The sequence below is a fragment of the Gigantopelta aegis genome, chromosome 15 (assembly GCF_016097555.1).
Source record: "Gigantopelta aegis isolate Gae_Host chromosome 15, Gae_host_genome, whole genome shotgun sequence".
NCBI classification, from domain to species: Eukaryota; Metazoa; Mollusca; class Gastropoda; order Neomphalida; family Peltospiridae; genus Gigantopelta; species Gigantopelta aegis.
Genome location: NC_054713.1, coordinates 23,561,493 through 23,705,671, shown reverse-complemented (window position 1 = coordinate 23,705,671; position 144,179 = coordinate 23,561,493). Strand labels below are relative to the sequence as shown.

The 144,179-nt window shown below is 37.9% G+C and overlaps 3 protein-coding genes across 3 annotated transcripts in view; 2 read left to right on the top strand and 1 right to left on the bottom strand.

Annotated features, from left to right (window-relative positions):
* The first annotated feature begins 28,405 nt into the window (after positions 1-28,405).
* LOC121389862 (phosphatidylinositol 4,5-bisphosphate 3-kinase catalytic subunit alpha isoform-like) lies at positions 28,406-82,722 on the top strand. Its single transcript, XM_041521510.1, is given in 22 exon segments — positions 28,406-28,507; positions 34,934-35,330; positions 36,394-36,609; positions 37,404-37,654; positions 38,740-38,857; positions 40,700-40,818; positions 45,398-45,583; positions 47,947-48,082; positions 50,557-50,690; positions 52,927-53,042; positions 55,392-55,473; positions 56,629-56,793; positions 62,830-62,933; positions 64,517-64,676; positions 67,505-67,617; positions 68,129-68,250; positions 71,092-71,170; positions 72,677-72,803; positions 72,805-72,845; positions 74,329-74,446; positions 76,761-76,912; positions 78,142-82,722. Coding segments are annotated over 21 exon segments (3,147 nt in total). The 5' UTR covers positions 28,406-28,507; positions 34,934-34,984; the 3' UTR covers positions 78,404-82,722.
* Positions 82,723-108,861: 26,139 nt separating this feature from the next.
* Positions 108,862-122,653, top strand: LOC121389637 (potassium voltage-gated channel protein Shaw-like). The gene is made up of 3 exons (XM_041521282.1): positions 108,862-109,013; positions 111,551-111,813; positions 121,932-122,653. The coding sequence occupies exons 1-3, from the start codon at positions 108,888-108,890 to the stop codon at positions 122,638-122,640; spliced, it is 1,098 nt and encodes a 365-aa protein (XP_041377216.1). The 5' UTR covers positions 108,862-108,887; the 3' UTR covers positions 122,641-122,653.
* A 1,940-nt stretch (positions 122,654-124,593) lies between these two features.
* LOC121389723 (nose resistant to fluoxetine protein 6-like) overlaps positions 124,594-144,179 on the bottom strand; it is a 27,133-nt gene continuing 7,547 nt past the window's right edge. Inside the window, exons 5-16 of the mRNA XM_041521373.1 lie at positions 141,421-141,563; positions 140,764-141,021; positions 139,312-139,494; positions 137,040-137,133; positions 134,892-134,987; positions 134,044-134,209; positions 131,978-132,057; positions 130,844-130,942; positions 129,197-129,320; positions 127,620-127,812; positions 126,198-126,340; positions 124,594-124,719 (exon numbers count right to left, since the gene is read on the bottom strand). Of these exons, the coding sequence (XP_041377307.1) occupies positions 124,594-124,719; positions 126,198-126,340; positions 127,620-127,812; positions 129,197-129,320; positions 130,844-130,942; positions 131,978-132,057; positions 134,044-134,209; positions 134,892-134,987; positions 137,040-137,133; positions 139,312-139,494; positions 140,764-141,021; positions 141,421-141,563 (1,705 nt within the window). The remainder of the gene's footprint in view (positions 124,720-126,197; positions 126,341-127,619; positions 127,813-129,196; positions 129,321-130,843; positions 130,943-131,977; positions 132,058-134,043; positions 134,210-134,891; positions 134,988-137,039; positions 137,134-139,311; positions 139,495-140,763; positions 141,022-141,420; positions 141,564-144,179) is intronic.

Here is a 144,179-nt window from a genome sequence, read left to right as displayed (position 1 = left end):
TAACTGAATGAAGTCTGTGATGTTTAAATTGGGAAATACCGTCCAAAAATACACTAGAGCTGGTCTCAATAACTATTACTTCTCAGATGAATGTGCATTTTTAGAATTATGAAAAATACATTTGGGGATATTACAAAAACATGGATGACCAGAACCAGTTCAGGTGTACGAAAATGAATATTAGAACTAAATAATAAAATTTAAATGATCAAAAACAGCTTTAATGGTGAAAAATATGTCATAGTGTTTAAAATGTAGGGTCGGTCACTTTAAGCTTACAGCATATTGGCAAGCTAAACAAATAACAAACTCATCATTCAGCAACCCGAGTATTCTGCCGTTTGAGACGTCCAAATGTTCGTCTAGCTCTTGAACGGCAGAGTACTTGGGCTAATCATTCAGATTCAGTTACAATCCAGAGTGAGAAACATGTTAACAGTCAAATTGCCGGGGAAAATGCTGTTAACACTATTTTTTCATGACATTGTTTTTGCGTTGGTCATTTTCTTAACTGCAGAGATTGCACCACTATATGTTCACTCTTCTGCTTGTTGGTGTCCACAGACATACTTCAACATCAAATCCTAACACATGAGATTTAATGTTTTTGTCAAGTTACTGATTTCCCCATATTACTGCTCATCTATCACTATCCAAGTGACTTACTATTTCTAGATGTCAGTCAATAAAGAAATAAAGCAAAACCTGGCCATGTTATGCAGCCACTTAATTACGGTTTAAAATGGTCTCTTTAAACAGGTGTTGCTTTTTGCAGGTTGCTACTAGGTCCGATATGAAATAATATATTATTTTCACTTGCCATTCCAAAATTTGCGTGTTGAAAGTGAATAAATTAATAACACTGGTATAATAACTGTTATAGTAATAGTTTATACTAGCTTAATATATATGTATTTAGAGAATAACTAACGAGCTACGAGGAATTATGAATTATCTGTCATATTCATTCACGAGGGACAGATAATTCGTAACTCCTCGTAGCGAGTTGGTTATTCTCTTTATTACCCATTGTCAATTTTAACTGATTTTTAATGTAAAAATTCCTCTGCAGTCTACAACAAAGCCATCAGCATTACGTCATATAATCTTACGTGCATTACATGACATAATGTAAGTGACGTCATAGCATAAAAGTGTTCTTTTTACAGCCAAATGTTTACAGTACAAAATAATACAACTGTATTTGCATTTGAAAATAATTATTTGTATATATTATTAAAGCCGCTGCTTATGAAAATATACCATTTCATATTTACAAAACAAATGAGTCGATTTGTTTTTGTAAATCTTTGTAGATCGTATAACGTATGTGTAATCTTACTCATGAATGGAAACAATATATGAATGAAAGTGAAGTTTCGGCCATGGCAAGCAACCAACCAAACGTTGTGATTTTTAAGCCAGCTAATCAGTGGCTGTAGAGGCAATCTGCACACTGTGCAGAGATCGAAAAAATATTACCCCGTATATTTGAGCCCATATGGGTAATAATAATAAGTGTATACATTTCACTGTAATTTGCAGACATACTCGTACTGTTCCGGCTATCGCAATGCATGCGCATGTATTTGACCATGTGTGTGAAATCAACAATGAATACAATGTAGTTGCAACACATTTTGGGGTGTCCCAGAAGTATGGACAACCCCTGGGTTACATAGTTGTTACGTAGCATAGTTGTCCATGATTTCAAAAAATTAGATCAATAACAGGACTATGATGCAGACCTCTACGTTAACCTTTCCATCTATGAGCCTGATGGCGCCTACTTGTATTTTTATGTAGATAATTTGAAATGCTTTAGTCGCCAAATTAAAAAAATGGTGTCATATATGTGACCAAATCGGTTGCAATGTATAGAAAGCTGTAATGAGCAATACTGGCTTCATGTACACGTGTATATATTACAGTGACAAGGTTTGGATTTCTGGACGACATGGACTCAGATCACAGTTATCTTCCCATTTGGTTGATCAAAATCTGGAAATATATTCTCGCAAGTAGTCTGCTGTTTGATTGTGATTGTTTCATGACATACAGCTTTGAAGTGGCAACTATTAGATTGAAGTTGACAGGGGAGAGCATGTGGTTTGCAAACATGTGTAACTTGTTGACATTGAAGACTGTTTTGTGGTAATTCAGACTTACAAAAGTAGTGTTTTTTGTGTACAATGGGTGTACTCCAGCCAGGTGTTTGTTTCAACGAATATCCTGGGATATAAAGCTGGATAACAGGAGTTGTCCTTTTCAGGGTATGTTGCCCTCAGGCAGGCAAAGCTGCATTAAAAAATCCATGGGTCTATAAATATTAATAAAATTGCTACAGCCACAAACCTTATATAGAAACATATAGCATAGATAATTGTGGTCTGTGGACTATAGGTTGCACTATACTAATTAATTTCTGGCTGGGTCGAAATTCGAGGTGCACCAAACTTTTGATAGAGAAGTTAACACCACAAGTCCTGTGATTGGTTATAAATGTGAGTGTGTTGGTTGTAAAAAACATTGGTTTCATCTGGGCTAAAAATGTATGCAATTTTATTTGATGTAGTACCACCGTGTCAAGTAGCCTTGTGCTTGGAACATGTACGGGGTACCTATAAAAAAAAGTACTCAAATTTTGTGTGAAACTAGGAGTGTTGTAGAAACATCTGGTTATACCGAAAATGAGCCATGAAAGGTACCATTTTCTGCAGTTAATACTTTGAGGTAGGGGTTGTAGTACTGATATTTACGGGTTATAGTTTGGTTGATATATTGCATATAGTGTTTTTAAACACAAACGTTAACATGGTCACCTATGGGATTTGAATTGGTATAGTCCAACCTATTGATATGGCCTCAGACCACAATTAATTTCGCTATATGTTTCTATATAGCCTTAGTGGCTATACATTTTTTATTAATATCAGCAGGCCCGTGAAGTTTTGTATGTACCTTTGCCTGCATGGGGGACACATACCCTGAAAAGGACAACCCCTGTTGTCCAGCTCTTTCACCCAGCATATTGGTTTAAACAGACACACCCTCTAAACCAGGCCGGAGTACACCCATTTTACACAAAAAGCACTACTTTTGCATGGGCCGGAATTACCACAAACAAGTCTTCAATGTCAACAAGTTACACATGTTTACAAACTACATGCTATCCCCTGTCACTTCAGTCAAACAGTTGCCACTTCATAGCTGTCTGCCATGAAATAATCACAGTCAAACAGCAGACTACTTGCGCGGTCAAATTTCCGGATTTTGGACAACCAAATGGGAAGATAACTGTAATCTGAGGCCTATCAGTCCATTTTCCCCCCTAAAAACTGGCCCACACTAATGCATTCTAATGATATACATATTAAAGCAATGCTCAGTAAGTATCGGGATATCACCTTTAAACTGAGAGTATATAGAGGCTGTGTTAAAACACCTACCACAGTGCCTTGCCATGGCCAATTTTAGCAATGGAAACTTGAGGGACACCAAATTCAAAATGTAATAACTTTATCAAATGTTGGAATTTCTTCATACAATGAACAGCAATTTTTTCTTCTACATATGTTCTACCTGCACAGTGTTGTCTTGGAAATATTTTGAAATATTTAAAGGAACAAAAATCAATCATTAGATTTTACTTAATTATTAATGAAATATTAAACTTAAATTTAAATTTGTGAAAAAAATTAAAATCTGAAATTGTAAAATTTTGCATTTTAGATATAATAAGTGGAGGCTTATTAAAGATATGGTGACTGAATTCATGGTACATTATTAGAAATGTGTCAGAGGGATGGTGAAAGTCACAAAATTGGGGCCATTTGCAACAAATTTTTACACACTAATTTCAGGGAAAATTAGACATGATAGGCCTCAGATTCAATTTTGACCTGCAATATTTACTTAATCTACTTCATTTACTGTATTAGACATGTAGCCACTGTGTAAAAGGCAAAACAGCCCATATAAATGCATATTAATATGAATATGCCCTACAGATGTTACTTAGGTATACACCATAATGTTTTTTGTTAACGACAACTTTGAAAATGAAGATTTTGTCACAAAATGCTGATATAAATCCTACCAAGAGGTACTTGCACTATATTTGTCAGTTTCCAGTGATAACTGTTAACAAGTGTAATCATGTGCCAGTGTCTTGGATACCTCAGTGTAATATTTCTTGATTGGAAGGATGTTTGTAGAAATGACCACTGAATATGCATTATGGATTATTCTGCCATATATATTACAAGCCAAATGTTAACCTTTTTGGCACATTTTCTGCAATAAACTTGACAAGTGTACCAGCATCTGATTACTGAACACAATAAATACATTCAGACAGCATAGAATATTAGCCTATTAGATTTTCTAAGGATAAAAGACCATTTTTGAAAAATGAATGAAGTGTGTAATTTACATAAATGTAGGTGAAATGTATTATTAGAGTACTTAATCTTGTTAAAAACTGTATACTATTTATTTAAAGTGTTTAATTACATTTAGTAGTGATATATTCATTATATTTAGATCTTCTGTCCAATTGCAATAATTGAGAAACTCATTAAAATTCAATTTGTAAAAAAAAAATTAAATCTCAATATTGACCAACAAAATCCAACTTTTGCTCTTTTTTACCAAATTATTAACTCAAAACTGTTAAACAAATATTGCAACAACATGTAGTAACATCAGAGATAATTTTATGCTATTTTGGAGGATACTGAAATTTAAAAGTTGAAAATTTTAATTTTAATTTTTAATAAATTCATTTTTTTTTTTTTTAATTTAATAAAATATTTCGAAAATAAATAAATGAGTTTTCATATTCCTTGTGGTATTCACAATCAGTCTGTGTAATTTCACCTCTCTGGTTATAATACTTTCATCAGAATCAAGCATTTAACTGGTGTAATGTGTGAACTATATCAGGCCTCAGACCACAATTAATTTCACTATATGTTTCTAAATAGCCTTAGTGGCTATAACATTTTTATTAATATCAGCAGGCGCATGAAGTTTTGTATGTACCTTTGCCTGCATGGGGGACACATACCCTGAAAAGGACAACCCCTGTTGTCCAGCTCTTTCACCCAGCATATTGGTTTAAACAGACACACCCTCTAAACCAGGCCGGAGTACACCCATTTTACACAAAAAGCACTACTTTTGCATGGGCCGGAATTACCACAAACAAGTCTTCAATGTCAACAAGTTACACATGTTTACAAACTACATGCTATCCCCTGTCACTTCAGTCAAACAGTTGCCACTTCATAGCTGTCTGCCATGAAATAATCACAGTCAAACAGCAGACTACTTGCACGGTCAAATTTCCGGATTTTGGACAACCAAATGGGAAGATAACTGTAATCTGAGGCCATATATAAAGAATAAGTAACTAAAGGGAGATAACTCAAGACAGAGACAGTGTCATTGAATACAATAAAAATAATTATTATTATAATAAATGACATACATGCTTGTTTAAAGAGTTATCAACTAACAGATGTTCCGTACCTAACTTCATTAATTCCTGGATGTTCTATACACGCTTCAGTTTTATACATGTACCTCTCGAGGTCCCAAGACATAATCACCCAGCCATTTTCACCTGCTAAATATGTCCAGTGAACTGTGTATAATTTGGTCTGGTTTGTTTGATTGTTTGAGAGTTCAACTGCTTACATCCCAAGAGTTCAAACATGCTTAATATGTGCAATGTCGATCACTCAACAACCTGTTTCTTGGGATATTATGTATGGGGTAACAAATAGGATTAACTATCATGGATTAATGTAAAAACTGATGTTTATGAAAGTATGCTTTTTCTGATAAAATAATTAGAATTATTATGTCACAGACTCTAGTTTGAACACCAGTGTTTGCACTTAAAAAATAAATTTGACTTGCCCGTCTTGACAGCACTTTCACTTGCCCTTGGGTTTTTTCACTAGCCCAAATTATAAAAATACATTTATCAATATCCAAACAACATATTTATGAGAAAACATTTATTTTGGACATAGAAAATACTGTTCACTTAAAAACATACATGTAGTTAGCCATGCATATTATAATCCTTCCTGCTACCCGGACTGTCAATATAGCATTATTTTCATATACATTGTATCTTAACATCTAGTCATTCCACTGTGATTGCCGATGAAATTCATCATGTTCCAGGCTTGTAGGTCTATTAAAAAAATTAAAAATACTAGTCAACCAGGTTAGTAAATATAAAAATACATCAGCCTACAGACATTATCACTATATAGCTTGAGATTCTTTCCCTCAAATTTTATGAAATTTTAAAATAAACTATTTGTCAGCAAGGTTTTATTTTGCAACTAAAACAAAAATAGTAGTGAAAAAAGAAAGAAAAAATGTAATTCAAAACAAACTCACTCGGAACACCTTGGCCGAAGTATAAGTAAGAATCAAATGGGTCAATATCGGAAGTCCTCGGGTAATGTCACAATAATACGATAAGAATGGCCAATCATGGTCATTGTGTTTGTTTGTAATCCGGATTGACTTTAACAATTTATCTTAATTCTCATTTTGATACAAAGAAATGTTTTTCCGATCGCAGTGTTAACAGTAAATCTATCTTTTGTCTCGGAAATTAACAAAAATAGCCGATATTGAAAAAAAGACTGGAAATTATGTATGGGTAATAAAGTTTGGGTACAAATGAAGGATTCAAACAAATAATAAACATGGATGACTTTTGCAGAAGACATACACACATAAGAAAACATCACGTGGATACGGTAAAATAGGCATTATGTTCACAGACAAACAGAGTTTTCCCATCTCTGCCTCTTTTTTGCCAAGTTAAAATGGCGACAAGTTTGCTTTACAAACGACACCATGCAACATTCAAAATGTGTACCGAATTTGCAAATCAACATCACAAAACGCAAAAATATGAGTCGTTCGACAGGTCATTGCTAGAAGTGGATTTTGGAATTGACTCGCTTAGGATTTTTTCTTTTTCCATTATAACCAAAACCAAACTGATTTCATTGCTAACCACATATCATTAGGATGAATATAAATCTGAACGTTCAGTCATTCCACTGTGACTGTCAATAAAAATGTTCCGTCGCCAGGTGGGCAACCTGGGACAGGGTTTGACTTGCCCATCAGTATTTTCAGTCACCAGGGGCGATCGGGCGACTGTTAAGATCGAACCCTGGAACACTAAGTTTGGTTAATCTACAAACCTTTGGATAAAGTTATAATAGAGTGAAACAAGAGTCTGTGACTTTAAAACGGAAAAAAACCCTCTAAAAAGTAGTGGTGGGAACTGGTTGGATTTTCATGTTTGATGATTGGTTAGTTGAACCAACCAATCATCAGTTATAATTGGATGTTGACATTTAAAAATATTTTTTACTCAAAGTTAAAACTATGTATGTTTGTTTGCTTATTGACACCATAAAAGCGTCAAGAACAACCAGTTGTTATATAATAGAGATTATTGGCAAAATGCACGATCTCGAAAGTCGAAAATAGAATTTTCAATTACCCGACTCGACTTTATCCTAAGTCAAATAAATTTAAGATAAATTAACACAAAATTTATTTTACTATTTTTATTATACGGTATGATGTATACGATGTATTTATGCAAAATGGTAATGCTGTATAAACATTACATTTCGCAGATCCATCCACAATTAATACAGAAGTGAAATTTATACTTACCATTTTCATAGATACCATTCGGGTCACTTTGGCAATTTCCGTAGCATAAGTATGTGGGAAGGTGCCAATAAGTAGGGTCACACACACACACACACACAAACACAACACACACACATATACATTGTATATGTATAAATATATAAAAACCATCACTGCTGCCCCCCCCCCACTTCCTATGCCAGTGCTATCTAGAGCTTGTCTCCATAGCTGTTACATCCCAGGTGTGCATGTATATGTGTTTATAGAATTATGAAATGGCATTTTGTGGCATTACAAATACAAGGATGCCCACAAACACTTGAGATGTACGGAAATGGATATTCTAAGCAATAAAATTTAAATGTTTTATTTTAGCAAAAAAAACAGTCACAGAAACAATTCATTGTAGGGTATATACTGTACATATGAAGAGTTTAGGTGCAAAACACGATATATCAATTTTTTTCATTTTTAGTAAAAGTGATTTTTTTTATTGGCGTATATATTGCGTTTTGATAAAACAATTTCATAAGGATCAATTGCGTTTTGCGGCAAATCAGCGGGCCTACGATTAGTCCTTATAACTGACATACAATAATGGCTTTAACTAAAAAACAGAAAGAAAATGGTTTATATCGCGTTTTGCACCTGAACTCTTAAGATATATATATATATATATACTCTTCAAAAGAAGAAACGCAAAACCACATTGTCGTAACATTTGGAGAATTGATTTAATTATTGAATGGTGAGTCCGATAATTACCAAATGTTGCAGGATTGTTCACAATTCACTCTAGTCCATTGTGAGTAAGTGATAGGACACACCACCAAGGTCAAGGTTATCTGGAGTCAATACCGGGTGTGGCCTCCGCGTGTGTTGACAACTGCCTGGCACCGCCTGCCCATTGAAGCAACCAGAGTACGGATGACGTCACGGGGGATGGTGGCCCACTCGGCCTGCAAGGCTGCTGCCAGCTCGGGCAGGGTCTGGGGCTGTGGTTGTCGCTGTCGGAGGCGTCGGTCCAACTCGTCCCATAGATTCTCAATTGGGTTCAAATCCGGTGATATCGATGGCCAAGGAAGGACATTAATGTTGTTGTTCTGTAGGAAAGCCGTTGTGAGACGTGCTGTGTGAGGCCTGGCGTTGTCATGTTGGAACACTGCGTTGGCGTTGGCCATAACTGGAACGATGTGTGGCCGGAGGATCTGGTCAATGTAGCCCTGTGCATTCAGGTTGCCCTGCACGTGGACCAGGTCAGTTCTGCCAGTGTGTGAGATGGCTGCCCACATCATGACACTACCCCCGCCGAATCTGTCCACTTCCTGCACGCAGTTTGCCACATAACGTTCACCACGACGCCTATACACGCGACATCTTCCATCATGACGTCGGAGCAGAAATCGGGACTCGTCACTGATCCACACCTGTCTCCATCGCAGTTGAGGCCATTGTCGATGAATCTGGCACCACTGCAGTCGGAGTCGACGGTGTTGTGGTGTTAAGATGACACCTCGAACTGGACGTCTGGCACGAATTCCTACCTCACGTAGGCGGTTCCGTACGGTCTGGTCGGATATCCTGCGCAAACCTGGTATTGCTGCGGCTGTGAAGGTGGCAGTAGTCAATCGTTCCCGAAGGTGGCGTACCCGGATGTAGCGGTCCTGCCCGGGGGTAGTGACCCGCGGTCGACCGGATCTAGGGAGGTCACGTGTTGATCCATGTTGCTGGTAACGGTCCCACAGTCTGGAGATGGTGCTTGGGGACACACGGAATGCCCTGGCAACGGCTGTTCTGGATTCGCCTGCGTCTAGTCGGCCGATGGCATTGTTTCTCTGCGGTTCACTGAGACGTGGCATGTCCTGGATTGTCAACTGTCGGCCAGATACAGAGGCCAGGCAAGGGAACACCCTGCACTTTTATACTGTCGGTGTTCATGTTGCACGTGCAGACAACGCACGTGCAGTGGTGACATGGTTTGCACGTGGTTGCATTTTTGCGAATATTCACATTTTGGAACTTTATTGTACAGTAGCTGCGTTTTATCGAATGTAACCGTGGGAATGTGTTTGGGACATGCAATGACCTTATATTCACAAAGCATGAACCGGTAGGAAACATAAAATCGGAGTTATAACCCATTTGTACCCTTTTGCGTTTCTTTTTTTGAAGAGTATATATATATATACATATGAAATGCAGTGTCCAATTTCAAAGATTTCGATCATGTGCATAACCATGTATTGGGGCATATTAATATGACTGTTTTGTTTTTATTACATAACTTCAAATTATTTTCGGGCTAGAAGCCTGATATTAATATGTTTTATAGGGAAGTAAACTTTCGGAGCATAAAAATTTAACAGAAGTGTATGAAATATCCCAGTACAAAGAACATGTGGTACAAATTGTCCTGTACAGGCAGGCTGTTAGATGTCAAACATGATACTTTTGACACTTGGTCCAATTAATGAGAACAGCAACATGACCAACGGGTACAACACCCCCATTAACTGTATATTAAGTACTTCAACTTGCACATATACACTGGTACAGTGAAACCTCTTAAAACCGGACCATCTGTAAACCGGAATGCCCTGTACACAAGACATTTTCCGCACTTCCTTTTAAATATCTGTACTGAAGAGAACCTCTCGAAACTGGATACCTCTTAAAACCAGATGTTTTACTTGGTCCTGAAGGTGTCCGGTTTAGAGGACTTTCACTGTACTATAAATATAAAGTAACAAGCCTTGAATAATGAGACAAACTATTTTTGCCATTGCACTGTGACACTGACAGCATTACAAAACAAACAAGAGTACCGGTGAGGTACATGACACGCCGTCAGGAGTTTGATTGAAAACCATAGATATTATTGAACATGATACAGGTATGATTCAATTCTAATTATGTGAAATTTTTGCAATGGGATGGGTGAATAGTTTGTTTTGGATCAACTACTGATGATGTACATCCATTGGAGAAGGTACTGTCTGATTAATGAAGTTACCGTTCTTTATTAGAAAGGGAATTTATTTTTACCATGGGTACTCTGGTGACACATATATATTAGCAGAGAAACAGTTTATGTATGTAATGTTAACAACACAGTGACCTAGTAATAGTACTTGATGATCCTGTATGCATCTGTATGTAAGATATGATCCGGACAATGATTTACTGTTGTGTGCAGTAGACCATGAAAAGTAGGTCTTAGTGACCTAGTAATAGTACTCGACACACTGCCATCCCAAGTTGTTCTTACATGTGAGGTTTGATGGTCCTGTACTATGCATCTGTATGTAAGATATGATCCAGACAAGGATTTACTGTTATGTGCAGTAGACCATGAAAAGTTGGTCACAGTGTCCTAGTAATAGTACACGACACACCGCCATCCCAAGTTGTCTATACATGTGAGGTATGATGGTCCTGTATGCATCTGTATATAAGATATGGTACAGACAAGAAAAATTTAACAGACGGACATACAGACAGACAACGCCATACCATAATACGACCCATCATAGACGGGCGTATAAAAATGTGTACATATATTATTTTATGAATATTTCAGGTTCTGTGTTATAAGGCAGGTGATGGCTCACGCCAGGCTGTGCACTTGGAATTTTTTTTTACTTGCCATTCGGAAGAGCCATGTCAGTACTTTTACTTGCCCATGCAATTTTTGACTTGCCCATTTTATTTTACACAATTTAATATGAAAGAGTACCTAAATGTATTTGGCATATGAAATCAGTTTCAGTGGGCATGTATGTATGCATCTTGAATTATTAACTGGCCTCGGTGGCGTCGTGGTAGGCCATCAGTCTACAAGCCGGTAGGTACTGGGTTCGGATCCCAGTCGAGGCATGGGATTTTTAATCCAGATACCAACTCCAAACCCTGAGTGAGTGCTCCACAAGGCTCAATGGGTAGGTGTAAACCACTTGCCCCGACCAGTGATCCATAACTGGTTCAACAAAGGCCATGGTTTGTGCTATCCTGCCTGTGCGAAGCACAAATAAAAGATCCCTTGCTGCTAATTGGAAGAGTAGCCCATGTAGTGGCAACAGCGGGTTTCCTCTCAAAATCTGTGTGGTCCTTAACCATATGTCTGACGCCATATAACCGTAACTAAAATGTGTTGAGTGCATCGTTAAATAAAAATTTCTTTCTTGAATTATTATCAAAAGTAATGTTTTGGTTGTTTTACAAACATTAAATTTTGGACATTCCAAAATAATATGCTGTAATGAAAGCCCAAAAGTTTTGTTGCCATACAGGCAGCCACTCATGATACGGTTTTCATTCACCTGATGTTGTTTTCACTCGCCTGGGGTGACCGGGTGACCAGGTGGGCTACAAACCATCTGCATATAGTCCAAAATAACAGTGTTCGAGATTAACAGTATCCCAATATCCCGGGGATACCAGAATTTAATTTTAGATACCAGCCTTCAAAAACCCAGTATCCCACCGGGATACCATATAATGTTGGGGGGGGGGGGTTTCCGGGGTTTTTTTTCCGCTAAACAATAAAAGTCGTCATTTCCTGGTGAAGTTAAATAACAGTATTTCGAGCTCGTATCCAGTCTAATGCTATGCCATAACAATATTTCCCCCAACTCAAACCCAGTCTACAGCTACAATGTATCCTCAGGCACAAACAGGGTACCCAACATTAATAAAATTCACAACTTTGATAAAAAAAATTCACCTAATGAACTTCACATATATACATAATAAGTATTCATTTCTGGAAGTTGACATTGACTTAATTTTCCCCTTTTGAGCCATATTCCTTAAGCCCCTAGGGATGTATAAAAGAACAATATTCAAAAATATATTTCTCCATGTACATGTACCAATTTCCAACCAAATTTGGGTGGCATTGATGAAGTAGTTTGAAAAGAAGATTTTCAGAAAAAAACACATACATGTTCAGTGTTTTGGGGTATGGCACTATAAAATTTAATATTTGCAATGTATACATGTGCTGAATGCAATTGCAGTCGATAGGGGGTATGGGAGGGCATCCCCAAGAAAGAAAATGGGTTAGGTTTAGGGTTGGGGTTAAGAAAATCATACAGTAATGATAAGGGTAATTAATTTTGTCAAAAGGTCAATTAAAAAATATATAATCTGCAAACAGTTTTGGGTATGGCGTCATACCCATTTTACCCTCTGGCAGAAACTCTGCTGCAACTTACATGTATTGGTTTGGCTGCACATATTATACATACTGAAGAACCAATCAAATGAATTATTATCAAAACTAACTTTTTGGTTATTTTACAAACATTACATTTTGGACATTCCAAAATAATACACTGTAATAAAGGTGCAAATTTTGGTTGCCAGGCTGGCAACACAAGATACGGTTTTGACTTGCTCGGTGTTGTTTTCACATACCTCGGGCAACTGGGCCAACAGAGATATATGTAGTCCCATCCTATTGGACCAGTATGGGACTAATAAGGTAAACTTTTAATTTTTCATATAGTTTCCCATGTAAATTGTAATTTAGTACTGTATTTAATATTAGCTGTACATAATTAGGGCTCGATGTTAGAAGTAGGCTGGGGTGTTTTGGCTATTGATTTTTCACTCAGACTAGCAGTTGTCTAACCCTGGTAGTCCGCCGGGCTACCAAATGTTTTGGCATATGTCCAGTCACTCCACAATCAACAAGATGTTTAATTCATCTGTGTCTGAACTTCCACCTTTCATGTGCATGCTCTCTGCTGCCAGGAGTTGCTGTAACTGTTAATTGCTCCCCTAGTGTGACCCACAATACGATTTAGTGAAATAAATTAGTATATTTGCCAGTGGTAGGATTTTTTTTAGCATAGCGGACTAATACAAATAATTTGATGTAATTCAGTAGCCAGATATACACGGTTCGTACGGGTCATATGGAATTTTCATTTGGGTCATGGGTTATCTAGATTCGTAGTCATTTATGACAATCAACAACACAGCCCATTGTTTTTATGCCTACTTATAACAAACGCTTGGTATGATCAAGACAAGTTGCCGTCAGCTGAAGTCTAAACTAAACCATAACTCAATCACGGTTTATTTCCTTCTAGGCTACCTATGCAAACTGTCAGATTATGTTAAAGAAATGTATAAATTGACAAATGTTTTCAATGTTAAAAATATTAATCTTTCTTACAAATTATTTTTAATTAAATCTCTCGCATCATTTACTATTGCTTTGCATGATAACCTGACTCAAAATAGCATCTAATCTTGTCATGTGATAACACAAACACTGTGACGGAACATGCTCTTATCTTTTCGCCTGTGGCGATGTTAATTGTTTTAGAGGGCCGTGTGCAGCTTGGTTACGTAATACCCCTGTGCGACGTGGTAGAGCTGCGTCCCAATATGCACTTAGACCAGTTGTGGAGGCCATGTGGCCAGTAGTTACGTAATAACTCCGGTAGTGCGGTTTACGGCCGGGATAATTCTAGCGAACTGGCGACAGTAAGTCTGGCCATCTAAGAAAATATACCGTCTCTGGGAGTTCTGGCAATATCACATGATACGTGAGGTACCGCGTTGTGTCCCCAGGCGATATTCGCTGTCTCTGAGATTTTTGAATAAATAGATAGGATTTTAGATATATCAGGGAGAAACATTGGAAGGCTCCCGGGGAACGTTTGTCCGACTGGACTGGTAAATATATTTTTCTGCTCTGTTGTATAACCTTGATGTGACTTTAAATATTTTAATACTGTATTATACCAATATTCTTTAAACAGTGTCTCCGGTAATCTGACGAAGTAAATTGTAGGCTTCACTGTATATTTATACAAGTATTTGGTAAGATAAAGCTTAGCCGGTCATCCTAGAGGACCTAGGTAAACTGTAGGTTATTGTCTTTATTGTGATATGTGTACCAGTATTAATTCTGTATTACAAGGTTACTGACTGAGTATTTAAGGGTTAATTAAAAATTAACTAGTTAGGAATAGAGTTGTAATTCCTTTATTAATTAAGTTCCCCTGGAAGCGTTTCTCAATTATCACACGTGTGTGTGTTGTACCACGGTGAAGTGATTAGAATATTGTGTAAACTAGACACCTAGTGATTAACTAATTAAGTGATTAGCTCTGGGTTGTTATTATATTGTTGTTGTTAATTAACTACTGCGGCAAGTACATTTGTCAGCGTAGTGTTAATACAGATTCCAAAGTGTATTGTGTTTTGTTGTGTTGTCTAGTGAACTAAACGTGCTATATATATATATATATATATATATTATATAAGATCTTATCTCTGATTATACCTAGAGCCGAGCCACTCGGGTAATTAGACTGCCCGATACAGAGAGATCTAATAGATATACAGTTAGGAGAGATATTTGGATAATCGTGTTTTATTCAGTTACGGGTATTATAGGATCCCCGTGACAAACACACATGGCAATACTCTGTCTGGGATAATTGGCTTTCAGCATTTAAAAGTTTATTGTTATCATTAAAAACTGCTATTGTTTTGGAATAAAGGCAAGTTTTGTTAAGATTCTTCAAAATGACACCTATTGAAGATAGTTACAGCCATCTTAAGTATTAAAATATGCAAATATGCAATATATATCTGGAAATGTAAAATTTACGAATGTTTTCAATGTTAAAAATATTAATCTTTCTTACAAATTATTTTTAATTAAATCTCTCTCATCGTTTACTATTGCTTTGTGCGATAACCTCACTCAAAATGACATCTGATCTTGTCACATGATAACACAAACACACATGGCGATACTCTGGAATAATTGGCTTACAGCATTTACAAGTTCAGTGTTCTCGCTGGGTGAAAATTAAAGGAGGGCGGCCGCGTGGCACCTCACCCTTCAAAAAAACAAAAAGCAAACAAACAAAAAGGGGGGGGGGGGGGGGGAGGGAGCTTAGCTACCATATTGTTTTGTGTTGGTAGACTTTGTGGATCGACATACTCCTTATTTTGCCTACAAAAAAAGTGCAAAAACATTTATACGAAATACACGTCTTTTAACTGAACCGAAGATTCACAGGTTTTAATATTATTTTAATAAAGATTTCAAGATATACGAAAAACAATAAAGATGTTTGTACAGTCGGATACATTTTTTGTTATTTCCATCTTCATTGAATGAATCAATTGCTGTGATAAAATATTATTGCCAGCTGATAAAAAGTAGTTTTGTTTTTAGGCGTTGTATATATTATTTGGCACCCAAGATAAATGATTTTAATGATAAAAATGAAAAGTTTACAATATTTTATAAAGAACTGCTGAATAAACAGAATGACAAAAAGTAAAAATCATCAGTTACAACCAATTATATCTCCAACTGAGGACCAAATATCAGACGATAGTTAGTGGAAACGAGACAGAATGACCATTCTGATCACGTGACAAATTTGGCACCAAATCATATGAAGTGTTTCAATAATATTTTATAAGCCTTCATTACAAAATTAGGCCTAAAAACAATTAATAATAATAATAATATTAATAAAAAGTATTGTGTGTTTCTGGAATCGGACCAAACAAGTTATAGTGTGGTAGATTATGTCATAAATTTAGCTTCCGTAGGATTTGAATGCCCAAATTGAGATAGGGGTGGATTCTGGTTTGGTTTTTTGTAAAGAATTCAAAAATGGACGGTAATAAATTTTCTGACCCCATTAGAGGGGTCAAATGACCCCAAAATTACCTTTTTGATTGCTGTGAAACATATTTGTGCACATCTCAACAACATATTCCATTGCCTTTAGTGTCTAGACCCATAGTTTTGCGAATGGCAATTCTTTTAGGATATGGTTCAAGGTCATATGAGGTCAAGGTCACCAAAAAAAGGTAAAGGTCAAATCACAAATACGAGATTTTTATAGTGAAAACAAGATAATTTGAGTTTTAGCAAGTCATATTAAAGTACATACTAGTACATGTAACTACTACACACAATTAGTGTTTTAGATCATCAGGGTCAAGGTCATGCACTTAGGTCAAAGTCAACTTGATAAACTAATGTATTTCTGCATTCTTTCAGAGCTTTTACACTTGCAGAATGACTTTAGCGATGAGCAGAACCATTTTCCTAACCCCTCAGTTTTCTATTTTCAGGAAGGTAACATGGAAAAATATTATCTTCATGTGTTTCTCTTTCGTCAAGGTCAATCATGGTTCTTGAAATCAGCAGTCTCGTCTTTATTTTTCAGGCCATGGTTCATCATAAGCATGCGCTGTTGTCATCAGTATAGATTGTATAAAGTAGATGGTAGATAGCTTGTAGATAGCAAATCGAAATCAACATGGCAGATGACATTTCAGCTAGATGTGTCATATGCAACGAGGGAGAGACTTCTGGTCGCTTTGTGACTAATCCTAGCCTTGATATGATCACATCAATCAAGGACTATGCCGTAAAACGAGCTGAACTGGGTGAACCTGAACTAAAGCCTCTAGCTGATTACATGACAAACTTAACTGAACCTGAACTTAATCTGGTTCGGTATCATTCAAACTGTAGAAAAACTGTTCTTAACAAACTGCTGACTGAAAGAGCAGCAAAACGGTCATGTTCCCCGGTTGACATGACAGCTCTGTGTAAAGTTGGACGTCCGTCAACCTCTGGTAATCGAAGTCGGCTTCGTAGAGCAAGCAGTTCAAAACAAAAGGAAAAAATGTGTGTCTTTTCACCATGTTCGTATGAAGGTAAGGAAGAGCTTCACATGGTAACAACTGATAACAGAAGACAAACACTTCTCGACATAAAGCAGAAAACAACTGACGACCACGTCAGAACGTGTTTATCCAGTCTTCATGAACCCGAGGATGCTCACGCTCAAGAAAAGTGGTATCATTCAAGTTGCATTCAAGATGCCCTGCGGTCACTTCCAGTTGTAAGCACAGCTCAGTCTGATTTTGATGTCAGACAGTGCATATCAGATATTCAGCTAATCATGTACATGTAATATTGCCTTTGTGAGGATGGGACCATCAGTATGTATGACGTATGTAGGTATATTGCATGAAAACAAAATGGAGAGAGCTGAAAACCAGAGGAAACATTTAAAGTCTCTTATAAGACAGCATATACCAAATGCTAAGTTTGTTCAGCCACCACGTCGTAATGAAAGTAAAAATATAGTGTCGTCTGAACTAGTTTGCAAAGCTGTCGACTATAGATGGACTTGTCAAACTGTCTCGTACCTTGCGCAGAGAACTTCTCGAATATAGGGACAAATGGAAATTCAACGGAAAGCTGGACAATTTCAATAATCCGCCTCTTCTCCACTTTCTGCTCGAACAGGTTCTTTTTGGCCCTCATTCAAAACATGTAACTGGTAGACGAAATGTTGACTGTAAAAGAACAGTTGATATTCTATCGCAGGTCATACTACAGAATGTCAAGACAGACCGTCAGGTGAGGCACAAGCCAAAGGGTGATACTGGTTTTCGGCAAAGGTCTGAAACGCCTGTTTCAATAGGCCTCCCACTGTCGCTACATAGTAAGGTTCGTGATAAAAGTCTGGTAAACTTGATATCCGATATGTATTTAGGCAGTTCATATGATAGTGTATTAGAGTTGCAGAAAAGAGTTGCATGTGGGGTCATAGAGAGGATGAAGGAGACAGGAGGCTATGTTCTTCCAAGTTTCGTGAAGAAAGATAAATCTATTTACTTCGCTATTGATAACATAGACTTTTTGGAAGACACAGCATATGGACAAAACACACTGCATGGGACTCTAGTTGTGATCAACCAAGAGGATGGTGAGGGGGAAACTATCAATGACACACTTCAAATTCCTGAGAAGTCGTGGCCAGCCTCAATTGATGTTATCTACCGTGATGAGCCAATCATTGTACCAAAACCAGTCAAATTTGAAGTGTACGACATTGAAGATGGCACGGATTTACTGTTGGATTATGAACAAAAGGACCGCGCATGGGCTCTGGCGAACTACCTTGGTAATAAAAGATTGCAGCAACCTGGACAACACAACTCATCTGAGGATGGAGCAGACGAAGAAACTCAAATGCTTTCGGAAGTCGAGGACCTGATTCTAGTAGACGAACCAACTACAAGTTCTGGCCAACGAAGTAGCATTTTGGAGGTATCTCAAGAACCTATGAAATCGCGAAAAACTGGGAAGGAAGATGTTTTGCCAACATGGGCAGCTACCAATTCAATTCTGAAATGTAGTGAAGGGATTGAAATTAAGAGGACTAACAGTTCACCAATTGCTCCCATATTCAAGCAATCTCCAACTGATTATGCAACTCTGTGTACTGCTCTCTTGCTCACTCAGGAAGTATCAGCCGTTGTCGTTGGCCCAGAAAGGAAGACTGTAATCACACTTGATCTTGACCTCTATGAACGTGCACTCAAGATACAGCAGTCAACAGGCAATGATATCTGGGTGCTACGAGCTGGCGAATTGCATATAACTATGGCTGCTTTACACGCACTAGCAAAATACACTGAGGGCAGTGGTCTTGACACAGTAGCTATTGAGACATCACTATACTCTCCTGCAGCTTTGCGAGCTATCTTCACTGGAAAGGCATTCAAAAGAGGAGTAGAATACCACATAATGAATGCGCTGGCTTGCTTTTACATGAGATTTGATACTATCCTTGGCAAATCTCCTCCTGGTCCTCTGATATTCCAATGTGAAGAGCTCAGAAAGAGCCTGCATGGTCAGGATCCGAAGTGTGTGGAACATTTTGACGCTGTTCAAAACCATTACAATCAGATGGAGATGTCCACCCCTGGTGCCGGAGAACTTGCTACTTTCTTGGATAGCTACACGACACAAGTTGAAGTACTTCTTCACCTCATCCGAGCAAGTCGTCAGAACGATTGGGAAGGTTTCCTTGCTGCGTTGAATGAGCAAATCTAGTACTTCATGGCACATGATTTGTTCAAATACGCGTGCCTCATGCCTGTCCATCTAGCACAGATGAGAGCCCTAAAAGAGGATGATCCACTGACATGGTCCGCACTGCAGAATGGCGACTTCTGTGTCAGAAAGTCAGACACATCTTTCACTGCCTTGTTTGTTGACCAGACCCTCGAACAGGAAATAAAGAAACTGAAAGGGATCGGCGGCATTACCGGTCTAACTCAGCAGGAGGGGTTGCTTGACCGATTTCTCCTTATCCAACCTGAACTCTCAAAAATTGTGGCAGACTTTCAAAACCACTATACTCAAACATGTGGTCCTAGGGAACCTGGTAAACGCCATTATCAACTCTCGGGTGATATCGCAATAAGATCGACGTCAAATGCTCTCAAGTTGCGAGACTGTATTCAGCTTCACTGCGAAGGTAATCCATATGAAGTTGGAACATGTCTGAAAAGCATCGTTTCATCGGCGGTCGTACCTGAAACAGCAAAGTTGGACATTATGAACAGGGATGAAAAGGGACAATCCGCCTATAAGACGTTCGTTGACGAGAGGTTGCTAACTGGCTCCACCCGTTCAATCTGGGATCCAATGAAGAAATTGAAGTTAAAGACCCATTCAACGTGGATGGCCAAACAGATTGTCCGTGTGGGAGATAAGGTAATCAAATTGCGTGAGGAGCGACAGCTGTTAGCAAGATTCCTTGTAATTCAACAGTCTCAACCAGAATTGGTTCCAAAGTTGCCGGCTACTATTGGAGACTATCAGATGTCTATTCTTCCAAGATCTCTGTTTGCTAATGACGGATCTCTTCTAATCCCTACCGATAAGAGCAGCTTAATGCATGCAGTTGAGGAAAAAAATGGCATGAAGGAATCAGTGGAACCATCGGATATGTCTGCAGTAGTGCAAGATGTTGAGGTTGAAGTTGATACAGACTCTATAATGATTGGTCTTCCACTTGAAGAAAATGATTTGAATGAAGCTGCGATCATATTTGACAGCATGGCTGTCTTGCAGAGTATGAAGAAGACTTCTGCAATGATGAAGATTTCCCATCTGAAGACAGCATATGTGAAAAGAATCAACCACTTGATGAAGGGGTACACAGAGGGCCGCATCATATTCGACAGATACTTGGAAGTGTCCCTTAAGGACAAAACCCGCACAAAACGAGTGGCCAAATCCTCTGCAATGGAGTTCATGGTGCACGATGAGATGAACATTGCAAAGGTTCCATTAAAAGAACTGCTGTCCAACTCAAAAACAAAATCCCAGCTGACTGAGTTGCTGGCTGAAGCTCTTCTAAAGGCATTTGAGGACACAAACCAAGACCTGGTTGTGTCCTATATTGACAAAATCAGATCCAACCGTTCTGAGCTTCTTCAACAAGACATGAAGACACATAACCATGAAGAGGCGGATACAATGATCCCACTACATGTTCTTGATATTATCAGAGTCGAAGTTTAAAACAGTAGACGTGTGGTCTCCTGACACAGATGTACTAATTCTTCTCATGGACTTGGTCGCAAATGGACATTTAAAGTCACCTACAACCCTTCGCTTTTTGACTGGAAAGGGAGCGAAATATAGGACAATTGATGTGTGTGACCGAGTATCAGCACTAGGAGTAGAAAAGTCAAAGGCGTTGATCGGTTTGCATCACTTCTCTGGTGCAGACTGGGGAGGGAAATTCGTTGGGGTTTCCAAAAAGACATGGATTTCAGTCTTCCTTTCACTACCTCTAAATGATGAAATTGTGCAGACATTTGCTGGCATGGGCCATGAACTGGATGCAGGAGAAGCTACGGAAATACAATTACTAGATGACGGCAATATTTGTTTGCCAGGTATACTCACCAAAGACCAACATAGGCTCCATTCCTGCTCTGCGATGGGAACTATTCCGTAAAAAAAAACCTTGAGGGCGAGAAGCTCCCACCAACGCGGGGAGCACTCCTACCACACATTGCTAGAGCTAACTATATGGCACTAAGAAACAAGTCGTACACTTCATCAATGTCTGAGCTTCCGGAACTTGTCCAAAATGGATGGGAGATCACCTCTAATGGGGATTATCAACCAGTCAGGTGCCTTAAAGAACCAGCTCCCCAAGCAGTTCTAGAGCTCATCAAACGTGGGTGCCGTGGGTCGTGCGATTCTGCTAGCTGCTCTTGCCTCAAAAACGGTCTGTCTTGTACAGCATTGTGTAAATGCACTGATTGTTCAAATGCTAGCAAGGAATTTGATCTCAGCAATGAATCTGATGACATTGATTAAGGTTGAGACTAGCACATGTAAATCAATATGGCACAAAAGCACATAGTTGATTTGACATGAAACCAACCTGCTGTCGATTGCCGGTATGTCTTTCCGGTATGCCAATGGCTGAAATCAGGCTCTTGAATGACGGTCAGGGTGATCAAGGTACACTGAGTATTCTTATATCATCCAGTTAGTATATTCAAAATATGTTGCAACTGCCTGGATGATGTCAAGTTCAATATTTGACTTGCTTCCGCTAACTTAAAGGAAGATAACGTAGGCCTATCAGATATGTACGATAAGCACATGTGACCTTGACCTTTGAGTGTGACCTTCAGCACTGATGAGCTTAAAATGAGTTTAATCATATTGCCTGATGTTAATACTGTAAGGGCACTCACTTATATCATCAAAATCATTGCATTACATAACATGATTTGCCACTATCTGTAGCAGAATGGTCAGAAAAAGGTCAAGGTCATTAAAAGGTCATATGACCCCTTTAAAAGGACGGGAAAATTTGTTACCATCCATTTTCATGATTATCATATCCAAATAAAATAAAATCCACCCGTAACTCAATTTGGGCATTTAAATCCTACGGAATGACATAACCAACCACACTATTAATGTAGGTAGAATATGTAGGTTTTTTTGTGGTAGTTGTCCTAAAGATTATTTTCCAACACCATATTTACCCCTCCTTTGAGGCCATCCTTAAAAATATTTTGTTTTGTCAAATATTTTGTTTTGTCCATTTCCAACCAGTAGTTTCAAATGTGGGTCGGTAGGTAGGGATTATTATTATTATTATTTTAGGCCTAATCTCGTAATGAAGGCTTACAAAACATTATAATGCCACATATGAGACACTTCATTCTGTCACATATTAATGCTGTAGTTTTGAATATTTTCTCCAGATTCAGTTTAATGATTTAAACTTAAAACTTTATTGTTCATTAAGGATTATCATGAGTTTTAATAAGTGTATATTTCACAGTATAATCCTCATGATTTAAAGTTATGGGGCTACCAATTTTCACTGAGGGCTACTAGATTTTATAACCGGTGGGCTACACTGAAAAAAAATTAAGGTCTAGACCTGCATAATGAAAATTACATACATCTTTGACCAACAACCACACACAAGATATCAAAGTTTTGTTTATTATCTGTCAAAAATGAAAAAAAAAAAAAAAAAGCTTTGGATGCAAATGGAAAAAATTTGGGGGGCCAAACTGACATAAAGTCCAAGGGGTGAAATGACACATGGGGTGGGTAGGTGGGTGAATTGGGATGCAGATGATTTGTCATCTGGACGTTTCGTCTACTACAAATTCGTCCACTATTGAACTCAAGACGATTCGTCCACAACCAAAAATTGTTCTGGGATAATTTGTCCACTATATGTTAGGTGCTGATTGTAATAACGTATACACGGTATTTATTAAAAGATGTTTTTGTTACGAGTAATGATAATCTCGATGTTTCGATTTGTCTGGTAAAGCCTATTGTTTCTTTTTACCCATTCCGTTTACACCTGGCCTCTATTGTGAAGTAATTAACAATACACGCTCAACACTATTAATGCGATTTCACAGTTTCATTCAGTTTCCACTTAAAACAAATCAACTTATTTCAAAGCTGTGTGACTGACAATTAATTAAATAGTATATCAGAATTATAAGTGTAATTGGAGAGCAATTTGAATAACAATATATCAATAAAGTACTATAATGGACACAGACAGACAATAACAAGTTGATAGTGCCACTAAAATTTAGTTTGTTTCATATACTATATTAGTTTACCACAAAATGAAAATAATTAATCATGCCAATGGCTAAGAAATATTATTTTAGTTTATTGGTCTAAATGTTGTAATCGAGTGGACGAATTGTCCGAGATGGGTGGACGCTTTGTACATGGATGAATTGTATGGTGGACGAATCGTCTGTGGACAAAACGTCCAGAGGGCGAACCATCTGGAAAGCGGTGAATTGGTCAAACTGGGAGTGAACTGACTTGGGGCCAACTTGGGGCCAACTTGGCAACTGTTTTGGAGACAAAACGTCTGGTAACCATTTGTGGTGGGGAAGGGTGTGTACACATACAATTCCCACCTTTGATGTAAATAATTTAATGTTGCATTAAGTACTACAAACGACGCAGCGGTAAGGTATATATAACTAATCCTGATAAAGAGGTCTTGCCTAAATGTTCCAGTGAACATTCGACAAAAAGAGACATGCGAAAACGCAGTATTTTATGTTAACACTGGCTACTAAATATGCAATAAGTATTGAATTGTTAAGTATTGTACCAAATGACTATTGAATTTTCATACTTTTAAAAAATATATAGAAAAAATAAATATAGACCATAAAGAAATTAATTACTCACCAAAATATTTTTCAAGTTTTCACTTCTAGTAGATGTCAATTCCTTCAACTTATCGTTATTTCTGCCATTTTGTTTAGCGCTCCAACTATCCATTAAATTACTTCTGGTTACACACCACCATTATTTGCTCCATGCAAATCAAAACAATTTCTTTCAGAATATATTCTCTTTAAAACTACAACAATATCGAGAGGGCTACATACCTAATAGTTTTAGGGACTGTTCCCCCTTAAAAAGTACCTTGCAAAAAGTCAACATAGGTTAACCACCAACATTTTCAGTTAGCCACCAGAGCAATACCTCATTTAGCCATTCAAGAGCTAGATGGACATTTAGACGGTTATGATCGCTCTCTGCCGTAAAAGATAACTGTATAGTAAAAAGTGGGATTTTTTAACGACACCACTGAAGCACATTGATTAATTAATTGTAGGCCATTGCCAGTATTGGATGTTGAACATTTGATAATTATGACACGTAGTAATCAGAGGAAACCCGCTACATTTTTCCTAATTTTTATAGCAAGTGATCTTTTATATGCACTTTCCCACAGACAGGAAAGCACATACAACGGCCTTTGTCCAGTTGTGGTGCACTGGTTGGAATGAGAAAAAATTTACAGCAAAAAAACAGAATTGTTGCCTACCACATATTTCACATATTTACCAAATAATACATTAGTTGAAGGAAGAAACCCGACAGTACCCTCTTTCAATAATGTTCCGGTTAAATATGTAGGTGCTGATGGGTTTCTTCCTGTAGTGTATGTATTGGAATGTATGTCAAATATTTGTTATCAGAGGAATTCAAAAATTATCAATGTAATGGTATTTAATGTCAACCACCATAACTACCAGGGACGGGACGTAGCCTAGTGATAAAGCGCCAGCTTGATGCACGGTTTGCCTGGACTCGATCCCAGTCGGTGGGCCTATTGGGCTATTTCTCGTTCAAGCTAGTGCACCACGGCCGTAGTATGTGCTATCCTGTCTGTGGGATGGTGCATATAAAATATCCCTTGTTTCTAATGAAAAACTGTAGTGGGTTTTCTCTCTAAGACTATATGTCAAAATTACCAAAATGTTTGACATCCAATAGCTGATGATTAATAAAGCAATGTGCTCTAGTGGTGTCGTTAAAGAGAAAACCCGCTACATTTTTTCGATTAGTACGAATTAGTAGTTCACAATGTTAAGCTTGCTGTCATAAACGGGAATAAGTAAGCAAATTATAAATGATTGATGTTTATAGTTTTGTCATTCCCATTTTCTATCTATAATAATGGATATATTTTTCATAAATTTTGAATTTTGTTGACAAATTACTAGTATACTAGTATATATTTCAGATATACCTGCAAATGATGATCATAACCAAATGCATGTAGTAGTCATATATTCACAGGATACTAAAATGGTTTCTGTCTAACAAAAAGGTTTTTTTTTTAATGAAAATACACCATCCAATGATCCATGACCTAATGATGTAACCATAGTAGACTTTTAATCATATATTCAGCCAGACCTCTTCACTTTCATCCTCCTCATAAGCCTGCTTGTTAGTGTAGAGGTTGTTCGACTATTTGTTCCCAGACAGCTATTGAAAAGTATATGGTAATTAGCTGTTAAATATTCACATTTGCATTCAAACAAAGCATTTTTTGGTTGTTGTTGATTGTTAAATACCCACACCAAATTTGATGCATGATTGCAAAGGTGCAACGTCTTATTTCACCTCATCTAATGGCTTATGAAATTCTGCCTGAATATTTACATTTATTAACTTAAAATTTATAGACTTTGATTATGACATGGATAAATCTCCCGATAGGCTACATAATTTGTTACTGAATACAGATTCCACAGATGTTGGTTAGTGATAAAAAATGAAGCTTTACCTCACTTCTACAAGTAGGTATTCCATGTAGAGTAAAACCAGCACCCTCTAAAACCATACAACCTTTCAACGTAAATATTTAACCAACGTTCGCGCGCTGGCTTGTGCAAGCACATTGTTAGGGCACCTATTACTGGGAGGTGTATTTCAAAATCGAATACTTTTTGCGGGGCCACAATCTCTTGGTTGATATTTGTATTATTTGAATATATAGCTATTATTATGGCGATACTAGAGGCATAACAGTATACTTAGTAATTGCAATGTTAAGACGACTTACATCGTTGGGACAAATTGATATGGTCAACGAACTGCAGTGATGAAGTATAAATATTCATTATCAATAGACAGAAATGTGAATGATTATAAAAATTGATTCCATAGTCTTTACAAAAACACCAGTCATTGGTTGTGGCTTCCCATTTAATACAACATGGGTGACATTATAGACTTGGTCTATAGGCCTATGACGCAACCTTTCTTCTAGACAATTGAAAGTAGACTGATGCACCCCTAAGACAGCGATTGTCTTAATATTTATTATTTTAGATGGTGCTTCAGTTACATACAATTACTTGTATATATTTTTAATGGACTCGACACCCTCAAAATAGTTGGTTTCAAAATGACTGTTGTAGGTGATGCATATAAACTGAACATTTCTTTGTTTTGACAGCTATTTTGGAAGTCATCTTGGATCCAATCAGTGATAATATATATATATATATATTAAAAAGTGAATGCAAGAACTGAATTCTTTGCCCTAAACCCTACACTCCTATATTTGAAGTAAACGTTATTGTTTGAAATAAAATAGAATGTACGATATGGCGACTTCTTATATGTGGCAGCCATTTTCATAGTTATCTTGTATTTTTATTATGATACATCATCTCGGTTAACAAACATCAAAAGTTCGTTCTAGTTGATGTAAAATGTGATACATTACAATTTCCATGTTTTGGCTACTAAAGTGGTGGTCATCTTAAATTTAAATGATGAGGCAATGTCTTGATCAGCTGATTTACTTCAAAATAAATTCCTTGACCCCTAAAACACCCTCATAGAAATCGAGAGTTTCGCCATAGCTAATAAATTATTTTAGATATTGCCAGTTCTGTATTTAAGACACCACATTGGATATTTAAAAATGCTCAGTGATGCCAAGTTTGCACCTAGGATCCTCAATCAGCACCTCCCACAGATATAAAAACAACAGAAAACAATTGTGGGTACCGAACTGCAAGGTTAATTAAGTGCCCTGACAAACAGACTATTTCCCAAATTGCAAAACTCTACGTTACAAGTACATAGCACTAATCGCATGACTTGTTTGTGAATGGGAAGGGGGTCTACAAACGTTACAAGGACGACGGAGAAGGGGCTCTAGCCAACCCCAATAATTCTGAATCAAAACTATTATTGGTGCAAATCTTAAGGCAGAGATAAATTTTACTTGTAAAATGCAGGAAACTGCATTTCAGGACATCTGGTTTTTAAAAAAAGTATGGGGGAGCATACCCCCGAACCCCCTAAAAGCTTTGCTTTGCACTCTCGATCTGTCACCCCCAACCAATGTCTATTTACTTCCGTTGTGCCTGGTTATGTAATATTTTAGGGGTGTATTGTCTAGCGTTACAGAGCATTACGGGGAGGGGGTGTCTAATTTTGACAAAAATAGCGTTACGTAATATTGAACGGCCCCATAGTTCCTAATTGTGACATATGTTGTGGTTCACACATTCACTTCTATTAATTGGGGAAGAATTAAAAACAAATGTATATTTAATGGTATTAAGCCTTCTGGCTGGATTTTGCCCATGTTATTTTGTAATACTGTGTATTGACCTTTTGGGACATGGGCATATAGCGGTGTGAATAGGTTCCTGAGCAGGTGGTTCGGACCGGTAGGCCTACTGCGGTTATATAGCAAAAAACAATAACTGAGACGAAATATTCTCGATTTTGGAGTGAAAATAAATGCTTATATAATGTATGTTCGCAAATTTGTATGTTCGCAAATTTGTATGTTGTTAGTGCCAATGAGAACCCGTTCTATTGGCAATCTTCATTTGAAGTTGGAAAATTTAACATTGATTTTCATGGCAGATGACATCTGTGTACTGAGACCGTATGTGTGATTATTTGACAAGCTGTGCACATGTTACATGAGACGATCGACCGAACACGACCTCACTAAACCGGAAGTTTATTGGATCGGTTTGAAGTTTGTCAAAATATGCTAGGTTCACGTATTTAGTTGTTTTTTTCTCCACAACAATGTAATAAGACACTTACGTGTGGTGACTGATGGTATGTAGATCACATCCTAATGCTCAATGAATAGACTGTTACATATACAACCGAATCATTTCAATCAGCGTCATTCATTTGCTGACAAATATTCATATATATTGAAATAATGTTTGATGCACTGAAACGGTGAAAGTGAAATGATTGATTTAGTTCCGGATTATACCATCGACGTCCAGTTTTCGAAATTAACGGTATCTCGATATCCCAGGGATACCAGAATTTAATTTTGGATATCAGACTTCAAGAACCCAGTATCCCACCGGGTAGCCCGAGTACTCTGACTGTAAGAGAGCTAGACGGACATTTGGACATAAACACGCTCTCATTACAGTCAGAGACCAACCTGTCTTTTTTTGGCAATTCCTGACTACCAAACGGTAGGCAAGGAGTCCCGCTCTAATACCACAACAATCCTATGTTTAACGTCAAATACCTTTACATCAATCATTTTTGAGTTAAGTGATAAAAAAAAATCCACATATTAATCACTAATACACATACTACAGAAAGAAACCCGACAGCACCCACATTCAGCTACGCTTCGTGACACTCCGTCGCAACAATTGCAAAGCTCGGCGATCTATTTCGAGACGTAGACCACGTGATCGCGCACTGGGCGATTCCGCCTTGTGCAGCAGTTACAGGGGCTGTCTCATATCAAGCGAAGTTACAACATGGAAGAGTTGGCTAATGCCGTTTGGGATGAATTTGGATTTCATTACGTCATTAAACCAAAACAATTACACATTATTGATTCCATTTTGAATTTGAAGGATACATTTGGGGTGTTATCGACAGGATACGGCAAAAGTATGTGCTACGTACTGCCTCCTCTTATGAGACGACCCCTGTAACTGCTGCACAAGGCGGAATCGCCCAGTCTCGAAATAGATCGCCAAGCTTTGTAATTGTTGCGACGGAGTGTCACGAAGCGTAGCTGAATGTGGGTGCTGTCAGGTTTCTTTCTGTAGTATGTGTATTAGTGATTAATATGTGGATTTTTTTTTTATCACTTAACTCGAAAATGATTGATGTAAAGGTATTTGACGTCAAACATAGGATTGTTGTGGTATTAGAGCGGCATTCGTTGCCTACCGTTTGGTAGTCAGGAATTGCCAAAAAAAAGACATAGGTTGGTCTCTGACTGTAATGAGAGCGTGTTTATGTCCAAATGTCCGTCTAGCTCTCTTACAGTCAGAGTACTCGGGCTACCCACCGGGATACCGTATAATATAATATATAATAATATTATTAATATTATATAATGTTGTTTGGGTTTTTTAATCCTGCGTTTTTAGGGGAAAATATCCGCCCGGTCCCCCCTTCCCTAACCCTAACCCTAACCTTAACTCCGACCCTAACCCCAACCCTAGCCCTAACCCCAGCCATAACCCTAACCCTAACCCTAACCTTAAAACTAACCCTCAACCCTAACTAAAAATAATAATGGAGGGGACCGGGCGGATATTATACCCGTTTTTAGTTTTCACTAAAACAATGCCCAATGTAAGTAGTCATTTACTGGTAAGTTAAGTAAAAGTATTTTCGAGCTCGTACCCAGTCTAATGCTATGCCATAGCAATATCTCCCCCAACTTGTACCTAATCTAATGCTACACTGGAGCAATAGCAGCGTAGCAATAGGCTGGGAACAGCCAAGTCACTATTGTTTTTGTTGGATGTTTTTTTACTTCAAATTTTATTTGAGGTATTGATTCCACATCTGCAAAAAATTTATACAGGTAGGTTTATCATTAGTAATGTCAGAAACACTTATAGATTACTGGTAAATATTAATTTATGTCAATATTACTCAAAAATAGATTGCGAATATCACAAATTCTGCAATTTTGATTGCGGCGTAGCAACAGACTGGGAACGAGAACATTGTCGTCCAAGTTTGTTATGATGTTATTTATGAATTTAATTTAAGTGGGATACTAAATTCTCAGGTGGAATGTCAGATATATCCGCCTTCTTTACATTGATGAGGGAGGTGGGAGGTCCGGGCGGATATCTTTCCGCAGTTGTATATTTTGGACGGTCACCAAGTCAACATGTCTAGACACACAAAAAATATGTGCACATTTTATAAAGATCACATGGTATTGTGCGGTAGCTGCGTGGCTACCTCTAAAATGATAATGGACATTATCAGCCGTCCTGTTTTATTACTGTAAATAATTTGGTAACTTTCCCATCTAAAATCACAAAACTGACCAATTACATTTACATAGTCCCAAAGAAAAGAAAATTATCAATTGTGTATTGTGAGTGGTCGTTTTTACTCCAACGTACCGTACTAATAGACCTAATAATATGCATTTTTTCTTTGGATTTACCGGCCTCGGTGACATCGTGGTTAGGCCATCGGTCTACAGGCTGGTAGGTACTGGGTTCGGATCCCAGTCGAGGCATGGGATTTTTAATCCAGATACCGATTCCAAACCCTGAGTGAGTGCTCCGCAAGGCTCAGTGGGTAGGTGTAAACCACTTCCACGGACCAGTGATCCATAACTGGTTCAACAAAGGCCATGGTTTGTGCTATCCTGCCTGTGGGAAGTGCAAATAAAAGATCCCTTGCTGCTAATTGGAAAGAGTTGCCCATGTAGTGGCGACAGCGGGTTTCCTCTCAAAATGTGTGTGGTCCTTAACCATATGTCTGATGCCATATAACCGTAAATAAAATGTGTTGAGTGTGTCGTTATATTTCTTTCTTTTTTTGTTATTGTTGTTTTTATGCTATGATAACATGTTTTTAAAGTGCAATAGACCTCTTTCTCATTCCACTGCGCATGTGCCCGTTGCGGAGTTACTCGAGGACGCAAACCGCGAGATCTCGCCAAAATAGACCTATCTGCAAATTGGGGGGCAAAAGCAATGGGAGGCCACGACCATTGTTCAATTATTAACTGTTCCAATCGCATATGTCCGGGAAATTCGTTATCCTTCCATCGATATCCAGCCAATGGATATCGGAAACGTTTGTGGGTAATCGTTTCACGTAGAAAACTATTTTAATGTTACTCTAAGTACGAGGGTTTGTTCGGTATATTTTGTAGGAGGGAAGCCAGTGAACGCATAAGGGACCAAAACCTTACCGGTTCTGTACAGGACGTTCCTACACAGGGCGGTCTAGTATACTTAGATATGGTGGAAAACACATTAACAGTAAAGAAAATAAATATATATTTTGTATATAAAGAAAATATATGTATATTTCGAATTATACTCAATAAAATATATAACGTGGCGTGTGTAAATATATAAAAAATATATGTAGTCAGGACAGCTATGTACAGAACGTTCCTATACAGGGCGGTCTAGTATTCTCTACTTAGATATGGTAGTAAACAGTAAATAAAATAAATAAATATATATTTTGTATATATACAGAAAATATATGTATATTTCGGACAATACTCAACAGAATATATATATATATATATATGTATATTTCGGACAATACTCAACAGAATATATATATATATATATATATATATATATATATATATATGAACTTTTAATGTTATTATTACTCAGTGTGTTTCAAATTTAATTATAAGTATTGTCTGTTATTACTTTTACGTTCATCTAGGTATGAACAAAAAAATCATCTGCAAACTTATGTGAGAACGGCTTCGCCGATTCACACAATTTACGGATGATTTATTTTGTTCATGCCCCGATGAACGTAAAAGAAATAACAGACACTCCTTAAATAATAATAATAATAATGATATATGAATATATATAGAGTGATGACGGCTGTGTACAGGACGTTCCTACACAGGTCCGTCTAGTATTTTATATACTTAGATATGGTGGAAAACACATTAACAGTAAAGAAAATAAATATATTTGGTATAATACCCAATGCGTTCATTTTGACACTGTATAAAAATGTGTGTATGGGTAAACAGAACGGCACCTACCTTCAAACCCCCCCCCCCCCCCCCCCCCCAAATCCCCCTTTTTTTAAATTCCCACTTTATGGATATACATGTAACAGCATAAAATCAATTCCTTTTTTTAACTTTTCCCAATTAGATAGACACTAAGAAAAATGCAACAAAACACCTTCTGATATATATATCAGTCGAACACGTACAAACGAAACTCCGGCCAATGTAACCTGTGCATTGAGGAAAAGCTCGCCATCCTACAAACAAAAGACAAAAACAATCTCAACAAAACGACTGAGCTCATCTCAAAATGCCGTCACACCAGTAAGCTCAAACCACGCAACCGCACTACACAAAAATAAAAACCCTGCAATCTTTTCACCAGTGTCAGCTATCTGAAGATCGTCGAAGGGCGTGAAACTCGGAGTAATAGCGTAGGACAAAAGTGCAATATATATATTTATTTATTGCATGCTCTACTCTCTCTTAAAGTATTGAGCACCTTTCAAGCCTTTAATGATAACCACCAGTATTCTATATATATATATATATATATATATATATATAGTCAAACCTGTCCTAGCGGCCACCTGTCTCAGCGGTCACCTGCCTTAAGCGGCCACTTTTTTCCTCCCAAACGATTTATAATGTAAATGCACCTGCATTAAGCGGCCACAGTAAAGTTTTACTCTTATATAAAAGGGATATCTTAACAACAGCGATAAGGTGCAGCAAATAACTGATCTTCACACCTTCAGGAATACTAGTACCCATTCAGTCCCGACATCTCCACTGTGTATCAATTAAGGAAGTATGAATCTGACATGCATCTAATTGCCTCTGGGCAGGCTATGCTTGACATTTGTAGATTCACTTACTATAACAATACATCGCATGAAGTCGGAATTAAATAATTAAATGGAAAAAGAAAACAAAATTGTGGAGAACGGTTAATTTAATATATTCTATTTGCATTATTTCTGAAGGAGACAACATGTCAAAAGTTGATTTATAGTCAACTATGAAGCACAAATCCGTTAATTAGCAGTACAGACGGTAAAACAAGAAACAACAACAAATGTTTTAAAGACTATATATGTGGCAACCTGTACTCAGCGGCCACCTGTCTTAATCGGCCACGTTTATCTACTCCCTTGTGTGGCCGCTTAAGACAGGTTTGACTGTGTGTATATATATGTGTGTGTGTGTATACTCTCTCTCTCTCTCTCTCTCTCTCTCTCTCTCTCTCTCTCTCTCTCTCTCTCTCTCTCACTCAAATATATCGATCGATGCCATAACCTATGGAATCTGTCAACTGTTTTGTTTATACTTTTTACGAGATAGTCTTTTAATCTGGCGTTATCAAAACCCTCGGGTACGAGTCGCAGAAACTTTGTCCAAGTTGTTGCACTGTTTTTTAAAGGAACATTCCCGAGTTTGCTGCAATTTTTAAGATGTTATCGACTAACAGAGACTTTTTAACGATTGTAATTACATATCAAATATATTTTTCTGCATAAAATATCAGTGACTGTATATTAAACGTGTTTCTGATCGTTCTAATATTTGTACTATGTTAAATTTCATCTTATTTCCTAAAATATTGTTTTTTCTTATGTACGAAGTTATTTGAAGACAAAATCCAGTCTGGGCTTCTTACAAATATTAAGACGATCAGAAACACATTGAATATACAGACACTGGTATTCTAAACAAGAAAATATATTTAATATGTAAATTTAATCGTAGAAATATTTTATTAGTCGGAAACATCTTACAATGCAGCAAACTCAGGAATGTCCCTTTAATTTGAACCATTCCGCTGTAAATTTCAGTGGACCGTTTTCTACGGCCATTATACCATCTAATTCGAAATATGTACATGTTAGTTGCCAAAGTTTAAAAGTCTCCTTCGAAGCTACTCAAGTCACCCATAACAACCTGTCTGTCACGCCCCCCAATTTGTAAATAGACTAGTTTCAGTCTATTTTGTCAAAGGACGTTACTCTTCGCGCGCATGCGCAATAGGAATGCGAAATACCTCTATTTAAGTAAGTTCTTTTTTTAATGAAATTCGGTCACGGGCCATTCAAAAGTTGTACGGACGAATCAAAGTGTTGCTGTGTGTGGCCCGATTGGCCAGTCAGAAAAAATCCCAAGTGAATACCCTGAAACAGGAGTTAGTCAAAACAGTTAAAAACTATTTATTTATAAACAAACATTTTGTTCTGGTTATTCCTGTTTGTATTGCATTATTTCTGTGACACTTGTTCGTAACCTCTTGGTGTCTCTTCTGATGTTATTTATTAGTAAAAACAACGATTGACACGCAAGTGTACTTTTGAATTTCATGAAAATTGCTGAGTGTCGAACTTAGAATACTCTAGATTTACAATACTCTAACATAGTCCTACAAATTTAAAAAAAAAAAAAAAAATCAATTTGGTTTGACGTAAGAAGAGAAGTAAAATGTTTTATGTACATTGTGTGCCTTTGACCTGTATATGTTAATTTTGCAGGATTAACCAGCAGCTCGACAACGCGTATTGTGCCAGAGCGTAACCAGCACCATGCCGCCAAGCTCAGGAGAGCTATGGGGACATCACTTGATGCCGTCTCAAGTGGCAGTGGACTGTCTGCTGCCGACCGGCATCATCGTGCCCATGCTGAGCTCGCGAGACTCAACCCTGGAGAAGATCAAAGCAGACCTGTGGCTGGAGGCGAAGAAGTACCCGCTGTACAGCCGCCTGCTGGGTCCGGAGTCATATATCTTCGTGGCGATCACGCAGGATGCGGAGCGCGAGGAGTTCTACGACGAGACGCGTCGGCTCTGTGATCTCAGGCTGTTCCAGGCCACACTCAAAGTGATGGAGCCCAAGGGAAACCGCCAGGAGAAGATGCTCAATTATGAAATAGGTGAGAGATTATCTTTATGTCACTTTATTGTGCTACAGGCTATACTTTTCATAGACAAATAAACCCCTCTAAACCGGACACCCTAGGTACCAAGTGAAATATCCAGTTTTTAAGAGGTATCAGTTTATTCTGGGCTAGCTCTGCCCTTGCTACTAATGGAAAAATGTAGCAGGTTTCTTGTCTAAAACTATATGTAAAAATTACCAAATGTATAACATCCAATAGCCGATGATTAATAAATCAATATGCTCTAGTGGTGTGGTTAAACAAAACAAACTGTTTTGGTCCACTTAAGCAGACAGTTAGGCATGCATAGTACCTTTCACTGTCTCTCAAGTAAGAATGAATGGATGAATGAATGTTTAACGACACCCCAGCACGAAAAATACATCGGCTATTGGGTGTCAACCTATAGCCGATGTATTTTTTGTGCTGGGGTGTCATTAAACATTCATTCATTCTTACTTGAGAGATAATAAAAGGTACTATGTATGCCTTTTGGTAATTCCAGTTAATATATTAAAATGCAAGACTTCTCAACATAACATCTGGAATATTTCATTCTTAATTAATATAATACAGTGCTAGCTCTGGGTGAGCAAAACTATTCGCCAAATTGTCTATTAAACTTAATTGCAGAAATTGACAGTTATTTTCTAAAAAATGTCAATTATTACATGAAATTATTTCGCCAAACTAAAATAAAATTGGTCAACTGCTTTCAAAATTCGCAATTGGCGAATTTGGTAAGTGCCAGAGCTAGCCCCAGTAATAATAATTATAATAATTAAGTCAAAACCTAATTAATACCCAGCTTATTATATAACAATTATAAAATATATTTTCCAAATTACCATACCCACTACATTTCCAAATAAATAAAATAATATCTGATATAATAGTTCCATATAATCCATTTTCAAAACAACCTAATTCCGGTTCCACTATATAAACAAGAGTATTATGAAGCAGGCTGCTTTAATTACTTGATTTAGATTCATTTTTCCTTGCATTGTTGGCTTTTATTCTTCTTTAGCATAAATTTCATTAATGTTTCTTCTAGGCATGCTTATTGGTATTCCGGTGAACGAGCTGCATGAAACGAAGGATCTGGAGGTGATAACATTTCGTAGAAACATCCTGCGAGTTTGTAAAGAGTCCATCGAGATCCGAGAACAGAACGGTGCCAAGAGTCGCGCGCTGTACGCCTTCCCACCAGACATATCCTCCGATGCGCTGCCGCCTCATCTAGCTGAGAAAATGAACCGCTTTGGAGATGGTCTGTTTCTAACTTACTTTTTGTATGCAGTTTTATACCATATTTTGTATTTAAAGTCACTGACCATAGTTCACAAGGGATGTACCTTTTCTGCTTCGTATAAACTGCATTTTGAGTATACATGTACTAAAAACAGGGGCACCACAAACACTTTGGATTTGTGAGAATTTATAATTTAAATGAAGTGTATACAATGTAGTATTGTATTACATAGCTGGAATAAAATTTGTTTTAACTGAACAGATTTTACACTGACATGTTGGGTCACTGCCTTTATGTGAATTTTCTAATTTTTTTATGTGAATTTTCTAAAAAAAATTATTTCAGTGATGTTTGCAAAGCTCTTCCTGTTTACAAATTATTTGCTTTATAAATAGAGAATAACTAGTTAATAATGTAGGATATTGTTTTTATCCTGTGAAGGTAAGAATGAGAAATTTCTCATTCGGCCTGAACAGGATAAAGCAGATATCCATCGTCATTAACTAGTTATTATCTTTATCCTGCAAACCATAAAAATTAAAGGGAAAAGATATTATTTACTATTATTTCAGCCACATCGTACGATGACCTAGAGGTCAAATGAGCAATTTTTTAATGTAGCTATGTGTGAGTGATGAATGTAGCTTTGCTTTATCTGTCATATTCTGTCAATAGAAACGGTTTTTGCAGAATAAAATAAATGTAATTTATTTTTTAGCATTCATTGAGATGATCTATGGATACAGCTATAACCAACCCCAAATGACTTTGACAAGCGAGACATTTAAATAAATTGTTATGTTATTTTGCAGGACTGTCACTAATCATATGTGTTTGGGTTGTGTCCAGCAACAAAGACCGGACTAAATACAGTGTCAAAGTTCCGTACGACGCCACAGCGACGGATGTGATTGCGGAGACAATTCGACGGCGCAGTCGCAACATGGACATGAGTCAGGAGCACACCCAGCGGTGTATAGAGGAGTACAGGCATGACTACGTACTCAAGGTGTGCGGCTGTGACCAGTTTTTTCTCGAGGAGTGTGCCATCACACAGTACAAGGTCAGTTTAACAAAGGCAAACTTTATTGTCTTGCCCACTGGACTGAATTAGCCAGGTTTTGCACCATGCTAGATAAATCTGTCTAGCACCCCAGTGCTAGGCATTCATACATATGCCTGACATCATAACTCATCGTTTTATGATGATTGGCATCATAACTCATCTTTTTCAGACTGCTGTTGAATTAAGTATTCTCCCAAGTTGCCATTTCAAACTGTATCATTGTTTTAAAAATATTTAAACAAGTTAATATTTTTAACTTCTATTTATTGTTAAGTTGTTACATTTTTATGTTGTTGTATAATCTGGACTATATTTTCCATGTATGATTAAATGGGTTTGTAGGAGAAATGTTTTTGAATCGTTCTACAGTAAACAAACCCTAACTTACAAAATTAATGTTTTGTTACTGTAATTAAATGGGCAAGAAAAAGAATCAATCACCGTTGTGAGGTGTAGTCAATTCCAACCCTCAGGATAAAATATTTTTTATAATTCACAAAACAATTTTGTCCCTCGGGTTGGAATTTCCTTATCTATACCTCACAACTGATTGATTTTTATTAATCCCACAGAAATTATTACAATGGGTGAATGATTATTCAGTGATGTCATTAAAAATAAAAATAGCAGGTGAAAATCAAATTATAGGCGGCCATTAATCAACAAAAAGTCGACAAGCATTGTTTATTGGAAGTTCGATACCCGGCAACAATTGATTCGATAGTCGGCGAAAAATCACCGGGTGCCAGCTATTAATGACATCCCTGTTATTATGTAGCCTTTGAATGAAGGTACAGGATTATTATTGTTTTTCTGAATGGTAGCTATTTTTGAAAGGTGGCTGATTATACATTAATACAGATAACTTTGTATATATCATTTTGGATTTTGTTTTGTAAATGTTTTGCTACTATGTCATAAACTAAGTGCATTTTGGATGAATGAATGAATGAATGAATGTTTAAAGACACCTCAGAATATAAACACACATTGGCTATTGGGTGTCAAACAGAGATAAGTTTGTAAGTGTATTAGTTGATATTATCGTGTACATGATGTGATTAAGGCCTATTTATTTGCAGTTTGTTCGAGAATGTCTGGGTCAGGAAACAATTCCACAGTTAATGTTGCTGACGAAGGACAGTGTGTATGCCAGTCTGCATGAAAATGAGATGCCGACCCCGTCCTATGTGCAGAGAGGTACTCTTTACTTCTTGGCTTGTGTGTCTAGGTCACACAATAGTTTATCTCGCTTTTCACTTATTTGGCATTGAAGTATTCTTGTTGCAGAGTAAAACCCCAACTACAAATGAATAGTTTGTAATGATGTAGAACAGATGGTTTCATTAGCCAGTATATAGTGTAAAGATACGGTTTACTGTCAAATCTTTTAACGTTAGAACAGACATATTCTTCAAATAGGCTTGATTCCTACGCAAGCCCACTGGCCCTGGTAATCATATAAACTGTCAGATCTTCTAATGGTTCAACTACCCAGCTCTTGTTCATATAGACAGTATATTTAATTAATGGTTGTCCATTATTTCTTTTACATTCATCGGGGTATAAAAAAAATAAAAAAATCATCCACAAACACATCTCACATAAGTTTACAAATAATTTTTGTTTTGTTCATACCCAGATGAATGTAAAACAAATAATTAAATTTAAAACAAACTTACTAATAATTACGTTAATAATTAATATTTTATTTCAAATTATTTTGGTCCATAAATAATAACGCTTAATAAGACAAAGTACCAATATAAAATGACATCATCAGATATCAGGGTTTAAGCTGGACTTAAAACATTATTAGCAATTTGGCTAATTTGACCCAAAAATCTGTAGCCAAATTTCTAACCCATAATTTCTGAATGAATATGGGTGTCCATGTCCAGTTACTACTTTAATGTATCCATCAGTTCTGTTTTAAAATCCACATTGTGAAGTGCATTTCATATAACATTTCTAACAGCTTTTTGCTCCTTAGCCACCGTGTGATACAAAATAGGATAGACTAACAGCCTACATTAAAAAGAACTGCAGATCTTTTTCACTTTTGATGGTGTGACTATTTTGTCAAAGTTATCAAAAGTCTGTGTAATTTTTGGAACAAACTAACTTTGTTCTCTAGGAGTCGTTCATACAGTTAGGACTACACCCCTGGCATTGATGTCTTGTCTCGCACAGTTGTTTGTAGGGCTGTATATATACGACATCAATGACAACACATTAATATATGTATATTAACTGGCGCCATTTGAACACATTGATAAAATTGCTATTTATATATGTGTGACGATCAAAAATATTACATGCAACTAAATTGCAGTTGTCTGCCGAGGCTTACTGCACCCAGTTTATTGCTATTGCTAGGAGTTGTAATGACAGTATATTGTTAAATATTCAGCAAAAATAAAGATAGAGTTAAACAGTTTAATCAGCTTTTTAATGATCCTTTATGATATACCCAGTAAGCGGTATTCCATGAACAGTCAATCGAGACATGTCACCTTTTTCTGCACACAAGAAATCACATGACATCGGCCACATGGAAGAAGTGAAAAGGAGCGAGCTATTCCGATTGACAAAAATAAAGCCAGTTAAGGAATCCGACGGAAGTGGCTCAAAACAAGCATGCGTAAAGTAGATGTACAAATAACAAATAGCGAAAAAGTAATGCTGCATTCGCGTTTACTCGGAAGTGGTTATTTCCGACTTGTAAACTTATTTCCGACCAGTCTGCGTTTTAATGTATTAACAAATACTCCTCAAAAACAAATAGCGGAAGATAATGAAACGATTTACAAATGAGCTTTTTTGCGATTTGATAATGAAATATTTTTGCCAAATTCAATATTAATTCGCTTTTGGCAATTTGGCAAACGACAGCTTAAACCCTGAGATAAGATGTTCCCAGACGATGTAATGTTTATGGTCAACGAGAAATGAAAAACTCCTGTTCCTGTGACTGGACCAATATGATGATGTTATATTGTAATGAAATATAATTATTGTACTGTGAAAATGTTTGTACAGGAATTCAAGCATTGTCCGAGATCAATAACCAACAGACAGTTTCTTTGTGGGATGTGCAGACCAAGTTACGGATCAAAATCAGCTGTGCCACATATGTCAATGTCAAAGAACTCGGTAAGGTAAGTAATCTCTTCAAACATTGAGAGCAACTAAAGCAAATATGAGATTCTAAATGCATGCCAGGATCAGTTAAATCAATCGTAAGATGGGGTCAATCTTTTTAGAATGTGTGTCTATCACAGATTATTATTCATATGGTTCAATATAAATAAGTAAGAAACCATCCTAGTATGAACACTACATAATGTAAATATATTTCATTTAATTAATACCATATATCATTTATTATTTACAAAAATTAATTTAATACATTTTATATCAATCATTAATATTATTAGTTCAGACTGGTGTTGTAATAATCAATGTAACAACATCAGTCAACTCTGCGTTGTTCACTAAGTAGCGGCATACTTGAATATTTGTGACTGGCCTTGTAACGTTTACGGGAACAACTCCAGTCTCCTCTGTGCATTGTTCACTAAGTAGCGGCATACTTGAGTATTTGTGACTGGCCTTGTAACGTTCACGGGAACAACTCCAGTCTCCTCTGTGCATTGTTCACTAAGTAGTGGCATACTTGAGTATTTGTGACTGGCCTTGTAACGTTCACGGGAACAACTCCAGTCTCCTCTGTGCGTTGTTCACTAAGTAGCGGCATACTTGAGTATTTGTGACTGGCCTTGTAACATTCACGGGAACAACTCCAGTCTCCTCTGTGCATTGTTCACTAAGTAGCGGTATACTTGAGTATTTGTGACTGGCCTTGTAACGTTGACGGGAACAACTCCAGTCTCCTCTATGCATTGTTCACTAAGTAGCGGCATACTTGAGTATTTGTGACTGGCCTTGTAACGTTCACGGGAACAACTCCAGTCTCCTCTGTGCGTTGTTCACTAAGTAGGGGCATACTTGAGTATTTGTGACTGGCCTTGTAACGTTCATGGGAACAACTCCAGTCTCCTCTGTGCATTGTTCACTAAGTAGTGGCATACTTGAGTATTTGTGACTGGGCCTTGTAACGTTCATGGGAACAACACCAGTCTCCTCTGTGCATTGTTCACTAAGTAGCGGCATACTTGAGTATTTGTGACTGGCCTTGTAACATTCACTGGAACAACACCAGTCTCCTCTTTGCATTGTTCACTAAGTAGCGGCATACTTGAGTATTTGTGACTGGCCTTGTAACATTCACTGGAACAACACCAGTCAACTCTGTGCATTGTTCACTAAGTAGTGGCATACTTGAGTATTTGTGACTGGCCTTGTAACTTTCACTGGAACAACACCAGTCAACTCTGTGCATTGTTCACTAAGTAGCGACATACTTGAGTATTTGTGACTGGCCTTGTAACGTTCACTGGAACAACACCAGTCAACTATGTGCATTGTTCACTAAGTAGTGGCATACTTGAGTATTTGTAACTGGTGTTGTAACGTTCACTGGAACAACACCAGTCAGCTGTGCATTGTTCACTAAGTAGCGGCATACTTGAGTATTTGTGACTGACATTGTAACATTCACTGAAACAACACCAGTCAACTGCAGTCAACTTAGTGCATTGTTCACTAAGTAGCAGTATACTTGAATATTTGTGACTGGCGTTGTAACATTCACTGAAACAACACCAGTCAACTCTGTGCATTGTTCACTAAGTGACGGCATACTTGTAAAAAGATCAGTGTCTTTCTAATTGCAAAAATAATGTTTTGTTTCCCATTTGATTTCATGTGAACAAATAGTGATGGAAGATCAGAAGTTAAAATAAATATGTCTGAAATAAAGTTTCAGTTTTGATAGTAAAAGCACAAATAAATTGCATTTTGAATGTGAGTAAAATCAAATTAATGTTGGAATGATCGGAACTTTTTACAGCTAGAAAGTTAAAAATACTGTGAGTCATTTGTGACCCTCGGTTTAAACAAGTGCAAGTCATTGGAGGCAAAGTATGAGTCATGATGCCTGATTTTACGCGTCATGAAGGCTGATTTTGTGTGTCATAGCAAAGCCTGCATACATGTATAGGGTACAACTTGGGATGGCAGTGTGTCGCATACCATGGTGATGTTTCAATGATTATTACAATGACAGTTACAAATATTCGGCAATGATTTACAAAACATTGTGCACACTGTGTTTGGCAGGGCTGGCTCTAAGTCAGAAAAATATTTAGCTAAATTGTGTATTAAACTTCATAAAATGCAGAAATCAACATTTGTTTTCTAAAAAAAATTCAATTATTACCTAAAATTATTTTGCGAAACTAAAATATAATTTGCCAACTGCTTTCAAAATTTGTGATTGGCGAGTGCCAGAGCTAGCCCAGCTTTGGTTCCTGTGTCCTTTAGAATGAAATTAAAATTGTGACTGACTACCAACCCTCCCAGACTTTTTATGCATAAAGAAAATCCTTGTCCGGGTTATGTTTGTTATCCGTCCATATAACACATTCAACAATTTGTGTGCTTCTCCGTCTGCAGTGTTCGAGTTTAACGGTGTCCCGATATCCCGGGGATCAAGAATTTAATTTTGGATACCAGACTTCAAGAACCCAGTATCCCACTGGGATACCATATAATGTTGTTGGGTTTTTTAATCCTGTGTTTTTATTTTTCACTAAACAATGAAAGTCGTCATTTACTGATGAAGTTAAGTAACAGTATTTTTGAGCTCGTACCCAGTCCAATGCTATGCCATAACAAGATCTCCCCCAACTTATACCCAGTATAATGCTACACTGGAACAATAGCGGTGTTGCAATAGACTGGGAACGAGAACAGTGTCGTCCAAGTTTGTTACGATGTTATTTATGAATTTCATTTTTAAAGTGGGATACTAAATTCTCAGGTGGGATACCAGGTTTTGAGATGTTAGTATCCAACTGGGATACTGCCCAATTTTTTTTATCTCGAACACTGAACTGTGGGTACTGGTGTCTATGTTTAGATCTACGCGAAGGCGTGTATCTGTGCTTCTCCGTCTAACTCTTGGTACTGGGGTCTGTGTTTAGATCTACGTGAAGGCGTGTATCTGTGCTTCTCCGTCTAACTTTTGGTACTGGTGTCTGTGTTTAGATCTACGTGAAGGCGTGTATCTGTGCTCCGTCTAACTTTTGGTCTGGTTTGTGTGTTTAGATCTACGTGAAGGCGTGTATCTGTGCTTCTCCGTCTAACTTTTGGTCTGGTTTGTGTGTTTAGATTTACGTGAAGGCGTGTATCTGTGCTTCTCCTTCTAACTCTTGGTACTGGTGTCTGTGTTTAGATCTACATGAAGGCGTGTATCTATGCTTCTCCGTCTAACTCTTGGTCTGGTGTCTGTTTAGATCTACGTGAAGGCGTATATCTGTGCTTCTCCTTCTAACTCTTGGTACTGGTGTCTGTGTTTAGATCTATGTGAAGGCGTGTATCTGTGCTTCTCCATCTAACTCTTGGTCTGGTGTGTGTGTTTAGATCTATGTGAAGGCATGTATCTGTGCTTCTCTAACTCTTGGTCTGGTGTGTGTGTTTAGATCTACGTGAAGGCGTGTATGTGTGCTTCTCTTAACTCTTGGTCTGGTGTCTGTGTTTAGATCTATGTGAAGGCATGTATCTGTGCTTCTCTGTCTTTAGACCTGCATGAAGGCGTGTATGTGTGCTTCTCTAACTCTTGGTCTGGTGTGTGTGTTTAGATCTATGTGAAGGCGTGTATCTGTGCTTCTCTAACTCTTGGTCTGGTGTGTGTGTTTAGATCTATGTGAAGGCGTGTATCTGTGCTTCTCTAACTCTTGGTCTGGTGTCTGTGTTTAGATCTACGTGAAGGCGTGTATCTGTGCTTCTCTAACTCTTGGTCTGGTGTGTGTGTTTAGATCTATGTGAAGGCATGTATCTGTGCTTCTCTAACTCTTGGTCTGGTGTCTGTGTTTAGATCTATGTGAAGGCGTGTATCTGTGCTTCTCTGTCTTTAGACCTACATGAAGGCGTGTATCTGTGCTTCTCCATCTAACTGTTTTTAGTGGTGTCTGTGTTTAGATCTACATGAAGGCGTGTATTTGTGCTTCTCCATCTACCTGTTGGTAGTGGTGTCTATGTTTAGATCTACGTGAAGGCGTGTATCTGTGCTTCTCTGTCTAACTCTTGGTCTGGTGTCTGTGTTTAGATCTACACGAAGGCGTGTATCTGTGCTTCTCCGTCTAACTCTTGGTCTGGTGTCTGTGTTTAGATCTACGTGAAGGCGTGTATCTGTGCTTCTCTGTCTAACTCTTGGTCTGGTGTCTGTGTTTAGATCTATGCGAAGGTGTGTATCTGTGCTTCTCTGTCTAACTCTTGGTCTGGTGTCTGTGTTTAGATCTACGCGAAGGTGTGTATCTGTGCTTCTCTGTCTAACTCTTGATCCTGGGGTCTGTGTTTAGATCTACGTGAAGGCGTGTATCTGTGCTTCTCCGTCTAACTCTTGGTCTGGTGTCTGTGTTTAGATCTACGTGAAGGCGTGTATCTGTGCTTCTCCATCTAACTGTTGGTAGTGGTGTCTGTGTTTAGATCTACGTGAAGGCGTGTATCTGTGCTTCTCTGTCTAACTCTTGGTCTGGTGTCTGTGTTTAGATCTACGCGAAGGTGTGTATCTGTGCTTCTCCGTCTAACTCTTGGTCTGGTGTCTGTGTTTAGATCTACGTGAAGGCGTGTATCTACCACGGGACAGAGCCGCTGTGTGAGGCGAAGAACACGCAGCAGGTCGACTCAACGAACCCGCGCTGGGACGAGTGGCTTGAGTTCCTCCGGATCCCCGACCTCCCACGCAGCGTCCGCCTCTGTCTGTCCATCTGCTCCGTCTCAAAGAGGAAAAACAAAAAGGTTCGTTTTGTGCAGGCATCACACACACACATGGAAATTTCTAAGGGCCTAATACACCTTAAGTTGAGAACAGTTGATCAGGTTACAAAGGTACAAAAAAAAAGAGTAGAGAATGGTAGGCTACTTCATTGTCAGCATGGTCGGGATTTAGCTTAGTTGGTTGAGTGCATGCTTGATGTGCTTGCGATGCAGGATCGAACCACCTTGGTTTTTCTCATTCAAACCAGTGTTCCTCAACTGGTCAAAGACCGTGGTATGTGCTTTCTTGTCTGTAGGAAAGTGCATATAAAAGATCCCTTGTTGCATTAAAATGTAGCAGGTTTCCTCTGATGACTGTGTGTCAGAATTACCAAATATTTGATATCCGCTAGCCAGTGATTAATTAATCAATGTGTTCTAGTGTCAACAATATCTGATTAAACAAAACCAACATTGCAGACAAATTTACATCCAAATATTATTGTAGTGGGAATAACATTTAAATATTTTGCCCAAAGTCAAAATGGTAAAGTCAGAATGTTTTTTTTTTTTTTTTTTTTTTAACCTTTAGTTAAATTAATTTAGTAATTGAGTCTCTTTAAGATGTAGGGGGCGGGATGTAGCCCAGTGGTGAAGCATTCGCGTGATACGTGGTCGGTCTGGGATCAATCCCCATCAGTGGGCCCATTTGATTATTTCTCGCTCCAGCCAATGCACCACAACTGGTATTTGCTATCCTGTCTGTGGGATGGTGCATATAAAAGATCCCTTGCGACTAATGTAGCGTGTTTCCTCTCTATTAGACTACCGTATTTGACCGGAAATAAGCCCAGGGGGCCAAGACAACTCATTGTGAGCTTAGCATGGGGTGGGCTTATTCCCAGACAAGGGGCCAGTTTTGTTGAGAAAAAAATAAAATAATAATAAAATAAAATAAAATAAATAATAATAATTAAATAAACTAGGAAGAAAACAAAAAACGTTCAGTAGCACCTATTAAATAATTAATTAGTGTTCCATTTGTTATTAATAAATAATAATTGTTTATTAATTAAATTGGTTTTTTTACTAGTATCTAATTATCTGAAACACACCTTCCATGTTACAATTACTTACCAGTTCTGTTTATTTACATCCAAAATTTAATGCTGAGAAGACTTAAAACAACAGCAGTTGACAAAGTCAATAGCGTATACACACGTTTCTGACACAGGCAGCCAGCCACTACAAAGAATTGTCAATCTAGGTCATTGTTCTTAGCCAATCAGAATATGGTATTTGCCTAATTAGCATTAACTGCGGACCCAGTGTGGTGGTAAAAATAGACATTGGTTTTAGTTCAGACTTGGGCTTGTGTACTTCAAAGAAATACTGCAGGCATGAAATTGGAAACAATGTTATACACTGTTACTGTTAGACTGCTAAATCTCACTGGTGGTAAAATATTGTGTTACATTTGTGTTTAATTATCTGCAGGAGGTATGACCTTTTAAAATGAACTTTGAGCAAACTTGCACTTTCATGTTATTTATAAGGTGACAAAGTTGGGGGTGGGCTTATTTACGAATGAGGGCCTAATTTCTTAAATGCTATCAAAATGGAGGGGGGCTTATTCAAAGACATGGGCTAATTTCCGGTCAAATACGGTATATGTCAGAATTACGAATTGTTTGACATCCAATAGTTGATGATTAATAAATCATTGTGCTAGTGGTGTCGTTAAACAAAACAAACTTTGCTCTCAAAAGGAAGGTATATTTTTTCTTGAAAATTGACCATAATCTGCATTAATCTACTCATCAGTAATACACTATAATGATAATAATTATATAACATTTTTTAAAGTGTTCAAGTGTAGCCATAACACACATAATGATTACATGTACGAATCTGCCAGTAGCATATTCTATTCCACACAAGACTTATTCTTAAAGAAATTATAATCGACACCTAGGCCCAGCGGTTCAAAGTATAGTTTAATTAACCCTGGGATGGTCTAATATTTTCCTCTGAATTATTTTTGCATAAATACAAAATAAACTTTAGCTTTTATTATATATGGATACCTTCGGTTGTTCTAAATCAAGTTTCCACATTATGTGTTTAATGATTATTTGTATTGATTCAGTCCTTGGTTTTGAACATTTCTGTTAACCACTGGTTAAGCTAACTGATGTTTGAAGAACCAGCATCTTGGGATGTGCAACCCTGTCTATGGAGGAGAGCTGATCTTGAAATTAATGTGCACATGGATGTGCACAGGTTATTTCAAGCAGTAAATTGTAAGAGTTTTAATTCAGTATTGTACCCATTATGTAGAGGGAGAAGCTCCTTTACGGAATGAGGCTGTCATTGTCTGTTGTACACTGTGGTGTGTTTTTCAGGTGGACTACGCCCTGGCGTGGGGAAACCTGCAGATGTTTGACTTCAACGACCGCCTGTTGTCGGAGAAGCTCAGCCTTCATCTGTGGCCTATGCCACAAGGCATGGACGAACTGCTCAACCCTATTGGATTACCAGGTAGGAATCACGGACCAGAGCTCCCGGGCTACAAATACACACCTTTTGTGCTTCTCATAAAATACATGTAGAACTAATACAAAGTCCCAAATGACCAGATACACAATTGAGTTGCCAGATTTGATAATTTAAGCAAAATATTTACGTTCACCGGATAAAGTTGATAACCTACACTGTCAGCCTGTTATTTCTCTACTTTTAGAGAAACAAACTTAACTTTTCCCATTCTTGCATTCACAAGAGAAAGTTGATAACCTACACTGTTAACCTGTTATTTCGTTTCTTTACTTTTATGTATAAAAAAGTTAAGTTTTCCTTATATTAAATTATTTACAAAAAAATGAAAAACATTATTTTTCCCTTTTATGGATGGATTTATTAAAGGGGTGTTTGTTACTGACAGCTAGTGGATATCATTGTGCTTGGGATAGGTGTTCCTGATGTGTTAGAGAGAAAGGCCTTCACACCACAAGTGGGCACACTGACCAAGGAACAACATCTCAAGTCACTGGACCTAGTTTAAACATCCGCTGTATTAACAACATCTCAAGTCACTGGACCTAGTTTAAACATCCGCTGTATTAACAACATCTCAAGTCACTGGACCTAGTTTAAACATCCGCTGTATTAACAACATCTCAAGTCACTGGACCTAGTTTAAACATCCGCTGTATTAACAACATCTCAAGTCACTGGACCTAGTTTAAACATCTGCTGTATTAACAACATCTCAAGTCACTGGACCTAGTTTAACATCCGCTGTATTAACACCTATTTGAGTTGGAATCCAAATATTCTGATTTCGTTGGCATGAACCAAACATTTTATGTGGGAAAACTTGTATGGTTTTGGGTTTGGTTTTTTTTTTTTTTTTTTTAATTGGGCGGAGTGGATTGGGGGTGGGGGGGGGGAGGAGGGAGATTAAAAAAGCTTTTATCAAGCATATACATGTACATCAGGAAGCTTAGACATTTTTAAAAAGCAAATTGTAATTTAATATTTGAAGTGTTGTAAAGAACTTAATATTTTAAGATAAAACTTGACATGTTCATATAATATATTTAAACTTAGTTTTATATACAGTCGAGCACCGTTGTGTGAGTCGATATATCACTTGTGTCGATATGACTGGCTGGTCCCAAAACGTGTATTAACTATAATGTCGAGTCAATACGATTGAGTCAATATTACATTTGTGTTGATATATTTTTGGGTCCCAACTTAGACTTTTATATAGAAAAATGTGTGTATGTGTCGATATTTATATTATATGTTAAAATAAATAAAATATTTAAAAAGGTAGATATGAATTGTGTGAAACTAAAACAATGCTGTATCGTTATTGTGAGCACATAACCAACAATAAAAAACAGTTGCCAATTTTTGACTGTTAAGTAAACAGATATGATTTGTAATTACTGTAACAGTTCACATGTTAAAATATTGAACAATGATTTCATCAAACTTAAAAGAAAATGAGAACAGACAACAATTGTTACAGAATGCAACAAGTCACGTGACTTGTGTTTTGAGAAATTGAGGACTGATAAAAATAGGTTAATTTGTCTTGATAGCTTCATTAGTTCTTAAATAACAAAGAAAGCAGTGATCTCGCTGTTTGTTGAGTGACACCACTGTTCCCGGAGAATCAGAGTTTGAAAGTGTCCCCAACGACAATGTTATGTGCACATGTACATTGTCACACCTAGTAACTATCGGTGTGACGTCAATGGAATATGCATGTGCCCATAACAGTCTGTCACTTATGCTCCATGTCAGACAACAGCATTGTCAGAGGTGTTAGCTGCCTGTGTCCCTGTAGTATCTAAAAATAAGAGAACATCATGGAAAATAACGAGTCATCCAATCATCCCCTTCGAATTAATGACTAAGCTGTCGTTTCCAGAATTAAAGTTTTTAGCACTGCAGCTTTGAGGCCACGACCCCATGCGCGACAAACATTATTACTAAACTTTGTGAATTAAGTTTTGGATTTTTAATTTGTTCTTCCACATCGTATTAAGTAATGATAACTTTCTTCTAAATACAGATTGTGCTAACACTGATTTTAATTCCACAATTTGTAGAAAATATAAATGATGATTAACTTTGTTCAGCACGTGCAGCGGTACAATTGGTTGGTTGATTGATTGATAAATTTATTTTTCATTGTATAACAGTTTGAGCTGGTTAAAATAATTAGTATGATTTGATAAAAATAAATTTATATATCATATTTAAATATGATATTTCTTGTTTTTACATTTGTTTTACATATTTGACTGAACGTTTGAGCTGATATTTGGTTAACTCTATATTTTTATGTGGTCCCCATGATATCAACACAACAGTGCTTTTATATATATAAAAGGCTACATACTTTAATACTTAAAAATAAAACTAATATAATAAAATAAAAAAATTATGTACTTTTAATGAGTTTTAAGTAATATTTTTTAAAAACTTGTTGTCAGGTTCGAATCCCGACAAGGACTGTCCATGTCTGCAGATAGAGTTTGACAGATTCAGTCATCCCGTCTCCTTCCCACCATACTCGCACGTCAAACAGCTCGCATTCGAAGTGAACAACAAGGATTCTTACTCACAGGTGAGTCTCCAGAATAATAGAATCCATCACCATTGCTAGATGTAGATTAATAGCATCCATCACCGTCGTGAGGTGTAGATTAATAGAATCTATCACCATTGTCAGGTGTAGCTTAATGGAATCCATCACTGTTGTCAGGTGTAGATTAATAGAATCCATCACCATTGTCAGGTGTAGATTAATAGAATCCATCACTGTTGTGAGGTGTAGATTAATAGAATCCATCGCCATTGTCAGGTGTAGATTAATGGAATCTATCACTGTTGTGAGGTGTAGATTAATAGTCCATCACCGTTGTCAGGTGTAGATTAATAGAATCTATCATCATTGTCAGGTGTAGATTAATAGAATCCATCACCGTTGTGAGGTGTAGATTAATAGAATACATCATTGTTATCAGATATAGATTAATAGAATACACCATTGTTATCAGATATAGATTAATAGAATCTGTCACCATAGTGAGGTATAGATAAGGCAATTCCAACCATCGAGACAAAATGTTTTGGTAAAGGCCTTGGTTAACAGAATCCGTCAACGTTGTTAGGTGTAGATTAATAGAATACGGCAATTCTGACCTAAGGTACAAAATGTTTTTTGTGAGGGCTGAGATTTACCGAGGCCCTTACAAAAACATTTTGTCCTGAGGGTTGGAATTGCCGTACATGTGACAATGGTAATATATTAATTTTTGTTTTTGTCCATTTAATTACAGAAACAAAACATTAATTTTGTAAGCTACTTTTTTTTAAATTCTAGAATGATTCATAACTAGAGCACATTGATTTATTAATCATCGGCCATTGGATGTCAAACATTTGGTAATTTTTTCCTAATTTTAGAGATGAAACCCGCTACATTTTTCCATTAGTAGCAAGGGATCTTTTATAAGCACCATCCCACAGACAGGATAACACATACCATGGCATTTGATATACCAGTCATGATGCACTGGCTGGAATGACAAATAACCCATTGGGCTAATGGACAGGAATTGATCCCAGACCGACCACACATGAAGCAAGTGCTTTACCACTGGGCTACGACCCGCTCCCTATCGCATCATATATGTCACTGTAACTCATAATATAGTATTACTCTTTTAAATTCTAATTACCTTAATACGGTGTTTTTATAATGAAACTAAAACTTCCCAATTTCTTTGTAAAATGACGCTAAAATTCTCAAAGTCTAAGCTGGGTGTAAAGTCAAATTTGAGAAATAAAACCTAGTATTGTAGTACCTGCAATTTGATATTTTAAAAATAGAATCATGCTTTTCATTTTGCAAAATTAGTAAAATCAGGGTTAAGATTCTTTATGCAGCTGTTTTGAATAGTATGTTTGAGTGAACTATGTTGCAATCATTTGTTGAGAAATGTGTTGCTAACTGAATGAATGAATGAATGTTTAACGACACCCCAGCACGAAAAATACATCGGCTATTGGGTGTCAAACTATGATAATTGCAAAAACAATGTGATGATCAACATCAATATAAAAATTCAACAGTTAAATTAAAACACAGTGTAAAGAACTGTGCAAAAATACAAATATCACAGATAGATAAATATCACGTAAAAACTGCAATAAAAGTTCTGGATGGAATCAAAGAAATATATCTTTCCGAGTTTCTTTCAAATACTTACACTCCACCAAAATGTGGCGCACCATCAGAGTGCACTGACAGTGCTCACATTGAGGTGGAGGATCTTTCTTTAAGATAAATGAATGGATCAAATATGTATGACCAATGTGAGCACGACACAAGACTATTTCATCCTTCCTGCACTGCCTATAGGAGGACTGCCACTCTCAAGACTGGCTTGATAGAATGAAGCTTGTTCGCAACCGCACCATACCAATCATGTTGCCAAGTCAAAAAGATAAATTTGTTAATACTATATTTAAAATCAGTATAAGGCACACCAACCCTGGCATGAGGCAAATCCAAAGCAGACTTGGCAACACAATCTGCCTTTTCATTACCCCTGATACCAACATGGCACCCAACAAAATACAACATCTTTATTGGCAATAGATAAAAAGACACACTTTCGTATCACTATCCCAATTAAGGGATAGTCCAGCTTCATATTGCGTAAAGCTTGGAGACACGAAAGTGAGTCGGTAAAAATAATAAATTTGGATGCACTAGAATCCTTTATTTCTTCCAAGGCTTTAATGACGTGTTGCTAACTAACTGTGTTTTCATTGTGTTGTTTGTGTTATTTCAGCAGACCGACAATGCACATGATTTTGAACGTGACATGCTTCTATTGGATGAACTCAGCCTCAAAGACCCACTGTCGGACCTCTCCGAACAAGACAAAGAGTTACTATGGAAACGGAGGTAATTAGTATTTTAAAAAAGAGAAGTTTATTTTGATTAATGACACCACTAGAGCATATTGATTTATTCATCATCAGCTATTGGATGTCAAACATTTGGTAATTTGACATATAGTCTTAGAGAGGAAACCCGCTATATTTTTCCATTAATAACAAGGGATATGCACTATCCCACAGACAGGATAGCACATACCATGACCTTTAATATACCAGTCGTGGTGTACTGGCTGGAATGAAAAATAGCCTTACGGGTTAATATTTCAAGTTCTGTTGTTCATATTTTAAGAATTAAACTGAAGAAAGCAATAGTTGGTGAAATGATTAGGAATTTCATTAAAAAGGAAAAGGACATCTTTCAAGTAACACATGATTTTGGTAAGCAGCACGTAACAAGTTTTGTATGAGAAATTACGTTTATTTGGCAGTGCATGCTGGAATTCAGAGATGCCATTTAGAGATGCTTTTAAAGGCAACTGGAGCAAATTTTGATTTTTAATTTGTCATTTTGTTTTGATGAAAAATATAACTTCCATTTATGTATTAAATATGAAAACCTTATATGTCTCCATAACCATTAGTTATAATTATTAAAAGATTGACCTCTACACTACCTCTAGTTTTTCAAGATGAATTTTGGGTCTTGTTGCAGAGGGTCACACATTTGATGTTTATGTTGAACTACATATATTACTGCATAATGCTTTAGTATAGACTTAAAGAAATATACTGAATGAAAATAATAAAACCTCATTTTACTTCTTTTAACTTTATTTTCATTTAAGACATATATAACGTTAGTACAAGTGGGTTGCATTGTGCACCCTAGTGATCTTTGTTGTATTCAGGGCGGGACGTAGCCCAGTGGTAAAGTGCTCGCTTGATGCGCGGTCGATCTAGGATCAATTCTCTTTGGTGGGCCCATTGGGTTATTTCTCGTTCCAGCCAGTGCACTATGACTGTGGGATGGTGCATATAAAAGATCCCTTGCTGCTAATCAAAAAGAGTACCCATGAAGTGTCAATAGCAGGTTTCCTCTCAATATCTGTGTGGTCCTTAACTATACATGTATGTGTGGTGCCATATAACTGTAAATAAAATGTGTTGAGTATGTCATTAAATAAAATATATATGTTTTCATGTGAGTTTATAACAAATATATATACTCTATCAAAAAAGAAATGCAAAAGTAGATTTTGTTTACACTAGAAAGGTGTATTTAATGGATGAATGAAAAACAGCAGAATGTTCACATGTTACATATTCGCAGTTGACAGTTTTTGATGACGTGACATTTAAAAAGTTAAAAGTTCATGGTCATTATGGTATGCAAATCAATATCTTGTGTGCCCACCATGGAACTGCCTGACATCTCCCTCCCATGGAAGCAATGAGATTACGAATTACACCTTGTGGAATGGTGGCCCACTCTGCCTGTAGTGTTGGTGACAACTGTGGAAAATTATGTGACTGTTGTTGATGCTGTCTCAGTCGTCTATTCAACTCATCCCATAAATGTTCTATGGGGTTCAGATCCAGAGATCTGGCAGGCCAGGGCAGGTCCTGAATGTTGTTGTTGTGTAGGTATGCTGTTGTTAGTCTAGTTGTATGTGGTCTGCATTGTCATATTGGAATACAATTCCAATATTATTCATAATTGGAACGATGTGTGACTGCACAATTTCATCTTGATATCTCTGTGCCGTTAAGTTGCCTTGGATGTGAACCAGGTTGGTCCAGCCAGTGTGTGAAATTGTTGCCCACATCATCACACTACCACCACCGAATGTAGCCATTTCCAGTATGCAGTTAGTAGCATAATGTTCACGACATCACAGTTGAGGCCATACTCTGTGGACTTGACACCACTGACGTTGTAGTCAACGATGCTGTTGAGTCAAAATGACACATTGTACACAGGCTGTCTGAAATACCTGCCTCACGTAGTCGGTTCCGCACTATCTGAGCCGATATCCTACATATCCATGTTTCACGTGCAGAATGCACACATGCACAGATGACGTGGTTTACACAAGAGGGTGCTTTTTTAAATTAGCATGGCTGTGTTCTGTATATCATGGTGGCTGCGCTTTGTCGACTTTAACAGTATGTTTGGATCACTAAATGGCATTATATTCATGATTTGTACATTGTTTTATATATATCTGTGTGTGTGCGTGCGTGTATGTGTGTGTAATATTGTCATATTAATAAAATCAAGCATTGTGCGTTTCTTTTTTGGGAGAGTATATCATAATTTGTTTATCATTCCAGTGTGAACACATACTTACCGTTACCTGAACATCTAAATAAAGAACATAAACAAACTGACTTTAAAAACATTTTTTTTCAGAGAACAGTGTCTACTGCGACCTCAGTCCCTCCCCAAGTTATTGTCTTCCGTGAAGTGGAATGATCGTGAAAATGTAGCTCAGGTAAACATGAGCTAGGTCTGCGTCTATAGCAACATATATGTATAATATTTTATTATCTTCACGGTTCAGCATAACCGGGTTAATAATAATCATATGAAGCACACGTTTAATAACCAGTGTAATGACGTAATTCTGGGAAGCGACGTCATAACATGATGTTGTTTTCCCCAGTCCTAGCCCAGACTATGCATATGAAATATGACGTCATTTCCTTTTAGTTGTGGTTGAAACATTTTGAAACTGTCTGTGTTATTCATAAACAAATTACAATAATAATATGGATAATAAAGAAATTATTACACTCGTGTCAGGATTTATGTATTACCCTAGGGCAATACAAAAATCCTGACACTCGTTTCGTAAAATCAGATAATAATCTCTATATATGGACTCGTATTAGTTCAGGTCAGGTCAGGTCATAGGTTTTAATGTGTACATTCAGTGCAAGCTGTTGTAGCGCACACCTGTCATGAGCACAGGTGATGGCCCACGCCGGCTCTTCCGCCCAGGACAGAAGGACTCGTATTTAATTGTAGCAATATTTATTTCTTGCGGTGATGAAAATACCCATACATGTAATATTTTTTCATCTTTTACAATGTGAAATATGTTTTTTGAGAGGTTTTTGAGAGGACCGATGATTAGCTGATTGACTTTCTCACACAGTATGATTCTGCATAGAACATCATGCAAAAAGTGTGCATGTGGTTCTTTTGATTCATATTTTTATAATTATAAAAATACTTGCTGTTCTTATAATTAGTGTTAGCCACATAATTTAGCAAAATACATATTTTAAAACTTTTGTTTAACCTTGAATACATTTTTAGTATTGTTTGTGTGAATCTCAATTTGTGACAGTAAAACCAGCATTAACATCCACAAGTGGTCAAATACAACATAGTTATCCTTTAAATAACCATAATTTAAAATGTGCTGTGTCATTAACTAAAAATTCCTTTGCTTCCATACATACATTACGTGTTCAGAGTAATTTTTCACATTAAGCTGAATATCGTTTAGTGCCTGTAGATAAACTTCAGAAGAAAAGTATTTAATGTTGTGAGTAATTTTTCACATTAAATTGGATGTCATTTAGTGCCTGTAGTTAAACTTAAGAGAAGTATTTACTGAAAGATTCCTTTCCTCTGCTAGCTGTACGAGTTGTTGGAGCGCTGGCCAACTGTTTCCCCGGAGATTGCCCTCGAGCTCATGGATTGTTCGTACTCCGACCTCCGAGTGCGCAGTTTCGCTGTGAAATGTCTTGACAAAGGCCTCACCGACGAGAAGCTGTCTCTATACTTACTCCAGTTGGTGCAGGTATGTCTGTTAGGTTTGATAATTGATTACAAATAGGTTGTCGTCATGGAGGTATAAACACAGGTATGTCTGTTAGGTTTGATGATTGATTACAAATAGATTGTCGTCATCATGTAGGTATAAAGACAGTTGGTGCAGGTATGTCTGTTAGGTTTGATAATTGATTACAAATAGGTTGTTGTCATCATGGAGGTATAAAGACAGTTGGTGCAGGTATGTCTGTTAAGTTTGACGATTGATTACAAATAGGTTGTCGTCATCATGGAGGTATAAAGACAGTTGGTGCAGGTATGTCTGTTAGGTTTGACGATTGATTACAAATAGGTTGTCGTCATCATGGAGGTATAAATACAGGTATGTCTGTTAGGTTTGACGATTGATTACAAATAGGTTGTCGTCATCATGGAGGTATAAACACAGGTATGTCTGTTAGGTTTGATGATTGATTACAAATAGGTTGTCGTCATCATGGAGGTATAAACACAGGTATGTCTGTTAGGTTTGATAATTGATTACAAATAGGTTGTCGTCATGGAGGTATAAACACAGGTATGTCTGTTAGGTTTGATGATTGATTACAAATAGATTGTCGTCATCATGTAGGTATAAAGACAGTTGGTGCAGGTATGTCTGTTAGGTTTGATAATTGATTACAAATAGGTTGTTGTCATCATGGAGGTATAAACACAGGTATGTCTGTTAGGTTTGATGATTGATTACAAATAGGTTGTTGTCATCATGTAGGTATAAAGACAGTTGGTGCAGGTATGTCTGTTAGGTTTGATGATTGATTACAAATAGGTTGTTGTCATCATGGAGGTATAAACACAGGTATGACTGTTAGGTTTGACGATTGATTACAAATAGGTTGTCGTCATTATGGAGGTATAAACACAGGTATGTCGGTTAGGTTTGACGATTGATTACAAATAGGTTGTTGTCATGATGGAGGTATAAAGACAGTTGGTGCAGGTATGTCTGTTAGGTTAAACGATTGATTACAAATAGGTTGTCGTCATCATGGAGGTATAAAGACAGTTGGTGCAGGTATGTCTGTTAGGTTTGATGGTTGATTACAAATAGGTTGTCGTCATCATGGAGGTATAAACACAGGTATGTCTGTTAGGTTTGATAATTGATTACAAATAGGTTGTCGTCATCTTGGAAGTATAAACACAGGTATGTCTGTTAGGTTTGACGATTGATTACAAATAGGTTGTCATCATCATGGAGGTATAAAGACAGTTGGTGCAGGTATGTCTGTTAGGTTTGACGGTTGATTACAAATAGGTTGTCGTCATCATGGAGGTATAAACACAGGTATGTCTGTTAGGTTTGATAATTGATTACAAATAGGTTGTCGTCATCATGGAGGTATAAACACAGGTATGTCTGTTAGGTTTGATAATTGATTACAAATAGGTTGTCGTCATCTTGGAAGTATAAACACAGGTATGTCTGTTAGGTTTGACGGTTGATTACAAATAGGTTGTCGTCATCATGGAGGTATAAAGACAGTTGGTGCAGGTATGTCTGTTAGGTTAAACGATTGATTACAAATAGGTTGTCGTCATCATGGAGGTATAAAGACAGTTGGTGCAGGTATGTCTGTTAGGTTAAACGGTTGATTACAAATAGGTTGTCGTCATCATGGAGGTATAAACACAGGTATGTCTGTTAGGTTTGACGATTGATTACAAATAGGTTGTTGTCATCATGGAAGTATAAACACAGGTATGTCTTTTAGGTTTGACGATTGATTACAAATAGGTTGTCATCATCATGGAGGTATAAACACAGGTATGTTTGTTAGGTTTGATAATTGATTACAAATAGGTTGTCGTCATCATGGAGGTATAAACACAGGTATGTTTGTTAGGTTTGATAATTGATTACAAATAGGTTGTCGTCATCATGGAGGTATAAACACAGGTATGTCTGTTAGGTTTGATAATTGATTACAAATAGGTTGTCGTCATCTTGGAAGTATAAACACAGGTATGTCTGTTAGGTTTGACGGTTGATTACAAATAGGTTGTCGTCATCATGGAGGTATAAACACAGGTATGTCTGTTAAGTTTGATAATTGATTACAAATAGGTTGTCGTCATCATGGAGGTATAAACACAGGTATGTGTGTTAGGTTTGACGATTGATTACAAATAGGTTGTCGTCATGTTGGAAGTATAAACACAGGTATGTCTGTTAGGTTTGACGATTGATTACAAATAGGTTGTCGTCATCATGGAGGTATAAAGACAGTTGGTGCAGGTATGACTGTTAGGTTAAACGATTGATTACAAATAGGTTGTCGTCATCATGGAGGTATAAAGACAGTTGGTGCAGGTATGTCTGTTAGGTTAAACGATTGATTACAAATAGGTTGTCGTCATCATGGAGGTATAAAGACAGTTGGTGCAGGTATGTCTGTTAGGTTTGACGGTTGATTACAAATAGGTTGTTGTCATCATGGAGGTATAAACACAGGTATGTCTGTTAGATTTGACGATTGATTACAAATAGGTTGTTGTCATCATGGAGGTATAAACACAGGTATGTCTGTTAGGTTTGACGATTGATTACAAATAGGTTGTCGTCATCTTGGAAGTATAAACACAGGTATGTCTGTTAGGTTTGACGATTGATTACAAATAGGTTGTCGTCATCATGGAGGTATAAAGACAGTTGGTGCAGGTATGTCTGTTAGGTTTGACGGTTGATTACAAATAGGTTGTCGTCATCATGGAGGTATAAACACAGGTATGTCTGTTAGGTTTGACGATTGATTACAAATAGGTTGTTGTCATCATGGAAGTATAAACACAGGTATGTCTGTTAGGTTTGATGATTGATTACAAATAGGTTGTCGTCATCATGGAGGTATAAACACAGGTATGTCTGTTAGGTTTGACGATTGATTACAAATAGGTTGTCGTCATCATGGAGGTATAAAGACAGTTGGTGCAGGTATGACTGTTAGGTTTGATGATTGATTACAAATAGGTTGTTGTCATCATGGAGATATAAACACAGGTATGTCTGTTAGGTTTGACGATTGATTACAAATAGGTTGTTGTCATCATGGAAGTATAAACACAGGTATGTCTGTTAGGTTTGACGATTGATTACAAATAGGTTGTCATCATCATGGAGGTATAAAGACAGTTGGTGCAGGTATGTCTGTTAGGTTTGACGGTTGATTACAAATAGGTTGTCGTCATGGAGGTATAAACACAGGTATGTTTGTTAGGTTTGATAATTGATTACAAATAGGTTGTCGTCATCATGGAGGTATAAACACAGGTATGTCTGTTAGGTTTGATAATTGATTACAAATAGGTTGTCGTCATCTTGGAAGTATAAACACAGGTATGTCTGTTAGGTTTGACGGTTGATTACAAATAGGTTGTCGTCATCATGGAGGTATAAACACAGGTATGTCTGTTAGGTTTGATAATTGATTACAAATAGGTTGTCGTCATCATGGAGGTATAAACACAGGTATGTGTGTTAGGTTTGACGATTGATTACAAATAGGTTGTCGTCATGTTGGAAGTATAAACACAGGTATGTCTGTTAGGTTTGACGATTGATTACAAATAGGTTGTCGTCATCATGGAGGTATAAAGACAGTTGGTGCAGGTATGACTGTTAGGTTAAACGATTGATTACAAATAGGTTGTCGTCATCATGGAGGTATAAAGACAGTTGGTGCAGGTATGTCTGTTAGGTTAAACGATTGATTACAAATAGGTTGTCGTCATCATGGAGGTATAAAGACAGTTGGTGCAGGTATGTCTGTTATGTTTGACGGTTGATTACAAATAGGTTGTTGTCATCATGGAGGTATAAACACAGGTATGTCTGTTAGATTTGACGATTGATTACAAATAGGTTGTTGTCATCATGGAGGTATAAACACAGGTATGTCTGTTAGGTTTGACGATTGATTACAAATAGGTTGTCGTCATCTTGGAAGTATAAACACAGGTATGTCTGTTAGGTTTGACGATTGATTACAAATAGGTTGTCGTCATCATGGAGGTATAAAGACAGTTGGTGCAGGTATGTCTGTTAGGTTTGACGGTTGATTACAAATAGGTTGTCGTCATCATGGAGGTATAAACACAGGTATGTCTGTTAGGTTTGACGATTGATTACAAATAGGTTGTTGTCATCATGGAAGTATAAACACAGGTATGTCTGTTAGGTTTGATGATTGATTACAAATAGGTTGTCGTCATCATGGAGGTATAAACACAGGTATGTCTGTTAGGTTTGACGATTGATTACAAATAGGTTGTCAGCATCATGGAGGTATAAAGACAGTTGGTGCAGGTATGACTGTTAGGTTTGATGATTGATTACAAATAGGTTGTTGTCATCATGGAGATATAAACACAGGTATGTCTGTTAGGTTTGACGATTGATTAAAATTGATTAAAATAGATTGTTGTCATCATGGAGGTATAAACACAGGTATGTCTGTTAGGTTTGACGATTGATTAAAAATAGATTGTTGTCATCATGGAGGTATAAACACAGGTATGTCTGTTATGTTTGACGATTGATTAAAAATAGATTGTTGTCATCATGGAGGTATAAACACAGGTATGTCTGTTAGGTTTGATGATTGATTAAAAATAGATTGTTGTCATCATGGAGATATAAACACAGGTATGTCTGTTAGGTTTGATACTTGATTACAAATAGGTTGTTGTCATCATGGAGATATAAACACAGGTATGTCTGTTAGGTTTGACGATTGATTAAAAATAGATTGTTGTCATCATGGAGGTATAAACACAGGTATGTCTGTTAGGTTTGACGATTGATTAAAAATAGATTGTTGTCATCATGGAGGTATAAACACAGGTATGTCTGTTATGTTTGACGATTGATTAAAAATAGATTGTTGTCATCATGGAGGTATAAATACAGGTATGTCTGTTAGGTTTGATACTTGATTACAAATAGGTTGTCGTGATCATGGAGGTATAAACACAGGTATGTCTGTTAGGTTTGATAATTGATTACAAATAGGTTGTTGTCATCATGGAAGTATAAACACAGGTATGTCTGTTAGGTTTGATAATTGATTACAAATAGGTTGTCGTCATCATGCAGGTATAAAGACAAGGCAGTTGGTGCACACCTTAGAATTGCATATATATTTTGTTGATGATACAAGAACTTTGTTTTAAAAGTAGTGTTATTTTAATATGGACCTTTTCATATTTAATAGGCATTAAAGAAGTTTGTATGTTGTTGTTTTTTAGCATAGAATCTAATAGAGTATTTTACATTGGTTTTTTTACTTTTGTTTTAGAGCATTATATTTTCTACATGCGGTTGAATGTTTCTTGTATGTATTGGGATGTTAGCAGTTATGTTATTATTTGCAGGCACTAAAGTATGAACCCTACCTGGACAGTCCAAGTATTGGGATATTAGCAGTTATCTTGTTATTTGCAGGCACTAAAGTATGAACCCTACCTGGACAGTCCAAGTATTGGAATATTAGCAGTTATCTTGTTATTTGCAGGCACTAAAGTATGAACCCTACCTGGACAGTCCAAGTATTGGGATATTAGCAGTTATCTTGTTATTTGCAGGCACTAAAGTATGAACCCTACCTGGACAGTCCAAGTATTGGGATGTTAGCAGTTATCTTGTTATTTGCAGGCACTAAAGTATGAACCCTACCTGGACAGTCCAAGTATTGGGATATTAGCAGTTATCTTGTTATTTGCAGGCACTAAAGTATGAACCCTACCTGGACAGTCCAAGTATTGGGATATTAGCAGTTATCTTGTTATTTGCAGGCACTAAAGTATGAACCCTACCTGGATAGTCCAAGTATTGGGATATTAGCAGTTATCTTGTTATTTGCAGGCACTAAAGTATGAACCCTACCTGGATAGTCCAAGTATTGGGATATTAGCAGTTATCTTGTTATTTGCAGGCACTGAAGTATGAACCCTACCTGGACAGTCCAAGTATTGGGATATTAGCAGTTATCTTGTTATTTTGCAGGCACTGAAGTTTGAACCCTACCTGGATAGTCCAATGACGAAGTTTCTCTTGAAGCGAGCTCTGCTTAGTCAAAGAATTGGAAACTTTTTCTTCTGGCATCTAAAGTAAGCTGTGTTTGAAGTACTCCTTTAAAAAGTTTCTAACTCTATCTGTTGCTGGTCTTGATGTATAGTTTACCATCAGACAAAGCCATCAAGAAGAATGGTTTGCAGAATTGATTGTTTGTTTTGTTTAATGACACCACTAGAGAACATTGATTTATTAACCATCGACTATTGGATGTCAAACATTTGGTCATTTTGACATATATAGTTTTAGAGGTGAAACCCACTACATTTTCCATTAGTAGCAAGGGATCTTTTATATGCACCATTGCACAGACAGGATGGCATATACCACAACCTTTACCCCCCCCCCCCCCCCCCCCCTCTCCTCTCCATCCCGAGTCAGGCCACCGATCGTATCTAATTTCTTTTTGACCACCCAATCTAATTTAGCAACCAAATTTAATGAGTAGAATTTTCTTTATTAATTATATTAATTAGAGATTTTAAATTTTAAAGGCCCACTATTTAATTTTTGGATGTAAATTTCAAAATTGTCCGATTAATTTTTTTCTGTCCCTGGACAAGCCCCTGGCTATCCAGAGACAGGCCCCGGGACGGACATGCTCGAAACTCTAGTGGTATATGAGCATGTAAAAATTATTCGCACTCGCACTTTAATATACCAGTCATGGTGCACTAGCTGGAACGAGAAATAGCCCAGTGAGCCCACTGTTGGAGATCGACCTCAAACCACTGTCCAAACTCAGTATTTAATGACATCACATGCATACCATTTATATGGCGTTGTCATGACATTAGTGTTTCAGACTCTACAGTTTTATAAGCACCAGGGCCCCATTCCATGAAGCGATCTTAGCCCTACTATTGTTGTAAATACCTACCATCAAGACCTTACATTTTTTCTACGATCGTCGGCCCATTCCACGATGCAGCATAGCTTACTATCGTCGTAAATTACAGTGAAAATTTACAATTGGTACGAGGCAGTTGTAAGCCACTAAACGTAGCTGTCAAATGGCAGTTAGATGATGATTTTCTAAGAAGGATACTAACTCTTTGTGTAAAAATGGATCTAATATATACCAAATACCTTTTATGAAACTCTGTGATCAATGAAAAACAGTCTAGGCCTAACGACCTTCACACGAAAATAAGGGAGATAATTCTCATGTCTTATGCATTCGGCAATTATCGCTTACCGAATAAATTGACAAAGTTACTTCATGGTTGTCCCATACCAATGAATACATCCAACATGTTCCTAAAAGTCGGTAAACAATTTATTATTTAACTAATTCGCACTTCTTTACAAAGAATCTATTAATAATTAAAGGACACTTACGACTACCGTAAGATTGCTTTGTGGAAGGGCTGTAAAGTTTACGGTACCAGTTGTAAAACTCACCTTAAATCACTACAATTAACCTTAGCTACAATTCGTTCATGGAACGGGGCCCAGGCCAGATATTTAAATAACCACAAGGTTTACACAATAAAGGTGCTGAGGTGTTTTTAAACAAATATTCCTTTTGTTTACCTTTCTTACTTCTACCTAAGATTTCTTTACGTTTAGAGTTTAGTGCTGATTTCACTTACCTTATTTTCATTTCAACTTTCAGATCTGAGATGCACCAGACATCAATTCGACTTCGATTTGGGTTGATCCTCGAAGCGTACTGCCGAGGATGTGGTCAGTTTTTGAAGACTCTGTCGCGCCAGGTGGAGGCTCTCGATAAACTGACAAAACTCACAAACATGATCATCTCAGAGATACAGGGTGTAAGTGTGTTAGTACAGGATTTCACACAACATGATCATTTCAGAGATACATGGTGTAAGTGTGTTAGTACAGGATTTCACACAACATGATCATTTCAGAGATCCAGTGTAAGTGTGTTAGTACAGGATTTCACACAACATGATCATCTCAGAGGTACAGGGTGTAAGTGTGTTAGTACAGGATTTCACACAACATGATCATTTCAGAGATCCAGAGTAAGTGTGTTAGTACAGGATTTCACACAACATGATCATTTCAGAGATCCAGAGTGTAAGTGTGTTAGTACAGGATTTCACACACCATGATCATCTCAGAGATACATGGTGTAAGTGTGTTAGTATAAGATTTCACACAACATGGTCATTTCAGAGATCTAGAGTGTAAATATGTTAGTACAGATTTCACACGACATGATAATTTCAGAGATCCAGCGTGTTACTGTGTTAGTACAGGATTTCACACACCATGATCATTTCAGAGATACAGTGTAAGTGTGTTAGTACAGGATTTCACACGACATGATAATTTCAGAGATCCAGCGTGTAAGTGTGTTAGTATAGGATTTCACACAACATGATCATTTCAGATATCCAGCATGTAAGTGTGTTAGTACAGGATTTCACACAACGTGATCATTTCAGAGATACAGTGTAAGTGTGTTAGTACAGGATTTCACACAACATGATCATTTCAGAGATCAAGTGTGTAACTGTGTTAGTACAAGCTTTCACACAACATGATCATTTCAGAGATCCAGGGTGTAAATGTTAGTACAAGATTTCACACAACATGATCATTTCAGAGATCCAGGGTGTAAGTTTGTTAGTACAGGATTTCACACACCATGATCATCTCAGAGATACAGTGTAAGTGTGTTAGTACAGGATTTCACACACCATGATCATCTCAGAGATACATGGTGTAAGTGTGTTAGTATAAGATTTCACACAACATGGTCATTTCAGAGATCTAGAGTGTAAATATGTTAGTACAGATTTCACACGACATGATAATTTCAGAGATCCAGCGTGTTACTGTGTTAGTACAGGATTTCACACACCATGATCATTTCAGAGATACAGTGTAAGTGTGTTAGTACAGGATTTCACACGACATGATAATTTCAGAGATCCAGCGTGTAAGTGTGTTAGTATAGGATTTCACACAACATGATCATTTCAGATATCCAGCATGTAAGTGTGTTAGTACAGGATTTCACACAACGTGATCATTTCAGAGATACAGTGTAAGTGTGTTAGTACAGGATTTCACACAACATGATCATTTCAGAGATCAAGTGTGTAACTGTGTTAGTACAAGCTTTCACACAACATGATCATTTCAGAGATCCAGGGTGTAAATGTTAGTACAAGATTTCACACAACATGATCATTTCAGAGATCCAGGGTGTAAGTTTGTTAGTACAGGATTTCACACACCATGATCATCTCAGAGATACAGTGTAAGTGTGTTAGTACAGGATTTCACACAACATGATCATCTCAGAGATACAGGGTAGGGTGTAAGTGTGTTAGTACAGGATTTCACACAACATGATCATTTCAGAGATCCAGAGTAAGTGTGTTAGTACAGGATTTCACACAACATGAACATCTCAGAGATACAGGTGTAAGTGTTTTAGTACAGGATTTCACACAACATGATCATCTCAGAGATACAGGGTGTAAGTGTGTTAGTACAGGATTTAACACAACATGATCATCTCAGAGATCCAGGGTGTAAGTGTGTTAGTACAGGATTTCACACGACATGATAATTTCAGAGATCCAGCGTGTTACTGTGTTAGTATAGGATTTCACACAACATGATCATTTCAGATATCCAGCGTGTAAGTGTGTTAGTACAGGATTTCACACAACGTGATCATTTCAGAGATACAGTGTAAGTGTGTTAGTACAGGATTTCACACATGATCATTTCAGAGATCAAGTGTGTAACTGAATTAGTACAAGATTTCACACAGCATGATCATTTCAGAGATCCAGGGTGTAAGTGTTAGTACAAGATTTCACACAACATGATCATTTCAGAGATCCAGGGTGTAAGTGTGTTAGTACAGGATTTCACACATGATCATTTCAGAGATCCAGGGTGTAAGTGTGTTAGTACAGGATTTCACACAACATGATCATTTCAGAGATCCAGGGTGTAAGTGTGTTAGTACAGGATTTCACACAACATAATCATTTCAGAGATCAAGTGTGTAACTGTGTTAGTACAAGATTTCACACATGATCATTTCAGAGATCCAGGGTGTAAATGTTAGTACAAGATTTTACACAACATGATCATTTCAGAGATCCAGGGTGTAAGTGTGTTAGTACAGGATTTCACACATGATCATTTCAGAGATCCAGGGTGTAAGTGTGTTAGTACAGGATTTCACACATGATCATTTCAGAGATCCAGGGTGTAAGTGTGTTAGTACAGGATTTCACACAACATGACCATTTCAGAGATCCAGGGTGTAAGTGTGTTAGTACAGCAATTCACACAACATAATCATTTCAGAGATCTAAAGTGTAAGTGTGTTAGTACAAGATTTCACACAACATGATCTTTTCAGAAATCCAGGGTGTAAGTCTAGAATGGCAAACTTTATGCTGTATCGTTTATACAATTTGCTGGATTTTAATTGATGTCCACAAATTGCAGAAAATGTATTCATTATGAAATATGAATCACAATAAGGATGAAAACAAATAATTAATGCACATTTTGAACTTTAATGGTGTATTATTTATAACTGTAAGAATTGTTTATAATTTCAGGTAAAGTTATAAAACATTTTAATTGTGTATTGCAGTCCATTGATCAAACGAAGTTCCTCCATGGACAGCTTCAACAACCAGACTACCAGGAAGCCATTCAAAACTTTAATTCCCCGCTCAATATAGCAAACATCCTTGGGGAAATTGTGTAAGTAAAGTTATATTATATTGTACAGTCACATTCCTTACAATGATCACGTTTCCACTGATAGTCTGTTTTGTTTAACGACACCACTGGAGCACATTGATTTATTAATCATCGGCTATTGGATGTCAAACATTTGGTATATAGTCTTAGAGAGGAAACCCGCTACATGTGCACCATCCCACAGACAGGATGGCACATACCACAACCTTTGATATACCAGTCGTCGTTTACTGGCTGAAACGAGAAATACCCAATGAGCCCACTGACAGGGATCGATCCAAAACCAACTGCACATTAAGTGAGCTAGGGCTTCTAGATTATGGTAGCCTCACTCCCATATATAGTGGATTTTATAAAAATTCTAGAACCCGTGAGTAATCACTTTATCACCGGGCTGCATCCAGATCCCTCTGTTAGAAAGATGCATGGACTTTTACTTAATTTTTTCAATCTCAATTTTTAATACTGTATTAATTTTGTTTGTTTTATCATTAGTGTTTGATATTTATAGTCCTGAGGGATGCTTGGTGATGTCATCAAAGAAGCGCCCCCTGTGGTTAATGTGGCACAATCCGGATGCTATGGCCGACATTGCTGAGAAGGACATCAAACTGATGTTTAAAAACGGAGATGGTAATAAGTTTCATTTTGTTGCTAGACCTTTCATGTACTTATGTGGTTTTAGGCTGTCCCCAATATGGAATTGCTTATGCTTCTTCTTCTGCGATCCCGACCATGTTAGATGGGTAGCCCGGTATTGTGGACGAAGTCCGCAGTCAGCTTTTGCAATGTCACTGGTCCCCACAGCTTCTCCCTTAGGTCCACTGCACTGGGCCACGTTTGCTGTCGCAGAGTGTCAAAGGTGGGACATGACTGGAGAATGTGGGCTGGTGTCTGTGGACCAGTGCCACATGGGCACTCGTCCATGTGAGAGATTTTCAGCCTGAAGAGATGCGAGAGGAGCTGACAATGTCCTGTTCTTAGCCTGAAGATGGTGACCTGTTGTGACCTGTTCAGCTGGTAGATGCCATTCCCTTGAGGCCCTATCTGCAGACGCTGCCTCCACATGTTCTTGAAGTGGTTTTTTAGAAGGGTCTTGACTTCACCATATGACATTTGGTGGGCAGTTTGCTCCTGTTTGCTGCCCAGCTTGCAGAGTCTGTCAGCTTTTTTATTGCCCATAACACCACAGTGGGAGGGGATCCACTGTAACACCAGTTTTGTTTTGGAGCCCAGTGTTTGGAGTTCCCTTCTGGTATCCTGGAGGATCTGGTCTATCTGTGTGGACTGAAGACTCTGGAGAAGGGCTCGGCAATCAGTGAGGAAGACTGTGAGAAAATGGGTCGTCTCTTCCATTCATGATCTGAGCGCAGGTTTCAGCTCTGAAGTTGGTGGAGAACTGACCAGTGGCGACAGACTTGGTGTCAGAGCTGCCGTCAGGATACTGTATGTAGACACCACCTCCCCCATTTCGCACAGCATTTTCTGCAGAGCCATCTGTGTAGACTCGAGTCCAGGTGGTGGGTGGGTAGTCCCTGTCCAGCATTTCAAGGGTCAGGGATTTCAGTTCTACTGCTGCGTGGTCTTCATTTGCTCCGACTCCATGAACGTCAAGGATGACAGGTGGGATATCCACTGACCATTCCTCATAGTATTGGAGCACTTCCTGTTGTTGGTTTTTGAGCGGGAGATGTTCACCATGTTTTTTCTGAAGAGCCTTAATCAGGTGATTTGGACTCCGCCGTTTGATGCGGTTCTTGATCAGAGATTGGAGCTTGGAGTGCAGTGGGCGAGATGGAAGCCTCATCATTTTTTCACTTTGTCTCAGGATCTTCTCATCTCTTCTCTCTTTGAGTGAGAGTAGGCCGGCCATCTTCTCCATTGCAGCTATGGGGGTGGTCTTCATGCCACCTGAATTGCTTATTCAAACCTGCCACAATGTTATTAGTCAATTATCCACTTAGTAATGCAGTGTTAATTTTTCACTATTAAGAACATTATCTAGAACTCCATTCACAGATGAAAATATCTGAAGAATAAAGTTGCGACATTATATTCGCTTATCTGACATTATCAACTGGTTGATGGTAGTTGTGTCTGAGACTACAATTTGAACACTGAATAGAATTAAGTTAAAAAACATTTACGATATTTATTTATTTCTGGTTGGTTATGTCAGTAACATTTGGGGGCTCAACTCGATGCTAAAACCCTGGAATGTTTTACGTGATAGGAACATTTTATACAAAAACATAAAAACAACGTTACAAACTTCCAGATATTTACACAATTCTGGTGTAAAGTTTCTGCTTGTTAGGTTTGTGATACATGTTTGAGAACCCTAAAGCCTGTGAATATTTGTGTGTTATTGTGTTTCAGATTTCTAAAGGCCGAGATAAATATTTATGTGTTATTGTGTTTCAGATTTCTAAAGGTCGAGATGAATATTTGTGTGTTATTGTGTTTCAGATTTCTAAAGGCTGAGATGAATATTTGTGTGTTATTGTGTTTCAGATTTCTAAAGGTCGAGATGAATATTTGTGTGTTATTGTGTTTCAGATCTCTAAAGCCCGAGATGAATATTTGTGTGTTATTGTGTTTCAGATCTCTAAAGGTTGAGATGAATATTTGTGTGTTATCGTGTTTCAGATCTCTAAAGGCAAAGATGAATATTTGTGTTATTCTGTTTGAGATCGCTAAAGGCCGAGATGAATATTTGTGTGTTATAGTGTTTCAGATCTCTAAAGACTGAGATGAATATTTGTGTGTTATTGTGTTTGAGATCTCTAAAGGCTGAGATGAATATTTGTGTGTTATTGTGTTTGAGATTTCTAAAGGCTGAGATGAATATTGAATATTTGTGTGTTATTGTGTTTGAGATCTCTAAAGGCTGAGATGAATATTTGTGTGTTATTGTGTTTCAGATCTCTAAAGACTGAGATGAACATTTGTGTGTTATTGTGTTTTAGATTTCTAAAGGCCGAGATGAATATTTGTGTGTTATTGTGTTTCAGATCTCTAAAGGCTGAGATGAATATTTGTGTGTTTCAGATCTCTAAAGGCCGAGATGAATATTTGTGCGTTATTGTGTTTCAGATTTCTAAAGGCCGAGATGAATATTTGTGTGTTATTGTGTTTCAGATCTCTAAAGGCCGAGATGAATATTTGTGTGTTATTGTGTTTAGATTTCTAAAGGCCGAGATGAATATTTGTGTGTTATTGTGTTTCAGATCTCTAAAGGCCGAGATGAATATTTGTGTGTTTCAGATCTCTAAAGGCTGAGATGAATATTTGTGTGTTAGATCTCTAAAGGCCGAGATGAATATTTGTGTATTTCAGATCTCTAAAGGCCGAGATGAATATTTGTGTGTTATTGTGTTTCAGATTTCTAAAGGCCAAGATGAATATTTGTGTGTTATTGTGTTTCAGATCTCTAAAGGCCGAGATGAATATTTGTGTGTTATTGTGTTTCAGATCTGCGCCAGGACATGCTCACCCTACAGGTGATTCGAATCATGGACTCCATCTGGAAGAATGAAGGCCTTGATCTCAAGTAAGATGATACTGGGCTCCAGGCGTACAGTCATAATAATAGTTTCTGGCATGAGTCCTTTTGGAGATGATCTTTCTGACATGAGTCTGAGGAAAATCAGTCCCAGGAGAGAGCTTTAGGATGTATGCCACCAAATGAAATACCATAGATGACAGTAGTAACATATGTGGCTAAAACTCCTACTTTCAACATATCAATTGATCAATATACACCACATATATAAATCCTACCACCCCATGGATATAAATACTATCACCCCTCACCCTTAAAGTAAATCAGAAAGCAGTTGGGGTTAAGCTGCTCATTTCAGAGATAACGGGTAGCGTCTATGACTACCCTAGTTCTGCACAAAATTTTAGTACTTTTTTTTTTTGACAGGTATTCAATACATGTTTCAAGCACAAGACTACATGACACAGTGGTGCTAGATGAAATTGCATGCAGTTTTTGCCCAGATGAAACTAATTGTTTTTATGACAAACACACTCAAAGTTTTCACCTATAACGAGACTTGTGGTATTAACTGCGCTATCAAAAGTTATTTGGTTTAGTCCTACTTATAGTGAGCTGCAGGGATTGATTTTCTTGAAGCGTCGGGGTGGGGGGGAAAAAACCATCTACAAAAGGACGAGTGCCAGAATTATTTTCTACTTCAATCAGTTCTATAATTTTAGTATAATTATTATAAAATTCATTGCATTTTATTTTTGTACCATAACATCATGACCCTGCTCATAGCTGATATGTATTACGTCTGAAGGAATGCATGCAGTGTCACATATTACTTGACGTCACCTACTACCTTTTATTATGGAATGATGTAATGAACAAGTAGCAATGACCGTCTCCTCATAAATGATAAGACAAATTAACCAATAAATATGACAGATTACCTTCTAGGGTACGTGTGCTAAACGGCTTTCTGGCATCTTTCTAGCATCTTTCTACTGGTTGACTGAACTACAATATCTGGTGATGCATGGCATTAGGGTCTATTAAGAGTTTGCCTTGCAGGCTGGTGATGCATGGTATTGGGGTCTATTAAGAGTTTGCCTTGCAGACTGGTGATGCATGGTATTGGAGTCTGTTAAGAGTTTGCCTCGCAGGCTGGTGATATCTGGTATTGGGGTCTATTATGGCCAATCAAATCACATTAAAGTTTAGTCGTTCAGTTTTGTCACCTCTGGGTTTTTTGGTTTTCTTATAACATTGTCAACTGTGGATCTCATGAGTCCATAAAACCTGTTATGGTCCAGATGTGGTCAATAATTGTTTTGTTACATCATACTATTAGTAAATTGTCTACATTCATGTTTTCTTTATTTGGGTGAAAATTTGTATGCACTTACATTTCCCACAAAATATTTTTAAACTGACGAGCTTTGTTTTATGTCACGTCTTCCCACACACACGATTCAAGTCGCATGCGACAAGTCGGTGTGACAAATGACATAATGAGAACGCCGGTGTAGTAATGATTCTAAACAAAACAACATTTGTATTCAGATTGATTCCATATGGGTGTCTGTCAACGGGAAAGAGTGTTGGGCTGATAGAAATTGTGAAGAAAGCGAAAACCATCACGTCGATACAGAAGAAAGGTGGATCACGTGCCACCATCCAGATGGACTCCTTCACAGCTTCATCGGTGGATCAAAGAAAACAACCAGAACAAGTACAGTTTAACTTTATACATTTTCTTTTATTATTCACAGTATCCCTGTTACAGATAGATGTGTCCCTAACCAGGGTGACAGGCAGTCAACATGGCCGTCACTGATTACAAATAACACGTGTTCAATAAAGGCTAAAGTGGGCATTTAAAAATAAAATAACTTGAGGAATAGCTCTAGACTGCAAAACAATAAAAAATATAATAATAAAATAATAAAAATAAATAAATAGAATCTAGATTATACTATGTTTGAAAGCAAGTTTTACTGTCATTACAAGCTGATTTTGTTTTGATGTTGTTTTGTTTTGGAACACCAGACAATGTGGTCATAACTTTCTTTTACTTTAAACTTGATTGACATCAGCATACATGTGCAATTCACATTTTACAAACATTCTATATACATTTTATTGTTGTACCTAATTGTTTTAAAATTATAAATTAGGAAATTAACTGTAAACTAAAAGACATTTATTTAGTATTGTTCACGGTTCCAGTATTTTATCTTTTTTCTTTTTCTTTTTATGTTTTATTCGTGTCAGAATTATCCAATGTTTGACATCCAGTAGCCAATGATTAATTAATCAATGTGCTCTAGTGGTGTCATTAAAGAAAACACACCGGCCTCGGTGGCGTCGTGGTTAGGCCATCGGTCTACAGGCTGGTAGGTACTAGGTTCAGATCCCAGTCGAGGCATGGGATTTTTAATCCAGATACCGACTCCAAACCCTGAGTGAGTGCTCCGCAAGGCTCAATGGGTAGGTGTAAACCACTTGCACCGACCAGTGATCCATAACTGGTTCAACAAAGGCCATGGTTTGTGCTATCTTGCCTGTGGGAAGTGCAAATAAAAGATCCCTTGCTGCTAATCGGAAAGAGTAGCCCATGTAGTGGCGACAGCGGGTTTCCTCTCAAAATGTGTGTGTTCCTTAACCATATGTCTGACGTCATATAACCGTAAATAAAATGTGTTGAGTGTGTCGTTAAATAAAACATTTCTTTCTTTTTAAAGAAAACAAACTTTTTTTTACTGAAATGACACTAATACATCAGCAAATAGTGACTGCAGCCTAATTGTTAGTGATACATCTTTGTTTTTCATGCAGACATGAACATGCCAGTAATTAATTAAATTTCATCTACAATATCAAGTGTTCACTCATTTCTTTCATTACATAACTTTCTTGTTCCAGCCAGTGCACCACAACTGGCATGTTAAAGGCTGTGGTATGTGCTATGCTGTCTGTGCGATGGTGCATATAAAAGATCCCTCGCTACTAATGAAAAAATGTAGCAGGTTTCAACTCTTAAGACTGAATGTCGAAAATACCAAATGTTTGACGTCCAATAGCCGATGATAAATAGATCAATGTGCTCTAGTGGTGGTGTTAACGAAAACAAACTTTAATTACATAAATATCATGTATGTAGAATTGAAACAGTTGACACATCTCTGTTTGTCTCTCTTTATCCTCCTCACCAGCTACGAGCAGGCCATTGATACGTTCACTCGATCTTGTGCCGGGTACTGCATAGCGACGTTTGTGTTAGGAATTAAAGATCGTCATCCCGACAACATTATGGTCACTGAAGATGGACAGGTATTTAAATAGAGTGTGAACTTTAACCAAGTTACTTCCCTTAGTGCTCCTACAATTGAATCATATGATGTGTGTTTAATGCAGGGTTTCTGCCAGGAGGTAAAATGTCTAAAATACCATCCCCCCCAAAATGTGGGTATGTCACCATACCAAAAGGTTTTTGGCAGATTAATGTGGGTATGTCACCATACCAAAAGGTTTTTGGCAGATTAATGTGGGTATGTCACCATACCAAAAGGTTTTTGGCAGATTAATGTGGGTATGTCACCATACCAAAAGGTTTTTGGCAGATTAATGTGGGTATGTCACCATACCAAAAGGTTTTTGGCAGATTAATGTGGGTATGTCACCATACCAAAAGGTTTTTGGCAGATTAATTTTTTTTTAGTTGACCTTTTGACAAAATTAATGACTTTTCTTACATCACTGTTGGTGAGAACATAATTCGTTATTTTTAATAACACATACTTGTTAACACATATACGTACATTAAGATAAGACTGGCTGCTCCTAGGTGATGACCAGGTCACCAGTGCCATACCATCCAGTGAAAAAAAAAAGAAGTCAAATCGATTACTCTGTAACATACAAGATAACCTGAAATGTACTTGTCTTTGATGCACAAGTTAACTATAAACACAAGGGCTGTCAATAGGTTTTCGTTGGAAAAAGCATTTAAATTCATTTTAAAACAGGTTTTTTCATGATATGTAAGAAATTGAATACAACATACCATTTATCTTACAACTCATTTAAAAATGTATCCAACTCGCTTTTGCACATTAAACCAACTCGTAAGATAAATGGTATTTAACGGCCACTCATGTAGTATTCTTTATATCATTACTGTAGGATATATTATATTGAAACATTTAATTTTATTTATAATGCTGGGACACCTATTTTCGTCATATGTGGAAGAATTTTATTTTTTATATCAACTCGAGTGCATGAATGATGGTGATCAGGACCAAGGAATTGGTATCACAGATGGCTGGAAAATGTGTCTTGAGGGATCCTAAATTACATTTTCATTTTGGGGGTGGCCTAGACCCTCCACCAACTGCAGATGCCGTTTACACCTGCATTCTAAAAACTCCATTCTGTAGTGCCATACCCAACAATTTCTTTCTGGCAGAAAGCCTGTAATGGTGCATGATGTTAAAAGAAACCACGGTAGTTAATAATATAGTTATTACTATTGCACCTCAACTGGTATGTGCTATCCTGTCTGTGGGATGGTTCATATAAAAGATCCCTTGTTACTAATGGAAACATATAGCGAGTTTCCAAATGTTTGACATCCTGTAGCCGATGATTAATAAATCAATGTGCTCTAGTGGTGTTCTTAAACAAAACAAACCTTTTTTTATTAATATTTTGGTGCTTTTGAAGATAACATATTTAAACGAGCTTCCATTTTGTAGTACCGGCCTTGGTGGTGTCGTGGTTAGGCCATCGGTTTACAGGCTGGTAGGTACTGGGTTCGGATCCCAGTTGAGGCATGGGATTTTTAATCCAGATACCGACTCCAAACCCTGAGTGAGTGCTCCACAAGGCTCAATGGGTAGGTGTAAACCACTTGCACCGACCAGTGATCCATAACTGGTTCAACAAAGGCCATGGTTTGTGCTATCCTGCCTGTGGGAAGCGCAAATAAAAGATCCCTTGCTGCTAATCAGAAAGAGTAGCCCATGTAGTGGCGACAGCGGGTTTCCTCTCAAAATCTGTGTTGTCCTTAACTGTATGTCTGATGCCATATAACCGTAAATAAAATGTGTTGAGTGTGTCGTTTAATAAAATATTAGTTTCTTTCCATTTATGTATAATTTTTATGTTCCGAGTAAAATAATTTTCTGTTGTCATGAGCTTAATTTATATCACTCAACTTGTTTGGTTGCCATTCCTGTAAGGTTGTAGTGTGCCAATCAATGAAGTCACAAAGTGTTGTGTCCCACTTGGCTTTTTAGTGGGACATATAAATTTGATATGTACCAAGATATTTTTAACCATATATGTAGTGTTACACTAGGCCAGGTATAACAATGAGTATAGCATCTTGAAAGACGTCTGTGTTATTATTAATACACGTACAATCAGTGTTGTTGGAGATGGCACATTGTGGGCAAACTGAAGTGATTGAACACTACAAGCCACGTCAAACAGCTGGGTGAACACACCACCCAGCCATTACTTATTTCGTGAATGAATCGTGAAACATATTTGATTTTTTTTTTTTTTTTTTTGTAATGTGTATTTTTCAGGACTTTTAATTGACATTTTTTATTATTGTTAAATTAACATGTTTTTACAGGTATTCCATATTGACTTCGGTCACTTTCTTGACCACAAGAAAAAGAAATTTGGGATCAATAGAGAACGGGTACCATTCGTACTAACTGAAGATTTCATCCGAGTTATTGCCAAAGGAGTGGACCAGCCATCAAAACAAGTTGAATTTCAAAAGTAAAAATCATTAATTAGCATTAAAAATATTTCAACTTGACCTGTATAAAGATATAAAGTCATGACCTCAAACTTATACTGTAGGATCTCATGCAAAGATGCATGGAATTTGAATGTTGGGTCTTTTCATTTTGTCCAGTGCACCTTGAATGAACCTATGTATAACCTAAAGAACAGTACTTTTAAGTTTAACCCGTACCCCCAATAAACACACACACCTTTTAACAACCAATACTCTGATTACTCGACCAAATATAATGCTAAGATACTAAATACCTGCAAAGTAAACAATGTGCTTGTGTTTCTTACACTAGGCCAGGTATAACAATGATCATGTTAGGTGTCAATACTGGGGTGTCTAGGCCAAGTATAACGGTGACCATGTTAGGTGCCAATAGTTGCTCATTCAGCAATGTACTGGGGCTGTTCTTACAAAATGTCCTTTTCTTCCATGTGCAACAATTGTCAAATGTTAGGCTGTTCTTACAAAAACAAAGTGCTCAGTGTGTTTAAGCAAACATTTTCCAGCTTTTGATCTAATTTCAACAATTTTTGGCAGAAAGTAATTTTTACAAATAAACTGAATTTTATCTCAAAATTATTGCACAAGTTTATAGTGTGCAACAATATTATAAATAACATGGCAAAATATATTATGATTAACAAAAGTTAAATAAAACAAAACGTACTTTGTCTGCAAAGTTGGTTGAATTATGCTGAGCGTCCTGGCTAGTAACATTACGTCATTCCTGGCTAGGGACATGATGTCATTCGTGTGAACATGTATTACGCATGCAAGATTTTGTGTCTTGACACATGTCCACTAAAAAAAAAAAAATTATTGCACAGTCAGAATTGTCCGTTTTACTATTATTTTATCCTGGAACCACTCTTTCTATTAATGGAATATGATGACGGATAAAGCAAAGTCATATCCGTATAGTAGCAGGATGTGACTTTTGACATCACACACATAGCCTACATTACAAAATTGCTCATTTAACCTCTAGGTCACTGTACAATGTGGCTGAAATAACAGAAATAATTATAGCTTTTCTCCTTAATTTTTATGGTCTGCAGGATAAAGATAATCATCAGGCCGAACGAGAAATTCTTACCTTCACAGGATAAAGCAGATATCCGACATCATTAACTAGTTATTCTCTGTTTACTATAGTAAGATTAAATGGGTATGTAATAAATTGCTCTGCTCTGGTGTTTCCCTACAGGTTTCAGGAGCTGTGTTGTAAGGCGTTCAGCATTCTGCGTAAACATGCCAACCTCTTCATCACGCTGTTCACGCTGATGTTGTCTTGCGGGATCCCCGAGCTGCAGTCTCTTGACGACATCGGCTACATCCGCAAAACTCTGGCCGTCGAGAAATCGCCGCAGGATGCCGCCGAGTACTTCATAGCTCACTTCCGCAACGCGTACGGTGACCAGTGGACGACCAAGTTCGACTGGTTCTTCCACAACATGAAACAGTGGTAGCCAGACCATCACATAGTAATACAAGCAGTAGGAATGAAAAACACAGACTACTTAACATTGGTTTTGGAGAAATTACTGTGTTAAACTTGGATACAGTTAACCTCCAATTGTCATCAAATTATTTTTTACATCTACATAAGACTAGTTCCGTATGGAAAAAACAGACTATGTAACATTTGTTTTTTAGAAATTACTGTGCTAAAACTGGATACGGTTTACCTCCAATTTTCATCAAATGATTTTTTACATCAACATAAGATGAGATTGAGAACATGAAGGGAAGAGGTATTCAAGTGTTGAGCTTTTTACAAAATAACAAGTGAAAAAAGACTACAGAAAAACAACTTGAAATTACTGTGTTGAAAGCAAATACTATTTACCTCAAAGTTTCATCAGATAATTTTTTTACATGGTGCATCTACAGACATGTTTTTGACGTGAACATAAGATTTGTTTGAGAACATTGAACACAATAGGTATCCAGTAGTGTTGAGTTCTTTACAAGAAAAACTTGTTATGTACAGCTAGCTGAATTGTAATGAATCTGTCCGAGGTATAGATTGCTCTTTGTGGACCATGTTGAGTTTCCTCAAGCATTTGTGATCTGAAATGTGATTAAGTACTTAGTAGTGTTTTCATATTTTTCATAGTACTTCCTGTTTGTTCATTGAAGAAACATTGATGAGGCTTATCTTGAAAACTGTTGTTACCTGTAACCTTGTAGGTACAGAAAATATATTTTGTTTGTGGCTATAATTCTTTCTTTTTTTGGTTTAAGAAACATTCCGTCGTTTCTTTATTATTATTTTTTTTCAATCTAATGCATATAAAGCTATAAAAAAACTGGTAAGCTTACTAAAATGGTGGGTTGGTTTGGGTGACAGTGGTTAAATTTTGTCTAAAAGTTTGGCCCAATTCCAAACATGCCGTATCAAACATGATTACACTGATGTTTTTAGTAATTTAATACAGTATCATTTATCACATGTATTTTGTCTTGATTATGTAAGTAACAAAATGGAACAATCATGTCTATCAAATTGAGTTGTATAATATATTTATTTACTTTTCATATATTAAACAGACCAAAACAGTTATCCTTAACACAATATATAATATAAAATATATAGCTCTGCTTGGTTTTTGAGATATATTCACTGGTGTCATTTAGCTGAACAATGGAAATACACTAACTAAAAGTAACATTAAGTACATGTGTCTATGAAAAGGCAAGCACCAAAAGTGTACCTTAATTTTACTTTGAAATGTGTAAGTTGTAGTTATGAAAAGAAAAAAACATATTTAGACCATTGGGCAAATCAACCAAACGTAAGTTCCATACAACAATGATTTCTGCAGGCCAACATCAGTTGGGACTGTAGTATTTTGAGCCCTGATGAATGAAAGAATGAAAGTAGTGGGTGACTTGATAACTTGTAATATTCCAGACTGACTTGTACATAGAGAATACTAAATGAGTTGTAATATAATTGTCTCACACGGGAACAAATGTATTTTATTTATTATACCGCACATCAATGAATAAAATTCGCACAAAATGATTTTCAAAATAACTTAACAAGACATGAAAATGCGCAGATTAAATACTGAGAAAATTATGTCGCTTACCAAATGATGTCGTTTAGTGAAATGACGTCATGTTATGGCTACTTCATTTAACTATTTATCAATGAAACGTTGCATTCCTATGCCACACATTTATCAAAGATTTTTACACAAACAATATTGTAAACATATTCAAGGCTAAATTAAATTATTAAAAAAACCTCTTGTTAAATTATGCTGCTAACATTAATTGTAATAATTGACGGCAAGTATTTTTCCAATTTAAAAATATAAAATGAAAGAACCATGTGCACACTTTTCGCATAATATCTATGCGGAGTTGTACTGTGTGACACCGTTGCTCATGTGATCAGAGGTCATAACCTCGCAAAAAATGTATTTCCACATGTGAAGAGATGATAAATATCACATGGGCATCTCTTCCACCACAGTGTAATAAATTGTAGTTTATATAGATAACCAGAATGTTATGTACCTATAGCTAACCAGAAAGCGATGTAGACAGAATGTTATGAATGTCTTTGAGGGAACCACTTAATCTGTTTGTGTGTAATTTGTTTCACCTTTCTCTGTTAAACGGTTGAATGTTCATGTCACATATGTCATCAACATGACAGACCATAGAATCATCAACATGACAGACCATAGAATCATCAACATGACAGACCATAAAACCATGAAAATGACAAGACCATAGACCCATCTATATGGCAAATCATAGAACCATCAACACAACAGATCGTAGAACCATCAACATGACAGATCATAGAACCATCAACATGACAGTTCATAGAACCATCAACATGACAAGTCATAGAACCATCAACACAACAGATCGTAGAACCATCAACGTGACAGATCATAGAACCATTAACATGAAAGTTCATAGAACCATCAACATGACAGGTCATAGAACCATCAACACAGCAGATCGTAGAACCATCAACGTGACAGATCATAGAACCATCAACATGACAGTTCATAGAACCATCAACATGACAGGTCATAGAACCATCAACACAACAGATCGTAGAACCATCAACGTGACAGATCATAGAACCATCAACATGACAGACCATAGAACCATCAACGTGACAGATCATAGAACCATCAACACAACATATCGTAGAACCATCAGTGTGACAGATCATAGAATCATCAACATGACAGTTCATATAACCATCAACATGTCAGACCATAGAATTATCAACATGACCACAGAACCATCAACGTGACAGACCATAGAACCATCAACATGACAGACCATAGAACCATCAACATCACAGACCATAGAATCATCAACATGACCATAGAACCATCAACATGACAGTCCATAGAACCATCAACATGACAGACCATAGAATCATCAACATGACCATAGAACCATAAACATAACATACCATAGAACCATCAACATGACAGTCCATAGAACCATCAACATCACAGACCATAGAATCATCAACATGACCATAGAACCATAAACATAACATACCATAGCACCATCAGCATGAATATCTGTACAATCATTCCACTGACATAATTGATGGCACTACTGACATGACAGTCCATCACACCAGACGTTGGTCCATAGCCCGACTGACATAACAGTCCATTGCACCATTGATAACGGCCCATAGCATTAGATTTGACATTCTGTAACACCAGTGGTATGATACGATGATTTATTTAACAGTCCATAAGTAAAATTACTGACATGGCAATTCATAGCACCACTGACACAAAAGTCCATTTTACCATTGACGACCTTTCATAACACCATTGAAGCCCTCACATTTCGCTTCAGTATTTAACATTGCTGATGTAAAATCTTTTTTTTATTATCATTAAAGAATACTTGTATGGTCATTTAACAAATGTATGCTGAGGTAATGTGTATTCTAGCTGAAGCAAACTGCTTTTACCTCAGCATTTGTTTTTGCTGGAGCAATTTTCTAAATTTCAATGGCTGTATTGATGTTACTATTAAAATAAAAGTGTGTAGGTTAGTGAAACGAACACTGTAATCACTTCACTGAAGTAAACGTTAGTCTTAAATATGTTGACTTCATCTTACAGAAACATCCTTCGGTTTAGTTTTGAAACCTCAGTTTACGTGAAGTATGAATAACCGCAGGAATAAGGCTGGGATAATATGTATGGTTGTGCAATGCCGCTTTGATGATGGTAACGTGATTCGTGTGCTTATCTAGCAGGAATCGCTGCAAAGTGCAAACTGATTTGCTGCATAACCGTCCACAAAAAAAGAGAATCATTTGGACATGACAGTGGTTGAAATTAGCACTTGTCTGCTTGTCCTGACAAGTGAAAAATCAGGTCTGAAAATGTTCAATGCAGTTTCATTTTGAGCAATCAAAAACTAATGTCCTTGCATTTGAATAAAACTAACAACTTACTTGGACAAGTGAAATTATTGGTGGACAAGTAGATTTTGAGATATATTTGTCCGGAATCATACATATCTATTTCAGCAGTAATTTCGCCATACATATGGGATACTTACTTAAGGAATGTAAATCCTTGTTTATAATGGACTAAAATAGAAACATCTTCTTTGTAATTGCTATACAATTTTGTGTTACTAGTTATCTATTTTGTTTGTCTAGGTTGTGTGTCTGTTTTCCGTCCATCTTATATTTCTTCCACACAAGTGTTGGTAAACGAGTTTCTTTATTTGCATCAGAAACATTAATGTAATTAAACTATTAATTAAACCATTTCTGTTGGAATTATTTTATTTTATTATATATATATTTTTTTATATGGGTATGATATAAACTATTTAAAATCCTTCAGTTTTGTTTCAGTTATAGAAAACCAATATAACTATTAACCCCAGAGTTTGTTTTTCTTTGAAAAATATATTAATTTGATTAAATTTCCGCTTCAGTGTTAATATTGCCTGGCAAAAAGACAGGAACAGGTAGGATATAGGCATCATTTATAGGTGGCAGTATCGGTGTTGTCATTTTGTGTTGGTCTACAATAATTAGTTTAAAAAATAAAAGAGGTAGCTCAACCAAACCTTGTTTTTATCAGAATCTACAAGTGCTAGTCAGAGATTATGAAAGCATTTTTGAGTCTGCTTTTGACTCTATCGCTGAACACACACACACACACAACCCCCACACATGCGGCCAAAACAAATGTACCAAAAAAAGAATAACAGAGAACATTTATTAATCATTGGCTATTGGATGTCAAATATTTATTAATTATGATACTTAGTCCACAGAGGAAAGACACTACATTTTTCACGGCCTTTAATATACCGATCTTGGTATCCAGGCTGGATTGGTACAAACAATGGTGGGTTCAATCCTATGACCCAAGCACTAAACTGGCTGATCGAGAGATCTTTCCCCTTGTGGGACGTGTCAACGATCAAGGTAAAGGTTCATGCAGCATCTGAATGAGCACCTCAGTCAATTGAGTGCTCGCTTGAGGTGCTTGCGTCGCAGGATCGAACCATCTCGGTGGATCCATTCAGCTGATTGGGTTTTTCTCGTTCCAACCAATGCACCACAACTGAACAAAGGCCATGATATGTGCTTTCTTGTCTGTGACAAAGTGCATATAAAAGATTCCTTGCTGCATTAGGAAAAATGTAGCGGGTTTCGTCTGATGACTACAAGTCAGAATTACCAAATGTTTGACATCCAATAGCCGATGATTAATTAATCAATGTGCACCAGTGGTGTTGCTAAAAAAAACACACAACTGTGTGAGCACTGTGACTGTGGTAATAACTGTTAAATGATATGAAGTGACGTTTTACTTTGTACTGTGGTAGTGATGTGTTGAATAACACCATCAGTATTTGGCACCATCTTGTAATGTACAAGTATAAATTAGAATTGCTGTTAATACTTTCATTTCAGATATGGTATAGTGATTAAGGCATCAGAAATAAGTTGGTAGGTATGGGTAGACCATCTTTACATCTATGAAGACACTTTGACATAAACTTGTTATCTGTGCACACTTTTTGAATGAAATCCATGACACTTCAAAACTGTCCGATCCACGTCACATGTGTTACTGACTCTTTTGGGATTGTCCTGTCCAACCCATCACCAATGTCTAATGTGTTGGAGATATTCTACATAGCTACTAGCCAGTATGATTTATCGTAAAGCACACAAGAACACCTTGATGTATCATAGTTATTCAGTAGAGCATGTCACGCGAGTTATCGTAGAATTGTCGTTATATAGAATAATGATGAAGTTCATGTTTAATTTGTTAGCATGATTAATGCAAACTTCGGTTTGTTCATACATCCATGTGTCTAAATTGCTAATATTTATTTTTGTTTAAACATTTATTCATCCGATATTCATTTCCAGTATTTACCGGTAATAAAAAGTGCAGAGTTTATTGGAGACAAGCCGGATAAATACATTCTGGACATAGTTTATATTGGCGTAGCCAGGATTTCATGGCCACACACACACAGGGTGCGTGCATGCGTGCATGTGCGTGCAACCAAAATGTCTATGAGTTGTAATGGGATGACAGAAAACTATAAAAAAAAGTGGTGGTGATAAAAAGAGGTGATTGTGGGGGTCATGACCACTATGTCCCCACCCCTCTGAATACGCCAATGTAAGTTTGTATGTTGAGAAAGATATTTGCTGCAATAAAATATTTTGACTGTACGAACATGAATACCAAGTTATCTTACAACTGGTCTGAAATTTGTCATTTTAGAGGCCGTTCAACAATTATGTAATACTTTTTTGTTTGTTTAACGACATCACTAGAGCACATTGATTTATTAATCATCGTCTATTGGATGTCAAATATATTGTATATTTGACATAGTCTTAGAAAGAAAACCTGCTACATTTGTTTCATTAGTAGCAAGGAATCTTTTTATATGCACCATCCAAAGACAGGATAGCACATACCACGGCCTTTGATATACCAGTCGTAGTGCATTGGCTGGAGCAAGAAATAGCCCAATTCGCCCACCAATGGGGATCGATCCAAGACCGACCGTACATCAGGTGTGCGCTTTACCACTGGGCTACGTCCCACCCCTTTGTGAATACAAATAGCAAATATAACTTCTTTTAAATTGCTTGGCATGGAACTAGTTTCGAGAAACCAAAGCTAGTATAATGTGATGAATATAGACCAGCTGATTAAATAATTCATTTGACGGTTTACATGTCTATCCAAAAAGTCAACGTTTTATTATGTTCTGTGATAAACTAGTAATATGTCAACCTTGTCTCTGTCTGTCTGTCTGTCTGTCTATTTTTCTTTAATACCTTTTTTGTTGTTGTTGAACAAATATATCAATTCATCTTTTAGGGATGAACTGGGGTGGGTTTAATGCCTAAAGACACATCCCACTTTTGATGGCTATGAAAATACAGCTTTTTATGACCAGCTGAATATACAAAGATAGCAACCAAAAAAACCCAAAATATATTTAATAAACCACTTGTGTCTTTCTGGTTTCTTTATCTAAAATATATATTTAATAAACCATGTGTGTCTTTCTGGTTTCTTTGTCTGAGAGTGAGTTTCTTGATGGAAAAGTTGTTATACCTAACTATTTGAACACAAGAGCACACTAAAACCCTGTGTTACATCGAACATTGTATGTATTGTAATAGTATTGTAATAAATGTAATATATTACAAACGTTAATTAGTTATTCTTTTTCACCAGGCGGTAAAAAAAGTATTCTCCTTCATGAACTGTTGGCTCCGCAAGGCTCAGTGGGTAGGTGTAAACCACTTGCACCGACCAGTGATCCATAACTGGTTCAACAAAGGCCATGATGGGTGCTATCCTGCCTGTGGGAAGTGCAAATAAAAGATCCCTTACTGCTAATCGGAAAGAGTAGCCCATGAAGTGGCGACAGCGGGTTTCCTCTCAAAATCTGTGTGGTCCTTAACCATATGTCTGACGCCATATAAACGTAAATAAAATGTGTTGAGTGCGTCGTTAAATAAAACATTTCTTTCTTTCTTTCATATGAACTGTTGAGAATAAAGAGTCGTGTATACCCAGCTGGAAAGTGGTTCAAAGTCATGTACTTATATCTACATGGTTAAACAGTAGAGCTGGGCGGTATACCGTATATACCGTTCGGTATCGGTATAATGTCAATACCGATTTACCATACCGAGCAAATTTCAAAATGCCGAAATTTTGGTATTGAAAAATGTTATCCGCCATTTAGTAAAGCACTAACAATATGTCTGAGGAACACAAAATAGCTGAAAAGAATAGACAGATGAGGGTTTTGTGTATGGAATTTAATTTTATTTAGATGAAATTAGCGGGTACATTTAAAGCCGGGTATACCGAAAATACCGCTCGATATCGGTATTGTATCAATATCTGATACCGTTCCGATACCGAGGTAAATCACACCAAAAATACCGATACCGATACCGAACCTGAAATTTCAATACTGCCCAGCTCTATTAAACAATGCTGAAATAAAATACTTCATGTACTACTAAAAACAATTTAAAGATCAAGCGATGTTTTCATCATTAATTTCTGGAAATTCATTATGATAGCTAGAACGTATTGTGGCTCATGATGCAGTTCCACGCTGGTTTCTCGAAGTGAGGTGTTGGTAACCCATAAATGAATTCAAATCCACATTCATTGACACTAACCGAAATGTAGTCTTAATTTTTTGTCAACATGGCGCGTACAAGACTTTGATGGCGAAAGATTGCGAATAATAGGCATGTTTAATGAAGGAATGTCCTACAAAACTGTTGGTCGGTTACCCCTATTTGGATATAAGCTACTGAGGGCGGGACGAAGCCCAGTGGTAAAGCGCCTGCCTGATGTGCGGTCGGTCTAAGATCTATTCTTGTCAGTGGGCCCATTGGGCTATTTCTCATTTCAGCCATTGCACCATGACTGGTATTTCAAAGGCCGTGTATATGTGCTATCCTGGCTGTGGGATGGTGCATATTAAAAAAAATCCCTTGCTACTAATGGAAAAAATGTAACGGGTTTTCTCTCTAAGACTGTCAGAATTACCAAATGTTTGACGTCCAATAGCCGATGATTAATAAATCAATCTTCTCTTGTGGTGTCGTTAAACTACACAAACAAACTAACTTTTATAAGCAGATTGGGACAGTAAACAGTATCATCAGCAAACGAGAAATAAAGGGCCTTTCAAGATGTGGACGGCTTCATATGACGTCATCATGCGAAGATCGCGACCTGCTCCACTTGGCCAGGTAACAACCCTCTGCCACAAGCACCATTCTGAAAGAGACACTGGGAAATCGATCAAACGTGCTGTCAAGAATGTTGATCATATTAGCGCAGGCACCGTTTGGTATGGTGTTTGGTGAGACATGGCTACAACTTGAGGACATAGGGGAAGATTCAGTGGTCGGACGAGAACAGGTTCTTGTTGCTTGACACGGCGAAGAAACACGGCATACATTCCCAGGAACATTCGTCCCACAGTCGCCTTTGATGGAGGATTAACCATGATGTCGGTTGCTTGTGCCATGATTACACGCTGGGTGTAGCCACTATGCAGGGAAATCTGACGGGCGGCAGGTACAGGCATCAGGTCCTGGATCCGATCGTTGTACTACATCTCTATAACCACCCTCTGGCCACCGGACGAATCTATTATATATAGACGACAACGCGAGACCACATCGTTTCCTTCTGTACGTGCTGTAACCTTACCGTGATGCAAGGGTGTAACATTCTCTTTGAGAATGGCCAATACAGCACACTTCCCCTTTTGGGGCACTTTGTTGGTTGTGAGGTGCTAGATGATGGGGTTCTGGCGATTGAGTTGGGGGCATATCTATGTATATGTTTTTTGGCAACACACTACTTTGGTCCGGAATTCACTCAGACGCGTGGTCAGGGAGGCCCGACATGATCAATCGGTTGATCATGCCTAGCTCGAGAGCAAACAACATTTGTTTTGTTTATATTTGCCAAGAACGGACATTGTTTTAATAACCTTTTGTATTTGTTGCTCTTGGGGCCGTAGCTAGGGTCATTCAGGTGATTGATTGTTTTATTGCCTGAGTATATCAACCATGTATCCCTGTCATGGGTGTCTGGTGGTCATCCGCAGCTCCAGGTCCCCTTGTTGGACTCCATGGTGGGTGGGGGGCATGGTTGATTAATTTTTTCCTATAAATTATGGCTTCAAACCATTCTCAAACTCTTGATGGGACCCTGAAAAGGGTCCACACTGAGGTTTTAGATTCTTCATAATCTAATTTAAAATCTATGACTATTTCTTCAATTGTGAAGAAATATACGGTGCTGACATCAGATTCCTGGCCGAGGTTTCTGGTTATCAGTTCATCTGATGACGGAGCCTTGAAGAGAGTTTTCACCGGCCTCGGTGGTGTCGTGGTTAAGCCATCGGACATAAGGCTAATAGGTACAGAGTCTGCAGCCCGGTACCCGCTCCCACCCAGAGCGAGTTTTAACGACTCGATGGGTAAGTATAAGACCACTACACTCTCTTCTCTCTCACTAACCACTAACGACTAACAACTAACCCACTGTCCCGGACAGACAGCCCAGATAGCTGAGGTGTGTGCCTAGGACAGCGTGCTTGAACCGTAATTGGATATAAGCACGAAAATAAATTGAAATGAAATGAATGCAATTGAAGAGTTGATCCGGTCTCGTGATTTGGAAGGAGTTAGTGATGACGAAATTTGTGAAAATTTGTCATCACAAGGTGTTTCTGCCGTCAAGAGGATAAAGGTTCGTAGAAATAATGAATTAGTTCCTACGTATACCTTTGTCCTAATTTTTGGAAAGCCAATATCTTCGCAGTCGATTAAGGCTGGATATTTACATGTACCTGTTGAGCCTTACATACCAAATCCCTTGCGTTGTTTTAAGTGTCAGCAGTATGGTCATGGCAAAACCCTTGTCGAAATAAATTGACTTGTGCTCGTTGTGGTCAGATTGACCATGAAAGCAATTCATGTAATAATGACATCAGCTGCATCAATTGCAAAGGAAGTCACTTTGCATACTCATTGAGTGTGCAAGGTGGAAGTCAGGTCAGTGATATGCTGCTGCTGTTAAGGTTTATACCAGAAGCGTGGCAGTCAACACAGATTTAACATGGCGTTATAATGAAAATAAATATAAAAAGCTTTCAGATATTGAAAAAGGCTGAAAAACAGACAGTGAAACAAGTTCAGTGACAAAATGAAGTTGTTAAAAAAGAAAAAGAAAGATGCTGTTGGAAAAACTGAAATAATTTAAGTCAGTTCAAGTGTCTTTGGATTCTGAGAATCCATCAAGTAGGTTGAGCAGGAACAGACACTAAAAGTAGTAAGCATAGTTCTTCAGGATGGATGATGAAGACTGAGTAGAGATCCGTCCCAATACATAACCTTTTTGATCCTTTGTCGATGGATGTGTGTGATGACATGAATGATTCATCTCAAGATCATTTTCAGTCACAAAAGCTATCACGACCTAGGGCAAAAAAAGGTAAAAATAAACTCCATACTTTCCCCTAATGACTAATTCAGTCATACAGTGGAACTATCGTGGGCTTAGGCCCAATTTTGATAAATTAATTATTTTAATTCAACATAATTCTCTTGCAGTGTGTCTTCAGAAAACTTTCTTGAAGGACACTGATCATATTACTATGAGCGAATTTAACCTCTGTCATAAATTTCAGAATACTGAAAATAGAGCATTCTTGTTAATGAAACCATTCCTCGGAGTATAGTAACATTAACTACTAATTTACAAGCTGTGGCTGTAAAGGTTACATCTCATAAAACTATTACTCTATGTTCACTTTATTTACCTCCTCAAAACCATTTTAATTTTAATCCTAAATATCTTCAATATCTTATTAACCAGCCCCTACTCCGTTTATTAGTACTGGAGATTTTAATGGTCACCACACTATGTGGGGATGTGAGGATGTAAATATTAAGAGGTAAACAATTGGAAGACTTAAAAGTGTTACATATTTTCATTCTGCATATGGATCTTTCACTTCCATATATTTAATCTTTTTGTTGATTTCTCCTGGAACGTTGGTCCAGACCCTTGTGGTAGTGACCACTTTCCCATTATTTTGGAAAATGATGGACCTCCATCGCTTGAAAGGTTTCAAAGATGGAAGTTGGCGAAGGCAACTAGGGTCAGTTTCGTCATCTGTGCAGCACTCGTCGGCAACAACTTGCCATTACTGATGCTGATGATCCCATGCCTTTGTTCACTTCCATCTTGAAGGACATTGCTGATGAAACTATTTCTAAGACTTCGGCAGTACAAAAGCGTTTCAATAAACCATGGTTTAATGATGCGTGCAAGGATGCACTCAAAGAGCGAAACAGGTTCCTTGAGAGGTTCAAACATGAACCTACTGGGGATAACCTGGATGCTTATCGTATTGCTACGGCTAAGGCACGCAGAGAGATCAAACAGAGTAAGAAATCATCTTGGAGAAATTTTGTGTCCAAGTTGAATTCACAAACATCAGTGAAATCTGTTTGGAATAGGATCCGTAAAATCAAAGGTAAAGAATCCAGTAATATAGTTCATTATGACATCGTCTCATCGTGATATTGACAATGCTATGGCAGACAACTTTACTCATAACTCGTCCTCTGCTTTCAGTACAGATGATTTTACATCTGTTCGAAATGAAGTTGAAAAGCAGCCCATCAATTTTTCACCTGAAAATACTGAAGTATACAACAGGCCCTTCTCGATGGAGGAATTGCAGGAGGAATTGCAGGATGCTCTTTGTAGAGCCCATGATACTTCAGTAGTAAGGATCCAACTAATCCTACTAGCTATCGCCCTATTGCTTTGACAAGTTGCATTTGTAAAACCACGGAATGAATGATCAATCGTAGGCTTGTCTGGTATCTTGAATTCCATAAATTGCTTATTAACGTGCAATGTGGGTTCAGATCTAGTCATTTCAACACCATTTCTTGCAGCAACATAAATGGAATTTTCTACATGCATTAATGGCCTATGGTAGAATTTTCCGCACTGACTTCTAGCTCTCCGTGGGCGGGATCTAGCTCAGTCGGTAGAGGATTCACCTGGGGTACTTGAGTCGAAGGATTGAATCCCTTAGGTGAACCCAAGCTCTGAATGTTTGTTTTTTCCTGTCTTAACCAGTGCCCCACGCCTGGTACACCAAAGGGATGGTATAGCGCTTGCCTCTTAGATTATATGATCAAATGTTTGACATTTTATAGCCGATGATTAATAAATGAATGTGCTCTAATGGTGTCATTGAACAAAACAAACTTTAACTTTCTAGCTCTAAGGTACTTCCATGCAAGGCATGTGTAGATTGAACAAAACAAACTTTAACTTTCTAGCTCTAAGGTACTTCCATGCAAGGCATGTGTAGATTGAACAAAACAAACTTTAACTTTCTAGCTCTAAGGTACTTCCATGCAAGGCGTGTGTAGATTGAACAAAACAAACTTTAACTTTCTAGCTCTAAGGTACTTCCATGCAAGGCATGTGTAGATTGAACAAAACAAACTTTAACTTTCTAGCTCTAAGGTACTTCCATGCAAGGCATGTGTAGATTTAGTTAGTAGTGACAATTATGGTAAACTGCATTTTCTTGCATGCTGTATTATGGTTAAAAGCACTTTCCATGCTCTGAGGATGCTGGTTGGGTTAAAGCACAGATATCTGTATTAATTATTGCCTCTCCAGTGGCCCAGTATGTTTTTTCTTTCTCCTACCAATGAACAAAAACATTTCGTCACAGCAACCAAAAGGAACATGGAAATGAAAGACACCTGCCAGGTCCTAGATTGCAAGACATCGCGTGGACATCCAGTTATCAACAAGTGTTTCCTTCGTGAAAAGCAAACCATGGCTATAAAAATATTCAGTTTTACAGATGATGCTGCGCTTGCCAGAATCAAGAAAACTGTCCATTGTGTGTATTTGAATTTTATAATGTCCTTCACTGACAGCATCACCTATATAAAGCAAAATGTGTCTGTACTTGACAAGAAATTTAGTAAAGCCTGGAACAGTCTTCCTTCAAGAAAGATTATTTTGGTCTCTGGATTTATTATGAGTTAGAGGTCATTTGAAGACAATATTATTCACCTTGAAACGATCTGAGAAACAAGCCATTCCTTCATAAATATATCATACTGGTCATTGCCCATCTTAATAAGTATGTTCATCATATCACTGGAAGCTTGGACTTCAATGCCTCTTCTATGCCTAGTCTATTTGCTGCTTTCTCTAAATATATTTTCCATACGTCTCAACTTTATATCTCGCAGAAATGTCTCTTGGGTACATTTAGTCTGTTCATGGTGTCTGAGATTTTCCAACTTTTGACCGGTCTTCATAGATGACTCCAGCACTATTGCCACCTTTCATAGAAGCATTATTCTGTTCATGGTCCTGGTCAATAGCAACACCAGAGAATGGTTATCATGCTTTTTTCACTGTGAAGCACCCTGCCAAACTTTAACATATACATCAGCATTGTATTCATTAAGTGTCGCCAAATCTTGCAAATGGACCGACAGTCACCTAGTTTGTGCTGTTTCAAGAAACCAATAATGATAAAATACTTGTATACAAAAAGACGTTTGCTTTTCAAATGTTCAGAGAAAGAGTATTACTTTTATTTCCAACTGCAGAACTGGGAAACAACTGGAACGGGGTTCATGATTCAGCTCTTTAATTGCATCAGTCTTTGACCAACATGAAATATAAATCATACATGCCTTATACTGTAGGATGGTGGGGAAAGGAACCATGAAGAGGGAACTTCAGCCTATATATACTAGGATATCCATTAATTCACTATCTTCAAGAAGATTTGCTATCACATTGAGAGCAGCCATATTCACATGAAGGCATCTGGGAAACACAATTAAGTTAATTCACTATGACTTAATGGACATAATATACATTCGATCCGTTTGTCATTGGCATACAACGAGTGGTCCAGGATGATTATGAACATTTGGTAGTGGGACTCAGAATGCCAGTTAACTTCCATCTTCACCACACACACTGAATGATGAATAGGCTGCGTCACACAAAAGCATACAAGAGAAATGATGGTCACATTCTTCTCATGGGTGGTACTGACTGGTTGATGGTTATCGTGGAATACAGATCATAAACTAATCCCACTTTCGTCCCCATCACACCACTCAAAAATTATTCCAGGTGCATGAGACTCATATGCCCTGAAATGTTCATTCTTTCAATATGTGCATTGGGCATATGCACTAACCAGTGTAATATGCATCCTGTGAATGTTTGCAACATAATTAAATATGTAAGTCACTTTTCCCAAAGAGACAAGGTGGTCATAACCTTTCTCCAAAGAACCGCGTTTGGCATTAATTCCGATGGTGCCCTTGAAATATTTATTAAAGAGAAGCCATACTAGTATAGTATAAACTATGTAAATCTTTAATGTTAGCTACTAAAAAACCCCAACAACATGAAATTGTCATTAAGTAGTATACTACAAGATGTGTAATGGACTTATATATGTAAATCTGTGTAATTAAGTATGTAAATAACAATAAATGTGTTCCCATTTCAAAATATATCCTAAGATACGTCTTAAAATGCAAAATGGCATGTTTTTATCATCAAAGAAACATTTGTCCTTCATGGTGATGAGTCGGATGATGATGTTAATACTGAGTGAAACCTTTTAGTTGAAATGCACACATAATATTTAAGGGCAGATAATATAGTATGCTCACCATAATAAAAAATGCCATATATTCCCTTATTTTATCTAAGTAACACAGATAATTTAGGCACATAGGTTTTTAGTATAAAAAGAGAGACTTTTTAAAACTATATTTAATTAAAAATGATTATTAACATGTGTTATGACCCTGTATACCATATCCATACATAATATTGACTTATCTGTACAATACTCATCATAAGCTATCCAACGATATACTACATGTCCATGTTCTAAAGAAACAACACCTCTCACATTTATGCTATAAGTCAGTTTTAGGTACTGACCTTGAACAACGTCAAAATGACCTTGACCTTCATTAGAAAAAAATGGAACCATACCTTTTTGTAATCTACATACTATAACAATTACAATCCTGGATGGTTCCAAAAATTAACATTCAAGTTCCACGAAATTACATAATGCCCCTACACCAATATAGGATTTTACACGACCTCCAATTTTTAAAAGATAGACATTTTAACGTCAAGGTAGTATCCTGTCTGTAACCTTATTTTCTGTGAAAATTAACAGCATCACCCAGTGTTTAAAACCTGGCGTTGATTGCTCGCTATATGTCGATGATTTTACAGATCGTCCAATATGAGTATCATTGAACGTCAGTGACAGCTTTGTCTGAACAAACTTCATCAATGGGCAACTGACAACGGCTTTAGGTTCTCAAAGTCAAAGACTGTTTGTATGCATATCTGCCAGAAAAGAGGTCTCCACTTAGATCAACAATTGTTTCTAGACAAAAATCTGATTCAAGTTGTGGATGAGACCAAATTTCTGGGGGTTACATTTAAAAGGAAGCTATCATTTGTGCCCCATCTTAAATATGTTAAAAGGAAGGGCTTAAAAATTCGCAATATTTTAAAAGTTATTGGTGATACGGAATGGGGAGCAAACCGAAAGATTATTCTCCGTTTGTATAGATCGCTTGTGAGGTCTAAGGTTGGTTATGGATGCATTGTGTATGGATCAACACGCAAATCTTATAATAACCAGGGATTAAGGTTTTGTCTTGGTGTTTTTAGAACATCTCCTGTAGAGAGCTTGTACGTTGATACACACGAACCTTGTTTGGGTGCTAGACTTGCAAGGCTTTCCCTGCAGTATGCCATCAAGATTAAATCATTACCGAAACATCTTACACATAATGCGGTTTTTGTTAACAAATATATATATTATTAAATATAAAGTTATTTGATGCAAGGCCGAATGCTATCCTTATGTTTGGTCTTCGCATTCAGCGTTTTGTTTTTCGATTTTCAACATTGATTTAAAAGACACTTTGGAAACTGCTTCATATTTTGTGTTACCACGTTGGTGTATTACACCACCTAAAATTCGTGTTTGATCTTGCACATCTGAAGAAAGATCGCACAGATGCTGTTATATATTTCAAGACATGTACCGTGATTACATTCCTGTTTATACAGACGGATCACGGGATGGGAATTATGTGGCTTGTGCTACAGTTTTTCCATCGGACACAATACTTTCCATGAAACTGTCTGACTAAGCATCAATATCCAGTGCTGAAGTTTGGGCAGTCAATTAAAGTCTTAGAAGAAATCAAGGATTCTATTGCATCCAACTTTATTATCTTTACAGATTCACTTTCGTGTCTACAAGCTTTACGTAATATTGGCACCAGGGGTAATGAAAAGGCAGATTCAGCTGCCAAGTCTGCTTTGGATTTGCCCGATGCCAGAGTTGGTGTGCCGAATACTGATTTTAAACATAGTATCAACCAATTTATCTTTTCGGTAAAATGATTGGAACGATGCAGTTGCGAACAAGCTTCATGGTGTCAAGCCAGTCCTGGGAGAGTGACAGTCCTCTTATAGGCAGTGCAGGAAAGATGAAATAGTCTTGTGTCGTGCTCGTATCGGTCATACATACTTGAGCCACCCATTTCTCTTGAAGAAGGATCCTCCACCTCAGTGTGTGCACGCACGGCCAGTGTACTCTGACGGTGAAACACATTTTGGTGGAGTATAATCATCTAAAGAAAACTAGAAAATATAGTTTTGGTCAAAGAAATGTGATGGAATCCTTTCGATTCCATCCAGAACGTTTATTACAATTTTTACATGATAATTACTTTTATTCTGAATTTTAATTTGATCCATCTGTGTAATTTGTATTTTTTGCAGTTCTTTAAAATGTGTTTTTATTTAACTGTTTAATTTTTATATTGCTGTTGATCATCAGTTAAGTTTTGCATTTACCATAGTTTGACACTCAAATAGCCAATGTATGTTTCGTGCTGGGGTGTCGTAAAGATTCATCCATTCATTCCAGATCGTTCCCGACAAGTAAGAAGGTTGTTCTGGCAGAACGTCAACACGGCTATCCTTGGCCGTAAGTCCAGATCTCCGCCTGCTGCAACACACCTGGGACATCATGGGGCGCTACATACACAACATGAACCAATAGAGAATGTGTTTTAGCACAAAGGCTTCTAAAGTTATGAACAAACACTTGATTTAATAGAGAATACAAGAAATTGTCATGTTACAAATCAGGGCCATGAGACTGAACCTAAATAAAATTAACCCAAAAATTATTTCATTCGGTATATCATAGCAATATGTCAATTGATAACGGCTTCAAGATGGAATACATGTTTCTCTGTCTCTAATATCGTTATTTACGGAGGGTCATGAGACTGGTTTTTGACCAATATGAATACAGATATATTCTCATCATGTAATTTTTCACATACACAGTGTTATTGATTGTATGAAGTGATAATTCAAAAGTTAGAGGGGTACAGGGAGAGCTATCTACGGATCATATTCAGCATTTAAGTGAAACCAAATAATATAACATTTGCTAAACGTTTTTGATTAAGTGTATATATTTCATTTAAATGGAAAGTTAATCCGAACCAGGGTCTAAAGAGTGAGTTGATCGGTAAGAATTACTCTCAATTTATATTAATATACAACATATGTGCTACCCCCCATAAATGTAATGCATATTTTGTTTGTTTATTTATTTATTTTTTTGCAGATGTTTTGTAGTTGTTGCTTTGAGAGGTTTTTGTTTTATCATCATCATCATCATCGTTATCATCATCACAATCAATATATCAGTATGTTAAATTTGTTTGACCAAATATGTTCTTTCCTGTGTGGGTAAACGGTTTTTGGTTTGTTATTGTTTATTTTTTTTGCAGTCGAAGAACTATCATGGAGGTTTTTATTTTGTGAATGATTTGTTTTTGATACGTACAACAGATCAGAATCTATTGCGTCTATAACCGGCCTCGGTGGCGTCGTGGCAGGCCATCGGTCTACAGGCTGGTAGGTACTGGGTTCGGATTTTTAATCCAGATACCGACTCCAAACCCTGAGTGAGTGCTCCGCAAGGCTCAATGGGTAGGTGTAAACCACTTGCACCGACCAGTGATCCATAACTGGTTCAACAAAGGCCATGGTTTGTGCTATCCTGCCTGTGGGAAGCGCAAATTAAAGATCCCTTGCTGCCAATCGGAAGAGTAGCCCATGTAGTGGCGACATCGGGTTTCCTCTCAAAATCTGTGTGGTCCTTAACCATATGTCTGACGCCATATAACCGTAAATAAAATGTGTTGAGTGCGTCGTTAAATAAAACACTTCTTTCTTTCTTTCTATTGTGTCTACAATCGATTAGATTGAAACTACAGTGAAATTGTCTGAAGCTTACCAATGAAATATTCAACCGACACCGTGCCAGAAAGAACGAGAAACATATTAAACATGAAATAAATTTTAGATCATATTCTGGAAGTCAAACTGCATAAAATCGACATGATTAATTATTTAACATGATGGACTTTCAAACACTGCGTGCCGCCAAAGTGACTACAGTTTACCTTGGTACTTATAAATAATTTAAATGTACATGTATGCTTCTCTGTTTTCTTGTGTTTATAAATTGTGTGTTAAGTACTTTATGAAAACGCATCTACGACTAAACTACAACATTAGTTCCGCCAACACTTGTGTGCACGCACCAACGAATACTAGCATTCACTCATAGGCCGTCCCATCGTCCCAGTGGGACGGATTATAAGATTCTAGTAGCAAGGTAATACTCAATGCATACTGTGCAGGACGGTTGAGATGGCAAATTTTGGTTTATCTATATTATATAGCACACATAGATGGGCCTAACTGGAACAGCCATGGGCATATTGAAAATGCTCGCATTGCTGTTGGGTAGAACCTGAAGCGTCCCAGGCATGTACCTTCCAAGTGATTCTACATCAGGAACTTAAGTAATAGAGTTTTGTATGAGGTGGGATGACCTGTATTGATATCGTTAATAACAAAGCCGTTTATGAATCCATTTAAACTTAAATAGTTCTTGAGTGGGAGAAAATATAATGATAGGAATCAAAGTTTCCAATTTAACCGAATCTGTTGAAAGTAACTGTAGGAACCGCAATGCGTAGAAGAATGATTTTGCTGCTTTTCACCTCATAGATGATCTAAATAGTGAAACGCAATAGTTTGTTTTGTTTAACGACACCACTAGAGCCCATTGATTTATTAATAATCGGCTATTGGATGTCAAACATTTGGTAATTTTGACATATAGTCTTACAGAGCAAATCCAAGAAACAGAATGGCACTGTCACGGGGATTCTATAATTCCCGTAACTGAATAAAACACGATTATCAGAATATCTCTCCTAACTGTATATCTATTAGATCTCTCTGTAACAGGCTGTTAACCCTAGTATGGCTCGTCTCTAGGTATGATCAGAGATACGATCTTATATAAAGTATATATTATTATAGCACGTTAGTTCTCTAGAAAACACAACAAAACACAATACCCTTTGGAATCTGTATTAATCTACGCTGACAAATGTACAGCCGTAGTAGTAAATTAATAACAGCAATAATAACAACCCAGAACTGATCACTTAATTAGTTAATCTCTAGGTGTCTAGTTACACAATATGCGAATCACTTCACCGTTACACCACACCCACACGTGTGATAATTGAGAAACGCTTACAGGAGAAGTTAATTAATAAAGGAATTACAACACCATTCCTAACTGGTTAATTTTTAATTAACCCTTACTACTCGTTCAGTAACGTGTGATAATTTAGAAACGCTTGCAGGGGAACTTAATTAATAAAGGAATTACAGCTCTATTCCTAACGGGTTAATTTTTAATTAACCCTTAACTACTCTTTCAGTAATCTGTAACACAAAATTAATACTGGTACCTATCACAATAAAGACAATAACCTACAGTTTACCTAGGGTCTTCTAGGATGACTGGCTAAGCTTTATATTACCAAATACTCATATAATGTTAGAACAAAAAGTCTACGATTTACTTCGTCAGATGATCGAAGACACTGTCTAAAGAATATTGGTATAATACAGTATTAAAATATTTAAAGTCACATCAATCACATCAAGGTTATACACAGAGCAGAAATGATATTTACCAAAGTCCAAACGGACTAACGTTCCCAGGAAGCTTCCTAATTCGTTCTCCTAGATATCTCTAAATCCTAGCTATTTATTCCAAAATCAGAATTGGCCTGGGGGAACAAGGCGGTACCTCACGTATCATCTCATATTCTACATTTACTAGAGTCGGTATAATTTCTCTCTGATCGTCAGACTTACTGACGCCATCGTCGCCAAAATCACGGTTGTAAAACCCGCACTCGCAGAGGTATTACGTAACTACTCGCCACATGGCCTCCACAGCGGGACTAAGTGCATATTGGAATGTCCGATCGCGCGAAGTATTACGTAACAAGTTGCCCATCTGGGCTACGGGCAATAAACTGCACACGGCCCTCTAACACAATAAAAATTGCCACAGGCGAAACAAATTTTAAGAGCATGTTCCGTGGCAGGCACATACCACGGCTTTTGATATACCAGTCGTGGTACACTGGCTGGAGCGAGAAATAGCACTATGGGCCCACCGACGAGGATCGATCCCAAACTGACAGCGCATCAAGCGATCACTTTACCACTGAGCTACGTCCCGCCCCTGGTTGCTAGAACGTCCAATGATAAGATGTGTAATGACTTTGTATATGATCAATTTGGTGTTAAATGGCTTCAATAAGCTTGATGGATCTTGCACATTTAACAACACTGTATAGAGTTGACTAATTAATTATTTTTTTTTATCGTTTATCCATGTTTCTGTTTGTTTGTAAGCGTCAAGTAAAATGTAGTCCAAATGCTTATTAGTTGAAATGACTGTCTAGCACTTCTGTGTACCCAGACTTTTTCAATAAGAACATAAATAACCTTATGCATAAATGTTATGGGTACAAATGGGTACTAAAATATATTACAAGCGCCTGAACACACCATATTTAGTATATACACACAGTTAGACTTGTCCTAGCAGCCACCTGAAATCAGCTGTCACCTGCCTTAAGTGGCCACGTTTCCCCCTCCTAAACGTGTTTAATGTAAATGCACCTGTAATAAGCGGTCATCTGTTTAACGCGGCCAGCCGTCACCTAAATCGAATCCCAAATCGCGGCAATACCTGTATTAAGCGACCGCAGTAAATGTAAATGTTAACTATTATATAAAAGAGATATTTTACCAACCGCGACCAGGTGCAGCAAATAACTGATGTTCACACATTCAGCAATACTAGTACCCATTCACTCCCAACGTGTGTGTGTGTGCGTGTGTACGTGTACGTGTACGTGTGCGCGTGTGTGTGTGTGTGCGTGCGCGTGTGTGTGTGTGTGTGCGTGTGTGTATGTGTGTGGGTGTGTGTTTCACAGAAAAGTAACAATTTAGTATTGGAAAAAAATCACAGGAAAAACAATCACAATTATTATATAACAAAATGTATGGATTTGCAGAGTATTGAATGTGGCTAAATTAAAATAAAGTGGCATGATAGTATGCAGGGGGGTGGGGGGGGGGGTACTTGTTAAACTTATTGATTAGGGTGGGTTTGTAGAGTGGCTTCTTGTACTTGGGTCAATTAGGCTCACTACAAACATGGCATCGGGTGGAACATCCGCAAAACCCACCAACATTGAAAACAAAGAGCATTGACAAAAACTAAATGTGTTCGATCTGTCTTTCATTGCCTAATATATCTTTTAATTAAAAGTTGTTACTTTTTTCCTGTGTTTTTATTTTTCTATGACGTTTTTACCTGTGACTTTTTTCCTAGATTCGTGTTTCTATGTGTAAATAAGTTGAGTATTCAGTCAAACGTGACACCACAACGTGCAGTGTAGAACAAGTCGTTTGTTGGTAAGGTGAACATATTTAGTTTCAAGACAGCTACATTATTTATACATGAACAGGCGCTCCTTCGGGATTGTTTTTATTATTTTTAATAAAAATAGTGACTAGTGCATAGCCAAAATATACGTACAATGCAGAAACTATAGATTTTCATTTGACATAAGCACTTGTAAGGAAACAAATAAATACTGTATGCCTCCTCACTGTCTCTGTCTCTGTCTGTCTATCTCTATATGTATGTCTACCATTTCCTATCATCTATCTCACTCTCTGTCCCCCCCTCCTCTCTCTCTCTCTCTCTCTCTCTCTCTCTCTCTCTCTCTCTCTCTCTCTCTCTCTCTCTCTCTCTCTCTCTCTCTCTCTCTCTGTAGCGGGTCTCCTATATGTCAAAATTATCAAATGTGTGACATCCAATAGTCGATGATTAATAAATCAATGTTCTCTGGCGGTATCATTAAACAATACAAACTATTGATTCCAATATGGAACTTTTTTTTTTTCTATCCCGAATATAATGTCTTTGTTCATCCAGGCACTTCGTGGTAGATCCATTTTACTTTGAACAAAAACATTTATGGACTAATTGTTCGTCAAGATCAAAGCAACACGACGGGTATATGACAGGTGGAATGGATGCCATGCTACAAACATTATTAGAGTGTATGTGTTTCGTAAACAGAATAATCACCCTGGTTGGACTGAAGGCTAATCATGCTCTGTTTACTGCCAACATTATTTTCACCACTGTAATTTGAAACCGAATTATTCGTTTTATATATTTATATTAATCATGTGTGTAAACAGTTCCCGTTATATTTGTATCAGTGTTCACGCATACCATTCTTTAACACCCAATAGCTATGTCATTTTGTTATGTTGACGTTTGAAGTTTATTTGATTTTACAAAGTTAATTTTTCAAAATTGTGGGGGAAAAAAGGCTGTTAACAAAGTCCGCTGTATTAATAAATACTATTTACAATTTCCTAATAGTTAGCCTTGTTTCTTCAGTGGATTATAGTGTAAAAATAGCATTTTCCGTATTTAAACCCTGGGCCTAATTACGGATAAAAAGTTACCGTCTTGAACATGGCATTTTCCGTATTTAAGCCCGGGGCTTAAATACGGAAAATCCCGGTAGTATTCTATTTCCTAAAAATATCCTTAAAAACAGTTGTAAAATAAATTTAAACGCCTTTTCCAACTGAATTATATTTACGGCCCTAACTTATCTTTCAAACAAGTCGATTTTAAGTTTACTTATACGTCACATAGTGCTCGAGTTCAATGGTGCCTTTTTTTCATTGGATGGCATGGCATCACATAGAAGCAGCCAGTCGTATGTCTTTAGATTGTTATCACATGTATATGTGTTAACAGTTTGTGTTACCAAAAATAACGAATGTATCTTTCACGATGTATTTATTTTTGCATACATGTGTATTCGCTGAATATATATTAGCACCACAATCAAACAACAAATTGTTGGATTAAATGAATTAGTTACTTACAATGTAGGTCGGATCGCTGGAATCAAATAATTCGTTACAATTACAATCGGAAAATAACAACAAGAAAAATGAGATTATTTGTGCAATATGTTAGTTCGATGTAGCTATGTGGAACATTTGTTTTACAAACTTAGCTGAACTGATTTGACTTGCTCAGTTTTAGAGGCTTTGAACGAAGTGATAGCCCGCGGAAGTGGAACTCCGCTAAAGAGTTCCACCAACGAGGGGACGTCCTATAGTATTAAACACAAAGTAGTTTTTCTCTTCTTATTTTCTGACGAATGTAAATGATGGAACAGAAATCACAAGTTGGTGATGTAGTTTCTACTTCACTTTCCAACATAAAACTTAACTTAAACGTTAACAACATGGTGATACAAATTAAAGTGGCAGTATCCGGAATATTTTTATTATTTAAAGCATATAGAACAGAAAATCCAATTACGTTTGGTGCATATATGACGCCGCACTCCGCATTGGTTTCACTACGCTGGCTTATTCAGGTCAAAAACAAAGCCAGTATTTTGAAAGTGGGACACTTTTGACGGGCTCCTACCGATCTCGGTTTTCATTGGCTTATCACAAGTGTGGAATTCCCCAACAAGAGATCACGTGAGATTTCGCAATTTTTGAACATATTTAACTGTCTTGATTGAGGGGTCGTCTTATATCTCCAAAACATATTTATATCCATAGAGGTATGGTACAACGCCTTTCCAAGGGTCGGTGGGTGGGGGATTTGCCTTGAAATTTTGACAGTGGCCAGCTGTTGTCATACGCGTTACATGTAAGGGGGTGTTACTAATTACGTAACGCTCTAGGGGTAGAGAAAGAGGGTACTGTGTTCGATTTACGTAACATTTTTCAATACTATATGTTATTGTTATTCATTACTTAGACCTAAAAAGGTGTTTTTTTGGAAATGCGCGGTCAGTCTAGGATCGATCCCCATCGGCGGGTATATAAAAGACCATGGTATGTGATATTCTGTCTGTGGGATGGTACATATAAACGATCCCTTGCTAAAAAAAAATGTAGCGGGTTTTCAAGGCGCGTGTGCAGGGATTTCAGCGGGGTTGCGGTTATAGACTGTGTTGAGCGAACTTTATATGGGGCCATGCTCCCCCAGAAAATACATTTTAATTTTGTTTAAGCTTGGGCAAGTAAGGGTTTCAACCTCCAATACCCTCCCCCTGCACCCGATTCCTCTCTAAGATTATATGTCAAAATTACCAAATGTTAGACATCCAACAGCAGATGGAAGGAAGGATAGGATATGTTTTATTTAACGACGCACTCAACACATTTTACTTACGGTTGTATAGCGTCGGATGATTATTAAATCAATATGCTCTAACTTTGATGTCGTTAAACACCCCCTCCCAACTTTACCCTTTCCAAACGAAAGAATATTTATTTGAATTTGTCGATTTTAACACGTAAAATTAAGAAGTGAAAACGTAAATTGTCTACTTTAGTATATTTTATTTTTAAAATATATACATGATTAATGTGTTACTAGTATACAAACTAAACTTTGAAAGTTCTACTAACACTTTATAAAAGATTAATTCTGAAATAGGAAGGTACGATTGTCGATAATACGTTCTCAAGATCAAACCAGTTTTAACGAAAGACTCTAGTTACCGTATCCTCATCTGAACGTTCTCCGTACAGCGTAAGATTTCTCTTTTAATTTTTTGAGATGAACCCTACAATTTGAAATCGGCAAACGCACGTGTTAACTAAAACTGACAACAGGCTGTCGTTTGTGCTTTGCCGAGCTATGGCTGCACAGGCGACGAATCAAGCGTATACGTTTGACGATATCCGTTCATAGCGAACACACACGACTTTTTAAAAAGTGCATTTGAGCTTGTATTTCACATTTGTACATGATGTTATAATATGGTAACCAGAGAATGTAACTTTATTATAGAAGTCTAAGCTCTTAGGTGAACAGTATAGTTGACACTGCGACTGAGAACCCCCAGGCAAAGAACAGTATAGCTTCACCGATTCGGTTCTCTCTGGGTCTGTCCCTTTCTGTTTTTCTGATGGTCTATTTTATAGGATCCGGCTCAAATGGTTACGCCTTACTGTTCTTTGGGAATTTATTTCCCGTCAATAGTGTTGCCCTAGGCAACACACTCAGACCTCTTGTTTTTAAGTGTGTCGTTAGTCGGCACATAACCATTATTTCGTTACATAATAAATTGTAATCGCTACATGCTGCAGATTCTGACATAATAGTAAATAGGTACGGTTGTTCGCAGAATGGGTATGAGATGGGGGCAATTAAAAATCCGTAGTATTCTTGATAGCTGTAATTTAGTTTCACACTAATTGGTCTGATTGCTAACTAAAATCTAAGTTATTGCATAGTTGGCAAGTGGCACATAACAATGAACTGAATCGTATATACACAGCTAAAATATACATTACTTTTGAATATAGTTGTAAATGTTGCACTATGACAGTATGATGGCCAGTTACCGATTCACTGAAACCATTGGGACTTATATATACATATTAAAATGACTGCATTTCGTCTGTTCTTCAAATATGTTATCATATATTCCAATGGCCATTCGTCCCTATTGGGTCCTCAAATATATGTTCACATAAATATTGAAAGCTTTTTTAAAATAATTTTTAAAATTTAAAATATTAACTATTTTTACATACAATTTAAATATCAGATATAAAAGCCATTAAAATTAGGTGAAACGTTTGGTTTTTTATCTATAAAATTTAAATTTAGATATCCAATATTTTTGTACATCTGTGTTTACACTTTTATACTTTCCATTCCCCAACTACCCTTGGAAAGGACGGTGGAACCGTTGCTGAATAACCATGAATAAATTATAGTACTAATGCAAAAACTCTCATAATCACATTTTATAAAACCACTAAAGTAGCTCGCCTATTGTTTACAAATGTATGCATTTCCATGTGCTACTTGCATGCCAGTACGCCTGCATTTATAGGTCCCTGGAGTAATGTTTTATGTAGCATTGACCGTTAGTTTAAAACAGTATAGATGCGGCGTTATTCTCATCAGAATTAATTATCCGCCATCCGTGACCAGTGTTGTCTTCTAAAACGTTATTGCTAGAACATATACTTCAAACCGTGCCATTGACTGACACCACACATTGGCGATGATTTGCCAACAAATACTACGTTTTGTTTTCAAGTGATCTGTTTTGTTCTGTTATATAACCCTGGAGGAATATAACGGAAAGTAATTGATTCCGAGCGCGAAGTCCTATGGGTTTGTATATTCTTTTATTATTATTAATTTAAAAATTAATTCCATTTAATACATTTTATTATTTATTTATTTGCTGTTTCTAAGCAGATCAAAGAGACGAGAGTGGAACGTATCCGAATAGTTGCCCTACATACATAGATAACATTTTATTACATGCATGTAAAGTGGCGGGATTTAGCCAAGTCGGAATCTAAAGCGCTTGCGTGAGGTATTTGCGACATAGGATCGAACCACCTTAGTGGACCCATTCGCTGATTGTTTTTTCCGTTCCAATCAGTCCTCTACGATTGGTATATCAAATACCGTAGTATGTGCTGTCCTACCTGTGGGGAAATGCACACAACAGATCCTCTGCCTGCTCCCATAAATCAATGTCGGGTGCTTCCCTATTAGGAGGACTGCCACCTTTCAGGATACATATGTCTTACTTCGTCTGTAAGACTACCACCTTTCAGGATACACAATTCTTATTTCGTATGTAGGACCTTTGAGGATATATAATTCCCACTTCACCTTTAAACGGACTACCCCCTTCTAGGATACATACTTCCGAATTCGCCTGCAGGAAGACTGCCACTTTCAGGATACAGCGTTCCTACTTTCTCGGTAGGAGGACTGCCACTCCCAAGACTGTTAGACATGTTAAAACATGCATACGGCAGAGGGCGTTTGAGATTTAAAGGGTTGTGTTAACTTGAACTTGCCAAACAGTGATGATATCAGGTGAGCATAGCCTGCTTCAGCGAGAGCATGGTGACATAATTTGTTCTTGAATGTGTTCCTAATCCAACTGTCACATGAGTGATTAACAAATGTTTATTGTTTAGTAGTTCACTGAACAGAAAAAGTGTGAAAGAATACATTAAACTGTGAAAAGGTAATTACTTTCAAAACATAATTTATTTTACTTCTTTTAAAAAAAAAAAAAACTGATATTCATTATAAAGTCATTATGGCGTCTGCCTTGTATGTCATCGTCCAACCTTTGGCAATGGAAATATAAAGCAATTTATAACGATTGGCTCTTGAGATTTAGAACAAAATCATCTACAAAACTCTTATAAACAGGTTAGAACGTGTTCTGGTGTATTACACACACACACACACACACACACACACACACGCACGCACGCACGCACGCACGCACGCACGCACGCACGCACGCACGCGCGTGCGCAAAATCAAAGCTGGAATGTTCTTTGTTGAATAATAACCAGGTATAAGTAGTCCGTTTGCATCAAAAGGAAATTGACGAATTGGCGTGCAACTTCACAATGAATAAAGTTAAAATTCATATAAAAACAATTAAACCTATACCAACTCAAATAACATATTTTGAAAAAGAAATCCAGTATAAGTAAAAATGTTGTTGTTGTTGTTTCTTGTTTTTTTGTAGGATTATTTTACAAATTACCATTAAATTATACAGATTAAATCTCATTTATAATACAGACAAAATGCTAGAATAGCCAAAGTTTGCTCCTTGATTTGCATTGCCTCAGAAATAATGCAGTACAAAAAGACTAAAAATAGAACTGCGCGTGTTTCAGTAAACTAGTCTGGAGTGGCAGTCCTCTCTGTGGCGATACAAGAGGGATGAAATCGCCAGTAAAGGATTTCCTCGGGAGTGGCTGTCCTCTATATACGAGGCACTGGATTGAGATATTATAAATAAATATGAAAAGAAAAATAAATTTGTGAACCTCTCCCCACACAAAACCCCCGCTCACGTCAGTATGAATTGAAACTAAAAGATAGATTTTGATTTTGTCCCAAAATAACATAGGCTAATTAAATATGATTCTTTTTTACCATAACATTTAAAAACAATTGTCAAAAAGTAGGTCCACTAGATAATTGTGGCGTATCCAGTCCATTCCAATAAGTCGACGACTTCCAGATTTAAAAAAAAATACATGCAGGGTCTGCAATACGTTTTGAGCTTTATTCTTAGAAATACCAGGTCCTAAGTCTAGCGCTGTGAAAATACAGAGAATGTCTTCTGCTGTCAGATCTATAGTTCGCGCCAGGGCAGACGTGGTGTGTTTTGTCACATTCAATTAAGTTTCAGTGCGTTTCTTTTTAATTGTTACCATACTCGCCATACTCTTAAAGGGACATTCCTGAGTTTGCAGGACTTTTTAAGATGTTATCGACTAACAAAGACTTTTTAACGATTGTGATTACAGATCAAATATATTTTTCTGTATAAAATATTAGTTGCTGTATATTAAACGTGTTTTCGATCGTTCTAATATTTGTATCAAGTTAAATTTCATTTTATTTCCAAAAGTCCAGTTTGGGCTTCTTAAAAATATTAAGACGACCAGAAACACATTGAATATACAGAAACTGATATTCTAAACCAGAAAATATATTTAATATGCAAGTTTAATCGTAGAAATATTTTATTAGTCGGAAACATCTTACAATGCATGCTTTTACCATAGTGTGACACCCAATAGCTGATGTATTTTTCGTGCTGGGGTGTCGTTAAACATTCATTAATTCATTCATTCACTCATTCTTACAATGCAGAAAACTCAGGAATGTCCCTTTAATTTGATGGTCGCCCAACGGACTACCTTTGTAATAGACCGGGCGACTGCAAATTTTCAACCCCGATAAATATAATCTGCTTCAAGTTATAAAGCTTTTTGTTTTCTACTTCAGATCTTAAAAACGCATTTGCTCGAAAAGTTTCCGATAGACCTTATTGCATATTTAGCTTTTATCCTCCAGGTTACTCAACCAGCACGATCTATGGCTGAAAGAATAAAGGTCAATGTCAGCGGGCGTTGCTTCGAAGTGAGCAAATCGGTGCTGAAAAAACACCCTGACTCCACTCTGTCCAAAATAGCGCAGTCAGCCTCCACTTCCGATGACATATTCTTTGAACGACCGGCGGCAATCTTCGAAGCAATTTTGACCTTCTACCAGACGGACGAGCTACACATGCCTAATAACGTCTGTCCAGCGACCTTCAAAAACGAGCTGGAGTTCTGGGGTTTTTCGCCCCATCTTCTCCAGTCTTGCTGCAAAAGAACGTTCATCAGGTTCGGTCTGGATCAGGAGAAGATGGTCATGTTCGAACAGTTTACAGCGCCAAAGAAAACTATCAAGGAAGGAACTGGCCCGTGGTCCGATTTCAAATACAGAGTGTGGCGGATCACTGATTGGCCTTTTTCCAGTGTAGCCGCAAAGGTTCGTCCTAACATTCACAAACAGTTACAGTTCATTTTGTTTAACATTAGATAATTTAGATTTTTAGTCTTAGAGAGGAAACCTACTATACGTTTTCCATTAGTAGCAAGTGATCATTTATATGCACCATCCCACAGAAATGACAGCACATACAACGGCCTCTGATATATCAGTCGTGGCGCACTGGCTAACTGGAATGGGTCTACAACATTCACAAAATAATCCATAAGATAAGCCATAAGATTGTAAGGTATTTAACAAAAATTTACTTTATTTTTGCACACAAATACAAGACTATCCGCATGCTTACTCGTATATAGTGGAACAGCTACAGGAGCGTAAACTGGGGGGGGGGGGGGGGTGTGATCGGGAGTTCGAACAAAACCCCTCTTGCTGAGGCTAAAACATTTGTTTTTCACATTGCAATATTATGCTTGTTATATAGGTGTCCAGAGCAAATGTAAACAAAACAGTCCACTAGGTTCATATTCGACCCCCACCCTCAGGTTCAGACCACTCTACGCCCCTGAACCACTTGATGGATCTGGGGGGGGGGGGGGGGGGGGGGGGGGGTGGACGTGACGTAGCACAGTAGTAAAGCGCTCGCCTGATGCACGGTCGGTCTAGGATCGATCACCGACTAGGATCGATCTCCGTCGGTGGGCCCATGGGATATTTCTCGTTCCAGCCAGTGCACCACGACTGGTATATTAAAGGCCGTGTTATGTGCTATCCTGCCTGTGGGATGGTGCATATAACAAATCGCTTGATATTAATGGAAATAGAAGGTAGCGAGTTTCCTAATACTATATATATGTAAAAATTATCAAATGTTTGACATCCAATAGCCAATGATTATTAAAACTACATTCCCTGGAATATTTTTATTATTTAAGCATATAGAACAGAAAATCCAATTATGTTTGGTGCATATATGAAGCCGCACTCCGCATTTGTTTCACTACGCTGGCTTATCCAGGTCAAAAACAAAGCCAGTATTTTGAAAGTGGGCCACTTTTGACGGGCTCCTATCGATCTCGGTTTTCATTGGCTTATCACAAGTATAGAATTCCCCAACAAGAGATCACGTGAGATTTCGCAATTTTTGAACAAATTTAACTGTCTTGATTGAGGGGTCGTCTCATATCTCCAAAACATATTTATATCCATAGAGGTATGGTACAACGCCTTTCCAGGGGTCGGTGAGTGGGGGATTTGCCTTGAAATTTTGACAGTGGCCAGCTGTTGGCATACGCGTTACATGTAAGGGGGTGTTACTAATTACGTAACGCTCTAGGAGTAGAGGAAGAGGGTACTGTGTTCGATTTACGTAACATTTTCAAGACTATATGTTATTTTTATTCATTACTTAGACCTAAAAAGGTGTTTTTTGGAAATGCGCGATCAGTCTAGGATCGATCCCCATTGGCGGGTGTACAGAAAGACCATGGTATGTGATATCCTGTCTGTGGGATGGTACATATAAACGATCCCTTGCTAACAAAAAAATGTAGCGGGTTTCCAAGGCGCGTGTGCAGGGATTTCAGCGGGGTTGGGGTTATAGACTGTGTTCAGCGAAGTTTATATGGGGCCATGCTCCCCCAAAAAATACATTTCAATTTTTTTTTAAACTTGGGCAAGTAAGGGTTTCGACCTCCAATACCCTCCCCCTGCAAATGCACCCGATTCCTCTCTAAGATTATGTCAAAATTATCAAATGTTAGACATTCAACAGCAGATGGAAGGAAGGATAGGATATGTTTTATTTAACGACGCACTCAAAACATTTTATTTACGGTTGTATGGGGTCGGATGATTATTAAATAAATATGCTCTAACTTTGATGTCGTTAAACACACCCCCCCCCCCCCCCCCCCCCCCAACTTTACGTAAAATTAAGAAGTGAAAACGTTCATTGTCTACTTTAGTATATTTTATTTTTAAAATATATACATGATCAATGTGTTACTAGTATACAAACTAAATTTTGAAAGTTCTACTAACACTTTATAAAATATCAATTCTGAAATAGGAAGGTACGACTGTCGATAATACGTTGTCAAGATCAAACCGGTTTTAACTAAAGACTCTAGTACCGTATCCTCAACCGAACGTTCTTCGTACAGCGCAAAATTTCTCTTTTAATTTTTTGAGACGAACCCTACAATTTTAAATCGGCAAACGCACGTGTTAACTGAAACTGACAACAGCTGTCGATTGTGCTTTGCCGAAGTATGGCTGCACAGGCGACGAATCAAGCGTATACGTTTGACGATATCCGTTCATAGCGAACACACACGACTTTTTAAAAAGTGCATTTGAGCTTGTATTTCACATGTGTACATGATGTTATAATATGGTGACCAGAGAATGTAACTTTAAATCAATGTGTTGTAGTGGTGTCGTTAAACAAAACAACCCTTATCTTCTACTAGCCACATATGCTGACCAACTGAAACTTGATTAGCAGCTAATATTTAACAACTAAAATTTGAATAGCAATCTTTAACTTTTACAAATCGTCTGCTTATTTGCAGGTTTATTTCGTGATCGCCTCACTGCTAGTGGTCACGTCCACGTTCCTGGTCATTGTGGCAACACACCCGCTGTTTAAACACGCGCTGACACGGGACGAGTGGCGCCAGTACTGGGCAGACGACTGGGACCTGCACAGCGATGAAGTGGAGAAATACCTCAAGATCGGCGCGGACCGGGACAACTCGACCGACAACAACTTCACCCTCGGCGAGGAGGAGCTAGAAACGCTGAAGAGGCTGTCAGCCACGCACTACTCCATCAGGTACAGAATTAGGTCTCACTACACAGATCACTTCCGGGTGAGAGTTCATTCATCACGGTACACTATTGTGACATATGTTGTGGTTCACATATTCACTTCTAGGAATTGAGGAAGAATTAAAACAATATGTATGTTTAATGGTAAGCCTTCTGGCTGTATTTTGCCCATGTTATTTTGTAATATGATGCATTGACCTTTTGGAACATGGGTGTATAGCGCAAGAGACATCCGGAGTGAATCGGTTAATTACCTGTTAGGACCAGTGTGACAGCCAGATGCGGTCATATAGCAAAGAACTGAGACGAAAATGTTCTCAATTTTGGAGTGAAAATGAATGCTTACATAATGTATGTTCGCAATGGTGTATGTTGTTAGTGCCAACGAGAACCCGTTCTGTTGGCAATCTTCATTTGAAGTTGGGCAGTTTAACATGGGTTTCAATGACAGATGACATCTGTGTAGTGAGACCTTAGAGAATAATCTAGTTACGAGGCAATAACAATTATCTTGCACGAGAGCAAGATAAACAATATTGCCGAGTGGCGGGTTGGGTATTCCATTTAGTACCCATTATCAATCTTTTTCATTTTATGAAGATTTTCAAACGATACTTTTATTGAAAATAAGTTTACAAGTTGAGAACAAGAGACATAGTTGCGTCATAACTGTGACGTACGTATCGCTGGTGACGTAAGTTAGTTGTTGACATGACTGCTACCATGGAAACTAAGACATCAAAGTCTATAGCGAAGCACTGATTATGACGTCAAAACGTATCTAGGGGAGAAGAAAAAATATTTCCCTAGGGAAAGATCATTTTTCTTCCCCCACTTCCTGTATGCCCATGTCGGTAATAAGGGGAATTATTTTTACAGCTCTTTGAAATTAGGGCTTCAAAAGCTATCTTCGATTCACCTATATATGGGGTAGGGATGACAAATTTAAGGTTTTGGTCACTTGTAGTCTTTTTATGTCAATGAAAATTAGCAAGAAGTTACAAAAATCATTACGCTTTACTGTTGTCAATGGAAGGATCTGTGGTGACATGGGTTAGAATCCTGAAGATGACAATAAACATTCATGATAACTGTATTCAACCCATTCATTCAGCAATCATAAAGGATTAACAAATTTAATTTTATAATAATGAAAATTGATAGAATGTTACATAAGTGATTACCTTTCGAATTCATCAGAACATTTGAAACTGCTTGAAATTAACTTTTATTTCATCTTCATTACAGGTACTAATAATTTGGTATGAATTTCAGGAGATAATTACTTAAGCATCAGATAATGATTACAACTTGGAGAAGGGGAGGGAGAAGTTGTATAATAATTTGATTTTAATGTGGGTGCCAATGGATTATCTTTGTAAAAACATTTGATCAGATCCCTTAATGTCGTAGCTTTTATATTACTCCTGGCATATGCTAGTCTACTTGGAGATCAAATGCGCATTGTAGACGGCAATGTGCTTCTGTAGTACATAAGGTAGGAATGCAACACTTAATGGGACATCTTCAAGCAGTATTTATTTAACTTTATACAGTACTTTGGCCAGTGTATTTTCATATTTCATGGAAATCCTCAGTTATCAACTAAGGATCACAAATATGAGTGATGCAATCAGATCAGTTTGTAGTGATCATCAAAGAAGTGAACTTGTCTAGCTACCTGAACAAGGACCAGAAAGCATTCTTTGCTAACTTCACAATTAAAGTTACTTTCATTGTTGTGGTCATTCATCATTTGAAACACAAAGAGATGCTGATAAGGTGCACTAGATTATGTCGGCAGTCTGCAAACTGTTAATTAGCTATAACTGACATGCACATTTTGGTATTGTTTCTGAATAACTGTAAATATGATAAAACTAACATATGTGTCAATAATATTATGAACAACGGAAGAAAAAAAACTAGTGGGCTCCTATTGAATTTATTTTATAAAAGATGTTCATCAAAGGTTAACCCGGTATTAAAACTTAGAAAACACGCTTTCTATACATATATTTAACATGACATTGTCTACATTTGGATGTACCAATAGTAAGCTGATGGAAGCTATAGATCAATTCAAGAAACAACAACTGACATATTTTATTCATTTAATACGCAAGACACTATCAAAATACTTTCTATAGCTTTATTCAATTCAGTGGAATGACGTCAACGATAATTCGCTTTCACAAGTACCAGACATTGATTGTGTAGTCAAACATCTTGGAATGGCAAATGATGCCTCTAACAGTATATAAGTTACACAGACTATGCGGTGGATGAACTTGGACAATGAAATGGTTGGTCCATGTTCACGAGGTTTGCAACGTGGTTGATTTGAACTTGAATCTATAATGGCAGACATGGACAAAACACTAGAGAGTTTGAAATCCACTAGATGCACTGAAAAACTCAAATCCCGAACAAACCTGTTGACTTATTAATGCAAAGAATTAAATCTGCAGAAGCGTCAGTTCTGGAAATTGCTACTGAGTGATATATTAAAACTGTTGCAACCATTGCTGAATAACTGGGTGCATGAAAAGATTGAAAATAACTTAATATCAAAACAAACTGTCCTCTTTAAATGTTTTTGACAAGTTAAAATAACTAAAGTAGTGTCGGAAACAAAATAAAAATGATTTTCGTTGATTATTTCTTTCATATTAAACTGACAAGTAAATATTTTGTAAATATCTATTTACTGATACTCTACCTAATTTAGCATTTACTAGTTTGGGTTCTCATTCATGTAAAAGATGGTGTTTACTCTTGAAAAGTAGTATCAGGGCCTGTATGGCGCCATGACCTACTTTCAGTGACCTTGACCTTGATGACGTCACGACCGTGACCTCGTCCTACTGGCCCTGACCTACTTAGACTGGCCTTGACCTTGATGACGTCACGGACTACTGTGCCGTGTGCAACGTCCTACTGGCCCGGCCCCGACCTACTTAGACTGACCTTGACTTACTTAGACTGGCCTACTGTGCCGCGTGCAACGTCCTACTGACCCGGCCCTGACCTACTTAGACCGGCCCCTGACCTACTTAGACTGGCCCCTGACCTACTTAGAGTGGCACGAAAGAGTATAAAAAGGCTAGATACGGTTTCATTGTCATTCGCTCGCCGAAAACGACCAGATATACGTTCGTTTTACTAGAGAACAGACGTGTTTTATGATTCTGACATTCTTGTGGCTTGTTGCACTCTATCTGGAACGAAGAAGATGGCATCGGGATATTCGAGCAGTCTTAGTAGCAGCAGCAGCGACGAGGACGACGTCTTGGTCTGCAAATGTTCAGAAAGACATACAGTCAAAAGAGTGACTACCAAACCTGAAGAACAGTTCATGGATCAAACGGATGCTGCCTGTGACAATATGGATGAAGATGGTGAAATCAAAGAAGCCACAGATCAGTCGGATGCCGCCCGTGACACAGACGCTGCCTGGGATGAAGAAGACTGCTGTTCGAGACGTTACCTGTTCTGTCATCATCCCGAAATGAGACATTTCTATACCCGGATGCAGACATTTGGATGGTGGCCCATACAGTTACGCCAGAAACCGAGGGAGCTCGCCAAGGCCGGTTTCTTCTACACGGGAGATCACGATGCCGTCGTCTGTTACTGTTGCGGACTACGTGCCTACCGATGGCAGAGAATGGACGACCCAGTGATGGAACATTACAGACTGTCCCCGAGATGCTCCCATGTGAACAATGTGTTCAGACATTATCAGTTTTAAACACGCGTGAGACACGTGTTTTTGTCACTATGTTTTGTCATATATTTTATGTACTACATTTTTGTTGTTTAGTAATAAAATTTTGCGTTGTATCCTTCCGTTACTTATAAATAGCATGACTTTGTGACATGTATGTTAGTTGAGAACCATGTCTCGGTGGGAAAGGTACCTAGAGTCTATTTACTACGATGTAAAACATCCTGGGAGTTATGCAGGTCCTAGTAAACTGTATCAAGCTGTTAAAGCAGAGGGTAAATTTAAAATTCCTCTGACACGTATTAAATCATGGTTGAAAGGTCAAGAGACCTATACCATGACACATCAAGTGAGGCGAAAGTTTCCACGTAATACCTATGTTGTGGAAGGGTTAGACAGTCACTGGCAATCCGATCTAATGGATATGGTCAGTTTGGCTAAATACAATGAAGGGGTGAGATACCTCATGGTGATCATTGACCTGTTCTCCGGGTACTTGTGGGTGCTACCACTCAAGTCGAAAACGGGGAACGACGTGGTAGAGACTTTGACAGAATTCTGGAAATTAGAGTCCAGAAAACCCAAATTGTTTCAGTCCGATTCAGGGTCAGAATACAAGAACCATAAGGTCAAAGCATTGTTGAAGTCGCATGGCATAACGCAGCTGTTTGCTCTAAATGAAACCAAAGCAAGTTATGCCGAACGGGTCATTAAGACCATCAAAATGCGTCTCTATCGCTACATGTTAAAAAAACTTTACTTACAAGTACATGGATGTTCTAGAGAAAGTCGTCTATAGCTATAACCACACCAAGCATCGAATGTTAGGTCAAACACCAGTCAGTGTCAACCAAACGAACGAAGGAGAGGTCCGTCTGTCTCAGTACCTGATCAAACCTAAAAAGGCAATCCACAAAAAGAAGTTTACATTTAACATAGGTGATAAAGTACGAGTCAGTCATCTTCGGGGCACCTTTGATCGGGAATACCAAGAGAAATGGTCTGGCGAAATATTTACCATTGAGAAAAGGTACTGGTCTCAAGGTAAAGACTTGTACAAATTAAAGGACTGGGGTGGTGATGCCATCGAAGGGACATTCTATGCAGCTGAACTTCAGAAGGTAAATGAGAATCCTGATCAACTGTACCGTATCCAAGACATTGTGAAAAGGAGAATACGGAACAAACAGAAAGAAGTGTTGGTGAAATGGCTTCACTGGCCTAAGAAGTACAATTCGTGGATTCCAGAAGCAGACGTTGTTCGATATCAGACAGTATAAAAGACCTCAGCACATGTTTGACTTTTCATTATCATGGAAGAAATTGTAGAGACACAACCTCTGTCAAGAAGTCATTCGGGTGATACCTGGACATTTTTTGGTAAACGTGTGGCCAAATCGGAAACGGTATTTTTCTCTCAAATCATCATCATATACGTGGTGGTGATTACGTGTATCATCAACTTATCTCTTCATCAAGGTAATTCTAACTTGTGGACAGCACTACTCAGCAGTAGCTTGGGTTATTTGCTGCCAAATCCCAAGATCAAAACGAATAAGCACCATGGATAAGTACATTACCATTCGAAGTACAGACAGTACGTCTTACTTTCCCGACAACACACACTGGTCTTTTAGAGTCAATCTATATGACAGACTACATCTCGGAAAAAAGTGGGTGGTAGCAGCCACCACCACCACCACCACAGCAGCAGCAGCCACCACCACCACCACCACCACCACCACCACAGCAGCAGCCACCACCACCACCACCACCACAGCAGCAGCCACCACCACCACCACCACCACCACCACAGCAGCAGCCACCACCACCATCACCACCACCACCACCACCACCACCGCAGCAGCAGCCACCACCACCACCACCACCATTGAGTATATATTTTAAATTGATATTTTAAATTATTAATATTGCTCGTCATTCTTTTATTTCAATATCACAATCTACTGAATGTAAAACATTTTTTTGTATACGAACACAATGAAAGGGGATTGTTTCAATGAACTGTTACAAAGTATAACATGTGACACGCTTAGCACTGATAGCAGTCAGAGACGGATCCCTGGGGTGTGCAACCAGAGGGGTGCTGTCGAAGTACTGAATGACGTTGACAGTCATTGCGCTCACTATCATTTTGTGTTCGATCATTATCCCATGTTTATATGTTAACTTTAAATTATTTTGTTGAAGTATTCAACTGACACGTAAACGGTGTTGTCTTATCAGTATCGAATACCATTTTAGCATGGGACCCTGGTAAGTCAAGGTACTTAATAATTGTATTAATATATTTTTAAACTGCTTTGTAAATTTATTATAATTATTAATCAAATACAAAATTTAATTGTTACTTGAACCAACAATGCAGAAAAATATACATATTTGATGTAATCAAAAGTACACACGTGCTTACAATCGGTCTACCCCCGCCCACTAAACGAAAAAAACACGATTCGTGTTATTTACTATGTTCAAGAATAGAAGCGTAAAACGTTATAAAAACAAAGTATATAGCTGCAATTTGCTTGGTTGAATTTATATCTTAAAGAAATCAATAAAAAAAAAACTGTTTTTATGAAAAAACATGATTGATTTAGCGGTCAGCAGATTGCTACATGGTGTTTAAAAAATATTGCTTGCAAGATAAGGTGGGACAAAATTCTTTTTTGTTTTTTTTTAAATAGGTTTGATTATTTCTAATTGTATTGATCTACATCTTAGTTTACGTTTTCAAATTTTAGCGCCCTTATTTGCTTGCATGAAAAAACGATTGACGTGTGACCTTACATTTTTGCTGACGTCACTCGCTAATGCGTAAAAATAAACATGCAGACGACACTTCGATAGATATTTTGGGCATGATCGCCATAAATTACGAAAACTACAAATGTTTTAATTGTCATACGGGTCATGTGTTTTTGATCTATTTTGGTTCCTGTGTAGAAAAACTAATTTTTAAGGTAAAATGTAACAAATAATTGGATATACATAACATTTCTTAGCTATTTGACTGTCTACACATCTTACAGACTTAGAACGTAAACAAACGGTAGGTGGTGTATTACTTTAAAAAGAGGTGAAATCCTAAATGACACGACTTAATAGAGACAACGACTCAACAGGGGTGAGAGTATAACACGTTTATAATGTTTGAATGACGTCAGTCTTTGAATGACGTTGCATACAAGAACAACTGCTTCCGTTTTCAGAAGGCAGGAAACTTTCAATGTAAAAATGTTATTTATTTCACCGTGCTTGAAGAAAGAACGATTTTCAAAAAGTACCATTTGTTAAAACGTTATATTTGTCCACCACTGCAAACACATAGATCTTCAAACTAAATCAGTATAAGAAAATTAACTTACTATTTTCAAGTCTTGATCCAGTCGATTTCTAACAGTGACAAAATCTCTCAAAATTATCCAAATGAATCTTCTTTCTTCTAACAATGACGAAATATCTCAAACGAATCTCCTAACAATGACGTAGTAGATGTGATCGTTTTCGGCGAGCGAATGACAATGAAACCGTATCTAGCCTTTTTATACTCTTTCGTGTTAGTCCAAGTAGGTCAGGGGCCGGTCTAAGTAGGTCAGGGGCCGGTCTAAGTAGGTCAGGGCGGGTCAGTAGGACGTTGCACGCGGCACAGTAGGCCAGTCTAAGTAGGTCAAGGTTAGTCTAAGTAGGTCGGGGCCGGGCCAGTAGGACGTTGCACACGGCACAGTAGTCCGTGACGTCATCAAGGTCAGTCTAAGTAGGTCAGGGCCAGTAGGACGAGGTCACGGGGCCGTGACGTCATCAAGGTCAAGGTCACGGAAAGTAGGTCATGGCGCCATACAGGCCCTGATACTACTTTGAAATTAAAAGAAAAATGTCAGTAAGCAGGTGATTTGTTCACTTTATTGAAACAGACTATAACAAATTTTAATCGACATGTGTTTCATTGCTTTTGCAATATGTGAGGGTCCGTCTCTGATGACGGTTTACTCCTATCCCTCTCCAAATATTTGTAGACATTTGTAAGTAACTTTTGAGCAAAACTGTCAATGACTATTCTGAGTGTGTGATCTATTATACGGGTATTAAAGGTGCTATATCTCAAAGTTGCATAATGACAGCTATTGCAAATAATTTTTAAAATTAAATTTTGTTTTAAAATTTAAAGACTACACCTTCAACTATATTCCCATAAATGATTACAACGAAATAATTTTATTTACTAGTAGAAAATACATTTTTATTGGAGAATCTTTATCACAAACAGATGCTCACATATAAATATGGCATGGCATGGCATGGTATGGTATAGAGATTAACGCGCACATTCAGAGCAAGCTGTTTTACCGTATGCCTGTTAAGGGCACAGGTGCCGGCGTCTGCCGGCTTCTCCGTCCAAGACAGGAAAGGGTTGGGATGTGTGGCAGAAGGGACCGCCTGTACTGGCAGGTGCAAGAGAGCACAAGCAGCCTGACCGGGGTCGGTAGCAGGCGGAGTGTTGAAATGGGTGTTATGGAATGTAGAATGTCCTGTAGGATTAATGCCAAAGAGGAAAAGAAGGAAGGAAGGAAATGTTTTATTTAATGGCGCACTCAACACATTTTATTTACGGTTATATGGCGTCAGACATATGGTAAAGGGAAAAGGTGCGCAATTTGAATGAAGGAAATTTGTCGCATTTTTGATCGGTCCGCTGAATGGAAAGGGGGCAGCTATATATGTTTTGGAACTTAGTTTGCAGAGAGAATAACTTTGATATAGCACCTTGAAATAATTGCAAGATTGTGTGAATTTCTAAAGTACTTATATTGAATTTATATTCACTAAATATCTGGTCATAATTAATAATTTATGCTGCAAATCAAAATACTCTGTCAACTTGCAGTTTTAAATTAAAAGTTATTTTAAGGGTAAATGAAACTGACACATGTCCATTAAAAGTGTTATAGTCTGTTCCAATTTACCTGTTTAGTGATATCTTTCTTTTAATTTCAAGAGTAAACAAAATCGTTTACATTAATGAAAGCCCAAATAAGTAAATGCTAAATTACGTAGAGTATCATTAAATAGATATTTACAAAATATTTACTTGTCAGTTTAATATGAAAGAAATAATCAACGAAAACGATTTTTAATCCATTTCCGAGGCTACTTTAGAAAACGATATTGTCGTTTTCCTCGCTAGAATGGCCGCCATCTTCATGATTGTGTAATCATACCAAGTTTAACCATAGACTCCAGTAAAGGGTAATCATTTATGTAACATTCTACCAGTTTTCATTATTATAAAATAAAATGTGTTAGTCCTTTAGTGAATGAAAAGGTTGAATACAATTATTATGAACGTTTATTGTCGTTTTCAGGATTCGAACCCATGTCACCACAGATCTAATTACCTAACAAATTCAGACCAAATCATTAGTATCTTTAATAGAGATAAATAAAACTGCATTACAATTAGTTTCAGTTACTTTTGATTAATTAGAATGACTTGAACTGACCACCAAACAATATTTTAGTTTTTCCTGCCAAAATGGTAGCCATCTTGGATTTGATCATGATAACATCATCATATCAAGTCCCTCCAAAGCGTAATTATTTTTGTAACTTCTTGCCAATGTTCATTGACATTAAAAGATAACAAGTGACTGAAACTGTAAGTTAGTTATCCCTACTACGTATCTCGGTGAATCTAAGATTGGTTTTGAAGCCTTAATTTCAAAGTGCCGTGAAAAACATTCCCCAAGCTGTAAAACAAATTCCTCAAGCCCCAGACATTGGAATTTGTTTCTGGAACACTATGGGGTGTACCGATTCAGAAAAATATAGAATTAATTTTCCTTTACTTTTTTTCCCCACAATATGTTCATTTTGTATTTATACAACAAGACTACAATATCTTTCTCTTTGCCAAATATCGAGGTAGCCATATGTTAAGCACCAAAATAGTTTGAAAAAATGCTCAGGCGACAATAAAGACATTCAGTCAGATAGTTGACCTAATTAATGACCCACCAAAGTATTATCTGAAAATATATACATTTAATTTGCCCCTAAAAGTACTTTATTTAACCATGCACGTAATAACCATATTCCAGTTATTATCGATATTTTATAAAAATAAATGAATTATGTGGACGGTCCATAATTCAGGGAAAAATAACTTCTGAGAGAAGAGTTCCAAGATTTAAAAATGAAGCGTGTTCTCTGGTTATCATGGGATTCCCTCGATCGTGGTTCATTTCAAATGTTTTGGATTATACAGTAACGAGGTTTAGTATTCGGAATGAATGCAATTTCCATATTTCGAGAAATAAGGTCCACTGAATCAGTGAGCGAATGCCTTTAACCAAATATTCGTTTCCTTCCACCAGGTACACGGGCTACTTCTGCACCGCCTTCTTCACGACAGAGCTCTGTGTCCGTCTCATTGTCTGTCCGTCCATCCACGCATTCTTCAAATCATTTCTCAACATCGTCGATGCCCTCGCTGTGATCGTCGCCATCGTGGAGTTGGTCGCCAACGTGATCGTGTCGACGGAGCTGTTCGAGACGACGTACGTGGACGTGTTGAGCTGTTTCCAGATCCTACGCGTGCTGCGACTCTACCGTCTGACGAGCCACATCACCGGGGCCCGCGTGCTCAGCTACGCCGTGCGGATATCAGTCAACGAACTCGTCTTCATGGCGCTGCTACTGACCATCAACACGGTCATCTTCGGCACCGTCGCCTACTACGCCGACCAGAGCAACATGAAGAACATCCTGAGGGCCTGCTGGTGGGCCGTGATCACCATGACGACCGTGGGATACGGAGATATAGTTCCCTCGACAGCGGTCGGCAAACTGGTAGGAGTGCTGTGCGCGGCAATGGGGATCATGGTCATAGCCATCACCGTTCCCCTGTTTGTAAATAACTTTCTCACCTATTACGTGTACGCTGACCTTCAGCCCGACCCGGCGAGTAAAGTGAACGCCAAACAGTCAAAAAGACGTACAGGTAGTATGACCAGGAGCAAAGTTCATCAATGTACCCCAGAACGAGGCAGTGATACCCCAATCACCATAGTAACAGAATGTTGATTTTTCACAAATGGAAATACCACAAAATGAAACAGTGATACCTCAATCACCATAGTAACTGAATGTTAATTTTTCACATATGGATATACCCCAAAACGTAACAGTGATGCCATAGTAACTAAATGTTGATTTTTCACAAATGGAAATACCCTAAAACGTAACAGTGATACCTCAATCACCATAGTAACTGAATGTTGATTTTTCACAAATTTTATCAATAATCACTGGGAGACAATCAAACAGACTATTTGTCTATACGACCGACAAGAGGAAAATGCAGTTTTAACTTCGACCAAATATTTTAAGTAGCAAAACAGCATGTTGGAATCGCAGCCAATTAGCAGTGTATAGGTGACGAATTTAGTTTCTTTATGTTTTGGAGCTAGAACGAATTTTACCGTTAGGTTTTGCAATTACTTGTATGGTGTAAAAACACGAGTGATTCCTTTACCTAGATGGAACTGAATGCTACACCATGTTGCCTGTATGCCGAGTTTGATGAGTTGCTTCCTTTTCCGGTCCCCTCGAAATAAATGGTGGTAAAATTTCAAAATCTAGGTGCCGAACGTTTTGTTAGCAGAAGGATGTCACAGGGGATATTCTTTTCATCAAAGATAGACAATTAAACTTTTTTAAGGGTGTGGAGGGGGTGAATTGCTACATGTACAAAGCCTAATGTTTCTATGTTCGACTTAGTAAAATAAACAAAGTCAAGACCCCTGTAATAGAATATATTTAAGCTCTCATACTAGAGTATATCTTGGCATTATAGCTGTTAGGAAGTTTATAAACAGATAACTGCAATCCACTTTGTAAAATGCATATTTTAATGTAGAAAAATTTACAAAATCATTATAAAAATAACAGTTATGTACAAAGGAGACTTGTGTTTTGTAGACTTTTTTCATAGCAAAATGGAATCGATACCTCTCTTATATGAGAGGTAGTGGAATGTGCTTCCCTGTTAGGCAAAACTATAATGCAGCTTAAAAGCAGTGACATAAATTTCTAGTATTTTATTATAAACAACCCCTCGAATGTATTTATGAAATATTATTTTCGTGCTGGAATGTCGTTAAACATTCATTTATTCCCCTTGCCAACAAGCCAAGGTACGCCACTACTTACCACCCTCCTTTTTTGCCCCCCCCCCCCCCCTCTCTCTCCAAGCCTTCTTAAACCCACGTCCACCACTGGTATAATCTTGTTTAAGATCTGTTTATACAGAAAGTGAACGCGAATGCGACCACTGCGACTTTTCGCTCTAGAGGCAATATCTGCTACTTTTCGCTCTAGATGCAATATTCGCGACTTTTCGCTCTAGAGGCAATATCTGCGACTTTTCGCTCTAGATGCAATATTTGCCACTTTTCGCTCTAGATGCAATATCTGCGACTTTTCGCTTTAGAGGCAAATTCTGCCACTTTTCGCACGAACCTAAAGACGGAATAAACGCTTTTATTAAAAATGGCCTTCAGCAATCCAAAGTGACAGCCGCGGTCGTTCTCGCGTTAACGTTCGCGTTCGCTTTGTGTATAAACAGGCCTTTACGATCGTAATTTACGAATCTTCTTGATAAAGCCAATACAGTTAATATAGAACAATTGTATTACTCACACAATGCACCAGTATAGTTTTTAAAATGTGCCCTGTTTTACGATCGATACTTATTTCAATGATTGTTTTTCACATATATCTTATAATTCTCCGATAAAAACAAAATACTTGTTCACAATGGTTCATGTCAGTGGAATTATGGGTAATCGCAGGTGGAGCTCGGCCATTTTTAGGCTATCACGAGATTGCTGGAAACTCTGACGTCACGTCACGTGCACTGTATACGTGAATATAGTCCAGCTGTATGTTAGATTAACAGTCGTTCCTGCCAGTATGTCATCACACAGAAACAATATATCACAATTATATGAAGCCGTCCAAATAACCTTGACCTCGCTAGTCTTTGTGGCCACCTCTTTGGAACATGATCTTTTCAAGAGTGAGAAACGGGGATTCGAAGATCATGGACAGACCGAACGCCGCCATGTAAGTTGTACACACGTGTCCCATGTACAGGTAAGCCTAAAAAAAACAAAAAAAAATATATATACTGCTATTTCGCTACATACAATAACGCTGTCCCCTATTTCAGTTTACTTAAAGACACACATGACGACTGATTTATTGGTAAGCCTATGTTGTATGAAGGCTGCAGACAGTAACTGTTGATAGCAATGACACGCAGTGTATTCAAACTGTAGCTGTTTGTATTTTGCATTAGGAAATGATGCACTGCCAGTGTACAATGACGGTACGCCACATTAAGCATCTCAAGGAAACTAGAAAAAGATATCTTTGGATGAAGAAATGTGATGGAATCATTTCGATTCCATCCTGAACTTTTGTTATAATTTCTTCGAGATGTTGACTTTTATTATAAATTTTAATATTACCTATCTGTGATAGTTGTATTTTTGCAGAGTTCTTTACACTGTATTTTTATTTAACTCTTTAATTTTTATATTAATGTTGATCATCACATTATTTTTGCATTTACCATAGTGTGACACCCAATAGCCCATGCATTTTTTGTGCTGGGGTGTCGTTATTACATTTATTCTATTCTATTCTTAAAATGATGTGACAGTTAGGCGAGATTGTAACTTTAAGATCAGTGTGTTCATGAGAGTCGTCGTTCGCGGACGCTCGCAACTTGTTCAATAAAATCTACTTTCAGCGACAAAGAGAAATACAGACGTTCGTGAAAGGTTGTAATCAGTGTAAAACCCACTGTAGCGAGCTTTTCGTGTAGCTCGATATTATATTGTACACATCATTCGGACCAGGCGCGAATCCGGAGGTGGGAATGTGCTGTGTTGTGTACGTACCATCCTCTCGAATTTCGAAGTGCCTCGAATCATTCAATGAATACAAAGAACGTGTGTGTTTTTAATGAGGGATATGCATATCAAACATCTTTATAACTGTACACTGGCGTAGGAAGCTTTTCCAATTTGTAGCATCAGCGATGGTTTTTATATATTTATACATGTATTTATATGTATATATGTGTGTGTGCCTCCCCACGTTTTGGCACCTTCCCTCGTGCTGTAGACAAATGTATATAATATGTTTCGATTGACCGCACTGCACCTATTCACACATAATTTAAGGTACATTGTTCTACACAATGATAGTACATGTATATATAATAATAATAATAATAATAATAATAATACATGTAATAATAATTACTATTATTATTAGTAGTAGTAGTATTTTAATATTTGATACATTTTTATTTCATTCTGTACGTTGTTTTAAAATTTTGTCCAACAGTTTACAACCAATGTTTTATATTGTAAAATATGTTTGTTTTGTTTGTGTTTTTAGAAATAAATTATTGTTATTGTTATTGTATATGTAATGCATGATAGTATACTTTCGAATACTGTTGGTGCCAGTTTTCAACATTGACCCCTTTCTGAACCATGTAAGTAAATGTTTCCCCTCGTCCATAGAACCCCCACTCCGTCCCGCCCCTGTCGCCGGGTACTCACGATGTCGAAGTTGTCGATGTAGACGAGGGTCCTCTTGCTGTAGACGTAGATGATCATCATGATGGGGTGGACGAGGTAGGCGGCGTACGTCAGTCTCGACAGCGGGATGAGGCCGCCGAACGACAGGATCGAGTTAATCACGGCTGAAACACACATTAACCCTTTATACGCTCAGTAAAATATTTTTCTTACACACCCGTTGGTGAGAACATCATTCGTTATTTTTAATAACGCATATTTGTTTACACATGTATGACGTGTGTTAACAATTTCAAAACATACGACTGGCTGCTCCTAGGTGATGACCAGGCAACAGATTTTAGAAGCTATCTTAGCGCTACGGTTTCGTAAAACCGTCGTAGGCTGTGGCGTCACAACGTCGCATGCCATATCTACAACAGTTTTACTATATCGTAGCACAAGATAGCTTCGAAAAGCTGGGTTCAGATCACCAGTGCCGTACATCCAATAAAAAAACAGCAAGATCGAAATCGATTACACTGTGACGTATAGTTAACCTAACACTCATTTGTCTATGATGCGTAAGTGCAAGGGCTGTAAATAACTTTTAGTCAAAAAAGATGTTAAAATTTGCTTAAATCCTGTTTTTTGAACATATGTAAGAAATAGAATAATACATTCGTGTCCGTTAGATACCATTTATCTTTCGCTCGTTTGATATATTTTAAAACAACTCGTTGTAAGATAAATAGTATCTAACGGCCACTCATGTAGTATTCTCTATATACACACAGTTAATAATTTTATACAGTTAACCTTTTTATACATACAGTCAACCCTTTTATACGCACAATCAACCCTTTTATACACACAGTTAACAATTTTATACACACAGTTAACCCTTTATACACACAGTTATATCGCCCAATGCGTTTCTGTTAAAGAACTCATCGCCTCTACCCTTGTGACAGGCGTACACCACCCAGGCAAAACAGATCGCCCAATGTGTTTGTTAAAGAACTCGCCCCCTCTGCCCTTGTGACAGGCGTACACCACCCAGGCGAAACAGATCGCCCAATGTGTTTGTTAAAGAACTCACCCCCTCTGCCCTTGTGACAGGCGTACACCACCCAGGCGAAACAGATCGCCCAATGTGTTTGTTAAAGAATTCACCCCCTCTGCACTTGTGACAGGCGTACACCACTCAGGCGACACATATCGCCCAATGTGTTTGTTAAAGAACTCACCCCCTCTGCCCTTGTGACAGGCGTACACCACCCAGACGACACAGATCGCCCAATGTGTTTGTTCACCCCCTCTGCCCTTGTGACAGCCGTACACCACCCAGGCGAAACAGATCGCCCAATGTGTTTGTTAAAGAACTCACCCCCTCTGCCCTTGTGACAGGCGTACACCACCCAGGCGACACAGATCGCCCAATGTGTTTGTTAAAGAACTCACCCCCTCTGCCCTTGTGACAGGCGTACACCACCCAGGCGACACAGATCGCCCAGATCGGTCTCCCGAATGCCTCCTTGAACGCCAGGGCAGTGCGCGGCCACTCGTGCGCGCCATCTTTACGGTAGTCGTACGTGATGTAGGATAAAGTCAGACCACATCCGATTGCCAGGATCCAGCCAATCAGCGCAGGGATCTGAGAACAACAATAAATAAGAACGTGTTTCATTGGACACTCGGAATCTGTCTTGGGCGGAAGCTCTGGCACAAATCAGAACTCATGCCCAGGATGGACTAGCCTGAACCTTTAGTGGATATGGACACGTTAGTGTGAACATCCTTCCTTCCTTTCAAAAACAGTATCTCAACGTTACAAAATGATGTTATTCTGAAATTTTTTAATCTTAATCACAAAACAAATAAGTTTCAAGCCAGTGTAGTTATATTTTCTTATTTGTTGAATTCTGTATACTATTATACTCTTTTCCCACTACCGGCCTCGGTGGCGTCGTGGCAGGCCATCGGTCTACAGGCTGGTAGGTACTGGGTTCGGATCCCAGTCGAGGCATGGAATTTTTAACCCAGATACCGACTCCAAACCCTGAGTGAGTGCTCCGCAAGGCTCAATGGGTAGGTGTAAACCACTTGCACCGACACCAGTGATCCATAACTGGTTCAACAAAGGCCATGGTTTGTGCTATCCTGCCTGTGGGAAACGCAAATAAAAGATCCCTTGCTGCTAATCGGAAGAGTAGCCCATGTAGTGGCGACAGCGGGTTTCCTCTCAAAATCTGTGTGGTCCTTAACCATATGTCTGACGCCATATAACCGTAAATAAAATGTGTTGAGTGCGTCGTTAAATAAATCATTTCTTTCTTTCTTTCTTTTCCCACTATACCATTTTGAACAATAATCTCTATATCTCCCAGAATGTTGTAAAAATTAAAAGTAGTATCATCCTATACAAAAAACTGTAACAGGTTAAAAAAAAGCCACGGCACTAACTGAATCGATAGCCTGCTTCGGGTATCGGCGGAGTGATTGCAGCACTGTCTCGATAACACAGATATATAGTACTCACACTATTGTTTGAGGTCCGGAATTTGTAACCCAGTTCAGGTCATGTGCTGTGAACAATTTGAATGGTTTCCAACGTATCCCATCACATTCGTTTAACATTAGGCACACGCACAAAACAACTACAAAAACCCCACCACCCAACAGTTTTGGGCGGGATGTAGCACAGTGGAACAGTGATCAAATGCTTGCTAATAATGCTACTAATAGAAAAATGTAGCGGGTTTCCTTGCTAAGAGTATGTTAGAATTACCAAATGTTTGACATCCAATAGCCAATTATTAATAAATCAATGTGCTCTAATGGTGTCGTTAAACAAAACAACTTTATCTTTTAAAAACCCAGTTTGGCAATCGAACGATTTCAAGCGCCCAGTTTACGGCACTCATATTTTGGAATTGCCCTCCCTGCCTCCTATTCCAGACCAACTGAAAGGGGGCCTAAGTACCATATTGTTATGTCATTGCCATAATATAACGGAGCGTGTTGGAAACCTGACTGACCTGTCTAAGTTTAGATTTCTTGTACTTGTACATGATGTAGCCGAGGATCATGCCGACACACCAGGCCGAGACACGACACCATGGCGCTACGTACACCTCATTCCAGTAGTGTTTGTCCTTCTTTCTGTAACAAAAATAAAATCTTTTAATTTTAAAATCCTAGTTTTAGCTTAAATATTTTAAGTTTTTGAGAGGCGTAACATGGTCTATTCTGCTTTAACACAAGAGAATATCCTGCTAAATAAAAATAAAAATGTTTAGGAAAAATGTATCTGTGTATAAACAAAACGTTTTCTTGCAGTCCAAATTTGTTTAGAAGCCCAAACATGTGTTTCACCTCCCAGTATATGTAATCCATTGGACTATTTCTCGCTCCTGCCAGTGCATAACGACTAGTACATCAAAGGCCATGGTGTGTGCTATCCTGTCTAAGGGATGGTCCATATAAAAGATCCCTAATGGAAAAATGTAGAGGGTCCAAATTACCAAATGTTTGACATCCAATAGCCGATGATTAATTAATCAATGTGCTCTAGTGGTGTCGTTAAACAAAACAAACAGCTTCTTCTTCGAACATTCAAAACAGGAATTCCGTGACATGAAATGACTCGCCTGCCATACATTTCGTGTCGCTCATAAATTTCAATTTTTCTTAACATGCACAGAAATAAGCATCCATAGATGCAACTATAAATCCAGTGCCAATGCTCTAGATTATATAATGTGTGAGAAATCGACGTAAACGACAATACTCAACACTTGACCTAATAGCTAAAGTATTTAATGGAACATTAAATTTTTCAAATATAACAAAATTAACATGCGCTGTAATGAACATAATTATATAGATGGAACTACAAACCAAGTTTGATTGATCTAGGACGTACTGATCAGAACGGGAGCTGTACTTAATGTTTGAGCAAACGCAAAGGTGAACGCCGTCGCCGCGGCTGACAAAGTAATACATATTTCTCTCGATGTGTCTCTACGCCAAGGCGGGACAAAAGATGTATATTATACATTAAAATGAAGTTTGAGTTTCTACAGACATTGGTCTCACTGCACAATTCACTTCCGGGTGAGAGTTATTCATCACGGTCTACTATAGTTCCTAGTTGTGGCATATGTTGTGGTTTACATATTCACTTCTAGTAATTGGGGAAGAATTAAAACAATTTGTATTTTTCAATGATAAGCCCTCAGGTTGGATTTTGCTCATGATATTTTGTAATATTGTGCATTGATGTTTTGGGACATTATATAATGTATGTTCGCAATGGTGTGTGTTGTTAGTGCCAACGAGAACCCGTTCTATTGGCAATCTTCATTTGAAGTTGGGCAATTTAACATGGATTTTAATAGCATATGACATCTGTGTAGTGAGACCATTAGGACAACCAGAAACGTCAGTATAATACTAAACAAGGAAATTATTGAATAAGTAATGTTAGAAGTTAAAAAAAGACTATTAATCGGAAGCAGCAAACCTCAGGGCAGACCATACTTTTAACGTATGATGAGTTTCTGTTGGGTCAATTACAAAGGAATATTTATAAAACTACATATATGTAATTCAATAGAACTGTATGTATATGATCCAATTGTCAATTGATGATTTCCCCATCGATATGGCCCACTACTACTCACTGGAAGAGATCTCCGCCGTATATGTATTCTTTGTAGAAGGCTGACGCAATTCCGCCAAACATGAGGAGAACCGTCAGACTAAGTCCAATTGGAGCGTAACTGCGAGAACATCAAAAACAGTGATTGCGTCATAGAGTACTCCATTATATTTCATTTATTATCATGCTAATAAATATAAGTATCACACGGCACTGTAGTGATTGCGTCATAGAGTACATCATATTTCATTTATTGTCATGCTAATAAATATAATTATCAAATGGCGTTGTAGTATTTGCGTCATAGAGTAAACAATTATATTTTATGTATTGTCATGCTAATAAATATAATTATCACATGGCGCTGTATTGATTGCGTCATAGAGTACACCATTATATTTGATTTATTGTCCTGCTAATAAATATAATTATCACGTGGCGCTGTAGTGATTGCGTCATAGAGTACGCCATTATATTTCATTATTGTCATGCTAATAAATATAATTATCACACTAGCGCTGTAGTGGTGTCTATGTCATCGATTTAAGGCTGGTAGTTATTGACTCGAGAATGAGTTTTCAACGTTCAGTGGGGAGGTGAAAGGCTACTACACTGACTAACAATTGTCTTCCGTCTTGGATGACAGTCTAGCTAATTGGATTATAAAATCGAGATATTGATTGAAATATATAATTACATCAGACTTTCACATCTCCAGTGATTGCACTCTCAGCTGAAACAAGTAGTCGCGTAGAAACCCAACACCTGATAGCCAGTATTTTTGACGCTAGTTTTGTTTCATTTAAACGTTTTGTTTCAAAATTTAAGTACGCTGTCCTGGGCACACGCCTTAGGTATCTGGACAGTCTGTCCAGGTCAGTGGGTTGGTGATTAGTAGTTAAAAGGCTAGTTAGTATATGGTCCGAGTTTATATAGTCTTGCAGCTCAGCTTATTTATATCAAGTACAAAGACATCAATAATATAAAATCTTATATCAATACTTATAAAACTGATAGTGAGGTAATTATGTAAGTACATAGCAGTATATGTACATATACTGATTATTACACTTACGGTTGGAAGCTGTACAAGATCAAAGTAAAACTTATGAACAGAATGGGAAACGGACATGAAGTTAGACATGAAAATACTCACAAGTACATGGGTATGATCAACAGTGGAGATATCAGGTAGAACTGCATGTCATTGGATAAGTACCACGACCAACCCATACACTAGAAGAGAAACACCAATGTTATCGAAAATAAACATCATACAAAAGTCACTAACCGAATCATAAACAATAATTCACTTTGGTTTTTTTGTTTATTTGTTGTTGTTTTTTGTTTTATTTTTTTATTTTTTTTTTTTTTTTTTTTTTTGGGGGGGGGGGGGGTGGGTTGCTAGCAAATATACATTTTTATTAATCTTATTAAAAGTAAATATGATAAAAATGGCCATTTTGAATGGGAGTAGGGAGGGATTGAATCAGAGCTCAACGGACGTTTGAATGGGATTAGGGAGGGATTGAATCAGAGCTCAACGGACGTTTGAATGGGATTAGGGAGGGATTGAATCAGAGCTCAACGGACGTCTGAAATTTAAGGTCGTGTTAATGGAGTAGCGGGGCGGGACACAGCCCAGTGGTAAAGCGCTCACTTGATGCGCGGTTGGTTTAGGATCGACCCCCGTTGGTGTTATTATCTCGAATATTGGAATAATTAACAATCAAAAATAAATTTTATAATCGATCATCACATTGCCAAAACGTAACCGATCAAATTTTGATTTTAATCGATAATCGGAACACCACTCGCTAAACAGCCTGTACTTTCCTCCCAACTGGAGGTACTATAGGCCTGTTCAATTGGTTAGACTCAAAGTATTTTTGTGCAAATGTTACGTTTAATTCCTATTCAATACATGTTTTCTTTACATACGCGTGAAAACAAACCCAAACCCCGACATATTTCATATTCATATACACGTGGTCAGAATATTGTATACCCACGATTGGTAGAAGCATGGCCCTCTGCCCATTTATAAACAAAATCCAAATAAATAAAGTATTGGCAAAATTGATTCAATACACTACATGTACATGGAATGGTTACATGTATTTTTACGTACATGTTTAAAGAAAAGGTTAGACAAAGCTGGTATACAAAGAAAGAAATGTTTTATTTAACGACGCACTCAACACATTTTATTTACGGTTATATGGCGTCAGACATATGGTTTAGGACCACACAGATTTTGAGAGGAAACCCGCTGTCGCCACTACATGGGCTACTCTTCCGATTAGCAGCAAGGGATCTTTTATTAGCACTTCCCACAGGCAGGATAGCACAAACCATGGCCTTTGTTGAACCAGTTATGGATCACTGGTCGGTGCAAGTGGTTTACACCTACCCATTGAGCCTTGCGGAGCACTCACTCAGGGTTTGGAGTCGATATCTGGATTAAAAATCCCATGCCTCGACTGGGATCCGAACCCAGTACCTACCAGCCAGTAGACCGATGGCCTGCCACGACACCACCGAGGCCGGTAAGCTGGTATACATTTTACATTCCAAAACAATCATAACCTTGATTCAACGAAACAAGCTATAATGGCCTTCTCGTGTCCTAATCTTTTGTTATGCAGATCGCCGTAGTTATTTATAGGGGAATGAACCTGCATTCAAAACATACAGAGATTTTTATAAAATGGAAATAAGTCAACTTCGTGCATTTTAGATGATGAATTGTATATAAAACCTGTCGGGGTTTGGGTTTGTTTTCATGAAAATCTAAAGAACACAAGGCTTGAATAGGAATTAAACGTAACATTTGCAAAAAACGTAGGGTCAAAACAGTTCAACAGGACTATAGTCATGTAACCTATCAAAGAAAAAGTTTGTATTGTTTAACGACACCACTAGAACACATTGGTTTATTAATCATCAGCTGTTGGATGCCAAACATTTGGTATAGCCTTAGAAAGGAAACCCGCTACATTTCCATTAGTAGCAAGGGATCTTTTATACGCGCCATGCCACAAACAGTATAACACATACCACGACCTTTGATATACCAGTCGTGGCGCACTGATTGTAACGAGAAATAGCCCAGAGGACTCACCGACGGGGATCGACCCCAGACCGACCACGCATCAAGTAAGCGCTTTACCACTGGGCTTCGTCCCGCTTCCTATCAAAGAAATGCACAGTTTGTTTTACCATATCATCCACTCTGACGAGGTTGTTCACATACAACAGGTTTGTCCACCAGTTTTCTTTGCACATATCCGCAGCCTTGATAGCTTCGGGCCACAGTGGGCCAGATCCCAAATACGTGTAGAGGCAGCCAAACCCAGCCAGCACAAACATGTAGATGGGGGTCAGTCTGAAACGAAAACAAGCAAAGAGTCTTTTAAAGCTGCAATCTCGATCCCACTCCTAGTCAGTTGAAAAAGTTGTGGCCATTTGTTTTCCCGTAGCAATAAAATATGTCTTAATCAGATTAATATAAACGTGCGTTACCTTGATGGAACATAACAAGTCTCTTCACCATGTTTTATAGATTTTGTATAAAATGAAGCAAATCAGACATTCTGCTATGAGAGCGTTGATATGGCGAATGCTTAAATAATAAAAATATACTTCGGATAGCACTATGCCAAAGTTGATACTACAATATTTTATTATTTTCACATTTGTTCCTAATAAATAACTAGAAATTCATCGTTCACGCGCATAATCTTTCCATAACTAACTCAATAATAATAATTTTAGAAAGTTTTGTACTGGACGACAAGAAAATTCCCGAATAATTTGCGGCTAAATATAGCATGGTCACCATCTTTGTTTCTTTGTCTGGAAGGAATTATGGAATACACTTAGTGTGTTGAATGTGTACGCATAAAACAATGACGTCGCTAGTTGATGCGTGTAAAACACTCGAGATTCCCCCTCCTAAAACTACTAGTAAATTTAATTTTATGGTTTTTTAGAGGGAACCGCCATTATTGCAACCGTGACATAGCACCTTTAATAGAAATTAAATACAATCACGTGAGTAGACTTGCCTCCAGAACCTGTGGAAGACGAACTGCGCCAGGTAACCAGCAGACAACTTCTTCTTAGCGAGATCCTTCAGGGTGAGCCACGTGACCAGCATTCCGCTATAGACAAAGAAAAGGAATGGGTGTAACCACAGCTCAGCACGTTTTAACACTGTCGATATAGATAATAATAAGTAACAAGGCTTGTTTTACTGGCATCGGTGGTGAAGCGATTATTCCATCGGACTTAAGGCATGTAAGTACTGGGTGGGTAGGTGGGGGTCATGTCAGTACCGGCTCCAACCCAGAGTGAATGAATGAATGTTTAACGACACCCCAGCACGAAACATACATCGGCTATTACCAACCCAGAGTGACTGCACCGCTAGACTGAACGGGGAGGTGTAAGACCACGTACTTCACCGGTGTCATTATGAATGTGTCGCTAGACTGAACGGGGAGGTGTAAGACCACGTTTACAGAGTTTCACCCACTTCACCGGTGTCATTGTCAGTGTGTCTCTAGACTGAACGGGGAGGTGTAAGACCACGTTTACAGAGTTTCACCCACTTCACCGGTCACCGGAACGGGGAGGTGTCACGTTTACAGAGTTTCACCCACTTCACCGGTGTCATTGTCAGTGTGTCTCTAGACTGAACGGGGAGGTGTAAGACCACGTATACAGAGTTTCACCCACTTCACCGGTGTCATTGTCAATGTGTCTCTAGACTGAACGGGGAGGTGTAAGACCACGTATACAGAGTTCCCACTTCACCGGTGTCACAGTTCACTGAACGGGGAGGTGTAAGACCACGTTACAGAGTTTCACCCACTTCACCGGTGTCATTGTCAGTGTGTCTCTAGACTGAACGGGGAGGTGTAAGACCACGTATACAGAGTTTCACCCACTTCACCGGTGTCATTGTCAATGTGTCTCTAGACTGAACGGGGAGGTGTAAGACCACGTTTACAGAGTTTCACCCACTTCACCGGTGTCATTGTCAGTGTGTCTCTAGACTGAACGGGGAGGTGTAAGACCACGTTTACAGAGTTTCACCCACTTCACCGGTGTCATTGTCAATGTGTCTCTAGACTGAACGGGGAGGTGTAAGACCACGTATACAGAGTTTCACCCACTTCACCGGTGTCATTGTCAATGTGTCTCTAGACTGAACGGGGAGGTGTAAGACCACGTATACAGAGTTTCACCCACTTCACCGGTGTCATTGTCAATGTGTCTCTAGACTGAACGGGGAGGTGTAAGACCACGTTTACAGAGTTTCACCCACTTCACCGGTGTCATTGTCAGTGTGTCTCTAGACTGAACGGGGAGGTGTAAGACCACGTTTACAGAGTTTCACCCACTTCACCGGTGTCATTGTCAATGTGTCTCTAGACTGAACGGGGAGGTGTAAGACCACGTATACAGAGTTTCACCCACTTCACCGGTGTCATTGTCAATGTGTCTCTAGACTGAACGGGGAGGTGTAAGACCACGTATACAGAGTTTCACCCACTTCACCGGTGTCATTGTCAGTGTGTCTCTAGACTGAACGGGGAGGTGTAAGACCACGTATACAGAGTTTCACCCACTTCACCGGTGTCATTGTCAATGTGTCTCTAGACTGAACGGGGAGGTGTAAGACCACGTTTACAGAGTTTCACCCACTTCACCGGTGTCATTGTCAATGTGTCTCTAGACTGAACGGGGAGGTGTAAGACCACGTTTACAGAGTTTCACCCACTTCACCGGTGTCATTATCAATGTGTCTCTAAACTGAACGGGAAGGTGTAAGACCACGTACTTCACCGGTGTCATTATGAATGTGTCTCTGTATGACTCTGGGGCGGGACGTAGCCCAGTGGTACAGCGTTCGCTCGATGCGCGGTCAGTGTGGGATCGATCCCCATAGGGCTATTTCTCGTTCCAGCCAGTGCACCACGACTGGTATATCAAAGGCCTGGTATGTACTAATCTATCTGTGGGATGGTACATATAAAAGATCCCTTGCTGCTAATCGGAAAGAGTAGCCCATGAAGTGGCGACAGCGGTTTTCCTCTCTCAATATCTGTGTGGTCCTTAACATTATGTCTAACGCCATATAACCGTAAATAAAATGTGTTGAGTGCGTCGTTAAATAAAACATGTCTTTCTTTCTGACTGACTCTCACCTGATCATGAAGAACGTGTCCACGGAGTAATCTCCGGCCTGGACCACCTGGAAACTCAGTTCCTTTATCACGTTGTCAGCCTCCACCAGGTTCGCTGGGGAGAAACAAAACAATCATTAATATAGATGTGGTTTCCTGTTCAATACTATGTTATCTGATCACAGAGATGGTGTGTTAATCAGTATAACACCACTTTAGGACTTTAAATGTCTGAATATGCCATCTTCGAACTGACCTATTTTTTATCACGTATCTGTGTTCTGATTTCCATAGACTTGTCTTGTGCAGGTTTAGATTTATCTAACAAATCTTGGGAGTGGCAGTAATCCCACAGACGGAGTAGGAAATATGAATAGACTCGAGGAGTGGCAGTCCTCCCACATACGAAGTATGAGGCGTCATGAGGAATGGAAGTCCTCTTACAAACGAAATATGGGTCGACGAATTATGACATGGGTCGTCATGGGCAGTGGCAGTCATCCCACAGCGAATTATGACATGGGTCGTCATGGGCAGTGGCAGTCATCCCACAGACGAATTATGACATGGGTCGTCATGGGCAGTGGCAGTCATCCCACAGACGAATTATGACATGGGTCGTCATGGGCAGTGGCAGTCATCCCACAGACGAATTATGAAATGGGTCGTCATGGGAAGTGGCAGTCATCCCACAGACGAATTATGAAATGGGTCGTCATGGGGAGTGGTACTCCTAAAAAAAAGTACTAAATATGAATCGTCTCGGCAAGTGACAGTCTTCCAATAGACGTACAGCCATGAGAGTAGTCACGACTTTGTCAGAGCATAATTCCTGGACGTTGCGTCGTGTGTTTAATACGTTTTAAATGGTTTTGTTGTTCAGAGGTACTTGGGGCCGATTGAAGATGACCTAGATCTTACGTTACCGTTAGACAAGCTAGGTAAATATATAGGTAAATTGTTTTTCAAAGTTTATTAAATTGTTTTTAAAGGTTTTAAAACTTCTGTAAATAGTCAGTTTCCTAAAGTGTCAGGAGTTTGGCAGTAATCAACAGGTTTTAAGAGGCGCACATATGACGTCTTTGAAAAAACAACTAGCATAATTACCTAGATACTGGATTGTTTGTAAAAGATAGAACACTAAATTACCAGTTACTGGATTGATAGTGTTTCTAAACGGTATAACTCGGATACCAATCTGATTAAAATTAGCTCTACTGGTCTCACCAGTAGATCTAACAGCATTGCATGGACTCCCATGTCCAGGTGACATTTCATCTATAAATAACAATTTAAATATCGACTAATTAAACTTCGCCATTTATAACGTTATTCAGGAGCATACAAATTCTAAAAATATCGGTCGAGACTATTTATGCAATAGGCGAACTTGTTGGTCTATTTCAACATTGACAAAAAGCAGGTGGAAAAGTGCAGTAATAAACTGGATTGTATACTAGTATAAACAGATTTTATGGCTATACCATCACGGTTTTTTTGTTCGTCTTAAAACGAATTTTATATAAAATTTTATATTGCAATTAGTTTCAGGTATACTTCGTAATTCACCCGAATCATTTCGTATACCCTCGGCATAATCCCGAATGTTTTCAAATTCTTTTCAAATCACTGGCATGATTTTACAAGTAAGGTTTTGATTGGTCGAATGAAAGGTCAACTGGACATAAGCTCCAACGGGCTGCTGTTAGATCCACATGTAATAGTGGAGCTAATTTTAATTAGATTGCTCGGATACTTACCAGTTACTGGATTGATAGTGTTTCTAAACGGAAAAACTCGGATAATGACCAATTACTGGATTGATAGTTTCTAAACGGTATAACTCGGATACTTACAAGTTACTGGATTGATAGTGTTTCTAAACGGTATAACTCGGATACTTACAAGTAACTGGATTGATAGTGTTTCTAAACGGTATAACTCGGATACTTACCAGTTACTGGATTGATAGTGTTTCTAAACGGTATAACTCGGATACTTACCAATTACTGGATTGATAGTGTGTCTAAACGGTATAACTCGGATACTTACTGGATTGCTAGTGTTTCTAAACGGTATAACTCGGATACTTACAAGTTACTGGATTGCTAGTGTTTCTAAACAGTATAACTCGGATAATGACCAATTACTGGATTGTCTAAGAATGACAGAACAAGACAATTATTGCCGGTTACTGGGATGTCTATAAAGAAGAGAACTTTGATAATTTTTGGCTTCAAAATTTTCTATGAAACGTAGAACATGGTAATCTATGTAGAGCTTTGATAATTACCTGTTGTTGGGTTGTCTTTGACGGAAATGATGCCGTAGTTATAGGTGTGCCCGAGGATGATCCACATGATGCTGAAGAAGCGAATGCCGTGGATGCAGTGGATGGCAGACGGTGACTTTTTACAGTTCACCAGCTTCGGTACGTTGTTGTACAACGAGAACGCTTTCATTAGCTGTTCGACCACTGAAAAAACCCACCGCCAATTTGCTACTTAGATTGACTATACGCGGACGTATCAGATAGGACAGGAAAGGAAAGGATATATGAATATTTATATATTGTATGTATAAATATATGAATATGAAAGGAAGGAAATGTTTTATTTAACGACGCACTCAACACCTTTTATTTACGGCTATATGGCGTCGGACATATGGTTAAGGACCACACATATATTGAGAGAGGAAACCCGCTGTCGCCACTTCATGGGCTACTCTTTTCGATTAGCAGCAAGGGATCTTCCCACAGACAGGATAACACATACCACGGCCTTTGATATACCAGTCGTGGTGCACTGGCTGGAGTGAGAAATAGCCCAATGGGCCCACCGACGGGGATCGATCCCAGACCGACCACGCATCAAGCGAACGCTTTACCACTGGGCTACGTCCCACCCCCAGATATGACAGGAGTATCGCGTTCCCTACCAACTACAAGACATTTGAGCATTTTCAGAACAAATTCTTTCCATGCCCCCATCCCACCCCCCACCCCCAATCCTAAGTCACACCCTTATAGGTTTATACGAAATAAATGAATTGCCGTTTTACGTGCCAGCTAGCACATCGATTAATCGACGGCTGTTATATGTACAGATATATGGTCTAAAGGAGAAACCCGCTGGATGAAACAGAAGTGAATCCACCCGAGGATAATCAGGTTTGTGACTCATAGCTCGTCAGAAGTGAATCCACCCGAGGATAATCAGGTTTGTGACTCATAGCTCGCCAGGTGGAAAATCCTGTACCGAGTCACATCTGGTTAACGTAAGTGAAATAAAAACGATAAAACAAAAATACAATTTGTTGTTTGTGTTGTTAATTTGAGTTTGGAATCTGGGTTCTAACCGTTGTTGTAGATGTCTCGGAGGACAAGTGGTTAAGGTCTCCTGTTATCAAATACCATGTGAATCGGTGTAACAGGTTCGAATCCTACCAACTAACACTTTGTTGTTTTAAAAATTGGTATAGCGAGTGTAGTACCTAAAAAGCGAGTTAGCTCTGACAACTGTCTTGAGAAGAAGGTCCAAGACTGACAAAGGACGACCTGTGGATTCAGTGGTGTAATTTTGACCCACACGCCTAACTGATTGACAAGTGGGTGGAGTCACAGACAATAATATCAGTTGACAAATAGGTGGAGTCACAGACAATAATATCAATATTTCTCTAACTGACTGACAAGTGGGTGGAGTCACAGACAATGATATTAATATTTCCACAATGCTAATACCTGAAGGCGGGGGAGGTCGCCGAGGAGATTCGCTTTTCACAAAGGCGGGGACATTTTGACCTCCATTCGGCAATGTCACGGAAATGACCTCTGGTTTAGCCAGCGGGGTGTAAACGTGTTCCGGTAAGCCCTTGTCGTTTTTGTGTTCCATGTAGCCCGGAGGAAGATCGGAAACTACCGATGTCTGCACATCGCCGTTTTCCGCCACTGTTCGCTGATCTCCGTCCATCACCGTAGTCTTCTCGTCAGAGACGAATCCTATAGAGTGTAGTAACCAAATAAAATCCCATAGACAACACCTTAACGCATATACAATATATAAACCAAACTGTGACCCATAAATATGAATACTACAACCCCTCCCGCAAGTATTAACTGACGAAATTGGAACCTTTCAGGACTTATTTTCAATATAAAAGGATGGTTTTACAACTCCCGTAGTTTCTCACAAAATTGTAATGCTTATGTTTGCAGGTACCCAATACAAGTTTCAAGCACAACATTTCTTGACAAAGTGGTGCTGAATGCAATAAAATTGTATTCGTTTAGTGCCCAGATAAAACTTCTTTTTTTGACACAAACACTGTCACATTGATTACCTATGACAGGACTGGTAGAATTAGCTGGTCTATTAAATATTGCTTAGTGTTGTGCTACCTTTATTGACTGCTCCTTCCAGTTCGTAAGTACCGGCAATGTCTTCGGAATCCTCCGGCTTGCAGTTTGCCCGAAACCATACGGAAACGCTGTGGACAGCCGTGGAAAAAATGGCGACGACAACGAAAAGTCCAAGAATAATTCTAGGATGAAAAATAACGAACGATGAACAGATAAACGAGTAATCGAACATAAAATACAAACACAACTACTGTTTTAATGGTGTTTTCACTATCTCGTTTACAATCGACTGCCTTGGTGCAACAAGCCAATCTTCTGCTATGATCGAAATATATCATGAGTGACCGTTAGATATAATTATATATATTCTATCTTAAAGCGAGTTGTTTTAAAATATATCTATACCGAGCGAATCGAACGAGGTGTAAGATGAATGGTACTTAACGGACATGAGTATATTATTATGTTTCTTACGTATCCTTAAAAAACCCAGGTTTAAACGAAACGAAATTGTTCTACACATTCGGAATTGTACGTCATAGAACAATCAATTTCGTAATATCACAAGGCTACAAATATAACATGAAAAAGCGCAATATCACCATCAAGGGTGAATGGTGCAGGGTTCGTCAACATAAAACTCTAGCTATTTATCACTTTCAGTATTGACACACAAACAAAACCTCAACCCCCCAAAAACAAAATCAACAAAAAACCAAACAACAAACAAACACCAAATACAAAAAAAACAAAACAAAAAACAAAACAAAAAAACCCCACTAAAAAAAACGAACGACAACAAACAGCAACGAATAATATTGTAATATAGCCGCAGACTACATCTGTGTTTGTACTCGACAACAACAACCGCCAGATATAGGCGCAGACCCTAGTTTCAACCCGTGAAAATTGACTCTAAGTTTGATTAACTACAAACCTACAACACATCTGGATAAAGTTAGAGCTTGTCTAGATAACCATTACTTCTCAGACGAACGTGCGTTTTTAGAATTTATAAAAAATACATTTCTGAATATTACAAAAACCTAGATGACCAGAACCACTCCAGGTGTACGCAAATGATTATTTTAAATAACAAAATGTAAATACTTGTAATTTCAATTATCAAGAACATCTGTAATAGTTAACAATACGCTGTAGTGAAGAGGAAGAGCGTTCATGAACCTTGATTGGATATAAGCACGAATATAACCGACGTCAGGGTGTGATAATCTATCTTTCATTGAGATTAATGTGAAAATGCGTTTTCCCTACATTTTGCATCTTTTAAGAGTAGGGGCGGGACGTAGCCCAGTGGTACAGCGCTCGCTCGATGCACGGTCGGTGTGAGATCGATCCCCGTCGGTGGCCCCATTGCGCTATTTCTCATTCTGGCCAGTGCACCACGACTGGTATATCAAAGACCGTGGTATGTACTTCCCTGTCTGTGGGATGGTGCATATAAAAGATCCCTTGCTGCTAATCGAAAACAGTAGCCCATGAAGTGGCGACAGCGGGATTCCTCTCTCAATATCTGTTTGGTCCTTAACCATATGTCTGACGGCATATAACCGTAAATAAAAAGGTTATTATATGGGAAGTGAAAAATGCGTTTTCCAAGTATATGGTAAAAACATAGTGAACGCATATTTCACGAAAATGTGAAAAATGCGTTCGAATTCTATTAAAAATGCGACCGGATTCTTCACACGTGTGAAAAATGTGTTTTGTGAAAAATGAGGTCCAACATAGGCTGGACGTGTCTGGAAGCCGAGACTAGATATTACCTCCCAGTAATGTCGTATGTACGAACAATTTAATGCGTATTTTAGGCTGTTGTTAAAAAGGCTCTGTTACAAACATCTTACAACGGCAGCAAACTCAGGACTGTCCCTTTAAACACATTTTGTTGTATACAATAGCAGTGTCTGTATATCAAATGTGTTGCCAGTCGTCCTACTGTTGTCCTAGTGCGTAAAACTTTAGTTTGTTTCCTAATATATACATCCTTCCCCCCTTATATACGTAATTATTTTAAAGTGAAATCCAATTTGGGCTCCTAAAAACATTAAGACGATCATACACACATTACGTACACAGATAGCGGTATTCGAAACAAGAAAATCTATCTACTATGTATATTAATCATTAAAAAGGCTCTACCAGTCGAAAACATTTTACAATGGCAGCCAGTCGAGAACTTTCTCTAAAGCCGTCAGTTGTCACCATGGTGATCACTGGTCCCCAATGAGAGAAAAAGCTACGACCCTGGAAACAATGCATTCATGGTACACAGGTAGGCATACAAATGTGTTTATTAAGTCTGACTTTAAATAATGTATAGAAGAGCTGAAAGCGCTGTTATCAAGTTACTGTCCCAGGTGAACTAAATCGCGGTGCTGAGTCGATTTACAAACTACGTTACACGCCCAGGGCCGTACCTAACAGTGGTGGGGCAACCTCCCCCTAAAAATACGAAAACATGCCCCGTTAAGAGCATAGCTACCGTATGTAGGTAAGGTGATCTTAGCGCTAAGATAGCTTCCTAAAACGGGGCCTTGGTCGCCAATGCCATACCATTCGATAAAAAATCGATCATACATACTGTGACGGACATGTGAACCTGAGATTGACTTGTCTGGGGTTTTTTTTAATATGTAAGAAATGTAATACTACATTTGTGTCCGTTAGATACCATCTATCTTACAACTCATTATTTAAAACCGTATCAAACTCGGTTTAGCTCGTTAGATACGTTTCAAAACGACTTGTTGTAAGATAAATGGTATCTAACGGCC

Excerpts from the sequence above, each read along its gene's own strand:
- LOC121389637 (XM_041521282.1), top strand. The coding sequence starts at position 108,888 with ATGGTCATGTTCGAACAGTTTACAGCGCCAAAGAAAACTATCAAGGAA. Across the intron at positions 109,014-111,550 it reads TTTCCAGTGTAGCCGCAAAG|GTTTATTTCGTGATCGCCTC; the intron begins GTTCGTCCTAAC and ends GCTTATTTGCAG. Across the intron at positions 111,814-121,931 it reads GCCACGCACTACTCCATCAG|GTACACGGGCTACTTCTGCA; the intron begins GTACAGAATTAG and ends TCCTTCCACCAG.